Raw genomic sequence first — 144,179 nt, 5'->3', positions numbered from 1 at the left:
CGAATGTGATGTAACTCCCAAAGTGGTAAAAAGCAGCAGTCACTCGCCGTTTCCATTCTGGCTTTATTAGATCAGATCCAGATTTCGGCTAGTAACTAGCCATTGTCAGTGCTAAAAATACAAGAAGCACATAGTCTTAACATAGAATACAAAACTTACAGCTCGTGACATTATCTATATCGCTTGTACATTAAATTACGTACCAGTATTTCTGAGTTGTAATACATGCCCTATGCCCTAGTAGTTCTACTCCTGCTGGTCAGGCTCCTACCTGAGTTCATTAAAGATTTCTGTGAAATTATTGTTCGCTTTGCAGAGAATACATCGGTTGGTTTTGTCGCACCTTTTATATGAACTATGTAATACGTAAACGACGATTGTTTGCTGCTCTTTATAATTTCGAAAGTTCCAACAACGCTTCAGTCGTAATAGTGGAAGAGAGTTTTGGGGCAGGGGTGGGGAGTGTATTACAGTGACATACGAGCATATCTTATCTGTAACTCCTGATGCAAGTTTCACAAACCTTAACACACATATCTCTTGCTGTCTGGAAGGAATTACTACAACAGTAAGACATACCTAACACCCCCAGAGCTGAGGTTATGGACGGAAACGGTGAAATAAAAGCATATATCAGGAACACCCGAAGCAATTTCGGCCCAATTTGCTATATATATGACTCATTCGTGATCTTATCCAGGCATAATTACAAGTTTCCTCAGGTTTCCGGTGCAACTACATGGAAAAAAATGGTTCAAATGGCTCTGAGCACTATGTGAATTAACTTCCGAGGTCATCAGTCCCCTAGAACTTAGAACTACTTAAACCTAACTAACCTAAGGACATCACACACATCCATGCCCGAGGCAGGATTCGAACCTGCGACCGTAGCGGTCACGCGGTTCCAGACTGTAGCGCCTAGAACCGCTCAGCCACCCCGGCCGGCTGAAATACATGGAAAAATTAGCTGCATATATATATATATATATATATATATATATATATATATATATATATATATATATATATGAAATATGTGTACAAATACGTGTGACATGTGTTAAAATATATGCGAAATATATACGTGTGTAAAACGTATGTGATATAAGCATACGCAGGCAATGCCGCGCCCAAATAGGTAGTGTTTGCATAAAATATCCATTATTTAGGAATCTGACACAATGACGCGTATCTCTACCAGGTATGTACAACAAATGCATAGAGTAACGGTGGTCTAGGGTAGCCTCTATGACTAGTGAGCAAAACGTCCTCGGTCTTGGGACCAAATTTATCCACTGCTTAGATTTTGAATAAAAACTATCAGCAATGGCGGTTGAAAACATCCGGCATAAGATATCAATCTCGTTCTGTCAACGACCTTGACAAAGAGTGCGCGAGAGCAGACAGAGGTTCATGTCACTCTCTTGACTTTGGGGTAGGAAACTGCTTCTACAAGACGAAAGCATCAGCAATCATCAACGTCATCAGGATCCATAAGGCAATGGATACCACTTCCTTAAAGATACATAAGGAGTGTCCACTGGTTAGGTGGATTAGAATCGTAAAAGTGTCATAATGATCGCTCCATTGGATAAAGATTCTATATTAATCCCCACTTGATCGGAAATTTAAAGAGCCTGCAAAAAGTTATGCTAAAGCTTAATAAAGGTATAGTAGGGTGAAGTGAAACGGAAACAACACAGGAATTTCTGGTCAGATGAATGTAGAGTAATATCAACAGCAGAAGAAAATTGTATGACTGCAGTAGTATTCGTCTCGAATAGGAAGCAAAGGCAGAAAGAGAGCTACTATTAACAGTACAGTGACACGGTTTTTCTCATCAGAATCAAGAGAAAACCAACTCCGTAAACAATAGTGAGGTATATGTATATCAGACCACAATTTAGTAATGATAAAAACTGGACTGAAGTTGAAGAGAATCGTACGGAAGACTCAGTGTGGTATTAAATGGGATGCTGAAATACGAAGGAACATTCACAAGTGATTCAAGTTCGCTGAAGAAGTAGATTCTGCGATCAGGAATACCACATAGGCAGTTCCGCTGAAAAGTAGTAGACACCGCTAAAAAGTTCAAACACAGATGTTGGAAGAACAAACATAAGCACTGGAAAGGTAACTGCGAAGAGACCTTACGTAGCAGAAGAAACACTTCACTGACTGACGAAAGAAGAAAGTACACAAAGCTTCAGAGAAAGACAGGAATGCAGCAAAGTAAATCACTTAGGGATGAAACAAAAAGGAAGTGCAAGCAAGCTTAGGCAAAATGGCTGCTGGAAAAAATGAGGTAATTTAAAAAGAAATGAACGTCGGAAGGAATGAGTCAGAGATGGAAAACTCGAAACAGCCTTTGGTGAAGTTAAGAGGAAGGCCGACAACATTAAGAGTGCAGTGCGACTGGCACTGTTAAACGCAGAGGTGAGAGTGGATGGATGTGAGGAGGACACTGAAGGCCTGTATGATGGTACGCAGGAAGGGGGGGGGGGGGGGAGGGGGGATGGATTGTATGATAACGTGATAGAAGCAGAAGTTGACGTCGACATTGAACACACAGTATATCCAGTATTAGAAGAGCTTTGGTAGACTTGGGATCAAAGAAGGCGTACGTTGGTAGTAAAACGATTATTCAGGCTAGTGTATACAATCTATGAGATGGCCGACATCCCATCAGACTTTCGGAAACATATCATCCACACAATTCCGAAGACAGCAAGAGCAGATGAATTCGAGAACTATCGCACAATCAGCTTAACAACTTATGCATAAAAGTCGCTGTGTAGAATAATAAAGACTAGAAAATGAAAACAAAATTGAGGCTCTGTTAGATGATGTTTTGTTTGGTTTTAGTGAAAGTAAAGGCACCTGAGGCAATCCTAAAGCTGCTACTGATAATGGAAGCGCTATTGCAGAAAAATCTAGACACGTTCATAGAACTTAACAGAAACAAAAAGGTGTTCAAGAATATGAAATGGTACAAGATTTTCAAAATTATGATAAGAATGGGAGTATGTTAAACGGAAAGGTGGCTAAAATACCATTTTTAGTAGAAGCAGGAGGGAAAAGTAAGATTGAAAAATCAAGAACGAAGAGGGCCTCGGATTAGAAAGACAGTAAGATGTGGGTGCAATCTTTCGCCCCTACAGTTCACCCTATGCATCGAAGAAACATGCATCGAAGAAATAATGATGTAAATAAAAGGAAGGTTAAAGAGAGGGATTAAAATTCAGAGTGAAACGATATCAGTGACAAGATTCGCTGATGGCGTTGTTATTCTCCATGAACGTGAATAAGAATTGCAGGATCTGTAAAATGGAAAAATCGGTCTAAATAGAAAATTGTGTGAGTTGAGAGTAAACCAAAAAAAGGCTAAAGAAAGAGAAATAGCAGAAATGGTAATAGCGTCAGATGGTGATCACGAAGTTAATGAACTCTGCGACGAAGAAATTTCTGAGAATGTACATTCAGAGTACAGCAACGAATGACAGTAAATCATGGACTGTGGAAAAACCGAAACAGAAGAGGATCGAATTGCTTGAAATGTGATGCTAAAGAAGAGTGGTGAAAAATACATGGAGTGATAAAGTAAGAGATGAGGAGGGGCTCTCCTATGAATCGGCGAGGGAAAGAACACATTGAAAACGATTGCAAGAAGAAGGGATAGGATGATACGGCGTGTGGCAGGACATCAGAGAATAACTTCCGTGGTACTAGAGGGAGCTGTAGAGAGTGGAGACTGGAAACAGTAGCAGAAGACAGAGATTGGAATACATCCAACAAATGACTGATAACGTAGCGTGCAAGTACTCTGTGAGATGAGAGATTGTTTTAGAAGCAGAAATCGGGGCAGGCAGCATGAAACCAGTCATAGGATTTATGAACAAATAAATATATAAATGAAATCGAGTTAATTTTTATACTTTGCTTGATTAATGGAAACTGACATTTGATGATGCACTACGAAATTAGAGCGAGGCCGAGGTTGAAGAACGGCCGCTGTACCAGAAAAAAACTAGGCCACGTGAGGCTCAGCGGACATTATCTCGCAGGCTGATTCCATTTCATACCAACAGCCTAGGCAATCAAAGAATTTGTAAGTGGAGTGTTGTAGTTAAATACATTTGTATTGGGAAAAGCAGCAAATGCTACATGTGACACACTGCTGTGAGCAGCGTATATATGGGTATATACGGATTCCGAAATACATATTTTCCAAAGCACCATCATAAAAGCCGTAAATACATAAGTGTACAAAAGAAAAAAATTACTTTATGTATGGGTAATAATACTCTGATAAGTCTCTCCAAGTTGGCAACCTGAAACCGCAATAACTTGTAACACCTCCGATTTATGTATCCCGCTCGATCGGGATCAGATAGCAGCCCAAATAAATATTAATTAATGTGACCGTGTACCTAATGGGGCTGGCAATCGGATTTGACTGCTACGGAGTTGTTACATTCCATTTTGTCCTTCTCAAATGCTGTAATAATGAAATGTCTGGTGACAAGAAGAACGCCAACACAGCTTCACTAATCAAGACCTATATTCGTCTCAAAAACACAAGAAAAAGGAAACAGCCACTGCCTTTGTCATACATATTTAATAACGGCTAATCTCAGCACAGGCTTCCTCGCTATTCATTATCGTCACACGCAAATTCAATCACTGTAATCCAACACTGCAATCCAACACTGCAATCCAACACTGCAATCCAACACTGCAATCCAAATGATGCTGGCGCGGTAGACGCGAAATCAAGAATATCGGCACAGAAATGTCACTGATCACTCCCGTAACTGTACTTCTTCACTTTCCCGTATTATTCTAACACAAAGGGGTTAAACCGCGGCGATGGCCACTCCCTTTGTCGGTAAGCCTTGTATTACAGCAACCGGCCTCCACACGGCTCGGCCCGCAACCTGGGAACTGACTTCAACTCACACTCGCTCTCGCAACACGACACACTAGCGATTGTTTGCCCTGTCGACCTGTGCCGAGTGCAAACTTATAGTAAGTGCCTACGGACCCCTTACAAACTTCTCTGGAGCCTCCGGCGTAAAGGAATCGGCAAGGGAATTAGACATTATTGCATCTGAACAAAACACACAGTGTAAATAATTAATGAAATTACAATTCACTAAATAATCCCTCGACTCCGGTAGTGGGTTGTCTCCACAATAATTTCTACAAAAAGGTTATTACATCTCATAAACATGGCATTGTCCAAGCTACAATTTTTTATATCAAACAGCAATAGTCCTCTATAGTCCGATATTGAATGAAACACACAACATACAATCAAAAATTATTACTTGAACACATGACATATGAATTATTATACTACAAATTAGTTGTTACAGGTTTTATACCCATTCTCAGGTAATCGTCGATATGAAATATGCAATTCTAATTATAATACATCATAAAACACAATGTAAATAAACATTTTCCTTTTTCACATGTCCGTTTAACAACTAAATGTTCTAAACATGTCCTACCCAACTACATCAAGGAGCTTGAACACTCTCATTTCAGACATTTGCCCTAATCGAGTTCCCCTTCCTCATCTGGGTTATCTCTGTTCTCGTGTGAGTAGTACCTTTTTATGTTTTCCACATGTTCCTTACCATGCACTCTCTTTGTCCGTGCATATTCCAACTCCACAGTGTTAGGATGACCAATTTTTATAATCCTGTACGGTCCCTTATAAACGTGGTTAAATTTATGTATTTCAGAGTTTATTTTCTTTGATTTTGCGTGAACCTTTACTAGTACCAGGTCTCCCACTCGGTAATTTATCGGTTTCACTAGCTTGTCGTGTCTTTCATGTCTTTTTCTAGCTTTCTCCTTCATACTTAATTCCACTAGCTCCAATTTCCTTTTCCCAAGTCAATGAACTTCCTGGTGGGTAGACTACCAACTCACGAAAAATACTGTTGGGTTCTTGATTGAGCAATACTTCACATGGTGCAAACCCTGTAGAATCATGTGGGAGGTGATTCCTGACCCGCTCAAATTCTTCCAGATATTCTTTCCATGAACCATGCTTCCTATGACAGTATGTTCGGCATAAACGGTTCAATTCCTTCATTGTTCGTTCTGCTGGGTTAGAAGCTGGCCTATACCTATAAATGGCAATTTGCTCTATTCTGTGCTCATTTAGCATCTCTGTCCACTTCTTTGACCTAAATTGTGACCCATTATCACTCAAAATTCGCTTAGGAATACACACCTTTTGAAAATAGTCTTTCTCAAAATGGTTAATGATGGCTCTACAAGTGGCTTTCTTCAATGGGTAAAATTTTATGTACTTGGAAACCAGTTCTTCCACTACTAAGATTTGTGCGTAATTCCCTCGTGAGGCAGGAAGTGGCCCAAAGAGATCCACTGCAACTATGTCCTTAATTGCTGTTGGTACAATTGGAAATTGTTTCTGAAGAAGAGAAATTTGTTAACATTGAGTATAGATTTAAGTGTCAGGAAGTCGTTTCTGAAAGTATTTGTATGGAGTGTAGCCATGTATGGAAGTGAAACATGGACGATAACTAGTTTGGACAAGAAGAGACTAGAAGCTTTCGAAATGTGGTGCTACAGAAGAATGCTGAAGATAAGGTGGGTAGATCACGTAACTAATGAGGAGTTACTGAATAGGATTGGGGAGAAGAGAAGTTTGTGGCACAACTTGATTAGAAGAAGGGATCGGTTGGTAGGATATGTTTTGAGGCATCAAGGGATCACAAATTTAGCATTGGAGGGCAGCGTGGAGGGTAAAAATCGTAGAGGGAGACCAAGAGATGAATACACTAAGCAGATTCAGAAGGATGTAGGTTGCAGTAGGTACTGGGAGATGAAGAAGCTTGCACAGGATAGAGTAGCATGGAGAGCTGCAGCAAACCAGTCTCAGGACTGAAGACCACAACAACAACAACAATTGGATGCATATATCCTTTGTGCTGTACTGTAGTTGTTTTAGATTTTTGACAGGTGTCACATGTACTCAGTATCTTACGTATACGCCTTCCCATGTTGTTGAATGCACAATCTAACTTCAACTTTTCCAGACACTTTTTCGGTCCATAATGCGCTTTACTATAGTGCGTATACCAAATTAATTTTTCTACCACATGCTCAGGCACACAGAGTTTCCAGTTCTCCTCACTCTCCTTGTTTCTTTTATAAAGTATCCCATTATGAATATAATGAAATGTGCGAATCCTTTCCTCTCCTGCACACCTGTATTTGTTTTTAATTGTCTTTAATTTCTCGTCCTCGTTCTGTTCCCTGCGCACATTCTTTAGGAACTTCCTTATGAATTCTTCACACTGTACTCCCTTCATCACGTTAATCCTAACTCCTCCTTCTGGCCTGTCCACCAACATTCCTCTCGAGTCAGCTGGTAATCTTGACAAAGCATCAGGTATTATATGTGTTGGTCCTGGTTCATAAATTATCTCGAAGTCATAGTCCTGTAATGCCAGGGCCCATCGCGGTAGTCTGCTATGCCTCAACTTGCTTGTGGTCAGAAATGTAAGGGCCTTATGGTCAGTCACTACTTTCACATGCCTCCCGGCCAAATAATACCGGAAACGCTTAAACCCCCACACAATTGCCAATGCCTCCCTTTCAGTAATCGAATATTTCCTTTCCCAAGCATTTAAACTTCTGCTACCGAACGCTATTGTTCTTACACTCTTACCATTTCCGCTCCTCTCCATTTGGTACAAATGTATTCCTAGTCCATAGTCAGAGCTGTCTGCTCCAAAATAAAAATCCTTGGAAAAATCCGGGTGGTATAATATGTCTGCACCATATAGTGCTTCCTTGATATTCTCAAACTCGGTTTGGCACTCTGCACTCCAATGCCACGGCTTCCTCACCTTGGTCAATTCTCTCATACTCGGGGCATTAAGTACAGATCCTTTGACAAATTTTCTATAAAACGCACAAACCCCAAAGAATGCTCGCAACTGCTTCTTACTATGGGGGGTCGGAAAATTTCTAATAGCCTCCATTTTACTAGGATCAGGATAGATACCCTCCTCGGATATTATATGGCCCAGGAATTTTATCTTTGATTTGCCAAATTCCGACTTGTCCAGGTTTACAGTTACCCCTGTGGTTTCAAAAGCTGCCAAGATTGCATCCAATCTATTCAAATGTTCTTCCCATGATTCGCTTGCTATCAAGAGGTCATCCACGTAGACGGTGACCTTTTTAAGTAACTCCTCGCCTAGTATCTTATCCATCGCTCTTATGAATTCAGACACTGACACATTAAGCCCAAATGGCAACACTCTAAATTGATAGCACCTCCCTCCATAAGTGAATGCTGTATCCTGGCGGGACTCTGTGGCCAATGGTATTTGCCAGTAACCAGCAGTTAAGTCGATACTACTAAGCACCTTTGCTCCTCGGAATTTTTTAATCAGTTCTTCTATAGTCTCAGGTTTGTCCCACTCCGGCTCGATAATTTTGTTCACTTTTCGTGCATCCAAAACTATCCTCACCTTTCCATCCTTCTTATCATCAACAAATAGGGGGTTGTTATATTGACTGTTGGCCCTTTCTATAACACCAAGGTCCATCATCCTCTGTATTTCTTCATCTACTGCTCTTCGTTTCGCCTGGAGAATGGAATACTGTTTTATATTGAACGGTTTATGGTTCTTTATCTTTAGTTTACACTCCACCCCTTTCATGATACCTGGTCGTTGAGAAAATACAACGCCTGTATAATACTGTGGCTAATTTCCGCTTAGTCCCCTCATCTAGGTGTGTCATCTCCTCCAACTTTTTACTGATCTTATCCTCTTTATGTCTATCCTCTCCTGCTAATCCCTCAAGGTATATCAACACTTCTTCTTCTAGTTCCTCTTCCCCGTATCCCATGGTGGGTTCCTCTTCATGACACAAATTTATCCTTCTGAATTCCTCCTCTTCTTCGATTGCACTCCCCTCAGCCAACTTTAATCTCTTCTCTTCTTTCTTTCTTCCTTTGACCTTGATAGTACCTTCATCAAAACTCACTACTGCATCAACTTCATTCAACCAATCTATCCCTAAAATAATTGATGTGTTCAATCCAGCCACCACCAAAAATGTTGCTTCGTATTCTTCTCCCTCTATCTCGAAGGTGATCAACACTTGTTCTTTAATAGGTTTACTCCTTGCAACCAATGCATTCACAATTCTCACTCCACTCACCAGGAAACTAGGCAAGCTAATGTTTGCTTTTAGTACCTGTTCATATATTCTCTTGGATATTGCACATGCTTCACTTCCTGTATCGACTGATGCCTCGATATTCAGTCCACATAGCTTGATTCCTATCATGGGTAGCATGGGTTCTTTGGGAATCCTACTTCTTTCTTCCAGTAGATCTTCTCTCAGATCTCCACCATTGTTGTGTCTTAGTAGGTTTACTCTGGTCCTTGTAGCTCTCACTCCTGACCGGACCTCATCTGGAGTGTCATTCAGTTTTCCGGTCTCTCCGCCTCTTCTATATGCACTGTGTCATTCATTCGCCTATCCCATCCTCTCTCATGATCTCTTGGTTCTTCACTCCTTCTCCAATCATTTCTCCAATGCCATTCACCACCATGGTTCCTGTACCTATGGCCACCACCTCTTCCTCTATAATTAGACGAATTACCAAAATGATTCCTTGGGTCATTACTTCCCCCTCGGTTTTGATCATTAGCTTGATTGTGTTCCTGGGATCTAACAGATTCCAACTGTTCCAGTATTTCCATCAAGGCCTCCCTATCTTTAATTAGGCTCCCGGATACAGTTTCTTGCATTCTCCAGCTCATTCATCTTTTTATCGCTGATATCATTATGTCATCACTCAGGGTTGTTCCAAGGTCTCGTTCAATTCCCACAAATGTTCGGCAAACTCTCTCAACATTCCTCTCCATGTACTAAGTGACTTGCGGTGGAGTAGGTCCTCAATTGCTGCACACTGATGACTTTTGGACCAGTATTTCTTCAAGAATTCCTCTTCAAACTGATCATAACTAGTAGTCCCTTCCTTCTTCCTGACTCCCCAAGTGAAGGCCTATCCTTCCATTCTATCTATCGCAAATTGAATCTTGTCTGAGTCTTTAAGATGTGCTGGGAAAACTCCTTTTAACCATTTCATAAATATCATTGAGTGCAACCCTCCTTTCGGTCTAAATTTCTGCCCTGTATTATTTTGGACGTACCGATTATCACTGCTCATCAAGGTAACGACTCTACCTTCCTCAGCGGTTAAAGTGGCATTGCTAATTCGTTTATCACTTTCTTCTGTCTTGCTCTCCAATTGCTGCACTCCCTGTTGTAATTGCCTGACCTCCATTGCAACCCTCTTGTTATCCTCTTCTCGTTGCACGGCTATAGCATTTCTCACATTGACAGCCAGTTGGTTTTGCCTATCTCCTATCCCCTTAACCGCATCATTGCATTGTTTCTGCATCTGCGTCACCTCGACGATCCTTTCTCCCAATTCAGCTTTAGTTTCTTCAACATCGGCTTCTATCTTTTTTGTCAATTTTCCTTCCATCTTCTCCACGTCTCCCTGGACTTGGTCTATATTCTTCTGTAGCTTCCTCCCTCTCTCATCGATGTCCATCTTCAGTCGTTCTTGTAACTCCTGCATTTCCTTCTTCAGATTACATTCCATCTTCATTTGTGATGTTTTGATCTCTTGTAAACCTTTCTCTAATGACGCGTTAGTTTCTTGTAAATCTTCCTTTAATGATTTTCGAAATATTTCTTCCCTTTCTCTAGCTTCTTGTAAACCTTTCTCTAATGATGCGTTATTTTCTTGTAAACACTTTGGTGATTCTCTTGTTTCTTGTAAACCTTTCTCTACTGATTCTCTGAGACCTTTCTCTAATGATGCGTTATTTTCCTTTATCAAGTCTACCAACATCGACCACTTATCTGCATCCTCTGAAACTGACTTATTTCTCGTCGTTTGTCCTGGTGTCTTGGGATAACTAGTTGAATGTGCTAATCGGCTATCTAATGACACTCCATAATCACTGATTCCCGAATCATCTCTGTCTTCCTGTCCTATCCCTTTCCTTTCAACTACTGCCTCACAAACCTGCTTATCTTCAGTAGACATGTTTGGTTTATTTTTAATGCACAGGCAAGTAATATAAAATAACCTCTAGTAACCCAAAACACTCCTAATTATCATGAAACTAATCAAACAGTACCTGCAGTATTTTCAGTTAATCCCAAAATTGATACAATACGTATGAATACCGAATATAACAACTCTCAAAACCTAATAATTTCAAATATCACTTCTCATATACACAGTTTATGTAAAATGTTTTAAATAGGATAAATCACACCACTCATAAAATCTATAACTGTAAAATCCCCAAAAACAATGAGCGTATCTGTATAATTACCATTTAGACAGTGCAGTGTGCATAAATAAGTATGCTATATTTCAGAGTATGTTTCGCAAACTTTTCGGAAATTACTGTAATTGGGCACTTTTCCTAATGTGAAATTCCGTTTACCATTGTTTATTTACCGCGAAGACTGCACACTACAATTTAATGTTATGTCAACGAGTTGTCTTCACTCACCAACTGACGTTACCACGAGTTGCGATGTTTTGACGTTTGAAGTGGGCGTGGCGTTGTACTGCTGCCAGAGCCGCGTGAAGTCGCGCTGAATATCTGTGGCGAGTCATCGTAGTTCTCCGTCGGCCGCTCCGTGGCGCTGCAGGCGGGCATAGTTTGTAGTTTGGCCGCTAGATGCAGGGTCGGCGCTCAGTGTCTCGAAGTCGCACTGAAGACCGTCGGTGTAGTGCGTCTGTGGTTGAACTACTCCTTGCACAGGTAGTTGGGATGACGTGTGAAATCACCTCGCGGATCGAAGCTCTTTGGCGCAGCTGCTGCATGGGTCTGCGTGACGTCACTCAACAATTGCATCGCCACATAAATTGTCATCTGCATAACACTTTATGGGTCCCCATGAATTTTGCCCGATTTTCACTATTCAAAAGGCAATTTCATTCAAAATATTACCACTAAACACTTCTTTAAAACTTTCGTGACGAATTCTTAGTTCGTTTTGCTGTTGTAATGTTCACACGTGTCTTTCTCTAGTGTTCACTTTTCACAGTTTTTCGTGCGGATTTATGCATTTGCACATTATAACACAGTTTATCGACACTATTATTCTTATCTAATATGGCAAGAAAAAACAGTTTAGTCACAATCGTAAGATGCTATTACTTCGTATTGTTCAAAAATGCACTGATTCTTGTCGCGATTTTAAAGTTTATGCTCTGTCCAGATCCAACATTGAAAAATATTTTCTCGCGTTAAGCAAGATAAAATTGCCTATTGTTCTTTACTATTCGTCCGAGAATTGCACTTGTCCTTCCACGGTAAGCCAAGGGTAGAACACCTCCGACTTATGTATCCCGCTCGATCGGGATCAGATAGCAGCCCAAATAAATATTAATTAATGTGACCGTGTACCTAATGGGGCTGGCAATCGGATTTGACTGCTACGGAGTTGTTAAATTCCATTTTGTCCTTCTCAAATGCTGTAATAATGAAATGTCTGGTGACAAGAAGAACGCCAACACAGTTTCACTAATCAAGACCTATATTCGTCTCAAAAACACAAGAAAAAGGAAACAGCCACTGCCTTCGTCATACATATTTAATAACGGCTAATCTCAGCACAGGCTTCCTCGCTATTCATTATCGTCACACGCAAATTCAATCACTGTAATCCAACACTGCAATCCAACACTGCAATCCAACACTGCAATCCAAATGATGCTGGCGCGGTAGACGCGAAATCAAGAATATCGGCACAGAAATGTCACTGATCACTCCCGTAACTGTACTTCTTCACTTTCCCGTATTATTCTAACACAAAGGGGTTAAACCGCGGCGATGGCCACTCCCTTTGTCGGTAAGCCTTGTATTACAGCAACTGGCCTCCACACGGCTCGGCCCGCAACCTGGGAACTGACTTCAACTCACACTCGCTCTCGCAACACGACACACTATCGATTGTTTGCTCTGTCGACCTGTGCCGAGTGCAAACTTATAGTAAGTGCCTACGGACCCCTTACAAACTTCTCTAACATCACCAACATGAATAATTGCGCGCATTTATCATTTTTTTCTGATCTGTAATTTCTTTTCTTGTATCTGCAATTCCGGTAACATTGGTTTCTTTCCCAGAAATCTCGCTAATCAATTCTCCTTCTTTGCCTTTTACGCCTCTCATAATCTATGTTTCTAACTTTATTGTGTCCTTAAATCCAAATCGTCATTTGTTCTTGTCTTTGTCGTCATCGCAAGCTCCGTGCGACTACTCTTCTGAGGTTCATGGGTGAAGTTTTTGTGTGTAAGGACACCAGCCTTTTGCACAACCCCCAAAATGGTCGACCACGGACTTTCCTCTCAGGGTTACCTTCCCTTAGGAAGAGATGTTTTCACTATGACTAGATGTCTCTCGTGCATTACATTTATACAACCCCTAGAGGCAGGAGTACTTCACCCAACAGGTCAGCCATCATGGTGATGTCCATCTCCGCCCTCACTGCCACTGAAGTCTTCGCCGCAGCTCTGGCAAGCCCCCCCCCCCCTAGGTACCATCACCTGCCTCAGGTGAATCAAGGTGTCTTAACGAGAGGTTACTTTTCCTCGTTCGTCTTCCCCAGCCGGGCTTGGGACGGTTCAAATGATGCAAATGGCTCTGAGCACTATGGGACTTAACTTCTCAGGTCATCAGTCCCCTAGAACTCAGAACTCCTTAAACCTAACTAACTAAGGACATCACACACATCCATACCTGAGGCAGGATTCGAAGCTGCGACAGTAGCAGTCGCGTGGTTCCAGACTGTAGCGCCTAGAACCGCTCGGCCACTCCGCACCCGTGTCCACGCGTACGTACAATTAATAGTAATGACTGTGGAAAATTCTATATAAGTCAAAATAGATAGAAATATTTAAATTAGGTATCGCGGACATACTAGAAACAATGACACAAACTTATCCACAGTCTTCAACCACATGCAGACAGAAAGAACAATATTAACCAGATCGCAAATTATGCACATAACACCATCGGCCCTGTAGCGAAGTGAAGCAGATGATGCATGGATATGAAGCTTAAAAGGATCTTTGCCGCTGTCGGCATAGTAACTCGTGTTTATTCTCATATAGTTGTTCTCTAAAGTGAATGTTTTGTGAGGTAAAAATAAAATAGTGTTTTGAAGAAACCCTTCCGTGTTCTTCAACAATAAGTACATACATAGCGAGTTTCGAAAATGGTGACCCCATAAAGAAAGAAACAGAGAAATATACAGGGTGAATGGTATTTGAACCGACAAACTCTTGGAGGTTGTAGGGGACATCAAAACAAATACTTTCCCTAATGTCATTTTTTCCTATGAGGAGTATTTAAACCGGTAGAGGAGATTTCTCTGGCGACAAATTAATTAAACCGACAAAAAAGTCCAGAGGGGACATATCTGTGGATCGAGCAGGCCATGGTACAGGACCACCTCTGCCAATACACGTTTCTGGGAACCGTCGGTCCAGGAATCGACGAACACGACGACTGAAATGTGCCGGCGCCCCGTCATGTTGGAACCATATGCGTTGTCTTGTAGGGAGCGGGACGTTTCCCAGCAATTCTGCCAATGCTCTGGTGAGAAAACTGTAACAGTGCATGCCATTTAATGGCCTAGGTAGCAGATACGGCCCCGTTAAACAGTCCCCAACAACACCGACCCACACATTAACGAAGAACCACACTTCATGAGCGCTAGTAACTGTGGCATGTGGGTTATCCTCACTCCAAACATGCGAATTGTGAATGTTGAAGACTCTATCACGCCCGAACGTTGCTTCATCGGTAAACAGCACAGAGGATGGAAATGTAGGATGCATTTCACAGTGTCCCAGGTACCGCTGCGAAAACCTTGCTCTGGGTGGATAATCAACTGGTTCCAGGTTGTGGACACGCTGTAAGTGATTGACAATTGCTCTCGAAGGACTGTTCTTAGATTCGTCTGATTCGTCCCCATGTTACGTGCAATTGCAGGAGGTCCCTGTCCAGGTAATCTGCTAAATGACCCGGTCTCACGCAGTCGTTGGTACACAGCAACAAAGGTCGCATGAAGCGGGATATGGCGATTAGGATAGTGTTGTTGATAAACCCTCTGTGCAGCTCGTCCGTTGTGGTGTGCTACATAGTACGCACCAACCATATCGGTGTACTCACACCAGGTGTATCGCTCCATTAGCAAAAAGAGACAGTGCACTACTACACTGGTGAACAGCAGTTGCCTACAGCTGAAGAGCGTAATACGGCCTATAACAACTGAAGAGCGTAATACGGCCTCCCCAGGTTTAAATACTCCTCATAGGAAAAAATGACATTAAGGAAAAATATTTATTTTGATGTCCCCTACAACCTCCCAGAGTTTGTCGGTTTAAATACCTTTCACCCTGTATATCGATGGAAGAAATCTATTCGCTTACCCAAATATCGGCGGCTAGAGCTACACCGCAACAGCGTTTTTTACCGCCAAGAGAACCTACAGACACTGAGTATCGATAACGTCCAATGCGGGAACGGTCAGCTTCCGCCGTTCTGGATCACGAGACAGCAGCTTTGATTCACACAGACTGATTGAATTTTCGGCAACTTAAAATGATCGCAAATACTGATAAATTCAATACAATGGTAGCACACTTGAGTTTGGATGTCATAGAAATGATAGAAGACGCCTTGGGATTACAAAACTGCGTTTTGATCAATGAGGCATTCATACACAGGATACGTTATCACCGGAGCTAAGTTTACGAAAAATTTTTTGAGGCTTCTGTACAAGACTATAAGTGTCCGTCGCTGATACAGCCCTTCTCATTTTGGCGGGGCCGGATCTCTTTCTCGAACAATCCTTACGGGTGCTATGGTAACGAAAACTTCCGGCAAACGACTGTAGTCTACCGTCCTAGCAGCACAGACAAATGCGCCATTACAGAACTTAGCCAAGACAACAGACATTTTCGTAAACAGTTTAGGACATTCCTGTAAATGTGCAACAAACAACGCTAGACGAGGAAGGTCCCTGAGGCAGACAGGGAAACAGACGAATACAGTATGAATTCTGTAACAAACACCAAGATTCACACTTACATCGCACGCCAACAGGATACATTGCGGAACAACCGGCAGCACAAGCAGCCAGGTTCGATATGCAAGTATCTACCAATCAGCAACAGATACGTAGTGACAGCGGGAAGCGCAAGAATACTGAAGCACAACCATCGATGGGGCGATGGTACTGGTATCACAAACGTTCTGCGGACCTTGCTCGCCAGTTCATTCAACCCTGCAGCTACATTAAATGCAAAGACGGGCATTAAAGGGGGAAAATGCTCGTCAGCAAAGACACAGGTACCTGGAACAGTATAAAATACCCTTAAACACAAACGCAACGTTGACCTCAAGCAGTAGTTTCTAAGAGTTGTTTGTGCCCGACTAGGTTTCGGGTGAGAAATTTCGGGTGGACACAGGGTCAGAAAGTAGTGTCTATCCAAGAAAGGCTGCATACACAAGGAGAGCAACAACCCAACATGTACTGACGGAAGGCAGCAATTCGAGAATTCTGACATACGGCAATATGTGACTGGAATTACAATGAACCAAAATTTTCACCCCTCGTGGACTTTCATAGTTCCCTCGTCCTATCAAAGGCGTAAACTTTTTATACAGTTATCACGTCATACTTGATTTAGTAAACTGTCCATTAGTGCCAATCCATGTAGGAAAATTTTTTGTACATGGCTGGTGCAGCAACCGTAGAATGGTATCTTCTTGTAGAAACAGTAAAACAGCCAAACAGTTGCAAATTGGAAGATTCATTAAAACACATTTACCATGGTTTCAACGTTTATACCGACAAACCTAAGAAAACTAAAAATAACATCTCGTTACGAATACAAATAGATATTCAGACATACTGGATTACATAGTGTGGCAAAGATACGTTACAATATAGCTGAAAGGCGTCGTCAAATATAAACGTTCACCTGCATATTTAATTAAAACATACACAACGTCGTTATTGTCATATGGTACTTCCTAATCAATGTACAGCTAATGCACTACCCGTCACATAGATAACGCTTGGGCTAAGGCCAGTTTCTGGCAACAGGGAGCACTAGTGGCGGGTGCCAGCAGGGTAGGCGATAGTGACTGAAACCTCATCATGCTAAACTTGCTTCGAAGATTAAAATTATGACATTAAAAACAGATTATATTTAGCTGTGTATATCTTCAAAATTAATAACATCGCATCAAATAGCAATTTACCATATAAAGAGAGTCATTATGGCAAGAACGAATTATGTAGAACTGAATACTGCAAGTAGAAGCAATAGCAAAAGGCACCAGGGTACTGAAGGGGAGAGAAGGGAATGGTGACAGGGGAGAGGAATGGGCGTATAGGGAGGGAAGGAAAGAGGGGGATGGAGAGAGATATTGGTGTGGAGAGTAGAAAATGGTGAAACGTGTATAACTCTCAAATACAACATATCAGGAAAAACTGTGAACATTGAACCTCTAGAATTATATGTTCCACTGCAACGTAGAAGAAATCAAATATCACTGTCATTTCCATGCGATGAAAATGATCACTTTGTATATAGAGCTATTTCTCTGCTACTTTATGCAAATAGATATCTGAAAGTATTTCGAAAATGTCTTCTAGTTTTGAGTTACACCTGTTCATTTAAAATGTATCCATCTTTGTGACTAAAATGTTTAAAATCTCTAAGTCTTCTGGCATGTCAAGCCTGGAACCTTTACTTTCTTTACGCTAAAGTCCTAAATCCTCTAGTCTCTGCGGTGTGTGTTGGAGAAGAAGCAAATGATCAGCAAAAGCGGAATTGTAGAAGTTTCCCACACCTTTATTTAGCAGGTGCTCTCCATATCTTACTTTAAACGGTCACCCTGTCTCCCCTCTCTAATAGCTAGGGTAGTCACTACATATAATTTTATAAACATCAAAGTTTGTGGAACGATCTTCTTGTGTTCTGATAGTATGGATTAATTTTTTTTTTAGACTATTGTTTACAGGAAAGCAACTTTGCAGCCATATTTCTTACTTAACAGTCTACTTATCCTGTGCGATGTATTTCCTAGCAGATGAATAGAAATAAACGTATTACTCTCACTTCCTGTCTTCACAATGCTGTTACCCAAAGGTGAACAGTTAACAGCTGTTTTTTTCTGTTTTTTTTTCTTTACCATATGATCGACCAACCTAGGGTTATATCCGTTGTTAAATGCAATGTATTTAATTACGGATATTCCTTTTTGGAAGCGGTTCTAAAGAAGTGCGCCCTTCACTATGTATGTCACCCTGGGAAAAATCGGATTTATGGGTTTGTTGATGGCTTGAGTCAGTTGGAATGGTATTATCTGCAGTTGTTGGTTTACAGAAAATGTCAAAGCTGATTCTGTTGTTAAGTAATCTTAGTTTCAAATCCAAAATATTATGTTCGCTATTATCGTTCTGTATATCTTTTGTGAAAGTAATTTTCTCTTGATAATTGTTAAAAGTATGGAACACTTTTTATAGATTTTGATCAGTGCCATGAAACGCAATGAGTATGTTGCCTACGTAACGGGCGTAGAAACAAACGAAAATCTTCAAACTGACATTAATTTGGAAAGAATTTTCTTCTAAAATCTAATATCTGCTAAAATTCCAGCTAAGGGACATCCCAGAGCTAAACGCAGTTGTTGTTCGTACAGCTACCCATTGAACTGAGAATAACTGTAATTCAACTCTGTCTGTATTAAAGTTGATAGTTCAGATATTTGTAACTCTGTTAATTTTTGGGTCACTAGATATTATTTTCAATAATTTTCAGAGTGAAATCTACCGGAACATCAGCATATCAACTGAGAGGAAGCGTCGCACCGTATAATTTTTAAATTTTTATTAAATCAACACTGTTTTTAATAGAGAAGTTGTTTTTGAATACGAAAGTTCCTTTGAATTTAATATGCAAAAATCTCGCTGGTTTGTGATGTATCCTGTTAACGATCGGGCGAATCGGGTGGTTTTCTTCATGTACCTTGAACTGGCTTCTCAAAATCCAGGGCTTTGGGTTCAAAGTAATCAACTTTTTCTTCTGAGGTTTCTTCATGAGATTTTTAGTTGTACCTAAAATATTCCTAATTTCTTTTTGTAATTTACGAGAAAGATCATTAAAGATTTCAAAGATGCTATTTTCCTCAAAAAATACTGACGTTTTGGCTGTGTGTTCCCTTTTTTTGGGTGATAACAAGGGTATTTCCATTATCAGTCCTTGTGACAGAGTCTCAGTGTTCCTTAATTTACGATTGTTGCTAGTAACAGTGCTTCTTTCTTTCTGTTGCAAATGCTTGTTTTAGCTAATTTTGTTTTTTGTTTCTAAAATTGCACTGTATTCATTAGCAGTTGCGGTCTGTTTCGATTTCTCTGTTTTAGTAACATCGACACCATTTTTAAGATCAACAATAAAATTATCTACCTTCTTAGAGTCATGTAGCCTAGTGCAAAGTTATGTTTAAAATCATAATCTAACATGCCATTTTTCATAATTTGTGACACGTATCATGCTTTCAAACAATTTATATTAACACTTATTGGCCACTGATATTGTAGAAGCACAGTCTGAGGAATTTACGTTCGCATCTGTCTTTAATTATAGTTTTACGGTTCATAACCAATCGTAAATACCACGCCACATACTGTCTACACGAAAGTTAAAAATGTCTTTAAATGCCGTACTTATTCTGAGGTACGCTTCTCCATATAACCTTTCTATTTTTCTTATAGAGGTCACTAATTCTGTTACTCATAATTTTCCGAACTAATTTGCCGTTAATTACTGGTTCTTTGTAGCACCGCTTCATACTGACGCAAGTCTTGACATAATCAGGCGTTTCATGGAGTCTATCACCATGTTTTAGAATTCTCAGTGAAATGTCCATATTGGTAGAAAAAGGCATTGAGACCTGGGCAGGTAAAAATTTTAAAGTTTTGTACATGGCTGGAACAGCAACAGTAGAATGAAATCTTCTTGTAGAAGCAGTAAAACAGCCAATCAGTTGCAAACTGGAAATCTGCACTATTCAGTTTTACGTAATTTGTTTTTACCACAATGACTTCCTTTAGATTGTAAATTACTATTTGTTGCGGAAATATTAATTTTAAAGATGTACTCAGCTAAATATGAACTCCATTTAACGTCAAAATCTTCATTTATACCTGTAAAGCTGGTTTAGCATCATAAAATCCAGTCACTGCCGAGCACCCTCCTGGCGCGTACCACTACTACTCTCTCTTGCGAGAAGCTCTCCTTAGCTCAAGCGTCGTGTACGTGACCCTAGTGCAGTAGCTGTACGTTGATGAGGAAGTATCTTATGACAATAACTATGTTGTACATGTTTCAATTTAATATGGAGGTAAAATTTTGTGTTTTACGAAGCCTTTCGTCTATATTTTAATGTTCCTCTGCCGCAACATGTAATCCAGTAAGTCTGAATATATTTCTGTATTCGTTACGAGATATTATTTTTAATGTGCTCAGGTTGTCCGTATTTTCCTTCTGAAGACGACATTTTTACAAATGTTGAAAACTTGGTAAAGGGGTTTCCATAAAGTTTCTAATTTGCATCTTATTGGCTTATTATTATTTCTGTAAGAAGATTTCATACAGGCGAAGCATTGTCTACAATGCCTTCCGAGTCAGGCTGCATACAGTGCATGGTGACCATGGCTTTACGCACGAAGATGTTCGATACCTCTTCCGCGACATCTGCATCCGTATTCAATGTTGTAATTCCATATCCACAACGACGCGGGGTATACACGGGTGCACCATGCAAGAAGACTTCATAAGGGAACCTCCCCATCGCACCCCCCCTCAGATTTAGTTATAAGTTGGCACAGTGGATAGGCCTTGAAAAACTGAACACAGATCAACTGAGAAAACAGGAAGATGTTGTGTGGAACTGTGAAAAAATGAGCAAAATATACAAACTGAGTAGTTCATGGGCAACATCTAGGACATAGGCAACATCTAGGACACTACGAGCTCAGGAGCGCCGTGGTCCCGTGGTAACGTGAGCAGCTGCGGAATGAGAGGTTCTTGGTTCAAATCTTCCATCGAGTGAGAAGTTTAATTTTTCATTTTCAGTTTATGTGACAAACTTTTATGTTTTCATCACTTTTTGGGAGTGATTATCACATCCACAAGAAAACCTAAATCGGGCAAGGTAGAAGAATCTTTTTACCCATTCGGCAAGTGTACAAGTTAGGTGGGTCGACAACATATTCCTGTCATGTGACGCACATGCCGTCACCAGTGTCGTGTAGAATATATCAGATGTGTTTTCCTGTGGAAGAATCGGTTGACCTATGACTTTGCGATCAAATTTTTTCGGTTCCCATTGGAGAGGCACGTCCTTCCGTGTACTAATCGCACGGTTTTGCGATGCGGTCGCAAAACAGAGACACTAAACTTATTACAGTGAACAGAGAAGTCAATGAACGAACGTACAGATCATAGCTATGCAAAAATAAAGAAAGTAAACTTTTCACTCGAGGGAAGATTTAAACCAAGGACCTCTCGTTCTGCAGCTGCTCACGCTAACCACGGAACCACGGCGCTTCTGACCTCAGATTATCCTTGATGTTGCCTATCTTGCCCATGGACTACTCAGTTTGTATATTTTGCTTTTTTTTCATAGTTCCACACAACTTCTTCCTGTTTTCTCAATTGATCTGTGTTCAGTTTTTCAAGGCCTATCCACTGTGCCAACTTATGACTAAATCTGAGGGGGGTGCGATGAGGAGGTTCCCTTGTCAGTATTGCTTTACAATTCGGTTATGATAGGCAATGTTACGACACTATCCATGGACGGCCCGTGTCACAGATTACTTTCTCCTCCGAATCTGAAAATATTTTGCTGACGCCGACATGCGTAGAGAGGAACGATCATCACAATAAAGTAAAGGAAAACAGAGCTTGCACGGAAAGATATTTCGTTTTCTTCCGCTCCGTTCGAGAGTGGAATGGCAGAGAATTATTGTGAAGGTTGTTGACGAAACCTCTTCGAAGCACTTGAGTTTATTAAAAAGTATCAATGTAGCTGTAGATGTACTGCGTGACTTCCCTGCACTTACGGAACCTGCAGTTGCCAGTTGGAAATGCAAACATTGCGCACAACATCGTGTCCGTAGCTCTCAAAGGCAATTTGTCTTCTGTCGGCAGTGACATTTGTCTCCAGAGAAGCTGGTCACAGTGCCGACCGTTTCGACTTACTACTTGAAACAGGCACTGGAACTCGTTCCGATAGCGCAGGGTCGTGGTAAATTCACATGATTCCAAAAGAAGAAAAAACCTGGAGGATATGTTGTGATTACAGAGCATTTAGTGCACGGACAATTCCTGACAGTTATCTCATTCCTAACGTGACGGAGTGAAATAAAATCATTAGCAGGTCAACAACATTTCGATAGATCGTACGAAAAGCCGGCCGAAGTGGCCGTGCGGTTATAGGCGCTGCAGTCTGGAACCGCAAGACCGCTACGGTGGCAGGTTCGAATCCTGCCTCGGGCATGGATATTTGTGATGTCCTTAGGTTAGTTAGGCTTAACTAGTGCTAAGTTCTAGGGGACTAATGACCTCAGCAGTTGAGTCCCATAGTGCTCAGAGCCATTTGAACTATTTTGAAGATCGTACGGAAGTGTCTTCTCAGATTCCCATGGCTCCGGCGGATATTAAATAAAACAGTAGTAACCACACCTTTCGAACTTTTCGAATTACATTTCTCACCAATCGCCGTCAGGAACGCTGCACAGATATGGCAGAGGTTCATACACGAAGTGCTACGGAAGTTGCCACTTGCATTTTGTTACTTGGATGACATTTTAGTATTCTCTGCTTCGGTAGGTCAGCGTGCAGACCATCTGCGACAGCTTTTCCGCCGACTACAAGGTTATGGCATCATTTTAATGAAGCGAAGTGTGACATGGGAATGAGTAACTTTCGTTTCCTGGGATACTTAGTGTCAGAGGCGGGGTTGCCACTATTACCTGAACAAGTCGAAGCTGTGCAGCAAATGCCTCATCCCAGTATGTACAAAGACCTTCACAGATATTTAGGTATGCTAAATTGTTAAAGGAGCCACGTACCTGGACAAGTAGTAGCCCAGGAAGCACTCACAACGTTGCTCACTGGAAAGAATACTACAGGCAACCGGAAGATTCAGTGGACACACAAGGCCGAAACAGTGTTCTGGGACCTCAAGGAACATCTTTCACGGACAGTGCTGCTCGGACATCCAAAACCGGGCAGTCCTACAGCCTTTGTGATAGATACAACCCAGACAGTGTAGGCACAGCTTTACAACAAAGGCAGATGGGAAGCGGAATCCACATGCGTCCTTCCCTAAGAATTTGACGCAACAACAAAAATGGAGTACCATCGACAGTGAACTGCTAACAATATACCTGGCAGCTCGACATTTTCGCACAGCTATAGAAGGGAGACATTTTACAATCTTCACAGACCTCAAGCCCCTGGTTGTAATTTCGCAAAGAAACACGGAGCTTAAGTCACGGCGTCAGTACAGGAAGGTCGAATATGTAACTCAGTTCACAACAGATATACAGCATGTAGAAGTATAGGAGAATGTGGTCCCTGATTGTCTTCAAGGAACTGTGCCCGTCTACGATCTACTCATTTGGACAAATTAACAACCGAGCAGCATGTCGATCCATTTCTATGCATTCTTCTGCACGAAGGACGCACGGGAATACAACTCAAGCGAGCACCATTTCCAGAAGTCTCGGAAGAAATTTGGTGTGACGCTGCAAGAGGTTAACAGCGACCCTGTATTCCAGAACAATATCACCGGTAAGTTTTCTAAGCGTTGCACAACCTAACATGCCCAGCTTTGCAAGCTACAGCTAAGATGGTTGCTACCAAAGTGGTGTGGCGCCCTGGTGCAAAGAGATTGTCGGTCATGGGCACGCACGTGTTTAACATGTCAAGGGGCGAAACTGGAAGGCATGTGTTCGCACCGATTGCTCAGTTTCCGACACCTGCAGCTACGGTTTCGCTTCTTCGTTTGGATATCGTCGGCCCATTGTAGAGCTGTACATGACAACAACAACACTGTTAACAATCATCGATCAGTTTACAAGGTTGTAAACAGTGGCAATACTTATCGATATATCGACAGAGTCGGTGGCCAAGGGACTGGTACTCACAAGGCTCTCCAGCTTCGGCCTACCTCATGTTCTTACCGCTGATCACGAAAAAATATTCGAGAACCAATTATTCAACGAGCTATTGTTGTTACATAGCTGGATCCATCTGCGCACGACTAACTATCGCGTCTCCAGTAACGGCATGGTGGAACGTTTCCATTGCAAACTCGACTTCGCTAATTTGTAGTCCGTCAGAGTGGGTAAAAGCACTTCCTCTCGTTTATTGGGATTACGCACGGCAGTAAAAGAGGACACAGTGCTCTCCTGCGCAATTATTTTATGGCAAACAATAACGGGTTCCAGTGGAATTAATCTTACCAGACTCCATTGTTGTTGCTGCTGTTGTGGTCTTCAGTCCAGAGACTGGTTTTATGCAGCTCGCCATGCCCATACAGCAAACAGCTCTCCATACAGCAAACTAAATCACAGTTTTGTACGCAGCTTGCAAAACGGCTCAGTAATCTTATGAGTAGCGTACAACTAATCAAACGCACCTGACATAATAGAAAAGCAACTTGGGAACTTGTGATAAGGTCTTATGGGAACAAACTGCTGAGGTCATCGGTCCGTAAGCTTACACACTACTTAATCTAACTTAAACTATCTTACGCTGAGTCTCATCGGTCCCTAAGCTTACACACTATTTAATCTAACTTAAACTAACTTAAGCTTAGCACGACACACACACCCATTCCCAAGGGAGGACTCGAACGAGGGGAGCCACGCGGACCGTGACAAGACGCCCTAGACTGAGCGGCTACACCGCGTGGCAGTAGAAGAGCAGTCGTGCATAAGGAGTTAGAAATAACGTCCCATTTGTGGCTTCGGGAAGATGCAGTTCGTCCCCCACTTATTTCGTCGAATGGTGGTTCTACATAGTGATAGCAAGGGAAAGCCACACCTTGAAAATCGATAAAGACAGAGAACAAGAAACGGTTACCATCGAGAGGCTCGAACCAACATACACTCATGCAGGGAGAAGGATACCCTTACTCAGCTCAGGGGACATCGCTTTCTAAGGAGGTAAAGGGCAAGCCGACGGATAGTTCCGTGGAACAGGTGAAAACAGACATCGAGCTCGACACCTTAGCCACCTGACAGGATCAACCTACGCCTGCAACCACTGTTTTCGCGAGAACCAGTCGGCAAGTAACGTACAAGTTCCCTCAAATACCGGGAGCGCCTGGCTTTAAAAATTAAGGGGCATGGGACTATGGCGACGTCAAACAGACGATACGTCACAAGTGAATAGTGCTATCTGTGAAGTTTAAAAGGATTATCTCTGCCGCTGTCTGCATAGTAAAATGGTTCAAATGGCTCTGAGCACTATGAGACTCAACTGCTGAGGTCATTAGTCCCCTAGAACTTAGAACTAGTTAAACCTAACTAACCTAAGGACATCACAAACATCCATGCCCGAGGCAGGATTCGAACCTGCGACCGTAGCGGTTCCAGACTGCAGCGCCTTTAACCGCACGGCCACTTCGGCCGGCTGTCTGCATAGTAACTCAGGTTGATTCTTATACAGTTATTCTTAGAAGTGTGTGTTTCGCGAGACAGAAATAAAATAATGATTTGAAGCAACCGTTCCTATTCTCTCAAAGATCCAACAGTGAAATTTTTAGAAGAAATTGAAATATACAAGCACACACGCAATATACGGACAAAGTTCGTAACGAACATACCGATTTAAAACAGAAAAATTATGCTGTCAATTTTATTGAAATTTTGGTATACGATACGAGATAAAACAAATTTACGTGGAAAGACAACACCAGCGAACATGAGCTAAGAATTTTTTACTACCACACATAATTCCATAGAAGAATATGCCAGTTATGTAATCATATCACAACGTTGACTTAGCTGTCAAACTTAAGAAAAATGTTAAATAAGTCTTAACGAATATTGCTCAGCAACAAATTTCGCTGCAGGAACATTACATACCTACAATTTCATCTGCGCTACACCTACGGTACGCAGCAGTACAGGATATTAGATAGCGACGGCGTTAACGATGTTTTATGGTAGTGAGCACCACGACAGATACACACAAAATTGTTATTAGTTAGAAATAGATACAGATATATGCACTAACAATTCCTAATGTTTCACGTAGCTTCATAATGGCCGTGGGCCCGTAATTAGCTTTTATAAAGGATGGGGCCCCTCTACGCCCACACCAACGTGGTGACCAAACCAAAAGTTCTACTGTCACCTCCGTATAACATGTTAGTTTTTGAATGAGGAGTCACAGGAAGCGAGCTGTGATGTTATCCATCCGTCTGGGTAAGATTACTCATCAACGTGGTCCATCAGGAGATAGAAAGTGGACGAAAGCGATCGAAGGGTAGCGGTTGTGAGGGCAGAGGAAAAAAATAAGTGCCAAGGTAAGCGCCAAGGGAAAAAAACCTCTGTGACAATAGGACGGGTAGTAAGGGCAGTAGCGGCTTGCTATCTGCGTCAGTGCATACAAGGTGTGGTTATGTTAGTGCGAGGTATCGTGCGTCGTTACCTTTGTCGTTGCGGAAGCTCGTTGTGGGGCTTGCTGCAGTTGCTGCGTCCCTGTAACAGTTCAAGGTCGTCATACATTAGTGGGCGATCGGTCATAAATCGGCTCACAGACAGTGTAGGGGGTGTGTGCGGCCGATTTGCGTGCTGTGTACAGTACGGTTTCACTGCGGTTGCCTGTTTTTCGGCGGGTCGAGCATCTAGGGTTACCAGTAGTAGCTGTGTTCAAAAATGGCTCTGAGCACTATGGGACTCAACTGCTGAGGTCATCAGTCCCCTAGAACTTAGAACTAGTTAAACCTAACTAACCTAAGGACATCACACACATCCATGCCCGAGGCAGGATTCGAACCTGCGACCGTAGCGGTCTCGCGGTTCCAGACTGCAGCGCCAGAACCGCGCGGCCACTTCGGCCGGCGGTAGCTGTGTTGCAGGGGCTCGCCGGTACTGTCGTGTTAGCGTGCTATGGGCCATGGATGTTTAGTTCCTTGCCAATAGTTAATAAAAAGTCTTCGAATATAGCAGCATTTTCTCTTACTACACATGTCATTACAGAAAATATTCTTGTCGTTTTGGCCAGCTTACAGAGGAATCGTCTGCTGTAGCTCCCTATAGGAGTCTACTATGTGTAAGTCTCTTCATCTCTTTTTTTTCCTTTACTGAGTTTCGATTCCCCCCGAAGGCGGAGGGCTGGCAGCAGCTTAGTACGCCGCTCTTCAGCCTACAGAATTTTTAAAACATAAGAAGAAGATAATACACAATAAAAGAAGGCAATAAAAACGGTGACATAAATTGTAAAATGGCGGAAAATTGTGAAAGTTAAACATAAAACAAAGGGTTGGCGATGCTAATAAGATACACAGGAAGCAGACAGGGAAAATAGTAGACAGACAATTAAAAAAAAAAAAAAAAAAAACACGGCGACAGTCTGGTATCTGACCGCAACACTTCGGAAAAGAGGAACAACACGTAACACTCACTTAAAATACTGCACAAAAAAGTCGGCACGAAGATGACACACCACAGCCAAGTGCAGATGTGGGGAACCTGGGCAGATGAGGGGGAAAAAAGGGGAGGAGTAGAGGAAAAACGAAGTGTGGTGGGGGTGTCTTATAACTGTTTTCTTCTTTTTTTTTCTTTTTTTCTTTATTGAGTTTCGATTCCCCCTGAAGGGAGCGGGCTGGCAACAGCTTAGTACGCCGCTCTTGAGCTTACAGAATTTGTTTTAAAAAGATGAAGATAATAAATAATAAAAGTTGGCGATAAAATTGGTGACTTAAATGTAAAATGGAGGAAAATTGGGTTGATGATGCTAATAAAATACACAGGAAGCAGAAAAAATAATAGACAGACAATTAAAAAACACGCCGACAGTCTGGTTTCTGTTCGCAAGAGATATAAAATTCACACCCAGTCTTATTACTGCAACCTCTGTTCCTTTAATCCTGTTAACTGCATTTCATCATACGAATATAATGCCTTTTCAAGACACTAGCTGCCCCCTTCACCTAATCTTTGAATTCCTTCTCCGTCCCTGTTAGAATTACGGTGTCAACTGTTGCCCGGCAACAAGTTCTATTGCTGAGACATTCCATATCGACAATTTCGTCTGCGCTTGTTATTATTATTCTCCCCGAACTTAAAACCCTTTCAAGCATCCTCCTCAGTTTCCTTTACTGCATGGCCAATTTAAAAATTGAACAACAAGGACTAAACGCTACAACCCTGTCTCACTCCCTCCTCAACTACTACTTTCGTTTCATGTCGTTCAGTTTTCTTTCTGTCCCTTTTGTACATAACTTCAGAATTTCACCGAGTATACTCCATTCGATATTGCCGCATCATTAGCAGAAGTATAGCAGGGTGTCTTATTTCTTATACGGTGGAGTGTTGGAATGTGGCCGATCTGTCCGCGGCGTTAATTGAATGTGCGGCCGGCGTGTGCTATTGGCCTCTGCGTTCGGCGTCCATCCGGCAGCTGGCGCAGCGGTCGCGGTCAGTGAGTATGAGGCTCCAGCGACAGACGGGCCAGTCCCGGCTCCCTCCTGCGTGCAGCGCGAAGAGGCTGCGCGCCGGTTTGACACCCGCTCTCCAAAGGTAAGACCGAGCAGCGCTGCCGCGAAGCTGATTCGACACACAGTAAAGGACCTCCAATCGTACGGCTCATGTAGCGCGGGTCCAGAACTGTCAGGGGCGGCCTCGAAAACCACTGCCAAGTTCTTAGCCCTACGATTGCAGTAGCTTATAAAACAGGGCATTTCGTACTTAATTTGGCATGTAACTTGCCACTGTAGGTCTAATAATTGTACTTAACTAATAGCTAACCTATAAATCATGATTTATTTTGAATAAAATGTATAGTAGTAAACTTTACGATGGTTTAGTAGCAACGTAACATTTTCCTCCTCCAAGTGTTCTAGGGTTAAGGGAAAAAGTGAAAATAGCAACACTGTTCAAGACTGTGTGTCCATAATTCCACTAATACTGGAAAATAATAGAGCATTGGCATAAAACTGTGTGTACTTTCAGGGAATTTTTGAGAACGCATTTGTCGTATTCCTACTTTATTCAACCACGTATTACATATTACAAATCTGAAAACTAATTTCATTTACGTCTTACGAACTTTAACTACACTACTGCACAAAGATTGTTTTACATCGTTACCAAAGCACGCCTAAAAATGATTTGTTTTTACACCCTCGCACCAAACTCGTGGACTACTAAGCCAATAAATCTGACAATCATATTGATGAAGGTTTCTCGGGTATCCAGCCGGGTGGTAGCGTTGATATTTCGCGACGTTTCGGGAAGTGTCATACTACCCATCTTCTGACAATCATAACTCGCTTTAGTTATTTGCTGTTTTTATGATCCTGCCTTACCTTTCTATCCTTAATTTTAAGAAGCATGTCTCTACTACACTATATTTTTATAGAATGTTTCAACGCATTTCTGTGAAGTACAAATGGATACTTCCATGTTTAATCCGTTCAGACACGCGAGTGTGCTCGTTCACAGTGTTAAGCTTCCAGTTCCCATGGCTCTTCCAACTGGTGACTCGCAATGTTTTGTAACACAGTCTTGTGGAGCGTGTCTAGAAATTTTGTACTTCCGACAGGTCTAAACTTAATACGTTTATCACAAAAGGCATTATACTTTGTAACGTGAGCTCTATGGATACAGGCTAGTGGCCTGAAGCGGTGGTCAATTGTCAGCTATGCTTGCCGTCAGTTCGATCGATGTAAAAGACCTGAAACTCCATACTCTTCCCACTTACTGAATACATCAAAAATTTCGGTCAAACAGCTCTTGTCACTTGGCCGGTCTGAGTATGTAAGCAGCCAGAGTTAAGTTCTGACTCCAAATGACTTATTGCAGTTTCTTATGAGGAGCTTTATTATTATTATTATTCATAAAACCCAAGCTAGTGCTTAAATTAGTGACATTATCTTCATATTTTGTATGGAAGTAAAAGAATGAATTTTAAAAAATACGAGTAAACATTTTTCACTAGGGGTCGTATTATTTATCATTGTTGCAGGCCCACAGTGACTTTAGACTGCCCCTAGTTCCAACAAAATATCTGTTTGACGGCCGATTTACCTCTACAGCCAACACCACTAACTAATCAGGTACTTAACGAACGTTCGACAAAAATATCCACATCTGTTAAAGTTGTGCCGGCCGTAGTGCCGAGCGGTTCTAAGCGCTACAGTCTGGAACCGCGCGACCGCTACGGTCGCAGGTTCGAATCCTTCCTCGGGCATGGATGTGTGTGCTGTCCTTAGGTTTAAGTAGTTATAAGTTCTAGGGGACTGATGACCACAGCAATTAAGTCTCATAGTGCTCAGAGACATTTTGTTAAAGTTGTACAAGCAATCCTTTAATAGGTATGCAGCGTAGAGTATTTAACGAATAACAATTATTCTCACACTTTACCCAACACTCCTTGTAATCTGTTTTGCACATAACTGTTTTCGTCTGCCTCACATTTTTTCCCCTTTGTTGATCATTCTATCGCCAAAATAACTATGCTTGTATGCCGTACCAGATGTCATACTAATTAATTCTTGTAAGTATTTTCCATAGGCTTCTTTCCTTCATTACTATTTTAATTTACTTTTCATTTCGTATGTTATCTGTACTATTAATTTTTGAAATCGTTTCTTAGCATCTAGTATCACAACCTTCCAGATTCTCATAACCTTTGTTCCATTTGCTTAGGGATATGGTGTCTTTTACTGCAAGAACTTATTAATTAATTACGTATCATTACTTAATTACATAAGGGCTATTTTATGGAAATCTTTCTCCACGACAGGCATAAAAACTATAGTGCAATCCTTGATTCGGCAATTCTGTATTACCTTACTTTCTCATCTTCCACAGCTCTCATTCTCACTTATGTTTTTGGCCCAGTAAGCGCTTCAAACAGTTACCACTGTCTGATTTGACTGAGTGCGGTACTTTGTATTTTCTATTTGGAATTTCTCTTTTTCTCTGATATGAACAGAAATCTGAGGTGATTATTTCTTTTCCGTTCTGTTTCTACATTTTAATTTAATGTATGTCTTGTGATCAATTTTCTGAACCTATAACAGCTTTGGGATGAAGCTAGAGGCTATAAATATTCTTCTTTGTAAACACGATGTTGTCGTTCCAGAAAAGAAAAGCACTGCTGAAGGAGAAGATGAAGAAGAATAAGAAGAAGAAGATGAAGAAAAGGAACAAAATTATCCATTAATCTTCAACGCTCTTCTCTATTTCGATAGTTGGTGACTATTGTCCACATAGGTTTCTAGTCAACATCCTTTAAAATTTGTCGCTGGTAATAACGCAGTTTGTTCTACAAGCAACAAGACGTACCAAGAAAACAATCATATAAATTCTTCAGCTTGAGCTGGTCTTTGATTGGATGGATCGGATGAAATTGTGAAATATAACAATCATTATGCTCGTCATGCAACATCTCTGGAAACAAAGTACCTGTGGGTTTTTGATTTTCCCAGCTTTCATAATTTGCTAATGGAACTGAACTACTAGTAAAAAATTTAGACTTGTACGCTATACTTTCATTAGACACAGTTCCGGCTGCTAAACACTCGTTAGGATGGTTTTTTCCTGTCTTACACAAGCGAATGAAGTATTTCAAGTCACTGGATGAATTAGAAAGTTATATTCTGACATGAATGAAAACCACAGCTTGGAAGGTAACTGCGGAATGGAGAAAGGGTAAAATAAAACTGCGGAGGATAAGAGTTCAAGTTTTCCTAGAAACTCACTATAATGAGTTACTTGTAACCAATGTATTCATTCTCATCTTATCACCCTTGAATATCCTTCCGAGAAATTTAAGAACATTATTTTTGAAAATTTGTTAGTGCAAGTTCTAGTATACGAAATAAATATCATCGTCTACGATTCTCAGAACGGAGAGTGTGTTTTCTTGAATCCGTTACAATATTACGTCAGGTGCTTTAGCAGTCAGTCATGCTTCTACGATGTGGCTGCTGCGTCTCTAATTGGTGCTCCGTGTACTGTTGATCTATTGCAAAACTACATGTTCGGTTTTATAGTTTAAGTAGCTTGTCTCGCCGATTTAAAGAAACGATTACGTTTACCCCACTTAACGGCTAACGTAGCGTTGTTCCACGTCGTAATGTAGACGGAGATAATGATATTTACTAATATGGCGAGACGCGTCGCTCTGCCTGGTGTTCTGTAAACTAAGGCCTCGTAAGCAGCCTACAGAGACGAGACAGATGTCCGTCCTACATTTGAATACAGCACTGAGAGGTACATAAGTACTGAATACAACTTCTCTACCTGACTGCAGAACACATAGGCAACTCATGACTGAGAACCGATCTTTATTATTGGGAAATATACAGGGTGTCCCAGAAGTCTTTCCCTGGCTAAAAATATGCACAAGGCACAAAATGACGCATAGACAAATATCTTTTATTTTGAAGCGCAGGTAACATGTTTAAGTTTTGCACACACACTCGAACCCTGGATCTCCTTCTTCCATGGCAGACGCTCTATCCATCTCTTTTTTTTTTTTTTTTTAAATTGTTCTGTAATGTTCGTAGCGTTTGTTCTGGGCTGACGTCATAGGAAATACGTTCAAGTTCGTCGTTCATTTCTTTGCTCAGCTTTTTTTTATTACAGAGGGCCAGCGCCTCTCTGACCGAACACTGTGAGCTACCGTGCCGGCATCCATCCGAACCACCGAGGGCACAGAGGATAGTGCGACTGCAGGGATTTATCCCTTGCACGCTCCCCGTGAGACCCCCATTCCCAACTTAATGTCCACACACTACATTCGTAGTGCCCCTGCCCATAACACTCATTACTTGCAGCAGACAATCTTACCGAGTCCTGTAAGAGCTCGGGCAATGGGTGTGCATCCGCTCAAGTCAATGGCCGGTTAGCCTTAGCTATATGAAGGTGGTATCTATTCTTTCGGACATGTCCGAAAGAAAAGATACCATCTTCACAGAACGGAAATAAGGTTAGCTCATTTTGTACACGGAGTCCTCAAAGTCCTGTTGCCATTTTAAAAACTGATAACTAGGAATCTATTAGAATGAGCCGTTTTGGGTTATTGTAAAAGGTTACCAGCTCCCAGGTTTTCTTTTTGTGCCTCAATTTTTGCGCCCTACACGTCTTTCGTAGAACTAAAAGATATTATACTCAGGTGACGAAAGCCATTGGATTGGGATATTCACGTATACAGATCGCAGTGGCATTGCGTACACAAGGTATAAAAGGGCAGAGTAATAGCGAGGCTGTAATCGGTACTCAGGCGAGTCATGTGAAAAGGTGTCCAACATAATTATGGCGCACGACGGGAGTTAAGGCTTTGTAGCTAGATGTATGGGTCATTCCATTTCGGCGATCGTTAGGTAGTCCAGCATTATGAGATCCACAATGTCAAGTGTGTGTCGAGTATACCAAATTTACCTCTCGCCTCGGGCAACGCAGTGGCTGACGGCCTACTCTGAACGACTGAGAGCAGCGGGTTTTGCATTCAGTTGTCAGTGCTAACAGACAAGTAAAATGCGTGAAATCACTCCAGAAATCAATACCGGCTGCACAACGAACGTATGCCAGGACACTGCTGCGAGTTTTGGTGTTAATGGGCTATGGCAACAACGACGCACGCGAGAGCCTATGCTAACCGCACATCACCTGTATCGCCTCTCCTAGGCTCGTGACTATATTCGTTGGAGCCCAAAGGACTGGAAAACAGTGGCCTGGTCAGATGAGTCCCGATATCAGTTGGTAAAAGCTGACGGTAGGATTCCAGTGTGGCGCAGAAACCACGTAGTCATCGTTCCAAGTTGTCAAAACACTGTGCAAGCTGGTGGCGGCTCCACAGTGGCGTGGGCAGTGTTTCCATGGAATGAACTGGGTCCTCTACTCTAGCTGAACCGATCGTTGAAGTAGTTATGTTCGACTACTTGAAAACCATTTGCAGCCCTTCAAGGACTTCATGTTCCCAAAGAACAATGGAATTTTTATGGATGACAACCGTCATGTCACGGGGTCACAATTGTTCGCGACTGGTTTGAAGAACATTCTGCACAATTCGAGCGCCGGATTTGGCCACCCAGAACTCACGACATGTGTCCCATTGAACATTTATGGGACATAATCGGGAGGTGACTGCGTGCACATAACCCTGAACCGGCGACACTTTCGAAATTATGTACGGCTATAGAGGCAACATGGATCAATATTTCTGGCTGAGTCCATGCTACGTCGAGTTGATGCACTATGCCGCGCAAAAGGAGGTCCGACACGATCTTAGAAGATATCCCACGACTTTTGTCACTGCAGTGTAGTGTTCTACTCATGTTCAGGTCTGCATTAGAGCTTCAGCAGTTCTGCTTCTTATTTAATTCGTGTTGATGAGTATCAATGTCATTCACTGGTGTTGTGTGGAAGCGATCTTTCACGCAACCAAACAGAAGTCTAATGCCGTGGCGCTGAGAGAGGGCGTGGACAATGTGATGCACGAGAAACTTGACTTCTGGCGACTGCGTTGAAATACGGCTTGTACGCTGACAATATGTGCTTGAAACACAAGGGAACGTCCACCCCTGGAAGGTCTTTCAAATTTCCACTCTCCTTTTAGTTTACGAACCACTTCATTACACTTCATTCTGTGCGTAGTGCCGTGCTACAATGGCGTTGATAACTGTGCAGTATCGTTATCACAGATTTGGATTCTGCATAGTAAATGGCGCATTGTGTCTTGTCCTAGTCTGCTGCCATTTTGAATCACTCCAAGTCAGATGTGCAACAAAGGACAAAGGCAAAAAGAACTTTAAGGACCACTAAGCGTTTTACAACAGACTCCCTACCCTGATAGTTTTACAAGTGAATAAAAGAAAGACAGTTTTCGTTGCGCTGAAACTTTATCTCGAAATTTCTATTACCAATATTCTCCTCCTACGGCCAAAATTTTTTGCCTACAACGTACATAGGGAGGAATGATGATTCATGTTGAGAAAAAGAGAAATTAGAACTCCGAAAGAATTTAGTTCGATTTTCCGACGTTTTGTTCTAGAGTGGAAGGGCAGAAAAAGTCTCAAAGCGGTTCTTTGCACCCTCTGTCGAACCATCAAGTTTGAATAACAGAGCAGTGTGGTAGATGTGTGCAGATGCAGCTGCCTTCTAGGCCAGCAATAGTTTGTAACGTTGTGATTACACCAACGGCTTATGTGGTGGGCAGTTGCTTTGGGGTTCAGCTGGTCATGTGAGTGTTGTAAGTGAGAGGAGTCATTGTGCCCTTATGACCTAAAAAGCTGGACCGGTTCAACCTCTGTCCAGCCGTTGCGCGTCCAGGTGCCGGTGCGGCACATGTGAGCAGAGAATAAAAAGTCCGCTCACGACTCGCCAGTACTCGTTCATTCATCAGCCTTGCTGCTTGCGTAATAACAAACAACTGCTTCGGCCCGCAGCTCAAATCTACGTGAGCCTAAGGCGGGCCGTCTGTAATGGACACTGTTGGTTTTTTGGCAACACTGTAACACTCTGCTAACATTCCGTAATCTCACTGGAGGAAATTTCCATAGGCTGCACCTCAGATTAGAGTGTTTTTTTCTTCTCTTAATCTCTTCGAAATTACTGTAGATTTCGAAATGTGGAAAAGGGAGGGAGGGGCGGGGAATGACGCTAAAAGACCAAAATAAGACAGATTCGGGATAGTTGCCTGTCACTAGCTGAGTGTTCTGCAAGAATATTCATCAACCAGTTTGCGTAAGTTTTATATTATTATTTTAGTCGCATATTGTTTATATCAGTTTTAATCTTAATTTACATACATGTTGATAAATATGTTGGAACTGCAAACATACTGTCTTCTCAGAAATTCATCGATGGAGTATGTTATCAAGCATAAATGACTTCAGTTCGTTTTTAAAACTTTCTCTACCAGCACCTTTAATTCACAAGGGAGTCGGTCAAATATTTTTGTGACTCACCACTTTGTCCTTTTTTTCTGAGAATAATTGAGGCTATTTTAGTTCCCAGTATTTGATTTATGAATGTTATTGTCATTTTCCAATTGCGCTGATTCTTCACAGCAAATTGAAAAGAGTCATAGTGCTGCGAAGTATTGGGGCCATGTTACCCTGGGAACAATCAAGATGATTTAAGGACAAGGGTCGACCATTGATATCAAAGGTCAGTTTTCTCCTCTCTCAGGCAATTGTGCTTATCTTCAAGGCCACTAGTCAATATTCTTCGTGGGACAAGGTGTCCATGTTCTGTAGAAGTTAGCCAATTGCCCGTATCACTTTCATTAATGACCTGCCATAATTTATTAACCAGTTATTCAAATAGACATATATCATCATGACTGGTTCTTTCTACCACCTTTACTTAACACCCAATTATAATGACTTATCACCCAAAAATAATGAATCTCCCCCACCAGCCCCATTGTACTACTAACCATAAGACTGATTCATCAGATGTGTTCCGTCTGCCCTAGTGGATGGCTCATGATGAACCATCAGGCAGACTTTTCATTGTGTTGTCATGTACCTGAAAATTTTACCCAGTTTCGTTTCTTTTAGCAATTTGCAGCAGAATATTATGCCCGATGGGATTTCTGCGATGTATGACTGTCTTCTTCCATTGCTGTCGACAGTTTTGTTACAGTACTCCTTATTTTACAAATTGCCCATTTTTCTATATCATAAATATATGTTTAACAGTTACTACACAACATTATTTAAACAAATACATTTCTAAACTACTGACAGCTTACTATAGTCTTTGAAATTAATGATTAACATCGATTAGATGTGTACTAACCTCATGCATAGGTGTGTGTTAAAAATGGCCCATACACTATCAGGTCGCCTAAGAAGTGTCTGATACTAAGACGTTACTATTGACTTGTAAATAACGATGGAAATTATGAACTTTTCTGCCGGCCGCGGTGGTCTCGCGGTTCTAGGCGCGCAGTCCAGAACCACGCGACTGCTACGGTCGCAGGCTCGAATCCTGCCTCGGGCATGGATGTGTGTGATGTCCTTAGGTTAGTTAGGTTTAAGTAGTTCTAAGTTCTAGGGGACTGATGACCACAGCTGTTAAGTCCCATAGTGCTCAGAGCCATATGAATTTTTCTAGTCATGCCACAAATGTGATAAATCACTTTTACCACTAGGATAGGAAGTGAGGAGGAGGGACTCACTATTTAGTGAGTCCTTTATTACATAGTGCAAATTTACATTATGGTTCACTATGGGGTGGGAAGGGTGCACAGCTTTTATTACGCTGAACTTTGTCCCCAGTGGCCGGTGACTGAAGTGGAGAGAATGGGCACGATACGCACCACCGAAGGCTTCCACCAGACATGCCTGATGGAGCAGAGAACACTTTGCTCGACATTGATACCCACCCACCAGCAAGATGAGAGTTTCTTCTGTACTGCATGTTTACCACCACTACAGCTCCCATGATGTGGTGTGCCAGCTTACATTGCCACATCCCACCAAAGTCGGCTGCAGATTAAGTCTCTAAAATAATTCTCTTAGCATGTCCACTGGTAGCATCACGCTGGTTGAGTGGAGGGGGGAGGGGAGGGGGGTGATGAATGATGGAAGGCTTCCCACACAGGATTGCGGTGGATGGAACAATGAATCCGTTGTGCCCATACCAGCCTGCATCAGGAGGCGTGTCGCTGCTTGCTGTGGATCACTCTGCAGAGATTAAGACGTGTTTAATGAACATTGTATCGCTGTAGGTTCTTCAAATCTAACAACTGCATAATTACTTACATTGACCTGACAGTTTTTGTAACAAGACCAATCAGCAGCCATTTTGACGCCCCTGTAGTATATTTAAACGATTAGTTACGGTTATGCAAATATCATTGCTGTAGAGATCGTCAATCCTCTGCAGGTCTTCCTGTGAACCGCTACAGCTCGCTGGCCTTGGAATTTTCCTATAGAGAACGGCAACCTGTCAACATCTAAATTCAAGTATCGGTTGCTTTTGATGCTCATCCAACTACCTACTTTGTTAGTGAAGAAGTAGGAACTCTTTTATAAACATAAGCAACTTCTGCTCGGACGAGAAAGTATTAAGAACACGGTTGATACGTATATTTAACCTTTAAGCAACTACTATCATTGTAGTGCCTATCTACCTACGATATCTAATCAAAAATAAGTGAGTGACGGATAATAATAGTATCAATATTGTAGCCATCAGAGATTCATGCTGACCTACTTAAGAGTCGTCAGGTGCATTTTCACGTCTATTACGGCAGATATTTGCAACTGGTAGCTGCAGTCAGATCAAACAAATACTGATCATCACATCTTTAATGCATGTATTGTTCTTCATTACAAACAAAACTGGTCTCATTTGACATTCGTTTATCGGTACGTATTAACAAGGAACTGCTTACGTATACTCCAAAATCCCGTTGTAGATTAGAGTCTTTAGTATGCAGATAAGGTCTGATTAAACCATCATGTAGAACCGATAGAGGTACTCAAAGTACCCTCCGCCACACACCGTCAGGTGGCTTGCGGAGTATGGATGTAGATGTAGACGTAAATGCATAACACAGGTATCCTTGATTCCATGTTCCACAAAGCTTCTCCCAAACGGTGTGTGGTGTAATTTCTCCTTGTGATAATTTCGTGAGCCGTACCTTAGGAAGTAATATATACCGCCCGGAACATAATCTCTGGAATTTTTTAACAGTGAAACCTCTCCGTGATGCACAACGCCAGTCTCGCATTATATTCTACAGAAGTCGTACCGACTAAAAGAGATAGTGTCATCCCTCACCTGATCTATTAATCTGTCCTGGTAAGTGTTCTTTACTGATGAATAATATTTCAAAATCAGTCAAACATATGTTCTGTGAGCTACTTCTTTCGTTGATGGATTAATACTTCTTGAAGATTGCTCTCAACCTGACACTCGCCTGTGGCTTATGTAGTCACTACACGTTGTCGCTCCCAGGTATTTTTTGTAGGAGTTATTGTTCTAAGCAGTTGTGTAATAAAACAGTACAGTGTATCTACAAACGTATATACTCCGCATGGCACCCTATGGTGCGTCGCGGAGAGTATCCTGTACCAATACTAGTCATTTCATTTCCTGTTCAACTTACAAATAGAGCGAGAGGAAAAGATTGTCTACATGCCTCCAAACAAACCCTGATATTTCGTATCTTCGTGGTCTTTACGCGAAATGAATGTAGGTGGCAGTAGAATCGTTCTTCAGTCAGATTCAGATTCCGGTTCCCTAAATTTTCACAATAGTTGCCTCGAAAAGAACGTCACCTTCCCTCCAGGGATTCCCATTTGAGTTCCCGAAATATCTCTGTAAGACTTGCTTGTTGTTCGAGCCTACCGATAACAAATCTAGTAGCCCGCCTCTGAACTGATTCCATATCTTCCTTTAATACGAGCTAGTGCAGGTCCAAATCACTCGAGCAGTTCCCAAGAACGGCTGCCTTTGAGGTCTCCTTTACAGATTAAGTACACTTTCCTAAAATTCTTCCAATAAACCCACGTCGACCATTCACCTTCCCTACCACATTTCTCACAAGCTCGTTCCATTTCATATCGCTTTTCAACGTTACGCCCAGATTTAAACGGCATGATTATGTCTAGCAGGGTACTATTAATTCTGTATCGGAACGTTGTAGGTTTGTTTTTTCCTACTCACGCACAATGGATTACATTTCTCTACACGTACAGCTAGCTGCCATTCACCACACCATCTAGAAGCTTTGTCTAAGTTATCTTGTATCCTCACACAATGACTCACGTTCCCGTGCTGCACAGCGTTATCAACAAACGATCCGAAAACTGCTGCCCATCCTGTCCACCAGATCATTGTCTACAGAAAATAATAGCAGTCCTATCACACTTCTTTTTGGCACCCCTGACGATACCCCTATCTTTAGTGAACACTCGCCGTCAAGGACAGTATGCTGGGTTCTTCAAGCCACTCACATACCATCTGGGAACCTATTACATAACTCGTGCCTTCGTTAACAGTTTGCAGACAGGCAACGTGTGAAATAGAAACAAACACCGTCTGGACAGGCCTTGAAGGCCCAATGATACCGACCAGCCGCCGTGTCATTCTCAATCCTCGGTCGTCCCAGATGTGGATATGGAGGGGCATGTGATCAGCACCGGTGACCGGTGTCTCTACTTCTCAGTCAAGCAGCTCCCCAATTGGCCTCACAATGGCTGAGTGCACCGCACTTGCCAAAATCACTTGGCAGACCAGGACAGTGACCCATCCAAGCATTAGACAAGCGCGACAATGCTTAACTTCGGTGATCTGACGGAAACTGAGTTTCCACTCCAGTAAGGTCTTTGGCTCACCACGTCATATGCTTTTCGGAAATCTATAAATATGGAAGTTGTGATTATTGAAGTTTTCCCGGCGTACTGAATGTTCGATGAGGTTTCGGGATTGCAGCCGGATCATGTTGACTTCTTACCATAATATTTCGGCTGGCAATCGTCCATCCATCTTCAGGTGAGTGTCTGTCACTCACTCAGTGATGGACACTCAACTGAAGATGGCTGGTCGTTTGTCAGCCGAAATATTATTGCAATCCCGAAGCCTCATCGAGTATGGAAGTTGCCTGTTGCCCTTCACCCACAGGTCGCAGTATAGCACGAGAGAAAAGCCCAAGATGAGTTTCGCACAAGCGAGGCTTCCCAAAAGTGCGCTAATTCTTGGTCACCAGCCTTTTGGGCTCAAGGAAATTTGTTATATTCGCATTCAGAATATGTTCAAGAATCCTGTAGTAAACCGATGTTAAGTAAATTGGTCTATAATTTTGCAGGTCCCTTCGTTTATCTTTCTTATACACAGGAGTCATCTACGCTTCTCTCCAGTGGCTTGGGGTTTTGCGCTGGGTAAGAGATTCGTGATAAATGCAAGATAAGGGGCCAATGCTGTACTCTTTGTGAAATGAAGACTTCTGCCCCTTTGTATGTCCAGTCCGTTACATTTATTTACATCTATTGTTTGTACCAACCGTCGATATATACAGGCGCTGCTGTTACCTACTCATAGATAACCGCATGACCTGTGATTTGGTTTTATATGAGAATCAACACGAATCCGTATTGTATGTACTCCGTTACCCCATAGTTCTACACCGTCAAAACACCTACGCAGGGAGGACATTTAGTGGCGTATATCGATTGAAGTGACACATTGCACCCTTATGCGGTAGAGTGGTACACATAGCAAACGGTATATACGGCAAATCACAAAATCTGTTCACGACTTTTTCATATATGCATATAATTACCATCCCACACCGCAGTCAGTGAGCGATGGACTGCGATCTGATGGCTTCTTAGAGAAGCATCCTCTTACCTATCCCGCAATTGCACTCCCTGTACTGTTTACAATACACTCCTTAGCCACAACATTATGATCACCTATTTGAAAGCGGGTTGGTCGTCCACTTTTGGAACGCAATCCAGCTGTGATGCTGTGTGCCACTTGCTAAGTTTCCAGTGGAACCAGATTCCTACGCACACGTCACACACTTTCCGTAATTTACGGGCAGCTAGTTTTTGAGTGCGGAGCAGGCATCAGACAACGTCACACTTGGGTTTAATCGGTTTCAGCTAAGCCGAATTTGATGGCCAAGACGTCTACGTGAGTTCACTATCTTTCTCCTCAAACCATTGCAGCACGATCCTGGCTTAGTAACACTGACAATTATCCTGCTGGAGAATTCCACCGCTGCTGAGGAAGAAAATCAAGCATAAGGGGTTGCAGGTGGTCCCTAATAATGTTTACGTAGTCCACAGCCGTCATGATGCCTTCGATTACTACCGCAGTTCCCATGGGAGCCAAGTGAATGTCCCCAGTAATAAAGTTGTGCTCCCACCGTCCTGCGTCCAAGGCATGTATGGTGTATGTTAGAGCAGCCGTTCATCTGGATGACGGCGTATCTAGGCACGACCATCGACCTGGAGTAACAATCGACGGGATTCATCCGACCAAGCAACACGATTTTATTGATTCACGGTCCAATCTCGATTATCCTGTGCCCACTGTAATTATAAGTGACGATGTTGTTGGGTTGTTGGGTCAACAGGGAAACACGTAGGGGGCCCCCTGCTGTGGAACACCACGTTCAATGCTGTGCTTCAAATAACTTGTGTACTGTCCTCATATCTGCCACAGATCGACGCCTGTCCCCCGTTTTAGAGAGCTGGAAAGCCTCCAATCCCTATGTTCTGTGGCGAGGTGTGGACGTCAAACTTCTTGTCTCCTACTCGTCGTTTCGGAATTCTTCAACCACTTTCCATAGATGCTCACGACAGTAGCACGCCAACATGCGACCAGCTTCGCCGTTCCCGAAATGCTCGCTCCCACGCACTGGACCACCAATATATGAATTTTGTGAAAGTCGCTTAAGTGGGCGGATCTTTGCATTTGCGACTATTATCGTCGCTATAACGATCCACCATTGGTCTCTGCTCCGCTTATGCACTTCTCTTACCGTGTCACATGCCCTCAACTCCACCAGGCAGCATATAAACTCGCGCTGAGCAGTGGTCACAATGTTTTGGCTCATCACTGTACGAGGGTTGTACAGAAAGTAAGTTCCGATCAGTTGCGAAATGGGCACCATAGTGAAAACTCGAAGCTTTGCACGGATGTGTTGGGTAATGTCCCTAGTATGACTGTCGATGGCATCAAGACCCTCTTTTTAGTTGTGAGCGTTTATTCTACTAGAACAACGATGCCTCCCGCCAAATAGGAGATCCGGCTGACAAGCTTCGCCTTAATGAATACAGCCCACCTAACACAACTGCTACGCACTTCCTTCTTCATGGCAATTCTCAGCCGTGCTCTGCAGGGGCAGTGAAGACGCTCCTGCAGCCTTTTCGATGGGAAGTGTTCGATCACCCAAACACAGTCCTAATTGGCTCGTCCTGAGTATCACCTCTGTTCACATGAAACGCTGGATACGGAGACAACATTTGGGCGCAGGCTACGCACTACAGGCCAGCATAGAGCATTATCGGAAAGCACAGGCGGCTGCCTTCTATGACAATGGCGTTGCCGGCAGGAGTGGCCGAGTGGTTCTAGACGCTACATTCTGGAACCGCGCGACCGCTACGGTCGCAGGTTCGAATTCTGCCTCGGGCATGGATGTGTGTGATGTCCTTAGGTTAGTTAGGTTTAAGTAGTTCTAAGTTCTAGGGGACTGATGACCTAAGATGTTAAGTCTCATAGTGCTCAGAGCCATTTGAACCATTTTTGAACCTCAGAAGTTAAGTCCCATAGTGCTCAGAGCCATTGGAACCATTGGAACAATGGTGTTGGAAATTTGGTATAACGCTCCGACAAATGTCTAAGTCGGAGCGGGGAGTATGTACAGAAGTATCTGGAAAGTGTAACTAGCTCTTGCAAAAAAATGTTTCTGATTTTCGCTGTGGTCTCCATTTAGTGACTGATCGTAACTTAACAATCCTCGTATATGACATTGTATACTTGTCCTATAAACCTCTCTTCTTCATACAGTGCTAAAGCCGATTGTAACGAAAGTCACATGCAACATGCAACCGTACTATAGGTTACTTCTAGATATTTTACACAAGTTACTGTTTCCACTAATAGTGTAATCGTAAAGTACAGGTTTCTTCTCCTATACACGATGCTCCATAATAAATGGAGTAAATGCATACAAATTAAAATATGTGAAACTTCAAGCAAAAAAGTCTAGTAATTATGGGCTCTTAAATGCGTACCTGAAGAGTTGTTGGCATTTGTTCATCTCTCGTTTATTCTACTAAACAAGTGCACATGGTTCTGCAGGCATGGATTTTAGAGTCCATGTTCACTAGACTTCTTAAGCTGTATGCGCTTACGTCATTAGCTCTGATACATCTTTTATATGTACGTTATGTTAAGACTTGAGGAATAAGAGTAGTTGTGGGAACGGTAGTTGTTTAGAAAACTTTTCTTATTACGAGCTATGGAGTAATATGCACACTGTACAGTTCACCCTACATTCTCCAAAAAAATTAGGATGTAATAGTACCCTCCCCCACAAAATTCTGTTACTTAAACAACTAGTGTGATAAATTAAATTCACGAGGACTGTAGTTTTAGTGGAATATATGTTGATGTTGAAAATATAGGGAAAGATGAATTAATATCTCTCTGGAGCAATGATCAAAATAGAACTTGGTACTACGCCTCTGATGACACGCTGCGTATTATAGCTGATCGACTCTTTTTCCATTATTACTCTATATTCGTCCGTCATGTTAGTTTTCGTCATATACTCCAGTTTTAGTTCTCCCTAACATCTCAGATGTCTTTTGCAGACACACAAGACGTTAACTGGTTCAAATGGCTCTGAGCACTATGGGACTTAACTCCTGAGGTCATCAGTCCCCTAGAACTTAGAACAACTCAAACCTAACTAACGTAAGGACATCACACACATCCATGCCCGAGGCAGGATTCGAACCTGCGACCGTAGCGGTCGCGCTGTTCCAGACTGTAGCGCCTAGAACCGCTCGGCCACACTGGCCGGCCCAACACGTTAACTACATTTAAAAAAATTCTTTAGCAAGGATATTTTTAAGTCCATTTGGTACACCGATTTTTCCTCCAGAGACCTGTTTGATGTTCGGTTTTTGGGGCTCTCAACTGCGCGATCATCAGTACTCATACAAAGTCCCAATTTATACACAGTCCAATTCTTACACAATCAGATCTAGCCAGTGTCACAAATGATGATGACAACACAAACACCCAGTCCCCGGGCAGAGCGTTGCTGCCTCTGGACCACGGCGCGGGTTCGATTCCCGGCGGGGTCAGGGATTTTCACCTGCCTCGAGATGACTGGGTGTTTGTGTTGTCCTCATCATTTCATCATCATTCATGAAAGTGGTGAGATTGAAGTGAGCAAACATTGGGAATTTGTACGGACGCTGATAACTGCGCAGTTGAGCGCTCCAAAAATCAATCATCATCATCATCATCATCATCTGGACCACGGGATCCCGGGTTCGATTCCCAGCCTGGTTGGGGATTTTCTCTGCCCGCAGCTCGTGGTCTAGTGGGTATCGCTGCTGCCACTAGACAACGAGCTAGATCTGTGGATTGACGCGTTGTGGGAACCAATCATATTTCGATAACATCTTTATTTGATGGTATTGTGAAGAATAACGTCCTAAAGCGATACACACTATAAATCGCCAGTCTATTTGTGACGTTCTATTGGTGATTGTGATCCATGATTAGAGATCTGTAATCATGTGTGTTTAGTACTACAACCAACCTGCAACTTCGTCGTGAGCACGATTCTGCTCTACACCTTCAAATCACCTCCTTAACAGCGTATATTTATTAAAGTATCAGCTTCGCCGTCTTTTTTCATGTGATATATCACTCTCATCGGATTAGTGTATTATGAATTGTTTTCCCCGTGGAAAGAATTGCCGTCTGCCTGGCACCTACGTTTCCTAATTTAGTCTTAGGCAGTCATTACACTCTGGGTCTGTTTAGGAGCCTACTACTACGTATTTCACCGCTGTCAGTGATTTAGTAGTTTAATAGAACAGTAGAGTCGCTCTTCGTCTATTTAAATGCACTAGCTACGTTTATCTGTGTCCCGATCCAATAGTCAAACACCCTATTTATGTACCATATGTTAAGACTTGAGGAATAACAGTAATAACAGTAGTTGTGGGAAAGGTAGTTGTTTAGAAAGCTTTTCTTATTACGAGCTATGGAATAATATGTGCAATGTATAGTTCACCCTACATTCTCCAACACAATTGGGATACAAGTTCCCCCCCCCCCCCCCCCAGCCTCTAGATAGATACTGTGTTACTTAGGACGCAGCTCAATACATAGATCAGACTACTGCTTGTTAGTATGAAAAAACGCATAGCACCATCACCATAGTTATAAATCACAGATTAATACTATGCACTTTAGTCATGAAGACGAGTGTCAGGATAAGTATAACATGTTTGCTTAATCATTACTCTCCATGCGCATCTCTCATATCCAAAGTGTCATGTAAACTTATATTTATTTCTATATGTCACTGTAGTACCAGGGCACTTATATCACGTGGTAAATCTACTACCGAGAGAGAGACTGCGTACACTACATTTACGAGAGTACGCATCCCAGTAGTAGCAATATGTGACCTATGTGTGTTTTCTCTACTTGCATAGATTTGAGTTACAAAAGCAGCACCGGCCGCAGTGACCGAGCGGTTCTAGGCGCTTCGGTCCGGAACCGCACTGCTGCTATTGTCGCAGTTTCGAATCCTGCCTCGGGCATGGATGTGTGTGATGTCCTTAGGTTAGTTATGTTTAAGTAGTTCTAAGTCTAGTGGACTGATGACCTCAGGTGTTAAGTTTCCTGCTGTTCGTCCCCTTCACGCAGCCAACAAAAGCGGCGTTGAAGAAATATCGACTAAACATCTGCTACACAAAGGCCACATAACTAAAGCTTGGACGCAGCACATTTATGTTCGTAAAATTCGGGCTTTCGTAATTCTAAGGAACTTGGTTGAAAATATTTAAACTTAAACTAATTAAGCTTTATTGCCTCTGGAACACGTTACAAAGAGCTGTCAAGTTCATATGTTATGTCAAACAATTACTGGTGTAAGGTAATGACTGTTATTACTACACGTCTTCGACAGGAAAGCAGCCAGAAGTTGACCAGTCTGACCTGACTGATTTTTAAAGTTTTGTGCAGTCACTGAACCAGAGCTATTGGCGAGCTACCACATACAGAAGTTCAGTGACCTTCCGGGATTTTTAAAATCATGTCACACGGAGTTTAAGTACGACAAGAAAGCCCACACGCAAAAAAGTTCCAAACAAAACCAGGTAGAAATAAAGACTTTCATTATAAGTCAAGTAGTGAAGTTTCACTATAATTATGATAGGAGCACCGACAAAATGCAAGGTTTACTTCATGTTGGCAAAAAAATTGTCTACTGCGCTTTTACATTGGCGTGTACTGTAACAAAGTATCTGGGAGCTTTGAGATACAGCACTGTAGCACAAAGTACCACACAAAGCAAGGAATATGCTTAATTTCTATTGGATGATGATTTAAGCAGACAATCAGAACGCTCTAGCACTCCACTACTCGCGGTAATTCCTAAATCATCCGATAGCATCACTACAGTGAGCAATTTAGAGAAGAGATTCCTAGCTATGAAACCAAATTTAATTTTAACAAAACGAAGTGCAAAGTTTCCACATAAATTAAATACTACTTGGTTTAACACATACATTTCTTTTGGTTGCTTTTATGCTAAAGCATGCTCACTAAGACATACACTGACCAGCCAGAACATTATGACCACCGACTTTCTGTCTCTCTAAGTCCGTCAGGCAATAGCAGCGTCACCTGGTGAGGGATGACGGCTAGTCAGAAGCATGGACGGTGGATGTAGTATCAGTGAGCGTGCTGTCCGTGTGTAGAATGGGGAAGGCTCACGTTCTGCCTGCGTTTGACCAACGGCAGACTGTGATGGACCAGAGGCTCGGCAGGAGCATTTCGGAAACTGCGCGACCTGTCAGGTGTGCGAGGAGTGTTGTGGTGAATGTCTTGAAAACGTGGCGAAATCGAGGTTAAACAAAGTGCTGACGTCGTGGGGTTGGGGGGAGGGGACGGGGGCACCTGTCATTACAGATGTCAGACGTCAGACACACACAGTGCACCGAACACTCCTAACGATGAGTCTCCGCAACAGACTACCCATGCACGTGCAAATGTTAGTGCCACGACATCGGCCACTACTATTGAAATGGGCACGTGACCATCGGCTCTGGACGTTGGCGCAGTGGCAGTGTTGCGTGGTCCGATGAATTCCAATAACTTCATCATGCCGCGGGGAAGGCACAAATCCGTCGATTTTCAGGGGAACGGCTTCTTGACACCTGTACTGGGAGTAGGAGACAAGCTGGTGGCGGTTCCTTTATGCTATGGGGAACATTGACGTGGGAATCCATGGGTCCTCGGTGGCTCGTGCAAGGCACCATGACGGCCAAGGAGTATAGTACGCTGGTTGCAGACTATGTATATCCCTTCATGACGATCATATTTCCCCCGATGGTAGAGCATTTTTTAACAAGGTAATGCGCGATGTCAGAAGGACAGTAGTGGGATGGAGTGGTTCGAAGAACACAGTGGCGTGTTCCAATTAATTTAGTGCCCCCCCCCCCCCCCAAACTCGCAAGATCTGTATCCAATCGAACACATCTGTGATGTGATTGAACGTGGTATCAGAGTTGATCGCAGATGCGGTGTTAATACCCTCCAGCAGCCTACCAAGGCCGCATTACTTCCATGCCAAACGTCGCCGCTGTTATCTATGCCAGAGGCGTACACTCCGGCTATTAGTAAGGGTCATAATGTTCTGACTGATTAGTGTACATAGCGATTTCTGACTGCACAAGGAAATTTCCGATACATACATCATACATAGATTTCATAAAATGAAACATCCACACTTTAAGTATGTCCTCCTTACACTGTCTGTCTCTCTACAACACTCACGCAAAAAACATGACTGAAAGGCAATTTTGAAATTGGTTAGCATCACGTTTGCACCTTTTGTAATTTATTTGGTTCAAATGGCTCTGAGCACTATGGGACTTAACATCTGAGGTCATCAGTCCCCTAGAACTCAGAACTACTTAACTAACGTAAGGACATCACAAACATCCATGCCCGAGGCAAGATTCGAGCCTGCGACCGTAGCGGTCGCGCGGTTCCAGACTGAAGCGCCTAGAACCGCTCGGACACAGCGGACGGCGTAATTTACTTATTTATTTATTTATTTGTTTATCATATCCAAGACATTGCTTTCCAAGACATCAGATCTTTAAGATTACAATAAAGAGAAGACATAAAACAATGCAATACATAATAGTGATAGAAGCGAAGATTAAATACAGTAAAATACAAAAACACAGTAAACAATATTCATTTAAAGGAGCTGGTACGATTGTGACTGGGATCACAATCTTTATATCCAGTGTGAAGCCCAGTAAGTTGCAGCTTTACGGCCTTGTCATTTGCTGTTAGTAGGTCCTGTATCGTGCAAGGTTCGTCCAATTCCCTGCAGACTAGTAGGTGGTGTGAGTTTTTCAGTTCTCCACATTCGCAGAGCTCGTCTGTGCTGATATAGCCCCATTTATTCGATTTTATTTGCATCGTGATACACCCGATCTTTATCTATTCAAGGAGTTCCAGATCGTGTATGGAAGTTCGAAGCCGTCTGTAGGTTGTTCCCTGGAGCTTTTCCCTGGTCTTCCCGGTTACGAGTTTCGCCACAGTTCTCGTCGTGCTTTGTAGAAAACTCTTCCGTGATTTAAGTCTTCTAAGTTAGGGGTAGTATCCAAACATTGAATGCTTGGGATCCGCTTCTTCTTTTTGTTTCTCGATTTCTGCAGCTGTTCTCCTTGTCATGTCCGGAGGGGCTATGCCTGTAAGCTGATTTGCGGGAGGTGGGTGGAGTCACTAATACGCATCCTGTGTCATCCAGAACTATATTTACTTGTTTTGCATGGGTGGATTTTTGCTGTTCAGGTGCCGAGTACTGCGCACCGCAGAAATATAACGCTAGAGTTGACGTATGAAGAACTGTGTGTTGTACTTCTCATCTACTATTTGTAAACTTGCGAATTATGTTGTTCCTGGCACTCACTTTAATCTTTGTGTCCAAACAGTGATCCTTCAAGGTGAGAGGGCGGCCGAGTTTGACTCCAAGATATTCTGGTGTGTCGCAATGAGAGGAGACGCGCTGTCGCCTCCATACTGAGCTTTCTCCTGCGAAGGTGAAAAGCGCAGACCTGTGTGTTTGCTGGATTTGGCTTGAGGTGGTTGTCGTCATAGTAGTCAGCTATATTCTCAAGCACTATTGTCAGTTTTCTTTCCACCTCTTCAAATATTTTGGACTGAGCACCTATGACTGTATCGGCTGCGTAGATGAAGGAGCGAGCATCTGCACTAATCGGCTGGTCATTGATGTAGATGTTGTACATCAGTGCCGCAAGGACGCTGCCTTGTGCCAGTCCATTTTTCTGTATCCACCATCGGCTACTCTTTGTCTGTAGCGTAACAAAGTAGCGTCTGTTCTGCAGCAGGCACTGGATGAATTGTGCCTGTTGCTAATCCTTCGTGGTGATATATAGTTTTTCGGTATTAACTAATTACGCTTAATGGAATCATACGCGGCTGTCAGGTCGATAGAAGCTGTACCTGTGACTGTTCTTAGCCATCTTCTATGTTGCTGTGTGAGGTTCAGAATTTGTCCATAGCATGACCTTCCAGGCGGAAACCTGCTTTCTTTTTAATAATATTCTGGTCTTCATGTGCGGAGATGCCATTGAGAATCATTCTTTTTACGACTTTATAGAACTGGCAGAGGAGGAGTACAGGCCGAACATTTTTGAGATCTGTGGGGCCCTTTCTAGGTTTTGGTATAGCTATTATCTTTGCCTACCGCCAACTCTTGGGATCTCCATTTCAAAGACGCTTTTGTTCGTCATAGCTAATGACGACCGTCTGGTAGCGAGTACGATCATTTTTATTTACTCTGGGCGTAGATAATCTATTATAGTAGCTTTACTATTCTTCATTACAGAGATGAAGTCTTCTAATTCTTCCAGGATAAAGGGAGTGCCTAGATGGTCTTCTTCTTGAGTGAATCTCTGAAGCTTCTTTCTTGCCTGTTTGCTGTTGCTTTTGCCATTGAGTAGGAGCTGATGTTCTATTTGATTTGGTGTGACCTTATATGAATTTTGAGTGTTAGTTGGGGAGTGACTATTGATGTTTTTAAGAACTAAATAATAATAAGTAATAATAATGAAGTCGCAGTATCAACTGATACTATTAGTGAATACATTAGATACTTTAGCATCGTTTTTAAGTATCAGATAAATTACTATGATTTTTTGATAAAATTGTGTATCTCTGGAATTACTGAAGATATTAAATTGAGATTGTTACAGTTCTACTATTAATACAAGTCATTATATGGAATGATAAAAAGATAGCATAAATTTTAATACCACCTCTTTAGAGTCACAGGGAATGTGCAGAGTGAAATCATTTGCAAGTGGTAGGCAGCTCAAGCTGTTGCAGCGAACAGCGACACCCGTTGTGATGTGAGCACTACTACATGACATGACAAACATAATGATCGCTTACTTCAAGCGAGGTGGAAAAACTCAGAATAATTTTCCACGTTACACTATCTGTCTGTTCTGTACACGAAAGCTTTAATACAACCAAGTATTCGACACATCGTTTTTTCTTAGAATATTGTTTGTAGGAGCCAATCTCAGTTCGGTAATGTCTCTATATTTGACGCTGTGTGTCGAACAATGATTCTCTTGCTTTAATATAACTCTACCTTATTGCTGGCATTTAATACAATCAGACAGTTCTTCAAAGGGTCAGACACGCGCAATCCATTCCATAGTCAAAAATCATTACTTCAGGTACATTCTTTAGCCGGGAGAGATGTAAAAGTTCCACGGCGTCCTAGAAATTAGGCGTCGATGGCACCCAACACAACGTTTAGTCATTTGAGTTGCCGAGAACTCCGCCCCAACCGAACAGACACCGCGGGAACTACCAAGTCCTGAACTCGGTGGACAGACCAACAGGTGGCAACAGCATACTGTCCAGGCCACCACGTGCCGTGCATGGGGATGACAGAGGCCGATGACGTACCGTACCCTTTTCCTGCATCTGCAGATTCATATTTGGAGACCAGGCCAACATGGATCTTTCTGCGGGGCAGCAATTTAAGCCAGCAGATGAACTTTAGCAAAGCACCTCCATCGCTGCGAGCAACCGACCAGAAGACCTCCGTTATGCCTCTTTCTGGACTCGACACCAACTTCTGGATAACACACCACCTCCTTCTGGAGTCTGAGCTTTACCGCCGATGTGATAGCTGGGGCTAGGCATAATTTCAAATGTTTGTTTTCTTAACCGACAAGATAAGGCTAAGACTTCATTATGTTCGCCTATCCCTACTGGACTCAGAAATTTTTCCCAATTGTTTGACCGTCGATTCTTCTCTTGTGAAGTACTACTGTAAGATACTTTGAAAGAGTTTAGTTTCCGCGTTTTAAGCCAGAGTCCGTACATTGTTTCAAACCCAAAAATTGAGGAATTTGCTTCATGCTGAACATAATTTTATTCGTATTTGAAGATGTAGCTCACCTTTAGTGAGTGTTGTAATTCATACCACGTGTTGAACCACTTCATTATGTTTTTTTGGATCTTGTGAACCTCAAGTTTGTTTGTCACTGAGGAATTATCATTTGTTCGTTCGCTCGTAGAAGAATTTTTTTTAAATTTCCGACTACAAGGAATTTTACAGCCGTAATACATTGAGGATTTTGTTCACATTGTGTTATAGTGGGTATCTCCCTGGAGACAGATATATCAAAAATTTTCTGCTACAGGCGTGTTGGGGCACATTAAAAAGTGGATAATGTGCTTACCGACAACTTTGTTGACTTATAACCTTGTGATCTGACATATAAATATATTATATATCTATATTCTACATTTTCAGCCTGTCTTAATAAATAGGCTTATCCTCGTCTACAAAAGCATTGCCGTTTTCCTGATACTATTCTTTGCCTTGCACACAGAGCTCGTGGACTGAAGTTAACTAGTCGCACACCCCTAGTTTGTTTAAATAAATCCTAGCAAACTCTAGCTCTACATATTCATCCATAAGCTAATAGTCGTCTACTCGGAGCTATTGCAATAGACCAAGGAGCTTATCCATTTTCACATGGGCAAATTATAATGGTATAGCAACACTAGTTTCTTTTTGACAACGTGTCCCAGAAAGAATATTCTGTATTGGGAATATGACAGGAATGCTCATGTGAAGCAAAAATCTTCATTTGGAAATATATCGTGTTCCGAATGGTTTCCGAGATAGAAGACATTTCATGTATTTTTGTTTTTGGGCTAGTGGCGTTCACGTTAGTGTCTAGGCCACTCAGCCTCTTTGACATTTCATTCTAGGCCAACCCACATCATTGCTTTCAGCCTCTTTCTTCAGGAAGTATTTCTACCACTAAACTAGCCCATCGAACGTGCAGTTGCTCATGGTACGTTGAGGTAGTAGTGTGAGGGATTGGGTGTGTTGGATAGAAGCATCAATTAGCCGTGTTTATACACGCTCTAACTAAAATGCCACTCATCTCCATTAACGAAGAATATGCAGATGTGCAGTATATTTGCTGCTTTTGCGTTTGTAGTGCTCCTCTTGCTGTCTAAGAACACTGTCGGCGCTTTCCGGCAGGTCGGATTCTTGATAGCAGAGTATTTACCGGACTTTTCAGCTCACTGCGTGGAACAGGCATTCTTTTAAATTCCCATTTTACTTCTAAATGTGTAGTTCAATAACCTCTGTTGGAACAACAACACATTCTTAAAATGATGCACCGTAGTCCAAGTACTGAAACACGGCCACTTTTTGCACTTACCAGTCATTCGCGAACGTGTGCGGTGACCACTGTATGTGGAAAACTTGTACAAGTTTCACATGCAGCGTGTCCACAATCTTCACATTGCTGACGGCGTCAGACGTCTTCGTCACTAGTTGAATGTCTATCACTATTTGCTTCCATTACTACTATTCACTGATGAAGCAACGTTTACATGGAATGGCATCAGCAACAACGTAAAAACCATCAACTTTGGTAGAGAGATGATCGGTAATATGTTCAGGAATGCAGTAACTTTAGAAGAGACAATGACGGGACAGAATTACTTGCATTTTGCGGAAAATAGTTTGTTGAACACCTGAAGGACGATCGTTTAGCTACGCATACGGCAATGTACTGCGAACCTGAAGGAGCCCTCCACATTTTATCAGACGAGTGGGGGACCATCTCAATCACAGTTACCCTAATTACTCAATTGGTCGTGATGGTACAATTAAACGGTCACCACGCTCACCAGACCGTAAGGTGCTGCCCTCGTTAGGGAACGTGCAGAGACACTAATACAACCAGCGTAACACGTTCTCCCAAGAGCACGAATCTGCATCTATGTGATTACTCTGCAATTCACAATTAAGTGCCTGGCATAGGGATCATCAAACCACCTTCAATCTGTTTCTCTGCCGTTGCATTCTCGAACGGTGCGTGGGAGAAACGGGCATTAACTCTTTCTGTGCAAGCTCTGACTCCTCTTTTTTATTATCATTTCTCATTATGCAGATGGGAAAAATAAAGAATTTTCTCAGTGTGAAGATAAAGTTGATAATCTAAATGTCACGAGAAGATCCTGCCGTAACGAAGACCGCCTTTGTTTTAAAGATTGCGAACCCAATTCATGTATCTCTCCCCTATCTCGCGATAGTACAAGACAAGCTGCCCTCCTTTGAACTTTTTCAGCAGCCACCATCACTTCCAACTGATGAGGATCCGACACCGCACGGCAGTGCTCCAGAAGAGGTCGGGCAAGCGCGGTATAAGCAATCTCTCGTTGGTGTAACTATTGCACTTTCTAAAGGTTCTGGAATAAATCGCAGTTTTTTGTTTCCTTCCTCCACAACATTTTCCATGTGATCGTTCCAGTTTATTCGTAACTGTAATACATAAGTATTTAAATGAATTTACAGCCTTTAGATATCTGTGATTTATCGTGTAACAGAAATTTAGCGGATTTCTTGTAGTACACATGTGGAGAACTCCCCACTTTTCATTATTTAGAATCAATTGCCACTTTTCGCACCAAAGACATAGCTTGTCTAAATCATTTTACAATTAGTTTTTATCATCTGATGACTTTACAATACGGTTGATCACAGCACCATTTACAAACAATCTAAGAGAGCTGCTCAAACTGTCTCCTATTTCGTTTCGTAGATCAGGAGCGGCAGAGAGCCTATGATACTTTCTTGGGTAACGCCAGATATTACTTTTGTTTTGCTGGGTGACTTTCCATCGGTTAATACAAACTGTGAACTTTCTGACGGGAAATCACGAATTCAGTGGCACAACTGAGGCGAAACTCCACAAGAACGCGATTTGATTAGAAGTCGCCCTAGACGAAATGTGTCAGAATCCGTCCAGAAATCTGTAAATATCGTATCGGTTTGGCACGACAATAGATAGCACTCATTAATTCGTGAGAATAAAAAGCTAGTTGTGTTTCACAATAACATTTTTTGAATCCCTCCTGACAGTAGTCGAGCGGCTTTAGGCGCTGCAGTCTGGAACAGCGCGACCGCAACGGTCGCAGGTTCGAATCCTGACTCGGGCGCGGATGTGTGTGATGTCCTTAGGTTGGTTAGGATTAAGCAGTTCTAAGTTGTAGGGGACTGATGACCTCAGAAGTTAAGTCCCATAGTGCTCAGAGTCATTTGAAGCATTTGAACCCTCCTGGCTATTTGCTAATAAATCGTGTTTCAAATGTTCAAATGTCTGTGCATTCCTAAAGGACCAACTGCTGAGGTCATCGGTCCCTAGCCTTACGTATTGCTTAAACTAACTTATGCTAATAACACCACACACACCCCTGCCGGAGGGAGGCCTCGAACCACTGGCAGGAGGAGCGGCGCAATCCGTGACACGGCGCCCCAGACCACACGCCACTCCGCGAGGAAAAAGTTTTTCTTCGAGGTAATTCATATTGTTTGAATTCAGTACATGTTCCAGTATCCTACTGCAAATCGACGTTAGTGTTATGGGTTGGTAATTCAGCGAATTGCTACTATTTCCTTCCTTGGGTACTGTTGTGACTTGGGCTTGGACGGCGATGGTGAGGGAGAGGGGCGGGGGGGGGGGGGGGGCGGGGGTATATATTCAAACACGTATTCATTCATCGATACTTCGTCTAACGCATGTTGTGGTGTATTCTAAATTAGTAGCTGTTCTACTTGGGTACATCTGACGATGTATTGAATAATACAGAAAATAAGTAGCACTTTTCAGTACATAAGTTCGAACTTGGATACAGTTCGGAATAGGACAAACGTCCAAACGATGTTTCCTGCTTCAGATGATCGATTCTGTGATACCCCTGAATACTGACCATTCATACTCGGTCACCTTTACTGCCTTCAAATGTTCTCCAGTGCATCATTTAAAATACATCTCTTGCTCCTGTGTGGTAGAAACGCTAATTTCGTTATAACACTATGACACTACGTCTTCAGTTATATGGGGTGTCATCTCTCACTCGTATATCTATAGTGTCCGTTAAGCCACTAGAGCCCCAGAATTTCTATCGTAAATTCCGACTACTTCAACTGTAAAATATGTATCTCTGAATCAGCATAGGCAGGGAACTAAAACTGATGTGTGATAGTGGAATCGTATATTTCTTCCACGAATGCATCTCCTTTACAGCGTCGAGTCACTGCTAGCTCAGAGTGCTGTGCAAGCAGTCTGTGGAGTGCTTATCCACGTAATAAAGCACTTGTTTACCATTGTATACATTCACACATATATTTATAAAATTCATTTTGCATAATATTCTTTATTTAATCTGTTTTCGGGAGAACAGGGCTCCTCCCCTCCCCTCCTCCACTTGTGAATTGGCGGGAAAAAGACTGGAGAGGACAGTGCTGTCATTGTGTTTGGTTGGAAAATGTGTTCAGTTGACAAGGTGTTGGTGTTCTGCAGAGGCGAGTTTAATGTGTGTCTTATCTGTAAGTGATAATGGATGAGCATAGGGGGAACACTTTCCAGAAAACAATGGTGATGCAGCGGGATGGATTGACTCACAGACACTATTGCCTCTGCTGGAGCTGTTGGTATTTTTTGAAATGGCCGGCCAATCCACGGTGCAGGTGACAACTTCGTACTTGTCCACTACTCCAGACTAAATTAACCACAGATGCTCGCCATGGTGCATGGGATTCAGCTGGGATAGTTCACAGAGGACGGTTGAAACTGGTTTTGTTCTCTGGGAACCAATAGGAATGCGGCATTCCCCCTCCCCCACCTGAAAATTGGTAAGAATCAATAGGAATGAAGGAATGCTACATCTGCTCACATGATCCTGACGTCAGGGGCTGTTCTCTCAGTTCTGGTCAGTGGAACAACGATTTGAAGCCAATAGCAGTTAAGATCATCTGAATCCGCCTCACAGAAGAGTAAAAGTAAGTGCATGTGGTTTAGATCCATATCTTCGTACAACTCCATGTCTTTGTCTGTGGATTCTTTCTTCTTCTTCTTCTTCTTCTTCTTCGTTCACCGCCCCCCTGCACGTTAAAGGGCTGTTTATGGAGTTGGAATTGAATGAACAGTGTCACATAGAACCCTACATCGATCAACCAATGACCACCGACTATTCCCTATCCCATTCATACCTGGACATTTAATTTGCTTTACCCGACGCAAACCACATCATCAATGTACAATGGCATGGCACTGATGGTGAGATCTGGAGGTCGATTCATTTACCTGCAACACTCCACCGTTACAAACCTGTTTGGACTACAGATGGTGCTGTCCTTTTTCTTGGAAAAACTGAACAGATGACTGCATCATGTTCAAACTATGAGTCAAGACATTGTGAATTTTCTGTAGTAACTGTTGTGTGCATGCAGACGATTTAGAACACTGCAGCAAAACGATGTCAAAAGAAGAAGCTAAAGGAACCCATCAGTCTGAGAGAATTCTATTTATACACGAAAGCTTTATTTGCTAAATTCTGTACGGGTGTGAAGTGAACCATTTGATTTTGTCTCATGTGTATCGTACGTACGGCAGTTGCTTAAAAATATGTATACTACCGCAAATTTTTATTTTTCTCACACCTCTTACAATAACGTTTCTATCAGTATGTTCATTGCAATGTCTAGAATACTGCAGTAGCATCAAGCAAGCTGTCTGAATCACATTGATACCACAGTTAGTCTTTAGTACTTCTGTCACTGTTAAACTGAATCACAGAACAAATATATATGTATACCCGGTGAGCATTGCAGCCCAGTTGGTGACATATATTTTCTATCAAAGCCTAGGTCTTTGTTATGATCAGCCTAATGATGAAGAAGAAGAAGAAGAAGAGGAATGGGATACTTCTACCAACAAATAGTCCCAAGTCATTGCTCACACATCCAGACAGTACACTTTGAGAGTGTATGTGCATTTTCAAAAATGCTTTTTCAACCCGTGCACCATTTGCTGCAAAATATTCTGCATGGTGTCGATGGTATAACATACACAACATTCAAAGCCGTGAAATTCACCCACCAGAAAAAGTAAAACCAAACACCAAGTTCATATTTGATGATGTCACTGTGGAATACCAGGATCAAATTCTGTTATTTCTCATTTTGTCATCATATGGGTGTTGACATACTTTATTTAACTCAAACATGTTCCAGAATCCTGAAGCAGTTGGTGAGGAATTCTGAGGCGATAAGTTAATAATAATAAAAAGTAACAGCAGGAAATATTAGAATAGTGTTCGCCACCTTTTATTAGAGCCTGTAAACTATTTCTGTGGTCAGCCAGAAAGCGATCATATTGACCATAGTTCCCAGCCTGCAAGTCCACATTCTTGTCCATCCCGCTGAAAGAAATGTTTATATTCTCTATTTTCTCAGCGGGATCAGGACTATGACAATAAATGATTTTGATTTCCAATTGATACATTATTTGGTAAAGTGTCATACGCACAGCATTGCAATGTTCATTCTGTTCATACTAATAATTTTCTCTATCCTAAACAGCGCCATGAGAAGTTCAGAGGCGATCTCTACGGTAAGTGCCTATTAAATTGTCTTTCGCCCAGACTTCTGATAACCAATATAACTGTCGCCTCAAAAGTGGAAAATAGTCACCACTTGACACGATGATTTGTTAACCTTACGGGTGGCATACTAACAGATACTTCCGCGAAATCTAAATGACCCGCGACTGTGTACAGTCCTCGCGATTTCGCTTCCTATTTTTACCGAGAATATGGGTTTAGTTAAGGTCTGGCCGTGACGTCATCCGAGGCATCGCGTGCTCTGGCGTTCGACTGACGCAGATCGTAAGGTGGCTGGGTGCGAAGTGAAGACTAGCCTTTCCTCTAGGGCTATATTTATTTATGAGCGCAGCGAACTGCCAAGGGAACACCTGTCATCCACTCTACGCCCACGCTAGCAGCCTTTAAACGGTCGCTTTTTCAGACACACAATATTTTATAACACTGTCACGAATCAATTTAGAATCTTCATAATTTTTTTATGAATGTAGTTAAGTTCGTTAAAATCACAGAAAACGTTTTAGCTCGCCTGCATTAAGACTTTGCCGTCTAGAATTTTTAGAATGGAACTGACATTAGAAGATGATCTTAGAACTACAACTCTGAGACCTTACATTTGTTATTATTTACATCCAGGCCTTGAAACTTGTTATAACTCTATCACTTAACAGGTTTCATCGTGTGCTGTAACCCAAACTTTCTAGCATTAATATAACAGACACTTCAGGTATTACAAATAAGGACGTTTTTGTTCAGAATTTAGTTTTCTGCAAATTACTGGAAAACTGCTAGAGGTAGCTCAATGGGGTTAGTTTTCTGCAAATTACTGGAAAACTGCTAGAGGTAGCTCAATGGGGTTACATAGTTATTATTTTTGTATTGAACTGAAGCTTCATACAAAGTATAATATTTAGGGCCCTCAATTTTTCTTAAAAACGTGGACTGTGACCAAAATACTGCTTTAATCACGTTGAGACTTCTACCAGTTAATTTTAACATACATCTGTACATTATAACCAGTTTTTGGGGTCTTAGATTTATTATTTAGCGCCACTTACTTTTTTCTTAAAACGGTGTACGTACGGAAAAATATTCATCTGATTAATCTGAGATTTAACAGTTTACACATCAATATATTAAAGTACATGCTGACAAAGTTTGGAAAACCAAGTTAATTTCATTCTTAAATTATGGTCCAATACTTCTGTGCTACGCACAGATGCGTTGTGGTGACGTGGCGCTCCCAGCAGTGAACTAGGGTAAGTCCCGTCACACTCGCTCGCCTCTCTATAGCTCAAGTGATACAGCGTTTATTTCACCATAGGATAATGCATACCTCATTATAGCCTACAAACAAGAAAATCTGAATCGAAAGCACATGTACCTAGCTCACATAGGAACTGACATGTCATTCAGTGCATTTGCACATATATGGGGAGATTGCTGCAATCACACACAGTACAGAATTCTTGTTACTAATAATACAAGAAAACTGAATGGTGCTACGTATAGACACAAATTCCAGGAGTGTATATATAGTTTATGTGGCTATGAAAGAGGTGGGTACGTTACTTATATATTGCACCACAGACAAGTTGGCATGCACCCTGGGCACTCCACGCAAGAGGGTGTGTATACATAGGCAGAGGATTCGTCTTGACATAAATGGAAAATTTCACTGTTTTTAACGTAAAGTTAAGAGTCTAGAGACATATATCCAGACCCTTCTCGGACTGATCAACGAATTAGATGCTACAGTTACCCTGTTTGAAAGCAATGTAAATGACTTAACTGTAAGTGTTCATAGAATAGGACGGAATGTACATGATTTGCACCATCAAAGGAGTTTGTTAAGTATATAAAAAGATATCCACTAAACATAAGGTCATGGTTGCATGGAAGGCTGTTCAAAAGAAGTTATAACTGTTAAAGTTGGAACATTTGTATTGAGAGTAGACACTGAGAAAAACCTTTAAGCCAGTTACTGAATCTATTGATGAACAATTGGCGAAACTACAGAACGACGATGGCATCGCTGACTTCATTAACCATCACAACGACGCTAGGATATACGCTACATTCAGTGTCGGTGATGAAAAACCGTAGATGTTGGACATGCTGCCAGTAAGTTTAAAAGAAAAAGAAAACAATAAAACAGACGATAGAGAATTTCAAAGAACAGTTGGTCTCATGGACCTCATTTTCCTAAATCCCCAACTGTAAATTATTCACCCAAAACCATGGAAATATATGGTGAAATACTGCAATTGACCCGTGTAGATAGGAAAGTGGGAAACCGGTGCAATGCGAAAACAGAACCATTATAAAACCTTTATTAGATGCTCGATACAGCATTAGTGATGGTATTGACAGCCAGCATAAGAGTATCAGCAATCGAGCTTCCACACTATGTACACTACTATGATCCCAATAAGCTAATAGATCGACTATAGCTGCTCACAGTATCATCTGTTGTTGGTAATACTACTCATTTGAGTAAGGTTGTTTCGGTTATCTCCGAGCTTACAGAGAGAGAGAGAGAGATGTATAATAAAATAAATATGGAGACAGTAGTTAGAGAACTGCTCAAACCTGCATGCAAAAGATACCCTCATAAGCGTGTTAGGGAGCAAGGTTTGGATGACTTATAGCAAGACGATCTTGTAGACATATGGGAATATTCATATGTGAATAGTGGATTCAAATACATTTTAATGGTCATTGATACATACTCTAAGTTCAGTTGAGCATTTCCATTTAAAATAAAAATGGAAGAGATGTCGCTGAGATATTTGAGTGTTTGTTGCAGACAGGGACGATTTGATGCCCAGACAACCTCCAAACCGATCACAGTGGTATGGAATACATCACTACTCAGCATTCGCCCATTTCCAATTGCGCTGATTCTTCACAGCAAATTGAAAAGAGTCATAGTGCTGCGAAGTATTGGGGCCATCATGGAACATCTAAACAGAACAATAATAGTTCAAGTGTGACGCTTTTTAATCTTAGCGGTTCACACAAATGGACTGATACCCTCCCAGAAGTGTCGGAATCCTTCCAGAAATTTGTAAATATCGTATCGGTTTGACACTACAATCGATAGCACTCATTAATTAGTGAGAATAAAAAGCTAGTTGTGTTTCACAATAACATTTTTTGAATCCCTTCTGACGGTGGCCAAGCGGTTCTAGGCGCTTCAGTCCGTAATCGCGCGACTGATACGGTCGCAGGTTCGAATCTTGCCTATGGCATGGATGTGTGTGATGTCCTTAGGTTTGTTAGATTTAAGTAGTTCTAAGTCCTAGGGGACTGATGACCTAAGATGTTAAGTCCTATAGCGCTCAGAGCCATAAATGTAAAGTGAGTGATTTGGCGCGTATCTCAACACAAGACAGCATTTGAGAAGTTATAGCTCGAGTGAGACATTCACAGTTTCCAGAGAGCTGAGAACAAATAGCAGAACTTACATCGTAATGGATAGTAGTGGCACCGAAATCTCAGGATGCTTTTAACTGAGGAATTGTAGAAGAGCTCAGAACCACATGTGGTTCTCATTGAGTACGTCACAGGGCACCGAGGGAATAGAGCTCTAGTTAAATGGCTAGGTTTTCCTGCAAACAAAGCAGCTAGACTGACAACGACGAATTCCTGTATAATTGAGTACATATAGTGCAGACAGTACAGTAGAGTAACATGTATGATAGGGGATGGTGGTATTCTCGACAAACTTCCAGTCCAACTGCACATTCTCGAGTATAATTAGCGTGCAACTGGTATAAAGCTTCAAACACGTTTGGGTTCTAATAACAAGGGGATTAACCTGCTTTACGAGGTGTTTTTGGAACATGACGCTGCATATGCAAAACCTCTCAGGACGTCGTGCTGGAGATCAAATTTTATCTGATAGAGCCAAGGCAATGTGAGTGAGAAAGAATATTGGTATATGGCAACGCATTGCCCAATTTGTAGTTAGGCTTGGGTGTGAATTTCAAGCAAGTTATTGAATGGCTCACTTAGTGCACTGAAGAAGAAGGAGGAGGAGGAGGATGAGGAGAAAATGCTGAAGAGTAAGTAGCTGGAGCAGTGATATCTAAAAACTTACATCCTGACAGCAATATGTGCAGGCAAAAGCGTCCTCAGGCAGTATGGTAAGAAAAATGCAAATAACATCCACTATTTCGACTCATTTGGAGACCTGCAGCCACCAGAACAGCTAGAACGATACTTCACTGACAGAAGACGTGTATTCTACAATTTTCATCGCTACAAAGACCTTGATATTCACCTGTTTGGACATCTGTGTATCGTTTCCCTCGAAATGCCTGACACTCCTCTCCTTTTTACGTGTGTCAGATGTCAGCAAAAACACCCTGTGAGTGCATTAGCGTCACTAGAATCAGTGACTGGGATTAGGAGTGGATCCCTATTCCAGGACAGAGCACATTGTTTTGTTGTAAAATTTGTTTATTCCTATTTTGTTGTTAAAGAAGCACATGAGTTTACATAGATCGTGACATGACAATTTCAGGACAGTTGTCAATATGACACATTACGTCCTGTTTAGCAGGAATAACTCTTAACACAAGAATATCAGATTTAAATAGGTTCTCTACAAGATTTTTCTGATACACAGTTAAGTTGGCCAATATTACAAAAAATCATCAGATTCCGGTTCTATGTTTGGTACTGTTTAGGATGACGATTAAGTCTATGGAGGATGGTTAGTTTTAGTGACAAGATGAGTAAAATGTTACTTAAGGTTGCTAGAGTTCACAGTGGACGCAGCCTGGTGAACCAAAAATTTTAGGTCTCTAGCGGCATTTACCTTTAGCTGCGACGTTGCTTCATGGCTGTTCTCGCCCTCTGAAAATCCCGTATAACGCTAATCAAAATCTTTACTGATTTTATCAGTTGAAACTGTCCTATGTTTCTCGTTAGGCGAGAAAACAAGCACTCATGCCTAGTCTGGAAAATATGGCGATATACACGTGCATAGGTGGAGCAGCGTCTGTACTTAAACGCTCTCGCAGTTCTCGCAAGAATAATTAAATACGTGGCTATTTCGTTTCTCCGCTATAGGAGCTCAACGACTCTTCAGATAATTTCTAGCTGAATGTCAGCCGAAATGAACGCAGTGTTAAGAAAAAATTCCTCTTTTGGCGTCGTATAGAGCATGATGCGCCCTATTCTACAGGTGACGCTGGTTCAGAGGAGAGTTCCAGAACTTTTTAGTCTTATCTTCCGTAGCAAACTGTTACTCACCTGTGTCCTTTCCTGCTCCATGTCACGGCTTTTTCAGACCAATGGGAGCGTTCCTTTCATCTTGTGGAAACTACCTCTGCCAATCGCAAAGGACCTATCTTTAAACTGCGTCGGAATATCGCCGCTTTTTACTCCTTCCGAGTTTATTGCAGCCAATCTGACATCTTGGGCCCGCTCCTGACGCCTAAAAGTTACTCGCGTACCATGGCATTTCACGCGATCAACTCCGTCGCTGGTCTGTTTGTATCCGTCTGGAAATTCCCCAACGCAGTTTTCTAAAGAATTTCTCCATCGCAAGCAGCATTGCTCCGCTACCTGCTCCCTCAATGTGTTGCTCGGCGCTTTTGTTGTCCCTCTCACTGTGGGTGGCCAATCCATTTTAGGAGCCTTCCAATGTACATGGGCCGCGATTGCGCAACTCGCGTCTACCCCCAAACTAAAACGTTTCTTCCAGCAGCTTTCTTCCCCTTTTGTTCATTGACATGCAGGGTTTGGTTTCGGTGTGTTAATACAGTCGAATCGAGTGTCATCTCTTTGCATTACTTACTGAACATTTTGATAGGCAAATCTGCTCATTAGCATTGAAGTATGTCAGGTGATCTATACTTCCACTTGTTACGCCGTACAAAATCTCCTGGAAGATGCGAAATCGACATTCATTCAAGATGCCACCTTACAAATCTTTATGAAGAAGCACATATAAGGAGGGGCATTTAGCATCCACTTGCCAGCTGAGGTTGAAATGTAATGTTGTATATTCTGACATTAGAACGATCGTCAGTATTACACACGAATTAGTTCCCACCGATTGATTTTAGCAATGGAGGGTGAAGTACTGCACCCACTGGCCTGGAAACATACAGTTGCATCCGAATATCACAGAAGCTAACAATAAACTTCACCTGGAAAGTAATGGCAGGAAAGAAATTGTGCAAATATAACCTGATGTATAGAATATTAACAATTTAAATGACGTTTTAAAATAGTGTGGACAAGGAACTGTGCTACATGCAAACATCAGTAGACTTAAACCCTAAATAAAGACAGAAAATGCAACCACTGACTTGAATGTAAAAGTTTCAGTAGGACGACTACTGGGTTTCAGAAACGCACAAGTTTTGAAGAAGGACCCTAATAAATACACTGGAAGAGTAAATGAGATTTACTGTGTGTGCACTTCAAAAACTGCTTCAGAGATGTTTTGAAGATGTGAGCAAATTGTTATGAGTGCTAAACAGGAACGTGTTCTGATATGGAGTGCAACGGATAACAACTCATACATTCAAGTAGCTTAAGATGAGAACGAGATCACTACCAATAAAATAATGTGGAAAACTTCTCACTTCACTGTATTGGATTAGCAGCGTTTGAAGCTTTTAAGAGTTCAGAATGCCAGTATATTTTTACCATTAACTTCCCGGTAATGAAAGCTTTTTGAGTACCCAGTGTTACCGACTATACTCAGAATTCAGATCAATAGAAGAGGTCATACAGCGAATGATTTCAGAAAATTTGATAGTTGCAATTTAACTAATGCCAGAGTCTACCTGGACTCTGAATTCTACGTGTATAATCATTTACACTGGCAGTATGAAAATGTATACAGTGTAGCATTTGACATGGGAGGTTCCGTGCTTCTTACTATGAAGAGGAAGGATGTCTATTAAGCCTATGGAAATTTAATGAGCAGCTGCCAATCAGTGTAAAAGACTGCTTGAAAAGAGTGAGGTAGTTAAATCTCTACCCAAAGACGTACCAATCGAATGTGAATCTTCAGCACACTGCCCACAACACAATGCATCGTATGCTCTAGATCTACAAGACTGTGTAAATAATTATTTCCGCTCACCGGTGTTGTGCAACAAGCTGTGTAAATCAACAGGTGCCGAGCCATACCCAGAGCATTCCACAATGACATCTTGAGGTGTGAACATCATTGCAGACGCCCAGGTTCTCAATCATGATGAGTGTAGACAATTCGTATTAATAGAAGCTGCATTCACAGCTTGCACAGAAGATGAGTGTGTAATACAAACATTCTCAGCGAGTACAGAAGCGCTGGGGTCTTCAGGGATGTGAAATGTACTACAACAAGGAGGAGTGCAAAGTGGTTAACACATTTCTACCACGGAATTCACTGGGATGATCCTTGTACACCCTATAATAATGTCACTTCGATTATTTGACCACACACATGCTATCGCCTATGTCGGTGGTGAAGAGAAGATAACGTCGATGCATTGAATATTAAAGTTTTCTGCTGTTCAAGACCTGGAATTTTACAGTTCTCCTGCTTTCTATCGATTCAAGAAGAAGAATATGTGTGAAAATAGTGTTATCTGCTTATGTAAATGTAAAATTACTCTTAAGCTGAATGAAAACACATTGATTTTTACCTCACAATCAGTGTATTTTTCTTTCACACTTAGCTAGCATATATCTTTACCTATATACCACGTCCTGGTTCTCCTCAAGCACAGAAGATACAATTTTAGTCATGTTTGCTGTATATCTCTGAAAGCATACATGGTTCCATGCAACCATTATATATATTTTGTTATTCTCCATCATAAACTGAATCTCATTAGTGGTTCTCGCGTTTAAAAACTAAGGTCATTTCTGTCTTGCACATCCTTTACACATGTAAAATTGGGATAGGCTTTCTGTAACAAAAAAGGTGTATGGTAATGAATTTTTTTGTATACTCCTTTCTAACATATATTTGGTTCCTGAGGTACAGTTTGGTTCTTGAGGTACAGTTTGGTTCTTGAGGTTCAGTTTGGTTCTAATATTCAATGCAGGGTTACATTTTTACACAATAACAAAAAAAGTCACTGATTGAAATATTTGCAGTTTTCAGATGTACAAATCTATGCTAAAACTAATACAGAGATACTTTTATTCTTACACTACAACGAAATTTCACAGTCCCAGTGGTACCAGTTACATGGCTGCTACACAACAAAACAACAGCAACAACAATTCTGATGGACTGTGAACTATGTATAAACATCTACGTTTTAAGCCTAATCAGACTAGGATGGCAAGAGGAAGGGAAACTGGAAACTATTCTATTTACATGACATGCAAGATATATATGATGTACAATATTTGTCACCACACGTGGTGCGCAGATGTTTTAGAAGTACAGCTACTGTTGACGAACGTGGTGTGCATAAACAAATATTTACACACACACACACACACACACACACACACACACACACACACACACAGTTACTTATGCTATAATAAACGTGTCATACTATTCTGCAACAACTACACCCAGTATCGTTCTTGCAAGGAGAGTTTCAGTCCCATTATCACAAATAACCCTATTAGGGTTATGAAGAAACAGGCCGACTTCAGATTGCTTCACAGTGTACACCTCATGTTCTCTCGATCAAATACTAGTTTGCCACACAACATGCTGCAGCTGTGGCGCAACACTGCGAACACCACTTTACATGCACTGCAAATAGTTTTGGTTGATAGGGCTCTCAATGCTGCACGACACACGCCCTTAGCACGCCTCTGGACTTCACCTTCCAATGTGCGACATGCGTACATTTTTGCTTGCTGACCTACAAGCTCCACAATCACTGACTCATTTGCTTTGTTTTTCATTACGCTGATAACTTTCTTTTACCAACGAAAATCGCCGAACAGCCATATGTTTTGAGAAGTTATTTTATTTAGACTACCAGTTTTGGTTTCTCAATGATGTCATCTTGAGGCCCCTGCTCACTCCACGTATAGACAACCAGATATGTCGATACTTAGGTACTGGAGCAGTCAATATCTGGATTCCGCAAATTTGTTTTTGGAGTGTTTATTTGGAAGACTTGGTCTCCTTTCCAAATATACCACTGTATTTCATATTTTCGATACTTTTCCGTTTCCTGTATGTAAATGTACAAGAATTACCATTCAACAGTGATTTAGATTCCACCACCAAGAATTTACAAAGTGTCTGCAAGATTACTTGTTGCTCTTCTTCTTCCAAATGCCAGCCCAGAAAAAAGCTGGTATTAGCAGAAAGTGCTAACTTCCAGAGTCAGCTATTATATACACTAAAAGAAAGAAGATTCCAGAGGAGATGGAGTGCTGATTTAGCTATCTCAAAAACAGCTTTATTCGTGTGTTTACTGATTCTTAGTAAAAATCTACCTCCATCGCCCTCCCCGCTATTGCAAACAGATGTATAACTAGTTTTTTTTTTTTTTTTTTTTTTTTTTTTTTTTTTTTTTTTTTTTTTTTTTTTTTTTTTGAGAGCGGTGGTGTGCTCACGCACTTTGCTTTCCCACAGAAATCCCCAGCGTCGAGGATAGTTTTGTGATATGGCTCAGAAATGGATCAACCAATGTGAAGTCAGGGAAGAGTCTGGAGGTGAATCACATGTGTCAGGCCAGGATATTGTTCAGGGTGATTTCACTAGCATTCCACTAGCATTAGGTCAGTCCACTAGTGTTGCATCTGGGACACTATTTGAAATGGATAATAACGCAAATTGTCTACGTAAGTGTTTACAGTAGAGTGAAGGCAATTAGTTGAACACTGCTGTTACTTCTATCTGTTACACATAGCTTGGAATTTTAGTTCATAGACATATATGGAAGATGTGATAGCTGCAGTTGATCAGTACTCTGAGTACTGCTTCCGCCTGTTATATACATCTGTTATCTCCAGACTGCAAGATAAGCTTTGATGATCACTTTGACAGTATTCCGTGCCATCAGCATACTAGAAATTCCGAATGGATGTCATCGTTGTTACATGGTTATGAAGGTAGATTTTTGTAACAATCAATAAACATAAAACTGTGTAGGGAAAAATCAGCACTCCACATGCACTGGAATCTATGTGTGTTTTAGTGTGTTACTGGAGTTCAATCTTCTGGGTTGACAACTGGAAGAAGGAAGAGGAGCAAGTAATTCTGCAGACATTTTGTAGTTTCTCTGTAGTTTTATTGACGAAAGATGGATTTCAAAAATGTTCTGGGAAAGACAGCTATACGGCAATAGAAATCGCTTAGGTCTGAAGCACATAGAGAGCTCAGGGCATTGAAGACGAAACGGCTGCAGGAAAGAAAGGAAGAAGTCGAAAAAGAAATGATCGTCAGGCGAATTGATCCAGCAATCAGAAAAGTCGAAACGACCTCTGATGAAATTAAGAGCAAGGGTGCTAAAATTAAGACTGAAAAGGGAATTTTGCTGATAAACGTTGAAGAGAGAGAGAGCAGATATCCGGAAATAGTACGCTGAAGGGCTCTGTGAGGGGGGGGGGGGGACTCCGCTAATCACATTTCGCAAGAAATTAGTCAATAGGGAAGACACTGGAGACCTAGTGTCTGAGGCATAATTTAAAAGAGCTCTCGAAAACTTGATATTAATATGTAGCAGAGATAGATAACATTCCATTGGAATTTCTAAGACCTTTGGCGGAAGTAACCAGCAAACGACTGTTGAAGCTGGTGTGTAAAATCTGTGAGGCTGGCGGCGTACCATCAGATTTTCGGAAAAATATCATGAACACGATTCAGAAGATAAGGGCGAAAACTATTGAGTAATCAGCTCAACAGCTCATGCATGTAAGTTACGGAGAAGAATAAAATGCAGAATAACGGAAAAGAAAACTGAAAATCAGTTAGATAAGTTTGGCTTTAGGAAAGGTAAAGGCACCATAGAGACAGTTGTCACGTTGTGCCTGGTGATGGAACCAAGGCTGAAGCAAAATGAAGACACGCTCATAGTATTCGCCGACATTGAAAAAGCAGTGGAGCGAGATGTTGATAGTTCTGAGAAAAGTTGGAGTAACGAAAGGAGGGGTAATATGCTGGTGTAATATTTACAGAAGCAAGAGGGAACAACAAAAGTGAAAGACTAACAACGAAGGCTGATATTAAAAAGGTTATAGGACAGGGACGCAGTCTTCCGCCCCCGCTGTTCTGTCTATACATCGAAGAAAGATGGAAATAAAAGTTCAAAGTTGGCATTAAAATTGAAGGTGAAAGGATATCAGTGATAAGATTCGGTGATGACATTCCTATGCTCTGTGAATGCGAAGATTTCGTTCACAGTGGTAAGGAGAAGTGTGCTGTAGAGCCGTGTGGCAACGGTCGTCTTAGGAAAGCTGGGCAGCACCAGAAATGATTAGTGAACAAGTAACACAGCAAACAGGAGATTTGCTTGTATTTCTCCAAACATACGAAGACTCATGGCAAAGAATGCGACAAGAAATAGTCCAGCTATCACAAAGTCAACAACAGTGGTGACTGAGCCACGACAAGTTTGCAGCTGTTCAGCTTCAGGTAGCAATGTGGTTTCGAGCATGAGTAGGCTGAGTCGCTGCCAGTGGCCATCCTATATTGATGCAGCAGAGGTCGCTCAGAGTACAGGGCTATTAGGGGTGTGGCTCAGCGGACGTGCACCATGGGGTCTACCAGATCCCACGCGACCGCTATCGGCATAAGTTAGAAACTTGCAAGTTCTTTGCTATGATCGCCAATTGGGTGGCATCGATATGTGGTACCACAAAGAGGAATTATAGATTGTTGGATGGAATGAACAGTCTAACGAGTAAAGGATATGGACCAAGTAAATTGGAAAGACAAAGGTGATGACATGTAGCAGAAAAGAGATTTTGAGAAACTTGACATCAAAACTGGGAATGAAGAAGTAGACGAAGTTAAGGAATTCTGCTGCCTTGGTAGCAAAATAACCCACAAGAATAAAGCAAGGAGGTAATAAAAGGCAGACTAGTACAGGAAAACAGGGCATTCCTGGCCAAAACAGTTCACTGGTACCAAACATTGCAATTACACTGAAGCGCCAAGAAACTGATACAGGCATGCTTATTCACATACAGAGATATGTAAACAGGCAGAATATGGCGCTGCGGTCGGTAACGCCTATATAAGGCAACAAGTGTCTGGAAAAGTTGTTAGATCGGTTACAGCAGCTAAAATGGCAGGTTATCAAGTTTTAAGTGAGTTTGAACGTGGTGTTAGCTCGGCGCACGAGAGACGGCATACGGCATCTCCGTGGCTGCGAGGAAGTGGAGATTTTCCTGTACGACCATTCCACGAGTGTACCGTGAATATCAGGAATCCGATAAAATATCAGATCTCCGACATTGCTGCAGGCGGAAACGATCCTTCAGGAACGGGACCAACGACGACTGAAGAGAATCGTGCAACGTGATGGAAGTGCAACCCTTCTGCAAACTGCTGCAGGTTTCAATGCTGGGCCTTTAACAAGTGTCAGCGTGCGAACTGTTCACCGACACATCATCGATATGGACTTTTGGAGCCGAATGCCCACTCCTGTACCCTTGATGGCTGTACAACAGAAACCTTTACGCCTCGCCTGGGCCCGTCAACACCGACATTGGACTGTTGATGACTGGAAACATGTTGCCTGGTCGGGCGAGTGTCGTTTCAAATTGTGTCGAGCGGATGGACGTGTACGGGTATGGAGACAACCTCGTGAATCCCTAGACCCTGCATGTCAGCAGTTGAAGTTGGTGAACCCTTTGTAATGGAGTGAGGCGTCTGCAGTAAGACTGATACGGGACCCGTGATACTTCTAGACACGACTCTGATAGGTAGCACGAACATAAGCATCTTATCCTGTCTGATCGCCTGCATCCATTCATGTCCATTGCGCATTCCGACGGGCTTGAGCAATTCCAGCCGTAAAATGCGACACCAGACACGTTCAGAATTGCTACAGAGATGCTCCAGGAACACTCTTCTGAGTTGAAACACTTCCGCTGGACACCAAACTTCTCAGACATGAACATTATTGAGCATATTTGGGATACCTTGCAACATGTTGTTCATAAGAGATCTCCACGCTCTCATATTCTTACGGATATATGGACAGCCCTACAGAATTCATGGTGTCAATTCCCTCCAGCACTAATTATGCGTGCTCGTGGAGGCCCGACATACATTAGGCAGGTGTACAAGTTTCTTTGGTTCTTCAGTGTACACTGAGGAAGAAATATCTGAGAAATGTGGTGATTGTTACATTTATCTGCGATAAAAATAATTGTTTATTTTGGAAAATGAGTGTTGGGACAAAACTGTAGAAAGCAATGGAAGAAGACACTTATACATTGCAGAAATGCTGATGTGCACAATCTCCCTCTGAAAACTGCAAAAAAAGAAGAAAATTGCGTAAAACATTCAGACACATGACAGAATACGAATGAGGAGTCTGTCTAGTGGTTAGTCACAAACCTTTCTTTACGACAAACTGACCAGCAGTGATGAAGCAGTCATGGTTCATGGTCATACAAGGGAACTGGTAGCGAAAAATTATTATTTTTGGTAATAAATCATTACAATTGGATATAAACAATGGTGATAAAAGTGAGATGTCATTAATAATCGTAAGTTATCATTATTTTCACTAATGGGATAATAAATTATGACAGTCATTTATGAACATGCGAGTAACAAGTGACTGACTTGTATAAAACAGTAGACGCCTGTCTGAGGGAGAATATCAACCGGTGGACTTGAAGCTAAGGATAACTGCTTGAGGGCGGAGGAAAGTGATCTTTGATTTCAGAAATAAGAATTGACCCTAGGCCTTAGATCATCTTGATTGTTCCTGGAGGAACATAGTCCCACTACTTTGCGACGCTGCCGTTAGTACAACGCATTAAGAATTTTGATAGAATGAATCTCAATAAAGATTAGTGGCTCATTTTCATTTGTTAAAGCCCTCTTAAGTAGCGTTAAACTAACAGTTTCGTTTTCAGTTAACTTCCCACAACTGGGAAGTTAGAATTTGAATCCATCCACACTGTTTCTTCGTCATTAATTTGTGGAAGCGCCTAAACAATGGTAGTTGTTACTGGTTCGTTTCAGTCCCGAAGAGAATTACATTAATGAATGATTTCGGAAGTTTTCCTGACTATATAAATATATGACTTCCAACGTATCCATTTTTTCTTAAATTTTGAACGGCAGTTTAAACGACTTTCAAGCTACTGTCTTTCCCATTAAGTATACAAATTTCATATGAATATCATTGTCTTTCCTAAACTAAAATCATTCAGCGCTGTGTCAGACACTAAATTCTGCTTATTTCGTGCAAATCAGCTCTTTCGATTGGTTCCCTTTCTGTAATGCTTAGCATAGATTTCCTGTCTTCTTTGTCTTCAATTAACGAATGTCCCTTCCACTCCATCGGATTAGTGGTTGATAATCTTGTGGATCCTGTTAAGTTTCACATAAACAATGCCTACTGAATTTATTTACATTTCTCTTATGTGTAAAACAGATTTTGTTTCTATTCCACATCCATTTTATTTTATTTATGAGGGGTCTATAGTTGTGCTCTCCAGAGCGATTTTCCTTCCTTATCAACACTGTACACTAGCGCGGAGTATAGAACAAACAGATTCAAATAGCACGCGGAACCGAGGATACGGTGAGACGCAAAAGCCAGGTCTGTATTAGTCGATCTCCGCGTAAGAAATAACTGGCTGGCCCCGTCTATCGCGGCTAACAAATAAACACATGGCTCCATGATTATGCTCATATGATGCTTCGCAGATGGCATCCCTAATAGCTTTCCGCTCTACTATGCCGCAAGACCCAAGCCAGTTCACGTGTGCCCATGTTTACACTGTCCACTCACATTAATGCGGCCACCTGTCAAAAACATGAATAACTAGCTTTTGCAGATGCGGAGGAAGAGCGTCAATGAGTTTCCGGAAGGTACCAAATGTATTACAGATCCGTGATGACGCCAGTGCAGTGGCCAGCTGCGAGGAAGCACTTCTAAACGCCCTCTCTAACTTTTAGCTGCATTGAGCAAACTTGACGAACTAGGTGTCAGCAGATAGCTCTTCAACAGCAAAAACAGTTCTGACATTTCCATTAAAGGAATAAAATTTGAGCTATGAGCAGAAATTTTCATGCTGAGGGTTAGAAAACGCAATTTAGTGCATAATAGACTGCAAAACAGTAAATCTAGTGGCAGTATAGTAAATGAATGGTCTATAGACATTTAATTCTCATTGGGTTTAATATATGTAATACGTAATGCTAGTGTTTGAATAAAATGATGTATTATTTGCGTCGTTATAAAACACTAAAGTGCTTAAAAGTTTTATAGTGTCTTGCGCAAATACTCAAAATGAATTTGTTCACGTTTCAACTGGTCGTGGAACCCTAAAACTGATATCAATGTTAATGTTGACTGTTTCACTGAATAAGATTCAAATTACCCAATAATCAAAATGTCACAACGGAAAATCTGGTGAAGTTCTAGCACTAAAATATGTATAAAACTTGTGGCGGTGGTACGTTTATTATAATTTAATTAGTTATAAGATTAATGGGAAACCAACGAAAGATGTTACGCTATATTTTCTGATAAAAAGACGTAAACGTAATTTTAACAGCTTAAAGTAAACAACTCGCAAGCACGAAGGTTGCAGAGTGTTTATACGTGTTACGGTGTCATGTACTCCCACATGTTCCCAGCAATCGCAGTCTGAACACTCATCTCGAAAAATGGCTGAAGCTGTGGTGATCCATTTGGTGAGAATTTCCTGTAGTACATGCTTGGGGGCTGGATGATTTGACACCGCTTTTGCAGAAAACATAGTGCCGGTCTTTAGGAGAACTGACGGGAAAATGAAGCTACGAGGCTGGTTAACTGCAGCAAAAACAAGCGGTGGAGCCTCTCTCGTGAGAGAAACATCACCTGCAGTAGTGTCTGCACTCGCGTCGGGTGAAAGGGATGCCGCCAGTTGTCACGCAGGATGCACGCAGCGACACGCGGGCTTGGCGTGCAATTGCCTGGAGCTGGAGGAAGCTTCCTGCTGCTTTTGCTCCGCACATGTAAAATTACCAGATGGTTCTAGTTAAACTTTCCCTATTTACCATATTATAACACGGAAACTAATTACTGTAAGAGAACCAAACTAGGTAGCATTAATATCCACACTATGGGGTGCATGATTTGGATGCGTTACAGTGCTACCGTCCATTTACAACTATGGTCACCAGTCGCTGAGATCAGTCATTGTGACTCATAGTCTTACACAACTTATCAGTCGCAGTGCACTTGTTGATGTCTCTCCGGGAAGAGGCCGACGACCGGTTGCACCACAGGTGGTTGATGAAATCGCTGTTATTATGGCAGACAATGCTGCGCGCAATTCCCGATCGTTAGGTTCAAATGGTTCAAATGGCTCGGAGCACTATGGGACTTAACAGCTGTGGTCATCAGTCCCCTAGAACTTAGAACTACTTAAACCTAACTAACCTAAGGACATGACACACATCCATGCCCTAGGCAGGATTCGAACCTGCGACCGTGGCAGTCGCGCGGTTCCGGACTGCCCGATCGTTAGGCAGAGCGCGTGCTTTGTCATGACAATTGATCATCCCGTTGTCCACTGTACGGAAGTGGCTTCGAACCAGTCTCAAATGGTAGCCGTACAATATCTATATCGTACAGCAGCTTCCACCACAGGACGCACAACCCCTGTCCCGTGGCGTCCAACGGCGCATTACCTCGGCGTCACCATCGACCGCCGACTCACGTGGCGTCCACACATCGACGAAGTGAAGAACAAAGTACGGAACAGGCTCCGCAAACTCTACCCGGCGCTGAACCCCAGTTCCCAACTACCACCACGGCTGGGCATCACTCTGTACAAGGCGCTGCTCCGCCCTGTGCTACAATACGCCGCAGTCGTCTGGGGGAACGCCTCCGACTCCAACCTGAAGAAGCTGGAGACACTGCAGAATCGCATACTTCGGCTGGCCTTACACTTGCCTTACGGCTTCCCAAGCGCTCATCTTCACGACGTCGCGGAAGTACCACTGCTCCGTGAGTTCTACCAGACGACCTTTTACGAACGTGCTGGCCGGTCAGACAACTACCAAATCCGGACGCTGGGCCGCAAACTGCCGCGCAGCGTCACCACCAGATGGCCACACCTGCTAGCTGCCTAGCTAGCACTGCAGAACTGTGCTGAGGTAACACCCCTGAAGACAATCAACAAGTGAGGACGCATTACATCCACATGCATGGGAGGCAAAGCAATAACTGCTGCGAACTCCATCACACATCGGAGGACCAGTTATCTCCCTGAAGATCCATGCGAGGACGCACAACGACGTGTTGAATTCGCTCTCCAATTTCTCGCTACGACTGGAGTTGTCGAGGGCGGCTCTGGACCATCCTATGAGCAGACTAAGCTTATTTTTCTCTGATGGGTGAGGTGAACACCCAAAATTGACGAATGTGGGAATCTCCACCTCCAATCAGTACGTATGAAATTCCTCTGTATGGTGGATGTGTCATCGTACGGTGTGGCTCCACGGCTACGTTCATCATTGGCCCATTCTTTCTTGGAACAGGTTGGTGCTCAAGAAACAAGAAGTGCAGTGTGACAGGCCTGCGTTACTTCGATATGCTTCGCCAGCATGTCACACCCGCCCTACAGGAGAGAGCCGCAGTGAACTCAACAGTTCTCATGCAAGATGGTGCCTCATTGCACATCGCTCGTGAAGTTCACCTACTTCTCCGAAACACATGCATGGCCGACACGATAATCTGATCTCACTCTGTGACTTCTTGTTGTGGGGCTACCTGAAGGACAGGGTTTACGAGGGTAACATTCACACTTATGGTGAACTGAAGCGCAGCATATCAAGAGATGTAGCCTTCATACCTACGGACATGCTTCGTTCAGCTGTCCAGAATGCAATCCTGCACGTTCAGACTCTTCTGGACATCGATGGGCGCCATACTAAGATCCTTTCGTAGCAGTAATGGTACCGGTATGTAATGATGTGATGTACCGTTGCAGCACATTAGAAGTGTTTCAATTGATCTGATTTTGCATTACTTCTCTTCCCCATGTGCTTGACATTATTGCTACCAAGTTTGGTACCCGTACAGTAATTAGTTTCCATGTGATAACGTGTTAAATAGTGAAAGTTTAATTAAAACCACCCGGTATTCTCTCAGCAATCAGGGACCTTCATACATCTATTCACCGATACTATACAAACACCAAACAACGACTGCAAAATAATTACGGTTAAAATACTGTCGGTAAGGACAAATTTCTTGCTAAATTTTAGCAGTCTACATGGCATTTCCATGTCCTTGGTCAAATGGGAACACCACCCCAAACACAAACGAACTAAAAACAGCTGCATCTGATGAAATGTAATATTTAATAAGGGATCTTCTACTCTGTACCAAAGTTCATAAAACTTTTTGGCACATTAAAACCTTACACAGGACCAGGATTTCAACCACAAACCTTTCCTTAATTTCTAGGCTAAGGCAGAATGTCAATTTGCAAGGAAGACTGCTTGCTAAATCTGCACTGAAGGGTGACACATCCATTCTTGAAATAACGTAAAACATTTCGAGCGTGTAAAATGTTTGCTACAGAGACTGCTTGCACAACGCTTGTCTGTCCTTTTTTGGAGTATTGGTGCGCGTTGTGGGATACTTACCGGACAAGACCGACGGAGTTCCAAAAAAGGCAGCTCATTTTGTATTATGGAGAAAAAGAGGAGAGACTGTCAGAATATGATAATCTAGTTGGAGTGGCAGTCATTAAAAAGGCTTATTTTGTTATAGCTTTCAGAAACGTAAAAGCGTCAGAGGTTGTTCTGATGTTGCTGTTGATAATGGAAGTAAGACATAAGAAAAAGAAGGCCAGTTTACTGGATTTGTCGCCGTTCGGTAACTTAAAATTATGGAAACTGTTTGAGATGCTCGGAAATGATCGGCATAAAATGTTGGAAGGAACACGTAACTCACAATACATACAAGACGGGAGAGGCAACACCATAAAAATTCTCGAACCGAAGACGTCATAAGGCAGAGTCGCAGTCTTTCCATTTTATAGTTCAACGTCTGTATCGAAGAAGCGATATCAGAAGTAAAAGGAAGGTCCAAGAGTGGGTTTAAAATTGAAGGTGGAAAGATATCCAACGTAAGAAGATATGATTACATGATGACTTAACTATTCCCAGCAAAAGTGAACTGTTCAATGAGATAAACACCGAATATGGACTGTGACCAGCCTCAGAATGACGAAAGACATTAACGATGCTCTATTAACGATATTCTTCACATAAAAATTGTGAACCACGCAGTAGTTGATACGAATAATTTTTCTAACTTGGAAGTAGACTAATGCGTGAGGGACGAAACGAGGTGAATATAGGATGCAAGCTAGCACAGGAAAAGAGCGCATTACTTGTTAATAGATGTATACTAGGTCAAAAATGTATCTTAATTTCAAGAAGAAATTTCTGAGAAAATACGTCTGGAGCACATTATATTGTACGGTAATGATTCATAGTGTATGGGAAAACTGGAAAAAGGGAACTAAAGTACTGGAGATATGGTGATACAGAAAAGTACTGTAAAATAAATGGACAAATGAGATAACAAATGAGCTCATGCTCTGAATCGTCAAGGAAGGAAATATGTGGAAATTCTAACAATAAGTAAAGCCATTATTAAGACATAGGACAAAGTACGATGTATTATATGGATTCGTAAAGGGCAAAAACTATAGGGCAAGACAGAAATTGGAAGACATAAAACAGATAAGTCGAATTAAGTCAGGTGATGCTGAGGTAATTAGGTTAGGAAATGAGACACTTAAAGTAGTAAAGGAGTTTTGCTATTTGGGGAGCAAAATAACTGATGATGGTCGAAGTAGAGAGGACATAAAATGTAGACTGGCAATGGCAAGGAAAGCGTTTCTGAAGAAGAGAAATTTGTTAACATCGAGTATAGATTTAAGTGTCAGGAAGTCATTTCTGAAAGTATTTGTATGGAGTGTAGCCATGTATGGAAGTGAAACATGGACGGTAAATAATTTGGACAAGAAGAGAATAGAAGGTTTCGAAATGTGGTGCTACAGAAGAATGCTGAAGATTAGATGGGTAGATCACATAATTAATGAGGAATAATTGAATAGGATTAGGGAGAAAAGAAGTTAGTGGCACAACTTGACCAGAAGAAGGGATCGGTTGGTAGGACATGTTCTGAGGCATCAAGGGATCACCAATTTAGTATTGGAGGGCAGCGTGGAGGTTATAAATCGTAGGGGGAGACCAAGAGATGAATACACTAAGCAGATTCAGAAGGATGTAGGTTGCAGTAGGTACTGGGAGATGAAGAAGCTTGCACAGGATAGAGTAGCATGGAGAGCTGCATCAAACCAGTCTCAGGACTGAAGACCACAATAACAACAAAACAGATAACTGAGTTCGTTGGGTGTAAGGGCTACTCTGCGATGGCACAGGAAAACAAGTCATGATGGGCCACAAATGAAAACAGGATTCCTCGATCACCTATACCAAAACTGTCCCCGAATACCTTCATGAAGTATTATTTACCAACTGTACTAGTATCCAAATGCATCCGCTTAATGACCCTGAGCACCAGCTCTGAATGTTCTAGTAGGTACGTATGACTATACTTACCTAAGTGTCAATGAAATGATCTCGGCCATGGTTGACACTGACATCTGGAGCACATTAAAAACCACAGTTCTAACACTAACAAGCCATAGAAACTATTGCCTTCCTTGATGGACATACCTGCTTATTAAATCACTGACGATAATAGGACGGTAGCACCTTTTGGTGAAACAGAACTGCAGTATGCACATGCAATTCCACGCTTTGTGTGCAACTGGATCCATACCGCAATGGCACACCACATCAATGGGGCCGCGTTTCCTGGTGATTCCTTTGTGGTATGGACGGATATCAGGCTTCTACTGAAAACGAACCACTCTCTTGGGGCAAAACTACGTACAACTGCTGTTAATGGTTTTACAATGATAGTTAATTAGATTTCTGAAACGGAAAGAAACCCTGTAAACCAGCAATAACTTCCTGTTTACGGGATACCGACTCCTATGCTTACGGGAGCCTTAGAGAAGTCTAATTCTGCATCTACGTGATTACTCCGCATTTCATAATCAAATGCCTGGCAGAGAGTTCATCGAACCACCTTGTAACAATTTCTCTAGCATTCCACTCTCGAATACCGTGTGGGAAAAACGAGCACTTAAACTTTCTGTGCGACCTCTGATTTCTCATATTTCATCATGATTATATCTCCTGATGTAGATGGGCGCCAACAGAATAGTTTTGCAATCGTAGGAGAAAACTGGTGATTGAAATTTCACGAGGGATTTTTTTGGAATAAGCCACTCATATTAATCTCAGTCTACTCTAACGAGTGCAAGTGGTATGAATCTAAAGATTCAACGACTCTCCCAGCTGCACCACGGAATCTCGTCATGTCATGTACCGAAGGAGGTCAATCCTTTGCTGCAGCTAATCAGTTTACCATTCAGAAATGTGTTGATGCAATTGGCAGCCCTGTGAAGACCTTATGTAATGAGACTTTGCTTCTGGAGGCCAACTGTGATTCTCAACCTCAACAAAGGCTTACAGCTTCACTGCTCCACTTATATCCGTCTCGAGGCCTATCATTAGGTGGATTCTTCATGTGGTGTCATTTACACTCAGTTGGTTGATGTTGATGCAAACTTAGAGCCTACTCATTCTCTTTTTCACACATTTGATCCAGTAGTGCTTTCATCTAAGATGGCAGCCTATGAAGTCACCGCGGTCTGATAGTATATTAAAAACCCGATGCATTTCCACCAGCGTTGTTATAATCACTCTCACGTGTCCTGCCAAAACATGGCTGAATGTGTTATTTTTTGTAGAGATGCTCATGCCATTGCCCGTCTCCTTCTCCCCACTGTGTCAATTGTAATGGCGATCGTACAGCCTCAGCTCGTGAGTGCCCTGTGTATCTCTATGAGTTGGCTGTTCAGGAGGTCCGACTGAAAGGACAAGAACTTTACCCTGTCGCTCGCAAGCTGTTCGCTAGCCGAAAGCCTTGTATTTTACCATCTGGCACTTACAGTATCATTGTTGCTACGTGTTGTTCAATGAAAGACATGGCCACGAAGACTTGTGACCTCCAATTCAGTACCGTAGTTGTGAAATCGCCCTGTATCATGGTAGCGTCACTGTCACCTTCTCATACAGCTACGAAACATGTCACCAAATCTTGCACTACATCAATTTTTATCAAGAGCGATTACAATTACATTGTTGGATTCGACAAGTGCTTCGCACTGAACATTATCTTGGTACATGTGACTGACGCTTGCGCAGTCTTTCTTTTTATAATGAACTGCTTTGGCGCGGCTATCACAGACGCACGGGGGATGCAACAGAATTTGGTGTAGCCGTGTTGCAGCACAAGTAATGTGACTATAAGTTTCAGATCCCCGGAAATCTGACATTTAAACTGGCCATACTTAAATCGCAATAACAACTGTTTCGTGTTATCATATGTTTCTTTCATGTAAGGTGCGTAGCCAATCGGAATCGTGGTAACTCGTTGCCATCACAACTAGCACGCACTTGACACTTACTTTGGAGGAGTCGATGAAGAATCTCCACTGGTCACTTTTACACTCAATGCCCACAGTTGCCACTGGTCCCCGAACATCACTAAAAAATACCTATTTCTTTTCTTTCGAGAAGTGGAAGGCATGGCATATAGCAGTTACGGCATTTGAAATTTCACGAGAAGATTCTGCCGCAACGAAAATCGCATTTGATTTTAACTATCGCAACCCCAATTCACGTATCGTGCCATGGCATTATCTCCCTTATTTCGCGATAATACAAAAATAGCTCTCTTCTTCGAATTTTTTCAATGTTATTTGTCAGTTCTCCCCGTCTTATCAATCCGACTGTTGTAGTGTTGACACCACCAGTTCAGCTTTACCTTTCGGCTGATGCAGATCTCTCACTGGGTCATTAAGTTCACATATATTATTTTGTGAATCTGTATACTCATCGTTACACACAAAACCAGGATCTTTCGAAGAACTGGGTTGTGAAGGTGTTGGTGCAGCACTACTTTGACTATCGCTCTCATTACTATCACAAGCAGGATGGACAGCAACAGGCATCTGTTTCCATGAGGCAGTGGTCGCATGACCGACGGTATTTTATGGTTGGTAAAAGAAGACTTTTCTTAGTGGAAGTACCATGTTTTAATGGATATGTCATACAAAAGTTACAATCATTCACGTTGTTTGGTGTTTCTCGCTAGATAATGGCAGATCTTTTACGAATCAACCACGAATGAAGACTCGAGACACAAGATACACAACATACGTGAGGAGCCCAGGGATTATGCTGGTCCCCGATTTCACAGCCAAAGTACAGTCTGTACACGCGTTCCTAATATATGGCGCTATTGGCCTCCTTTGCCATTTCAATGTAGCCTTTCCGAAAATATAACAAAAATTGTCAGCACTGTTCACGGATTTGCGAGTAATTACATTGACCACACAAACTAATTACACTAGATTAACACGTTCTTCAGACATGAACAGAATACATTTTGTAACAGACTGGAACTACGGTTAAATGAGACATGCTCCACTCCTCCCTTCCTCTCCCCCTCCCCTTGTTGCTACAAAACCGGGCTAAGAAAAGTGACAAAATACACTCAGTTGTTTCTGCCTGAATTTTCATCATTCTGTCCACTTTCAGCAGAATTTCTAAGCTTATATGGAAAGGGAATGAAAATGAATGCTAATAAAATACAATTAGAATTAAATACACCCCATTTTAATGTTGAAACGAGAGCTAATTCTAGTTTTTCATCGTCGTTTCGTTGGCCGCGTGGTCAATGTACTGTACAAACATTTATTTCATCCCAGTTATATTTTCACAGTTGGCTAGTGTAACTGCTTGGCATCTCCGAGGCATGCTTGAAACAAATTTTTCCGCGTATTCACGTAGAAGAGATCTCCACATGCGTCGAATCTGCGTTGACAGATGTTTCTGAGTGTAGATATATTCTCCCTGCAACTTATTTTTGGTGTAAGACCATACATTCTCAATAGGATTGGTGTCAGGCGACTGTGAGGACCGGTCCAATACCTGTACAACTTTCTCTTTTTTCCAGTTTCTGCAAAGCTTGCTACGGTGCTTCTGATCAAAGTCCTGCAGTATCCACTCTTCATTTTTGTCGATGAGTTTACGTTTGGCAAACACCTTTGATAAATGCGTCGAGTAAGCAGAACTCAGATCTCTTCTTGTGTACTTCAGTCGAGAATTCAAAATAAACTTACGGACATTGCATGAAGGACAAATGTTATTTTTGCTGGGTTGTGAAAGAACTAAAGCGCTATCTTTTACCATCTATGTGTAACACCGATCACGGTCCTACATAAGACTCTAATTATAATTGCTGTAAATTGTTCTACATGCATGACGCCTTCGATATTAGCACACATAAACATGTAAATAATTTGAACAGAAAGAAGAATAAGTGATTGTGCAAGGAAAAGGATGCTGGTAGACCTCCTTAATTCATATAATCTTATGCAAACCGTATTCTTTCCAACGAGAGTGCAAGGGAACAGTAGAACAACCATAGACAATATTTTTGTTCATTCGTCATTATTAGAAGGGCATTCTGTTAGCAAAAAGGTGAATGGCCTTTCAGATCATGATGCACAAATTTTAAGTCTAAAAGATTTTTGTGCTTCAACACATGTTAAATATAGTTACCAACTTTTTAGGAAAGCTGATCCAGTTGCTGTACAGACTTTTGTAAACCTTATCAAGGAACAAGATTGGCAAGATGTTTATAGTGCTGATACAGTAGACGATAAATATAATGCTTTCCTCAAGACTTTTCTCGTGCTCTTTGAAAGTTGCTTTCCGTTAGAACGTTTAAAACAGGGTACTAGCACAAACAGGCAGCCTGGGTGGCTGACTAAAGGGATAAGAATATCTTGTAGAACAAAGTGGCAATTATATCAAAACGTTAGAAACAGTCAAAATCTAAATGCAGCAGCCCATTACAAACAGTATTGTAAGGTGCTTAAAAAAGTTATTAGGAAGGCAAAAAGTATGTGGTATGCAGATAGAATAGCTAAGTCTCAGGATAAAATTAAAACCATATGGTCAGTCGTAAAGGAAGTGGCTGGTCTGCAGAGACAGGTCGAGGATATAGAATCAGTGCGTAGTGGGGATGTCCGTGTTGCTGATAAGTCGCATATATGTACAGTACTTAATAATCACTTTCTGAATATAGCAGGTGAACTAAATAGAAACCTAGTCCCAACAGGGAATCATATAGCGCTCTTAGAAAAAAGTGTTCCGAGACTGTTACCTGAAATGCTCCTCCATGATACTGACAAGAGGGAGATTGAGTTAATAATTAAATCACTAAAGACCAAGAACTCTCATGGATATGACGGGGTATCTAGCAGAATACTGAAGTATTGTTCCACGTATATTAGCTCAGTACTTAGCCATATCTGTAACTTTTCCTTTAGCAGTGGTCGGTTTCCTGACCGATTAAAGTACTCGGTAGTGAAGCCACTTTATAAAAAGGGAGACAGGGATAATGTTGACAATTATAGACCTATTTCTATGCCATCGGTGTTTGCTAAAGTTATCGAGAGGCTTGTATATACAAGGTTACTGCAGCATTTAAATTCACATAATTTGCTGTCAAATGTACAGTTTGGTTTTAGAAATGGCTTAACAACTGAAAATGCTATATTCTCTTTTCTCTGTGAGGTTTTGGACGGATTAAATAAAAGGTTGAGAACGTTAGGTGTTTTCTTTGATTTAACGAAGGCTTTTGACTGTGTTGACCACAAAATATTACTGCAGAAGTTGGAACATTATGGAGTAAGGGGAGTAGCTTACAATTGGTTCGCCTCCTACTTTAAGAACAGAAAGCAGAAGGTAATCCTCCGCAATATTGAGAGTGGTAATGATGTTCAGTCCCAATGGGGCACTGTTAAATGGGGCGTTCCCCAAGGGTCGGTGCTGGGGCCACTGCTGTTCCTTATTTATGTAAATGATATGCCTTCTAGTATTACAGGTGATTCAAAAATATTTCTGTTTGCTGATGACACCACCTTGGTAGTGAAGGATCTTGTGTGTAATATTGAAACATTATCAAATAATGTAGTTCATGAAGTAAGTTCGTGGCTTGTGGAAAATAATTTGATGCTAAATCACAGTAAGACTCAGTTTTTACAGTTTCTAACCCACAATTCAACAAGAACTGACATTTTAATCAGACAGAATGGGCATGTTATAAGCGAGACGGAACAGTTCAAGTTCCTAGGCGTACGGATAGATAGTAAGCTGTTGTGGAAAGCCCATGTTCAGGATCTTGTTCAGAAACTAAATGCCGCTTTATTTACCATTAGAACAGTATCTGAAATAAGTGACATTTCAACACGAAAAGTAGTATACTTCGCATATTTTCATACGCTTATGTCATACGGTATTATTTTTTGGGGTAATTCTTCTGATTCAAAAAGGGTATTTTTGGCTCAAAAACGGGCTGTTCGAGCTATGTATGGTGTAAGTTCGAAAACCTCTTGTCGACCCCTATTCAATAGTCTGGGAATTTTGACATTGCCCTCACAGTATGTATTTTCTTTAATGTCGTTTGTTGTTAGCAATATTAGCTTATTCCCAAGAGTTAGCAGCTTTCACTCAGTTAATACTAGGCAGAAATCAAATCTGCATGTGGAATGCACTTCCTTGACTCTTGTGCAGAAAGGAGTGCAGTATTCTGCTGCATCCATTTTCAATAAGCTACCACAAGAACTCAAAAATCTTAGCAGTAGCCCAAACACTTTTAAGTCTAAACTGAAGAGTTTCCTCATGGCTCACTCCTTCTATTCTGTCGAGGAGCTCCTGGAAGAGATAAAAAATTAAGCAAATTCCAGTGTTACATTCTTGATTTTCTTTATTTAAACTAATGACTTGTTTCATTTTATGTGTTTCTACAATCGTGTTATAATTTCATGTATTGACTCGTTCCATGACCATGGAGACTTCTCCTAAATGTGGTCCCACGGAACAATAAATAAATAAATAAATAAACGAATTTAAAAAAAAATCATTTCAGTAACTGAGGGTATCTAAGATTCTCTGTTATTGTTAAATTCTGAATACATGTAAAAATTTCGACACAGAATTTCGCTCTCTGAAATTTCCTCTTATAACATGAAAGTTATTGGTCCATGACATTTTATTAAACCTACCTGGCTGTATTTTAAGAGCAAGTTAACGAGGGGAACACTCACTTAGGGCAACGGATTGATCTGTCCGCATGAATGTACAGTTTAAAGAACTCTAATGATCAAGTTTCCTATCATAGTGCTGATTTCCTGTATTACGAAATGTGTAAATGGCCCATCTTATAGATAATTTGAATGATATTACCTGGTTAAATTATTAAATGCCACTGGATGGATCCTGAGATATCGCAGGCTTCTACGAAGATCTAGACGCTACTCACCTTCAAAAACACCTCAAATTCATGCACACACGCTAAGACTTATTGTTTTTCTGAATAAATGAGTCTTGGTGGCCAAGCGGTTCTAGGCCCTTCAGTCCGGAACCACGCGACTGCTACGTTCGCAGGTTCGAATCCTGCCTCGGGCATGGATGTGTGTGATGTCCTTAGGTTGGTTAGGGTTAAGTAGTTCTAAGTTATAGGTGACTGATGACCTCATATGTTAAGTCCCATAGTGCTTAGAGCCATTTGAACCATTTTTGAATGAATGAGTCCTGTCTGTGCAAGCAGTTCGTAATCAATAAACATGTTTGGTTAAGGCAAATATCGTGGTAGAGTCTCTATCGCAGTTAGTTTGCAAAGTACATAAGCAAATAGCACGCTAAATAGAACTGTTAAATTCCAACTCTCAGTTTAATAGCGACAAGGAACGTAAATAAATTCAAAGATAGCATGTTCAAATTACTGATTATTTCGACTCAAAACACAGCTCACAATATATGGAAGAACGCAGTTATTTACGCTTGAACCACGTGGCATTCTGTACCACAGCATAGCAAAAAATTTACCCACAAATTATTCAAAATCTCTAAGAAAATATTAATCGCTCAGTGAATGAGGAAATTATTTAGTTCGTCCCTGATTCTGATGTACTGTAGATAAATCGATTTCTGACCCATGTAAATTGACATTTGATATCACATAATACATCTATCACTCGTAACGGCACAGTATAGCCCTGAATTCGTTGTACCGACTTAATACACTAAGCTGCGCTGTGCTTTGCATTACCTCATAATTCGTAGCTCTTAACGAAAAAAATGCATGAATAAAATGGCGTGGCATGTTTTCACATCAGTTTTGTCCACAACGAAAGTTTCAGCACAAAGCTGTACGTTCAGACCCAAGCAGCAACCGCCAGCCATCCTCTCGCTCTAGATACAGTGGACTCTTTCTTGCGGCCAGAGTCGTTTGTCCATTATAGTTAACGCCAGAATTACAGCAACTCCGTTTAGGGCCAGTGAGTATTATTCACTCGAAAAGTGACATCACAATAGTGTGTTACCCGAATGCTCGGACGCCATATTGACTTTGCCGTATTTACCTGTCTTGTAACCTACCGTACGCTATTTCAAGGCAACAGATCACTGAAGATTTATTACAAACTAATCATCCTTATTACTAAATGTCAGTTAATGACCCATCAACGATATAGGTCTTCAGGAAATACTGTGATAACCGACAAAAAAGGCGAAAATCTTTTCTCTTCAGCATAGCATAGTGGATAAGGTTGTGGACTACGGAGTTGAAGGAAGTAAGTTTGCGTGCCTCTATATTAATTTTTGTCATCTAATTGATTTTAGAGTTTCTTGGATTTTGTAACGTCTGATTATAAAACGAAGAATGAAATAGATATTTGGCTGCCTCTTTCCGAATTTGTTGCTATTTCCGATCGTATAGTTAGGTAGGAACCTAAGACGACAGCTTAAACTGCTGCCAGGAAAACGAGATATGCTTACAGTACACAAAGATCATGAACAGACAGATACTTCACATATTACAAACAACTACAGGCAATTCCAGCTGGTACAAATCCACCGCTAATGACATTCGAACGCAGACCATGTCTTACAGTGAGAGGTCGCAGTGACCGTCTATTGAACGAGACACTGCTATCCAAAGAACGTCGCATCCCGACTAAGAAAAGACTGAGTTCATTTCAGACATCGACTGATGGCACAGAATGTGTTAGCATAAGCAGTCGCGAGTTGGAAAACGCGAAACATTGTAAAAGCTGAATACTGACACAAAGTTAATCATACTATTCAGTTCATTTCCTAAGACGTTACCCAACGATTAGAAAGAAACGCAGTATGAACAGTATTATACTGAAGTGGGACAACTCAGTTCCAAGATCATTTACTGGCTTAAAATGTGTTCTAACGGTCGACAGCCAGGCCAGGCAACGAAACAGTGAAGTATTTGAAAAGCAGAAGTATGAATTTTATCTACTTTCTTGTCACTGTTTAACTTGCTTCTTCAGATAAATATCACTCCACCTAAACTATATTGGTGCAGACACTAGAATTTCTTTTTGACTATTAAACCCTTAACGCTTTTAAGAGAGAAGACCAGTAGATAACTTCAAGGAAGCTAAAAAAGGGCCCTTTAGCAAATCGCCTACCATAACCAACCAACTTAAATACTAAAATACTTAGATACTAAAGCATACACTTTTTATACTGAACATTCACTTCAAGAAAACCTTTCTCTTACTGGAATTTACTTTCAAAAGCTATTACTCTCATTATTTACACAAAAACAATGTAAATGGTGCCTCTTCATATTAAGTTGGCACTTCATAAGTCTGTAAAAAAGGATACTCGGATCAATCAAACACCAGGAAGGACCACTATATAGATGTATGGTTAGGATGAAATAATATGGTGAACCAGGTTCTTTAAAGTTCAAGAATGATTACTGAAATATGAAACACAGTTTAAATTAATAGTTCAAGCTGTAAAAAAGTAGAATACCAAAAAAAAATCTTATATGTTGGCTATAGGCTTGGGTGTGGCGGACAGTTATAGAGGCTATACTACCTACTACTCTGCAAGTATCTTGCTGAATGGGCTCAATTTCTCTTCTTGGCGTCGTTCAGTTTTACATACAGTAACACAACAACTCGCAGCTATACCGTAAGCGGTTTGCAGTCTTCATCCGAGGCATTTTTGTGCAAATTTTCGGGCAAACCTTCTCCTGCTCCATAAGGGTGTTGCCTCAATCATTCCTGGCTACAGACTGTGTGTCTTACTTCCCGCGCTTGCTCTAGGTACCGCACCAATTCGCCCTTACCACCTTTCCCACTCCCCAGAGCCACTTTCAAACAAAAGCACACTGGCTTTTACGTAACACCCATTTCTTACATTGTTCCCAAGCGTGACCATTTCTTACAACTGTCAAATTTACATCAACATGAACAGTGTATACACACAAATATTTTTAAATACAGAATGTCATCAGAAAATAATTTAACATAATAAACAATTCACGTATTACTTTACATACATTACAATGCAAAGTACTTCAACCTCCAATATAGTACACTTTACTTTACATATACAGAAAATTTAGTGCCAATATACGAAAATTTTAAAGCTAAAATTTATTAAAAAAAAAGTGTGGATGAACCATAAAATAATAGTGTTATAATAAAAGCGCCGACCATGGTAGGACATCTGACCATGTGCATCATCAAAGACTAGGAAACAGATTATTTGTATGATGCACTACGATAATGTGTCACCAGTTACTCAACTGGTCTGACAAGACCTCAACTGGACTGACAGAACTTAGAGCTTAGTGGATACCATTCAAAACTTCCTTCGTACATAAAAAAAGGACCATAATTATGAATAGTGCGTGTATCATCCACCTCGGCAACCTGTGCCACTGACATCTAGACGAAACTCAGCAGAGAGGCTGGTAAAGGGTTTGGTGCTGCCAACATCTGTGGCCAATCAATTTGCCTTCTGTAAGGACGTTGTTAAACTCGCATTCTAGCATGAAAGCTTGCAAAAATTGAATCTGAGGCTATCGGTGATCATGACGCCAATCAGATGCAACCACAAAGCTGCGGGAAAAGCTACTTCATATGGCTAGCTAACCCCTCCGCAGTAAACGAGACCACGTCATGATATTGGATATCTTGAGATGATATTCATATTCTATGTAACATGGATGTTTATGCAGGCGAACGAGGAACACATCATTTTTGATGCAGCAGTGAACTGGAAGTTTGGTCATGTCGAGCACTAAGTATTGCAACGTTGCTACTTGGCGGTCGCACATTACAGGATGCTGGTATACGCTTAAGACTGCAATAACACGTAGATGTATGTTTGCGCTTGCTGGACCCGACAGAATGCAGGATAATATCCGACGCTGATGACGAGCTGATGAGTCACACTGTTTAGGAAAATCTAGTCGACATTTACAAATATACACATACTATAAAAAAAGTTTGTATGTATGGCTATGTGCCCATGTGTATATGTTTCATATCTCCTACTAAACCACAAGACCCATTCCGACGAAACTTGGTATACATATCCCTTAATGTCGAGTAACAATCGATGTGGGCTAAGAACCACCTACCTGTCATACCTCAAGAGATAAGACGTCTTAAACAATGAGATCCGTGAAAACTACCGAATTATGCATGACATTTAAATTTATTACTTTTGCGCTACTAACTCTACAATCACCAGTTGGTATCTACATGTCCCACCGAATGTACCTACAAAATTATATCATGGTACCGCACATAGTTCAGAAGATATGACGTCTTAAGGGGAGCTGGAGGTGGTCAAATCCAAAAAATTACAATTTTTTTTTTTTGCTACCGAAAATTAATTGGAACATTCCTCTTTAATGTAAACTTTGAATTATTGTTCTACTCGCCCTAGAAGTGGAGTTATTGCCATTTTCCCCCACGCCTGCAGAGGAAATGGGCGGCCGCTGAATGCATCTAACACCCTCTCGTGACTTCCTGGCGAACTGCTTGGGATTTTCTCGGCCTGTTTCGCATACAGCACCTTATGTTACGCATGCAGCGAGTGTGCAGGGGTTGGCTACATTGTTTTCTGTGACAAATGAAGCGCTAAGAGCGCGGAACATCGTTTCTTTGCTGTTTACCGTTTCGAATTAGTTCAGTATTGCGCCTGTTGTTGGTAGTATTATATTTCTTGTGTAAAGCGTTGTTCTGGTTACGATGCCACGTTTTAGTAACCGTGTATGTAAGAAGAGGAAGAACGTAGGGAAAAGAAAATTGACACTAATACCAAGTTGCGATACCACAGTTACTGAAACAGTGCGTTCTTGTGCTAAGCAACAAATGCCTGGCCATAGCCCTGTGACATCTTCTAGCAAGAACCTGACTGTTGGAAGTGACAGATTTTGTGAATATGTTAGTGACAGTGATGATATTAACGAAGTACTGAATATTGGATTATTATCTTCTGTGCTGAAAGAAAGTGTTCTGTGCAAAATGTGTTCAAGTGTAGGAGTGGGACTAGAGATAACAAAGCAATTTGGTTTAGCTTGTGAGATGAAGATAATCTGTGCACGTTGCTAGCATCAAGTGACTTTCTACAATTCACATGCCAGTCTCTTTGGTGAAAATGGACGATCTAGAGTGTTTGATGTGAATGTTCGACTTGTGTATGGTCTTCGATCCATTGGAAAAGGGACTGCTGCTGGTAAACTGTTTTGTGGTATTATGAACTTGCCATCGCCTCCAAGCAAATTTGGGTACTCTGTTGAAGATGTGGCTTTGAAAACCATGAAGGAAGCAGTGGAGGAATCTGTAGAAATGAACGGTGGTTCTAGGGATTTGGTAGTGGCATTAGATGGTTCCTGGCAAAAGAGGGGTCATAAATCCCTGAATGGGGTTGTAACTGCTACTTTTGGTGATAGTGCAAAAGTGATAGATGTTGCAATATTATCAAAACATTGTAGGTGCAAAAATAAAATCAAAGGAGAGCACAGTGGAACCTGTGAGGGAAATTTTAGTGGATCAAGTGGAGCAATGGAAGTGGATGGAGTGAAACAAATTTTTGAACGCTCAGTTCCCAGATATAACATTAGGTAGAAATAGCACCTTGGGGATGGTGACTCCAATGGTTTCAAGACTATAGGGGAACTGAAACCATATGGAAATGAATTTGTAGTTGAAAAGTTGGAATGCATTGGGCATGTGCAAAAGCGTATGGGTGCACGGCTTCGAAGGCTCAAACAAACTTTGGGTTCAAGTAAGCTCAGTGATGGAAAGACAATAGGAGGGAGAGGCAGGCTTACTGATGAGGCGATTGAACGTCTACAGAGATACTATGGGTATGCTATAAGGCAAAATACTAGTAATGTTAGTGACATGCGAAAAGCAGTGTGGGCATTGTTCCTTCATACTGCCTCTTCCAATGAATAGCCTCAACACAGCATGTGCCCAAAAGATTCCTGGTGCAAATATAATGCAAAAAAGGACTATGATCACAAACATGGTTTGTCAGCAGCTGTGACAAATGCAATAAAACCAATTTTTCATGACTTAGCACAGCCAGAATTGTTACACAAATGTCTACAGGGAAAGACACAGAATCATAATGAGAGTGTAAACTATTTGATTTGGAAAGTGATTCCTAAAAGGGTTTTTGTAAGCATAAAAACACTGCACTTTAGCATTTATGAGGCAATAGCAACCTACAACCAAGGGAACAGTGTAAAGTGTGAAGCTCTGAAGGCATTAGGATTTACAGCTGGGGTGAACACTGTACGAGCACTAAGAAATATTGACAGAGAAAGGATAAGAGGAGCAGAAAGAAGAGAAAGGCATATGAAGTATGATGGAACAACAGGCCAGAAAAGAAGACAGAAGACGAAGCTTTTGGAGGATGAAGAAGAAGACCCTGATAATCCATCCTATAGTGCAGGAATGTATTGAGAAACTTTGATAGCCATTTCCCGTAAATTAGAATTTTTCGAATATAAGGAACATTTTCTCAAAATTCACTCAAGCTAGAAAGATGAAATTTTTATACAGCACTCCTAGTGGTCAAACTTACATTGAAACACAGCCATTTGGCAATATGTTCAGTAGTTTCATTTTAGTTTAATTATAAAGCAATTATTTGTAAAAAAATTTAGGTCATTAAAAAAAAATAATTGGAAGGAAACTAGAAAAGATACTCCAAAATCCATCTGTCATAATTGCAATACTAAATCACTCTATATGTAAAAAAAAATTCAAATTTTTCTATTTGGTAGTTTATTCACAAATGTTCCTCAAACTTAGTGGTTTTAACATGGGCAGCATAGGCACCTCCGTCTCCCCTTAAACACAGATGAGTGAAAAACTGCCGCATCATGAGCGATGTTCTATAACGTACAGTCTTAACTACTGAGACATTCCTACAGTCAAGTCAGCTTAAGGAAATCCCTGACATCCGGCAGCGCTTTTGACAGATTTCAATTGCGATGTCCAAATGGCTGTAGGTGAAAACAATAGCCATCTATAGAGCTACGAAAGAGGCATTGTCATAGAGACGTTTACAAAGTCGCGTTGTACACACGCAAAGCAGCTGCGCCCAGCGTACTTGAACTGTCTGCGGTCGGTTCACACCGAGAATAGGTAATAATTTCAAATGTGCGTTCACAAATACGTGTAAATGAATTTTTGCCATATTACACTACATTGTTCACTTTTTTTTATTTCTGATTGTAAATTGGCAAAATTAACATCTATGCAACGCCGGGTTTGTCTGCTAGTATGTAATGTTAGCATTTATGAATATCAGTTATGTCTATCAGTTTTCTTTGAGCAAATCATCAAAGCTATTATTTATTTTATGTCGAGTATTTTTTTCGTTTCAGAAGCCATGCGTTTCCTGTTTCTCATCTACAGTGTTGTGCTGGTACCAGTTTGCTTGCAGCAAGAAATATCTTCCACTGACATTCAACAGGTATCTGGCTATTACATACGTTATGACTATGTAAATTTCAGGTAAATAATTTCATCCCCTCAATCTAGTTGCAACGTGGCGTTTACTCATAATTATATCGTTTCTGTGTCTTTAGGGAGGGATTGCCTCACAAAATCCCAATACAACCATTGAAGGTGATGCTTATTTCACTTCTTTATTTGCTGTTATGATTTCCCTAAAACAACTTCATAGCAGTAAAATCTAATCAGTTCTCACATCCCTGTCAGAGAAAATATACCAAATATGAAATGTTCCAAGTATGAACTAAGAACACTTAAAGAGCTAAACAATTCCAACTGTGAACATTTTAGGTTAGGCTTTACCGGGATTGCTACTGATACCGAATGAAAATTGTTAGCAGTCACTGTTTGTTTGTACCCACAACTAAATTCGATGGTTTAACCTCCATCATCAGTTAGATTTAGCATGTTTTAGTATAACATATGGGTGTATTGCGTTATTACTTTGGGGTAACTTGTGCCACTGTCTAGTGGAGAAACAAAAACACTGCTTCAGAATGTGGTTCTGAGGAGGGTTTTCGAGTAAAATCTAAACGTATGTCTAAGCGTGAAGATAAACAAGTAAAATAGTACACCTCCAGTGCTCACAGGCTTCTTTCTCTGATGTAAACTATCATATGTAAACCGCCATGTTTTGTAAACTGTCATATTTTGTAAACAAAGATAGTATCTGGAAACTACCAGATGCAAAGAACATCTAGAAAAATAGAAACATTACCTCTAAGTACAAAGAATATAGGCAATATCATAATATCATTATTTTTCAATACGTTTTAAGGGCTTGTGGAGATATTTGGTTTGCTGAATACATACGTTGGAATAAATATTTCATGGGTTATTCAAATCCTTTTCTGTCAAGTTTATTTAGCTTGAATTTCAAACTGGTCTATTTTGTCAGGTGACATGTCGCATACCTTAAATACAATATGTAGTTATGCGCCAAGTGTGATAAAATTACATACAGATAACAATTTTGTCTGGGATTCAGAAATAGGAGTCAAAGCATGGAGGCAGAGAGAGAGAGAGAGAGAGAGAGAGAGAGAGAGAGAGAGAGAGAGAGAGAGAGAGAGAGCACTTTTTAAATTTAATAATGTAGGCTATTGTTGAAAACAAAGGTGGTACTATTGTAAAAGTTGTCACTTAAGATGGATTATTCAACTTGTTTTCTTTGGTGTTTGTATGTTTGGAGTGATTTAAGGATGCCTAATCTCAAACGACCTACCTGTCTGGCCTATGTAGAAACACTCACAATCCAAACATTTGATTTTGAACACATCTATATGATGAAGTGGATTACCTGTGTTGCTGTTGTGAGGTTGATTCTCCCCAATCTTGTTGTCAGTGGTAAGTGATATAGTTATGGGCTTTTGTTTGAAGACAGTGGCGATCTGATGTCAAACATTACCTAGAAATGGGACTCTATGGGAGACATTACTTTCCTTTTGTTTTTTCTAATGAGATTTCTTTGCCACTATCGAGTGTATTAGGATGTCTTCTGTGGAGCTGTTAGAGCTATTTGCAATATTTGTTTGTTTTATTATTTCAATTTAAGAGAGTGGTAGTTGCATTGCTCTGTTGATCATGTAGTGGACTGCTGCCGTTTTATTGATTGTGCAGTGACAGGAGAAGCTCAGGGTAGTAATATGTGTTTTGGAGGGCTTCTGATAAATTTCGGTCTGGTGTCTATTATTCTTTATTGTAAAGGCGAGTTCCAAAAAATACTGTTACCAGTTGGAGTATGTCAGTGCTGCTGAGAGAAGGTGTGTAGAAAGTGCGTTTCTTTCATCTGTCTCGGTTCAATTTGGGAGGTAACTGTTTTTTCATAAGGTTAGCCAGTTTTTTCTTGTGCGTGGCTCTCGTTTTCTGTACAATAAACTCGGTATGCTTTCTGACCTTTTCAGTTATGGAATCATATTCTACTCTATGAATTAACTTTCCCAAATGTAACACTGTTCTGTAGTGCTGTTTTCTCATCGCTTGTTTTTTACTGTAAAGTTCTGTTTGTTTTTCACTCATAGTTTTCACGCGTTTTTTAATGTTTTCTTTGCAGTGTTTGTGTTGTTCTGACGTCAGTCATGACATAGATTGGAATGGCGCTGGTTTTGTGACAATTTCTACTGAAGTGAACGTGCTGTATCATTTCTGCAACTTTTCCTGAGGTGTTTTTGTAATCGAAAATAGCCTTGATTGCTTGACTGGGTGGATTAACTTTAAATGCTAACACTTTAGGTCGACTTTACCGTGATTGTTATTGATATCGAATGAAACAATAAGTTTATTGTCACCAGTCACTTTTTACTTATGTCCACAACGCATTTCGAAGGTTTAAACCACCATCATCAGGTGGATTTAAATATTTATGTTGTGTTACGATTTTTGGGTAACTTATGGCACTGTCTAGTGGAGAAACAAAGATACCTGAGCAAAGGAAAGGACTGGAACATCAGATGAAGCATTGAAGAGATTTTCATACAGTATATATTCAGAACTTCTTGGAATATAGTCCTGTGCTCTGAGTGGATGTAAGCGTGCCTCACCATCCTGCCTCCGAAGCGATAATTGGAATTCGAAAAAATTGTAATACACCTGTGGTTTAAATTACTCTGAGAGAACACTGAAAAACATAAAGAAAAATGCCCTGATTGAAACGCCATTTTGCCTCTATGAATTTTGACATATGAAACTACCTATATTATTACAGTGCCATGTGACTTCATTTCATGAATAACTTAACACAGAGAAGACTTACTACAAGAAACGGTTAAACTCGACATAGATAATGCTTAATTCATTAATGTTAAAGTTTTCTAACAAAAAACTACTATTTCACCTAGGAATACTTCAATATGTCTTACCTTACAGGCAAAACAAGTACATTGAGCTCTTACTTGTGATTCGAAACACTTTCCTACAAAAACCGCAAAATTATTGAATATTTGAAGAATTCTGCATGGAACATGACATATGTGTTGTTCTGAAGATTTCGACGAAAATGTACCATCTAGAACCTGTTAAAATCTTATTAGAATACTGCAAACAATCTCACGCTCACTGAATGAATGCACAACATGAAATGAATTTCCTATTGAATAAATAGCTATGCTGAAGACAAATGATCGCAGAATGATCAACATTACTGAATAATTTAAGACCATGGCAACATGGCTCCTTGAAAATAACCGTCGTATATTTACCCTCGATTTATGATGGGCAGTCTTGGAATAACAATAGAAATCGTTTGTATCACTTGATTATTGTTGGAGCCAAAGGTAGTCGTCTTACACGAAAGAACGTAATTGATGTTACAAGAACACATGTTGGCTATACCCCAGCAAGACTAAGATTTCGCTCACAAAATATTCAGGAATGCAACGAAAATGCGAAGAATCAATAGATGAATGAACGGATTTACACTAATCGGTTACAAATCAAATGCGCCGAGTAGAGAAAAGGAATTCTGCCCCACACTAAACGAATTTGCTTATGCCACCAAATTACTTGCAGCGGCTCAGTACAGACGTGAGCACATTACATCAGTAGCACATTTGCAGTAAATATTACCTCATTTGCCACCACTCATGCATAGAGAAACGCAGATCGCAGTTCTCATAAGTTTTCACATACAAATCCAGGTCGTAATCACCAACAGCCCTTTCTGCCTCACTGTATATCAGACGACACACACTTCACCCTTACCAGCCACACCATGCCACAGACAAAAACGGAATCGAACGGGATAGCTTCTTTGTTCCTACTTTTCGTTTTTTCTTTTGTTTTCTTTTTTTTAAGAAAAATAAAGCTACGCTCTCAGCACTGACTGCGTTTAATTTTTAATAGTCGAGCCACCATTAACCCCGTATAGTGTCGTTAAGGTATAACATTGCAGCTAAAGCAGGAGTGACTACTCCGTCGATATCGACAAATGGGCAGAGATCATCAAGCAAAAACTGCTTGCTAGTAAGCAAACATATAAAACATGAGAAATTGAAAAATTAAAATTATAATTGGCAAGATCCGAAAGTATAAATTCAGTTTAACACATTCGTTACAAATAGCTATTGTAGCTATTGCCTCCTCTGTAGAACTCCATCCTGTATCTCGAAGTGCAAGGAAGATATATTATTTCTTCTACACCACTTAACAGTTTCATTGCCATTTCCTACATTTTTAATATTGGCTGCAAGCACCGCAGATACTGGAGCCAAATGTAAATAGCTGCCTTCAGCAAATTTAAGATATTAACAATGAGTATGAAAAATATTTAATTTCGAAATTTTCTGTTTAATGCATTATAAAGGATACAGCAAAGAGCTCTTTGAGCTTGAAACTGGAAGCAGAATAATATTTTACAGTTCGTGGATTCACAACTTTGCAATTATTCAGAACCATAATGTAGAAGATAAATGCTTTGACCAGTCATAACTTAATAAAAACCAAGATTTATTTTGCATGTATAGGTTTGCACATGGGCTCATTTTAAAACAAATTCATACATTTATATTGTGTTCCATATCTTTTACAAGAGTTTTTACATCTAGTCGCCAAAAATCAGCTACAGTCTTTGTGCTGGAACTAGTTTCGATAGTATGTGAACGTCTATGGTGTAAACAACATGCCCACAATTTTAAAAATATGTATTTTCAAGTCTGTTAGATGATGGCATTTTGTTGGAACTCGATACAGCACAAAGATTTTCGCGGATTTGTGGTGATATATGTGAAAATGCCACCACCTCTAAATCTTATATACTGCATTAGTGTTCAAATCAGAAGCATTGTCTAGAAAGGAGAATATATTTCCTGAGCAGAATTTCGAAAATTTCCCAGGAGGATAGCTTAGTTACGAGATATTGGCATACGATCAGTAGTCAAACATGTTATATAATTAGAATGCTTAAAAGCTCATGTAATATTAAAACAGTGTTATGCGTTTATTTCTCATTCATGCACAGTTTATTAAGATACGGTGTTTAGTTTTGGGGGAACAACAGCCTAACAAAACATTCATTTAGTCTGCAAAAGAAGGCAGTCAGAGCAATAAAAGGTATAAGATATAGAGACTCTTGTAGGCATGCTTTCAAATAATTAAAAATCATGACACTGCCACTCTTATACATATATGAAAGCATATGTTTCTTAAAAGAACACTAGGAATTTTCTACATTAAACAGAGAATTTCACAACTACGAAACGAGGAATAGGAATGATTTCCACAGAGAAATTCATAAAAGAGCTATGTATCACAAAAGTGTACTATACCAACCCAAAATCCTTTACAGCGTTCTCCCCAAAGATCTAAAAATAATACCAAAACTGTACATATTTAAAAGAGAAGTAAAAAACATGTTATTGATCAATAGTTTTTACAGTATTGAAGAGTTTATGAATCATTGACAATAAAAGCGCAGTTAATATTTCCCTGACATAATAAATATGTGTAACTGCTCACATTTAAATACTTGCTGTTTCTATGAAATTGTGAAACAGTGTTAATGTAAGAATGGAAATAATCTTTGATGTGAGAATCACTAGCTTTTTTTTGTATTTTGTTGTCCTACATGCATATTTTTGTGTTAATGTTCTTATAGTTCTATTAAAATTGTAATGTCTAAGTGACAAGTAAAGTCAATTATAAATTTTCATGTACATGTATTTTAAATTGTGATGTTTATTAACAAGTCCTATGTCATTTTGATGATGTGCTACAAGGACGCTAATAAATTGAATTGAATTGAATTGAATACGATATAGAAAATTAGAGAACTTAGAATAAATGAATGGGTATCAAAACCGGAACACCTTCACGATCGAACAGCTAACTGGCAGATGGTTACCGTTAGTTATTCACAGGCTTAGAAGCTACATGGCTCACTCTTTACGGGATATTTAGAAAATCTAGTGCAATCGATCTCACTCTTGAAGAACAGCTGGAATGTGTAAGAGAAGAGTCATTGATGACGACTGGCGAACTGCTATATGTGTGCCAAATATATTCTAGACAAACTCCATGCGAATCTATTACCGAGATGATTGACCAATCCAAGGTGTCAATTCACCTGTCAGAAATTCGTTCTCCAATGCATTTCACTGGAAAGAGGCAGTAAATACAGCTGCAATACTTCGTCTCTGTACCTCTGGTTGTTAAAAGTGACCTCCGACCACCAGAGGAATTACGAAACTACATAAGCCTACGAAACATGATTATTTTGCACATCAGAACCATAACACCTCCAAAGTCTTTTCGCTTAACGATGTTCCAGTGACTGTATTGTTTACTTGTTTCCGTACAGAGAATCCTCGAAGTGGAGCTGGATATGAATCCGCAGCGACCACATTCTCCCTCTCATTTATGGTCAATATTAACGTTACTGATCCCACAATAAACTGGTCAGTGTTTGCAGTGTCGTGAACTGATGAGACGCTTTGAAAAACTCACTGTCAGACATCTGGCCTTCATAACATTTGCTCTGAGCCGTTGGTACACTGCTACTTCTGAGGCAGATGTAAACTTTTCTGACAGTTATGTAAGACTAGTCATTTGGTTCCATTATGTTAAGGTCAGGTGTCTTCCCTGTTGCTACTAAACTGCACTTTGGCAACTTTATCTTGGACTAAGACGAAAATTTCCTGTTGTCTCGAAATCGACAGGAGGGCCTTGGTTCATTCAGTGCTGACGAGACTGCGCTATACATTTGAAATATCTCAGGGCGGCTGAAAGTTACGCTTTGTGAAGAAAAAGTCCTTATTGCTTAGTTATGACATTACATTGTATGTTTTACTAAAAACCAAGGAAGATGGTATGGGTCTGATACTTTGTTTTATACTATTATGTCCGTCTGAACCAAAAACCACTGCTTTTTTTCTCGTAAAACACAACTCAGGCTTGTGGCGAAATCTTGATGCTATTCTACAGTGACTGTTGATCTGGTCATTTTCCATTTTTCTCTTTCCTTGTTTAAAATTTTTGGACATTAATGCGTATCTTTTCCACCATGATAATAGAAAAGTAACAACACAAAAATTTCCACGTACTTAGATGTTAAGTTATAGACTATGTTTCAAAACCATTTGAAAATGCAACAAATACTACATGCAACAACATGATGCAAGTACTACCTTTCATCATTGTGGTTAAGGCTGTTATTATTTTCGACCATTACATTGAACCAGAATTCCGCGACAGAAATCAGTGTATCAACTACATCTGCAGTCATATTAGTACATTCTAGGGTGTTTTAAATATGAAAAGCTTTTGGAACTTTTAAACGGGTGGAAGGTATATTACAGTTAAAATATTACAACAAAATAACAGAACTGAGTACTGCATTAAGTTACAATGTCTTTTAATGTGCTTTGACTTGAACGTGTACTACATTATGAAATTAGAACAGCAGAGGACTGTCAATACATTTAGGACTCATCGCTTTGTGTGTGCACACATGTTGCAGCCGACGTTCTCCCAAGAGATACCCGTGGCCTCTGTAAACTACTGGGCTTCTCTGAACCGCAAGAAGCGCAAGATCTACAGCCTCAAAATAGGCAGCAGCTTAGGATTCAAGCAAACTGCGCTGAATGTTATCTTTGGGGTAAGTCTCTACCGGACGCGTCCTTGGTGCTGTGGCTTGTTACTCAAACCGTTCAATAAAATGTTGTCTTCATGCACTATAAATACAAATAAGTAATGGCAACCAAAAGAATGGGTCTAGGATGAAATTTGGAATGACTTTGAAGATATCTATGATGTACAAAAATTACTATTTAGGCAAGAACTTACAATACTTCTAACACTAAGAGCAAAAACAATTATAGGGTTAAGTCTGTAGTACATCCTCTCTTCCACACCCATCTCATGATTGGTAACGGAACAGTTCAAAAATGGATCAAATGGCTCTGAGCACTATGGGACATAACTGCTGTAGTTATCAGTCCCCTATAACTTAGAACTACTTAAACTTAACTATCCTAAGGACATCACACACATCCATGCCCGAGGCAGGATTCGAACCTGCGACCATAGCGGTCGCGCGGCTCCAGACTGTAGTGCCTAGAACCGCTCGGTCACTCCGGCCGGCTGTAACGGAATTAAAGCGAGTGATTACTGATGGTTGAACGTTAATTACTTTTGTTTATAAGTCACTTACTCGGGAGGAGTGGACTTCACATCCAAGTCCTGTCTTTCAGATTTAGGTTTACGTTGATGAAATTAAAGATATAAGAAGAGGTTCCTTTAAACATTTTCCATCATAACCTATTCCAAGTTAACATGTCGACTATCGACTGTCTTATCGATGAAATGTTAAACCCTGACTTTCAACAAAAGTCGTACATTCTTCTGAAAGAGAAAAACAGTGGCCGGTTAGTGACTAATTAAACTTTAATAATTGGACAAATCATGTGTTCTGGAATGAACTATTGCATAATGTGAGTTTTGGAGGAAAAGCTACTACATTCTACATGTGAAGACGTTTCCAGCTTCCACTGAGCCTCGCCTCCCTGGACAGCTTCTCAGTGTCTTATTTGGCTGTGATGTTTTGTGCTGCAGCTGTTTCGGTAACGTATTTCGGCTGATTGTGTTAATGGATATTTTATCCACCTCCTCCCTTCCTCTTTCTCTCCATCCCTCTCTGTCCCCCTCGCTGATACTTTCTACCTATCACCCCCTCCTGTCGTCATTCCCTCTCTCCCTCATCCCCCTCTTTCCCTCCACGCTCTCTCGCTCTCCCCCATTCCCCTCTCCCCCTTCTCCCCTCTCCCCCTCAAAGAAAACTCTGCATTTGCATAGATTCATGTTTTTAAAGAGAATAGATCCAAACGTTACTGTACAAGCTGTGCACAGAATCGTATAGATGACATAAATTTACTTTATTAATCCATATTGTGAATCATAATAAGCATTAAAAATTATTTGCGATTAGACAATTCTATGTATAGGTGCTAACAATGATCGCTGTCGTTTTATAAAATAGTTTCTCCTATGTTAGAGAAGCACAAGTATATCAAGAAACAATAATATCTAGGGAAAAAACTAAGAGCACTAGATCCACAGGAGTGATACAGCTCTGCTGTTCTGCCCACAGAGGAGCCAATCGACACCGGCAGACTACTGTGGCATCCAGTGCGTTATGGAGGGGCATGGGGGTATTCCCTCCACTTTCCCAACCATTGTCGTCTTTGCCGACCTCGGAGCCGCTACTTCTCACACACCTAGCTCCTCAGTTGGCATCACGAAGCTGAGTGCACCCTATTCCAGCTCTCCCACCGAGGACGTCCCTGGCAGTACCAGAGTATGAAGCTAGGTCCGCAGCTACTAAGGCGGACACAATAACTGAGGATTTATTTGTGGACACAATAACTGAGGAATTATTTGAAAAAGAGCTTAATAGTTCCCCAAAACATGATACGTTAACATATGCATTACTTAATGGGTCATATTTACCTAAATAGAAATGTATGTGTTCTCCGATGCTCTTCCTCCATTCGTCATTGTAATGCAGTTATAGAGCTACCATGAAATCATGAAAACAAAGCAGTATGGTACAGTAGGCACTTTATCGGCACTGATGTAATGCTATGTTAGAAGCCACCGAGGTAAAGTTGCAAGTTGTTGCATTCTTCACTCATAAATATATGTCTGAGTGAAGTTAAATGTTATTGTCTTTAATAAAGAAAAATATTATCGTGTAAATAACCTTCAAATTGTGTGCTACCCACAAGAGTCTTCTATATGAATTACTGAATTTACTCATTGCACTTTTTTCCCTGTGCATGTAATGACTTTCAGAAGTCAAGTTAGTAATAAACTAAACTAACTTAAGATTTTAAACCTTAAATTGCTGATTTACCCACGTACAATCAAAATAAAATGAAAACAGTGAGTAGGGTAGTATGAATGAGAAAAGTGACGTACTTAAGTTTACGAAATAATGACAAGTTCTACAAAACCTTTACTAACTACAACTTCCCAGAGAACCAGCTTTAAATCTTGTACATAAATGACAAGCACAATTCAGTTGAGGAGCGGTGTTTGACTGACAAAGCGTACGTAAGGACGGAAGCTATACAAATTCTTCCTTGAATTAACTTCATTTACAACGCTATCTGACTTCGTTTACGTGAATGCATTGTGAGGTCCTACTCTAATGAAATTGAATCAGCTAAGGTCAACTATACCACAAACTATGTTTCACCTGCGAAACAGGGAACTGTAAATATCATTTAACAGCCCTACGCTGGTGCAGCAGTGCTTTAAAATTTGACCTTGATTTAGGCGGAAACAGAAAACAGCGCACTGTGGATGACGAGTGGCGTGCTGTGGGAGACGTAATGTTCTGATGTGTCCACGAAAATGCGCAAAATACGCGATCTGGATTTCTGATTATCAGAAAGCGGGAAACATCCCAAAAAAATGGTTCAAATGGCTCTGAGCACTATGGGACTTAACATCTAAGCTCATCAGTCCCCTACAAATTAGAACTACTTCAACCTAAATAACCTAAGGACATCACACACATCCATGCCCGAGGCAGGAACCTGCGACTGAAGCGGTTTCGCGATTCCAGACTGAAGCGCCTAGAACCGCTCGGTCACCAGCGGCCGGTGGAAACTTCCCAATCAGAGCCCTAAAATCCCGGCAGATTTCGATGTGAGGTACACCAGTTCGCTTTTCTGGAAAAACCAATTTGATTCACAGGCACTGTTGTTCGCTCTAGAATTTCAAAAACCAGACGGCCGACTGAGGGTGAATAAGTTCACCTTCGTGACACACAATATGTCCAAAATGATACGCAGTTCCACTGTCATATTGCTGGAAATTGCCGTAGGCTCTTAGTCCACCACAAGATACAGACAACAAGTCTCACGCACTAGCGAAAGGTTCGAAAACGAAATCCAATAAGCACAACCACCTTTCACCAAGCCTCTGTATGGAAACCGAGTTAGCAAAAATAAGTAAATATAAAAACTACCCTCGCATTGCACCAACCAATCAAACAATGCTCTACTTATTGAATCTACCCTCTTGATTCTTCTGTTGGTCTGCTAGGCAATTCAGATACAGCACTAGGGTTCCCAAGCAAGGGAGCAAGCCTCTCCTTTGCCTATACTGAGAGGAGCCAATCAGCGCCTCCAAATTTCTCTTCCGAAAAAAAAGCAGACTTCAGAATAGAGAAGCGCCGTTCTCACAGTAAGCGAGGCCACGTTTTGGCAAAAAAATATCTACCTACAAGGGACCCTAGTCCTCACTTAATTTAAGGAGCGATCTCAGCTTTCTGGGCCGACCGTTTCTAATTTCTGAAAGAAAGCTGTTACGCTTTCCAGGCAGTCGTTCCTGTAAAATATGTTTTCACCGCTCACTAAAAGAACCTGACGACTCCATAGCGTCAGGGACGTTACAGTGCTACTTCCACTAGACACGTACACCAGCTGCTCTGTCCACATCAACCCAGTTTCTAACAAGAGAATGCATTGAGTTCTATAACCTTCCACTGTATGCACAAAAGCTCAGTTACAGCAATCTCTGTTAAATGGCTTTCTCCACCCATTTTTAGGCCAGCAGACTTCCACAATGGCCTGGTGTCTGGCCCAGGTAAAATGTTTTGCAAACCAGTGCACTTTACTGTGTGAAAGAAAAGAGCTTCAGCCGGAAGTCCCTCTGCAGATATGAACTTCTGAACACTGTTTCCCAGAATCACTTGCATGGCCAGATCGCTGCGCTCAGCAATTATGGCATCCAATTTGGCTCTCTCCATGTTCTCGGTTGCCTCTGACATGGCCCTCCATGTACAACCTCTCTACAGATAACACATGTAGTTACGAGAACATTGTGCCCACAAATCCCTCTTGCAGAAAAAGTAATTAACCCACATAGCAAATGTTGTATCGTGGAACATCGAGATCATGACCTGAAACATGAATGTTAATCTGACTGTGTTGTTAAAGTGAGAGAGTAGTGCGTCGCCCCTCAACGTTATGCAGATCATACTACGATCTGAATGGTTCAACTGTATTTTGATAGCTTTGCTGATACTCCGAATTTAAACTTCAGTGGTGTGTAAGAGAGGAATGTATAAGACAGCAATGTCTACATTAGGAAATGTGACTGACAAGCTGAAGTATCATGATCACCTGCTTAATAGCTTGATGGGCCACTGTCAGAACTCAACACAACAATGCTTCGGCATGGTTTGTATTCGATAAGTCCTTAGGAGGTTCCGGAGGTATGTGGCACCATATCACACACTGACACGAGAAGTGACACACATCGAAGAATGGCGTCTTTACTTTATATCACTGAAAAATGCTTGTGAAGTTGCCCTATGTGCATGAAAAACATTGTCACTTTTACTACCAACAATATGTACTTGCAGTTTAAGGAAACTCATTTCAGTATAAACATTCTTATAAAAATAATCCTTTGAGTCCAGTTTCTCAGGTACTGCACTTTTTAAGTTTTATCACTGTTCCTGCTAGGCTGTCATATGTCCATGCACATGTCACGTACTTCCAGGAAATTACGGGCCTATGGCTTGTGGGGACGGAATTGTCACCCAATAGCATCCAAGATAGGTTTAGTCAGGTTCATATCAGGCTAATTTGGTGGCCAAGACATAAACAGCAATTCATTATCATGCTCCTCAAACCACTTTAGCATAATTTTGACGTTGTGGCACGTGCAGTTTTTGTGCTTGAAGATGCCGTCGCTATTGCAAAAAACATAAAACACCCAGTAATGCGGATAGTCTGCTACTGCGTTCACAGATAGTTGTCACGCTGTCTTAGATTACTACCGCAACCCTTACGCATGCTCAGGTAAATGTCACACGTAATACAATACTGCCCTCGTCTACATACGTATGCAGTGTACGTGACATAAGTCTTTAGCTCAAATAATTTCTGATTGTATCCTTGAATTAATGAAAAACAAGAAATTCAGTCAAAATATGTCATTTTCTTCACTCCACGGCTCGACGCGCCTTCGTTTTTGCTGTAGTGTTTCCTGTTATCTATTATTATCTTTCCCAAATTATAATGTATTTCTTGTCTTACTTTCTTTCACAAATGTGGAACAATGTTTGTGTAGCATGTGTTTACTTATGTACACACTTCGATTCAAAACTTGTCATCTCAATGCTATAGTGTGTCAGCTGCATCAAAGTAACTTCGTATGTAGAGTATAAGCCTCATGAAGCTAAAAACATATTTTGTCGCCTATTCAATTCTTCGTATGATGTAAACATGTATTTCGCAAAGTGCATAACAGTTTCTAGGATAAACATGTTGTGGCGACATTTTTGAAGTTTTTGCACTCTATTTCGCGTCTCATTCGTGGTCTTCGTATTGCTAACTTAGTATTTCGGCTGAAGAAATGACAGTTTGTTGCGGGACGTCGTGGAATGTTCTCGCCTGAGCGGCTTTAGTTTCATGAAGCTCCGGTAGGTAGAGCGCTACATACGAGGCAGACCTGGCAGTGAACAAAAACATGGTGAGTCGTTGGTGCAACAAGTGAATCTGAAATATATTGTGCCCCCTCAGGAAACTGAAGAAACTACGTCAGCGTACTCGTCACACAGAAATGTAAATGAGCCACTCCTCCTCCATGACAGCGCAAGGTGTTACACAAGTCTGTGTACCCGAGGACAGCTCAAAATACTTCACTTGACTCTTGTTCCTCAGCCACCCTACAGCCGGATCTCTCACCTTTTGATTTCCGCCTGTTTGGCCTAAAAGGATGCACTCCACGGGATGCGGTACATGGGTGATGGTGGGGGGAGGGGGGCAGGATGGTGAGGTTTGGCTTCAACGTCGGCCAGTGGAGTGGTATCATGCGAGCTTGCCGGTCTCCCAAGTAAGATGGCGTAATACCATTCCATTGAATGAGGATTACGTTAAAAAATGCGGTTTTGTAGGCAAAAGAGTGGGGAATGATATTGTGCAATGGAATCCTGAATGAAAAAAACCTTCTTTCAGAAAAGCAAGTGTTGCATTACTTACTGAAAGCTCCTCCTATACATCCGCTCCCTAATACTTACCTAAAATTTGTCGAAAAATGCATCACCTCATACCTAATACTTCACTAATATTTGTCGGAAAATAAATCACCTTATAACTTAATACGCACTATCTCCATTAATTAGTTGGCTGACTTACGTGTCACCTGAGAGTATCTCCACAGTCATAACTCAACTCTTTCACGGACTTGCTTGTCGCCTACTAAATCTTCTAAATACCACAATAACCTCATTGGCAGGACATCTCTTGCCTACGAACATCAACACAATTCACATCGGCGAAACACAAGGCGTCTAATAAACTCTTATTATAACAGTATACCAGTGTTTATACCTAATATAACCTTCACTTTATAATTAACACAATCCAGAAACAGATCGCTTCGTTACACTTTCATGCCCACTTACCTTGTTCAGCAAAATGTGTTCCTTCTGCTGCGGTGAACTTATATAATACTACCTGCTTTTTGTGTCATGTTTCTTAAAAGCCTTCATGATTGTGGATAGAAATCTTAACTAGTTTGTTTTATTTAAAGAAAAATGTTCGCCCAACCATAAAGTGTGTTTATTCACAAGTTGTGTTCTATTAATGCCTTTGTCTACCCACCTTAAAGAAAAAAAAAAAAAAAAAGAAATCTACAAGATGTTTCAGATTTAGTTCAGTCAGCTGACTAGTTTGGTTACTGCTAATACAAAAATAAATGTGTGTTATCTTAACTAAGAAATGCTTTCACTGGTTGATTTTCAGTAGCAACTAGTCTAGGTATAACCTATTTCAAAATTTTTTATCCATTCAGTTTGCTCATTGCAGAATAGCTTAACATATTAGTGTAATATCACGTGTCCATAATATTACGCCGTATTCATATAGCGTTCATGTATGCAAATCGTGTGATGGTATATAAGGTCGAGAAACAGAATGTTACACTTCTATCACTTCAATTTACCTTGCCCACTTTTCTTATAATTTTGCCACATTTTGTTATCTACTTTAATGCATCTGATAAAGAAGAATAATGAAGATGATAGATGTGGTTCTGAATTTAAGAAGAGGAGGAACTGGCATTGCGAAGCAAAAATGAAATATTGTCAGTTAAGTTGGGCATCTGGTAATTGCCAGTTACCTGATATAGCAAAGAGTGTATGCTCTCTGAGATGTGAGTAACAATCATCTGCTGCAACTCAACGACATTGTATTTACTTCTGCTTACTGCTGCTCGCAGATGAAAATCAACAAAATTGTGTGTACTTTTGGTATCCACTGTGCTCAATTGTGCTGCTGTAAGGATACACACAACCATCTGAAATTGTTTCTTTTGTCCAATGCATCTGAATGATGATTTCTGACACATAGTCAGAATTGTACGTTTCTTTCTGCAGACGCAGCGTAAACGTTATATGTAGTAACTCAATATGCTGTACCACTTACATTAATTCTTACTTTCTCCTTTTTCCCGATCACACCACGAGAGTACTTTGGCTTTAAATTTCATTGTTAGTCCACAGTATCGTTCACAAATTTGGTAGATTCCGTCACTTTCTCCTTGACTTCTCTCAGACTTAAATGAATTACATCCGTGTGGTCTTTACAAAAGGATTCCACACTGGAAATACTACTATTAAGTTTACGTATTTCTTTAGACACTGAATCGAACCTTGTATACTGAAGTGGATGATCCATAGAACCGAGTTCAATAAGAACATTGACTTTCGTGTCCAAAGTTTGAATGCTAATTGCAATTACATTTATATAGTCTTTATCAACTGATTATCTATCAGTCGATCAGCAATGCTAATTCGACATTATCCCTCGGGCACTTTATTGGTACTAGTGTACTGCCATTGATTATTTGTATCACAAGATCCAAATACCTCACTTGGGGTGTCAAAATTTTGACTCCTCAGTCTAATGCATCAATACCAGTTTCAATTACACTTCTGACATCTTTACTAACTTACTATACGTTATCAATGCTAGTTCCAATACCAATTGTCCCACAGACACAGAATAAATATGTGAGCACTGCTGTGTATAATTAATACAACAACTTTTACTGTAGTGACAAGTTCGTTTTCCTTAGTCGCCCTTTGTATTACTGCTATCGCCTCTAAACCTGTTTCTACTTTTGTTAAACTCTGTTCTTAGTATTTGAGATGATCCTGTAACCTTTTATTAAATTATTCTCGCTCTTTTAGCCCTGTTTCCAATTTTTGGTTCATTAAGGTCATAGCTTGCATTAGTGCGTCCAACACTACTTCTAATATGAAACTTAGACTCTGTTCCACTACAATATTATTTTCCTCAACATTATTCTCATTTAACAAAGTGTTAGCCGACCCAGTACAATGGCTTAAACTTATCTAAGTATGTGATATCCGTTCTTTCCGACATGTCCAAAAAAACACCACAACATATATAATTATCAATTAGGTGTGAAGAGGAAAGATCCATTCTTTCAGTGTGGATGTATATCAAGCCCGATCTCTTGTGGTAATCCGGAATAGCCAGTGAGGGTATCATGGGTAGGTGAGGCCACGCTGTCAGTAGGGAACAAGCTGGCAGTTGCGGCGCATGGGAAGTGTGATCGAATGGCCAAGGCACTTAAGGTGACCACCCGCTTTAACGGGAAACAAAGGTTTCAGTCCCATTCCAGCACAAATTTCCATCTGTTACCATTGATTCACTTCAGTACACAAACGCAGCTGCCATTACCGAAAACCTTTGAATGGCTTAACCTCTCAGCTAATTTGCAATGTCATCATCAGATATTGTGTCTCCGGCATCTTCATTCCAATCTTCCACATCTTATGTGATCAGGTATGACAGGCTCTTCATTTTCAGTACAATCATTTACAACATAATCTAGATTTTCATACATATTAATTCTAACTTCGTTATTTGTGATTTGTAACTGATCTGCAGGAACGTCACTACCATAGTTAACTTGCACTCCTTCCCTAGTTCTAATAAGGTATCTTCTTTCCCCTTCACTTGCCATTTTTACAGTTTAAAAGAAGTTCAAAATTATTTCGTAGTTTTTTAAATACAGTAATTACTACAGCATACACTAAAAGCTCTGTTTACTCAGTTCGTGCTATGAGCTACTACATACGTTAAAGTACACTGTGCAAAGCATAACACTCAAATATGTCGTTATCTGTGTGCCACCATCACAAAGATCTCAGTGTAGTTGATATGCCATGCCAATGCGATGTCTGGTGCTGACACCATGACTACATGCACAGCCTGTATCGCCTGACAACGTGTGTCGTTCGTCGCTCCCTGCTTTCCCTTGTTTCCTTCTGCGTTGCATGGTTCCCTTACACAATGAAATATTCTTGAAGATGCCACTCACGTAATCCAGCCATTGTGTACATGAATGTTAATCATAAAACAGTCTGAGATATACTGATACTGAGTCATTAGCACTTGTTCACACTCAGCAATCGTTGTTACGCAATAGAGAGTTGTTCATAGGACAAGTTCGCACAGGGAAAATATCAATCAATCACAGTTCACTCTCCTTGCTAGTAAATTACAGCCTCATGTACCACAGAGCTTTTATCCTGTGAAGGAATTCCCTATACAGGATGCCATGTATGCCAGAGCAGTAAGACAGGAAGTGCTGTTTTGTAACTAATTAACTATTGCAACCAAATAGAAACAATAAGTAGTGTTCAATCCAGCTAACGTCCTGTGTATTCTCACCTGTATTACTACAGGTTACAAACGTTGGTTGGAATCTGTACTGTGGATGCAGAACATGCGAGGGGCCTGGTAGTCCTCTGCCACATTAAGGCAAAACACAATTTCCAACTGCCCGTCCGCCTAGTGTCTTCCTTTGAAGAAGCTGCACTAAGATCATAGGTGCGAGTTTCTTGACGTTAGGCTGTTGAGTTTCTAATGAACTGAAGGACATGGTAAGCATCAATCTGCGGCTATTTGCTGATGATGATGTAGTGTACAAGAAGAGCTGTCATTGAGTGTCTGTCTCAGGGTACGGGGTGACCTAGACAAAATTTCTAGTTGGTGGGATGAATGACAGCTTGCTTTAAATATGGAATAATTTAAAATAATTAGAGATGAAGAGGAGAAACGATCCCATAAAGTTCAAATAGAGCATCAGTAATTTGCTGCTTGACACAGGCTCATCTATCAAACATTTAGGAGAAACGCTGTAAAGTGATACGAAATGGAATGAGTTTGTATAGAAAGTAGTAGTGAAGGTGAATGGTCGGCCTGGTTTACTGAACGAGATTTAGGAAAGTGTGGTTCATCTGCAAAAGAGACTGCATGTAGAACAATATAGCACTGCTAGAGTGTTCGGGATCCTTACCAGGTCAGATTAACCCAGCGGCAGCCGCGCTGAAGATAATTATCCCAGCAAGCGAATGCAGCACTCAGTGCCACCTAACATAAAATACCAATTAACTGATAATTTTTGTAGTTCTCTGGTAGAATTTATTGAAGGGGTTTTGAGTTACAAGTAAGATCGTTACAACCACAGATTTCAGTGCTATTACAGACCATTAAATAAAGTCTTACAACAATTTATAGTGAAGGGAAAAGGAAATACTATGTAGTCATAATAAGGAACAAGAAATGCAATTAAGGAAAAAATATCGTAAACAAGTATCAAGAACCACACTCTTTGTTTCTCTGGAGAAGGTCTGCAGTCATTACAATGCACAATGTTGTCACTGTGTTGATTGCAAGCAAATCTGTAGAAAGTCACAGCAGTTTTTTTTTCGTTTTTCCTTTTTTTTCCACCACAAAGATAGCACCTTCCACACCTTGTAACAACCACTTCGTTACTTACGGGGATTAGTAAATAGGGTGACAGAGATCCTGGGATGTCCCTCGGTAAAGTAAAGAGTTTGGCCCTTTCTTCCATCTGGCTCGCCATTAGAACTGAGCCCAGGATTGTGGGATACGTTCTTGTCCTGAACCTTTTATCTGAATTATTTGCGAAGAACAGCACTTGGGAATTAATTCCAGTCATATCCAAATATCGGAAAAACAATGCCAAATGCCATCATTTTGTTGCCCTCTGAGTGGATGGTTTCTGAGATTAAAGGGAGCAGACTGTGACGGTCATCGGTCCCTTTTTCCAAAAAAACTAAAACCACCCACAGAGAATAAAAAACGAACAACAGAAAAGACGGCAGACGACACAGGACAAGAAATACTTAGAGATCAGACAAAACAAATGAAAAGCACACAGAGTGTGACGGTGATTGGGACCATAGAGATAAAAAAGGAAAAGCCAACCACCGAGAACACATTAAAAAACACAGTTTAAAATCGGAGGCCAAAGGCCAGAATCAACACAATAAAACATAGACACTCAGAATAAATGATAAAAAAACCCTGCCCGAATAAAACGCAAAGAAGGACCGCCACACACCGGTAGCCTCCTTGATGGCCCGAAGTTTGTTTCGTGGAGGCAGGGCGGGCCATTCAGTGTCCCAAAGTTCCAGAATTTTGCCGCGTAAAAACGCTCGCAAATCAGTCTCCGGGAGGCCAATGTCCAGAGATGGTGTACTGGTGGCCTCTTTCGCCAGGCGGTCAACATTTTCATTGCCGGGTATCCCAACATGGCCTGGGGTCCACACGAAGACCACAGAGCGGCCGCAACGCGTAAGAGTATGCAGGGACTCCTGGATAGCCATCACCAGACGATAACGGAGGAAACACTGGTCGAGAGCTCGTAAACCGCTCAGGGAATCGCTACAGATCACGAAGGACTCACCTGAGCAGGAGCGGATATGCTCTAGGGCTCGAAAGGTGGCGACCAGCTCAGCAGTGTAAACGCTGCAGCCAGCCGGAAATGAACGTTGTTCGGAATGGTCCCCTAGAGTTAGCGCATAACCGACACGACCAGCAACCATCGAGCCGTCAGTGTAAACAATGCCAGAGCCCTGATACCTTGCCAGGAGGGAAAGAAAGCGGCGGCGGAAGGCCTCCGGAGGGACTGTCCTTCGGGCCCTGTGCCAATTCCAGCTGAAGGCGAGGTCGAGGCAGACACCATGGGGGTGTACACAGAGGTGCCTGGAATGGAGGCGGAAGAGGTAAAGCCCCAAGCCCGGAGAGAAGCTCTCGGATACGGACCGCGATCGGACATCCAGCCCTGGGCCGACGTTCTGGAAGATGGACGTGCGACTGTGGGAATAGTAGCCGATAGTTAGGATGCACGGGCAAGCTGATAACATGGGCAGCATAAGCGGCCAGCAAACTTTGGCGCCGTAACCGCAGTGGAGGGACACCTGCCTTCACTAGTGTGCTGTCCACAGGGCTGGTCCGGAAGGCACCGGTCGCAAGTCGTATTCCGCTGTGTAGGATTGGGTCCAGCACCCGCAACGGAGACGGGGATGCTGAGCCATAAGCCAGGCTCCCATAATCCAGACGAGACTGGATTAATGCCTGGTAGAGCCGTAACAGGGTAGATCGGTCGGCGCCCCAGTTGGTGTGGCTCAAGTATCGCAGAGCATTTAGATGCCGCCAACACGCCTTGTTAAGCTACCGAATATGAGGCAGCCAAGTCAACCGGGCATTAAACTCCACACCCAAAAGCCTATGCGACTCAAACACAGTAAGAACTTCGCCGTCAAGATAAAGCCGCGGCTCCGGGTGAACAGTGCGTCGCCGGCAGAAATGCGTAACGCAGGTCTTGGCTGCCGAAAACTGGAACCCATGAGCTACAGCTTAAGACTGCGCCTTACGGATAGCGCCCTGTAGCTGACGTTCAGCAGCTGCAATGCCAATAGAGCTGTGGTAAAGGCAGAAGTCGTCAGCATACAGGGAATCGGAGACAGAATTTCCCACCGCTGCAGCGAGCCCGTTTATGGCAATTAAAAACAGGCAGACACTGAGGACAGATCCCTGTGGTACCCCGTTCTCCTGGACTCGGGAGGAGCTATGGGAGGCCGCGACTTGCACGCGGAAGGTACGATACGACAGAAAATTGCGGATGAAGATCGGCAGAGAACCCCGAAAACCCCATCCATGAAGTGTAGAAAGGATGTGATGACGCCATGTCGTATCGTACGCCTTCCGCATGTCGAAAAAGACAGCGACCAGGTGCTGACGGCGCGCAAAGGCAGTACGAATGGCCGACTCCAGGCTCACCAGATTGTCGGCGGCGGAGCGGCCTTTACGGAACCCACCCTGAGACGGAGCCAGAAGGCCCCGAGGCTCCAGTACCCAGTTCAACCGCCGGCTCACCATCTGTTCAAGCAACTTGCAAAGAACGTTGTTGCGGCTAATGGGACGGTAGTTGTCAACCTCCAAAGGGTTCTTGCCTGGTTTCAGAATGGGGATAACAATACTTTCCCGCCATTGCGACGGAAACTCACCCTCGACCCAAATACGGTTGTAAAGGTCGAGGAGCCGTCGCTGGCCGTCCACTGAAAGGCGTTTCAGCATCTGACAGTGGATACCATCTGGCCCAGGAGCGGTATCAGGGCAAGCGGCTAGGGCACTGCGAAATTCCCACTCGCTGAATGGAACATTGTACGATTCTGGATGGTGGGTGCGAAACGAAAGGCTCCGACGTTCCATCCGCTCTTTAATGGAGCGGAAGGCCTGGGGGTAATTCGCAGAAGCGGAACTCAGAGCAAAATGCCCTGCCAAGTGGTTTGCAATGACGTCGGAGTCAGTACAAGCTGCTCCATTAAGTGAGAGCGCAGGGATGCTGACAGGAGTCCGATAGTTGTAGACGCGTCGAAGCTTGCCCCAGACCTGCGATAGAGTGACATGGAGGCCAATGGTTGACACATACCGCTCCCAGCACTCCTGCTTGCGTTCGTGGATAAGGCGGTGGGCTCGCGCACGCAGCTGTTTGAAGGCGATAAGGTGTTCGATGGAGGGATGTCGCTTGTGACGCTGGAGCGCCCGCCGGCGATCTTTAATCGCATCAGCGATCTCAAGCGACCACCAAGGCACAGTCCGCCGCCGAAGGGACCCAGAAGAACGAGGAATGGCAGATTCGGCGGCAGTAAAGATGCCGGTGGTGACCGATTGAACCACCGCATCAATGTCATTACTAGAGAGAGGCTCAATAGTGGCAGTGAAGGAAAACAAGTGCGACAGCCATATTCATGGCCCACTTGCAAGGCCGCTCAGAAGATTGACGCTGGGGCAGTGACAGAAAGATCGGAAAGTGGTCACTACCACACAGGTCGTCATGCACACCCCAGTCAACAGACGGTAAGAGGCTAGGGCTGCAGATCGAAAGGTCGATGGCGGAGTACGTGCCATGCGCTACGCTGAAGTGTGTGAAGGAACCATCATTTAAAAGCGAAAGATCAAGCTGTGTCAATAAATGCTCAATGGTGACGCCTCGACCTGTCGCCACCGACCCACCCCACAGAGGGTTATGGGCGTTGAAGTCTTCCAGTAACAGGAAAGGGGGCGGCAATTGGGCTATCAGCGCATCCAGGACATGCTGCGCAACATCATCATCCGGTGGAAGGTAAAGACTGCAGACGGTAACAGCCTGTGGCGTCCACACCCGAACAGCGACAGCCTCTAAATGTGTTTGTAGACGGACAGACTCACTGTGATGAGAGTTAAGGACATATAGGCAGACGCCACCAGACACCCTTTCATAAGCTGCCCGGTTCTTATAATAACCCTGATAGCCAAGGAGGGCTGGGGTTCGCATTGCTGGAAACCAAGTTTCCTGAATAGCAATGCAGAAGAAAGGGTGAAGGCTGATAAGTTGTCGGAGCTGAGCTAGATGGTGGAAAAAACCGCTGCAGTTCCACTGGAGTATGAAATTGTCCATGGCTGAGAAGGCGTGAAAGGACTAGGAAGGCAATTTACGCCGCTTGTTCACTCGCTGCCACCGATTCAGAACCCACACGAGTGACATCCATGGCGTCTGAGGGACCGGCGACATCCAGGTCTTCAGCAGACGCCAGAATCTCGACCTCGTCCTCAGACGCGGAGCTTGTTGGAAGCGGTGGGATGGGTGTCACCGCAATGTCGGGATTCTTGGATACTTTTTTCTTTTTCAGCTTACTTCGCTCTGCCTTCGGTGGTTCAGGCTGGGAGGGCTTCACTGGGTCAGTCTCAGGGACAGACGACGACCGTGATGCCCTACAACCAGGGACCGGTGGTTGTTTGAGCCACTTGCGGGTGTCCGCTTTCGTACCAGTCGGAACTTGCGAAGGGAGGTCCCCAAGGGACCCCTTCCTGGCGAGAGGAGCCGAAGAAGTCTTACGCTTCTCCAGCTGGGAAGGGGGAACTGGTGTCCCCGATGGTTGGGGGGCGTTGCTCCTGAAGTAGATGGAGCAGGAGCAACAGGGATTGTAGTGCCCCCCACCATCAAGGGGGCAGGTGTGGTTCTCTGGCTCTGAGAGCTAACGGTGTGTGGTGCAGCTATAGGAACTGTAACAGGAGCGACAGTGGCGGCATAAGTGGACGTCATTCATACTGGATGCAGTCGTTCAAACTTACGCTTAGCCTCAGTGTAGGTCAGCCTATCCAGGGTCTTGTATTCCATTATTTTCCGCTCCTTCTGGAGAATCTTACAGTCCGACGAGCAAGGGGGGCCCGCATCTCATGGTCGTGCGGTAGCGTTCTCGCTTCCCACGCCCGGGTTCCCGGGTTCGATTCCCGGCGGGGTCAGGGATTTTCTCTGCCTCGTGATGGCTGGGTGTTGTGTGCTGTCCTTAGGTTAGTTAGGTTTAAGTAGTTCTAAGTTCTCGGGGACTGATGACCATAGATGATAAGTCCCATAGTGCTCAGAGCCATTTGAACCATTTTTGAGCAAGGGGGATGGTGCTCCCCGCAGTTCACACAGATGGGAGGCGGGGAACAAGGAGTATCAGGATGAGACGGTCGACCACAATCGCGACGTATGAGGCTGGAAGCACAGCGAGAAGACATATGGCCGAACTTCCAAAACTTGAAGCACCGCATTGGGGGAGGGACATATGGCTTGACATCACAACGGTATACCATCACCTTGACCTTCTCAGGTAACATGTCACCCTCGAAGGCCAAGATGAAGGAACCGGTGGCAACTTGGTGATCCCTCGGACCCCGGGGGACGCGCCGGACGAAATGGACCCCTCGTCGCTCTAAGTTGGCGCGCAGCTCGTCATCGGACTGTAAAAGGAGATCTCTGTGAAAAATAATTCCCTGGACCATATTTAAGCTTTTATGTGGGGTGATAGTAACAGGAACATCCCCCAGCTTCGTACAAGCGAGCAAGGCCCGTGACTGGGCAGAGGATGCTGTTTTTATTATGACTGACGCTGGCCGCATTTTCGACAAGCCCTCCACCTCCCCGAACTTGCCCTCTAAATGTTCTACAAAGAACTGAGGCTTCAGAGACACAAACGATTCCCCGTCAGCTCTGGTACAGACGAGATACAGGGGCGAATACCTTTCGCTCTCATTCATAACCTTTCGTTCCTCCCATGGTGTGGCCAGGGAGGGGAACGATTTGGGGCCATACACATTAGACTTAAAGTGAGCTTTGCAACGCTTAGAGACTGCTGACGGCTGGCCGCCAGCGAGAGATGATGTACCACGCTTCATTGCGGGTCATCTGCCCTGATGCCACCTACTACGACCAAGGGCCCTCCCCACGGGCGCCACCCAGCCACAGCAAAGGCCACCTGGCAGGATGGCCATTGCCGGGAGTCCCGATGCCCCATGGAGATAGGCATCTACTCCTTGGCATACGTGGGGAGTTAATGGCGCACGCATCTGTAGAGCGAGCCCTGTGTTGTCAGGGGTCTACAACCAACAGGGTACATGGCAGCCCGACCACAACGGACTGGCTACCGTGCTGGATTTTAGGTGACATGTCGTCCATGGTTTTCATCTATGCAGAAACTGGCACTGCTCATCGCATGGCGGAAAGTGCACGCAGGAACGTATCCATGCCCAAGAGATGGAGAGCGGGCAGGACTGCAATGCAACGACGAATAAGCTGGCGAAAGTTCTCAACGCAAGATGGACACAATGCACCAAGTAAGGCGCCCTTTCCCAATCGGCTCGCTCTTCAGAAAAATTTTGAGATATGGAGGTCAAACCCGACAGGGGACCATTACATAAGGCCGAAACGTTTGAGACTCCTTTTAGTCGCTTCTTACGACAGGCAGGAATACCGCGGGCCTATTCTAACCCCCGAACCCGCAGGGGGGCCTCTGAGTGGAGTAGGATGTACACATGTAATCAACGGTTTCCACGCCACCTTTGTTTCCATTGCTGTCCAGATTTACAACACGCTTCCCTGTAGAAGCATCAATTTCATCAGTTTCATGAACTGACGACAGTAAAAGTACAGCCTTGTTTCTATCCGTTTGGCGCGGAACAAGGCAGAAGTTATCTTGAAATCCGAAGAGACAGTTTCCAGTTTCTCGCAACCTGTTTGAAAAGGAACAAGGAGGAAATTCTTCGGATGTTTTGCCAGTGTCCCTATGAAGGTCAGCCATTTTGTAGAAGATACTTTCCTAAAGGGTAACTGCTATAGTAGCTGTCCATAGTTACATTCATGTGAGCGCCCTTGATTGATTCAGCTAATCTCATCACAATATCCATAGGTTGGTTAGATGCAAGATAAGGTCCAGGATTCTGTCTGCCACAGTATACTTCGATGTTACAAGTGTAAAATGCCTCCTATCGCACAATGCGTACAACTTCAGACTATACTTGGCAGACTTATTGGGCATCCACTGCACAAAGCCACAATGTCCACAAAAACGAACAAGAATTTCGTCTATGGTTGTGAACTCCCATGGGCTGTAGTTATTTCTGCAGTTGTTCAAAAATGCAGAGTGGAGATCGCGGTTGACAGCAATTTTGTCAATTGTAAGTCACTCTTTTCTCACTGGAGTATCATTAAACCTCAGTGACCAGAGCAAGCACTGAAAGCGTTTGTAGCTAAATGCCGCCCTGAGCAATTTGACATCAAAGCCATGAAGAAGTGTGCTGCTAGTTTTGTTACAGGTAGATTCAATCATTATGGGATTGCTACAGAAATACTACGTGAACTCAAGTGGAGACCTGGGAGAGGAGACGACGTACATTTTGTCGAACATTACTGAGAAAATTTCAAGAACCGGCATTTGAGGTTGATTGCAGAACGATAGAACTGCCGCCAACATAAATTTCGCACAAGTACCACGAAGAGAAGATGAGAGAAATTAGGGCTCGTATGGAGGCATATAGATAGTCATTTTTCCCCTTGCTCTATTTGTGAGTGGATCACGAAAAGAAATCTAATGGTACAAGTAGGGGTCTCCCGGACGTCACGTGAATGAATCCGCACTTGACAGTGCTCCACATATATAGGGTATTTCCATGACAACGTTATAAACTTCCAGTTTAAGGTAAAGTACCCCAGTCCAGAAAGTAAAGCGTTAAGCGGAAACCTTTTTGATATTTCAGACAATGGAATGCATATACCAGTACTTTTTTGCCAATTTCGTAGGGCAGACAACCTTCAGAAATGGTAGTATGGACCAAAAGAAGAAAAAAATGTGTAGCAAACCTGGGCTCTAAAATGTGTACGTTAAGAGTATCTTAAGGTACCTTCGATACTGGGAAGCAAATCTCTTCCATCGAACAAGTGACCATAGCTCTTAACGCATGTACCATTTGAGGCCATGCTTACATTATTTTCCTTGTTTTGGTCCTTGCTACCATCTTTTGGCGTTGCCTACCCTTCAGTCTCAGCAACATCAGAACCGGTATATGAAATTCTATTATCAGAGGATTTTGGAACTTTGGCACCGTTCGTTCTGGACCAGGAGCCCTTACCACACAATGATAAAATGACCCTTGCGCACAATCCCTGAAAGTCTGGAAAATCATCTCGGAGTGACCCTGTATACTTCATGATATTCATATCACCTCTCCAGCTGGAAATAACGTCAATTTGACGTAAGATTTTGGCGGTCCAGCTGGCCGCCATCGTCAACTGAGTAAGCCGTGCCACTAACTCGCCGAAACTGAAACCAAACACGCAGCGGTGACTCCTTTATATACCGCGTGAAGGTCCAGGGTGCCTGCACGAACATAACTGCCCTCTAGCGCAAAGCACGACGACGCCCTGGTGGTAAAAACTCGCGGAAACGACAAATCGATACCACTGTTGGCACCTTTTGGTGATCGAAACAAAAACCATTTTTTTATAGTGTCAAACAAAGTTGGGTTCCAAATGTTACTTGAAGGATACCCCTTATCTCTGATTATAATATTGCCAGATAGCTAGATTTCAGCACGGGCTGAAATATTGTGCCCAGATGATGTTACGTTCCGGCTGGAGACGAGATATGAATGTCATTACTTACTACGCAGGGAAAGTTTACTAAACCACTACTTGCACACATGACGGTAACACCAGCAGGTTGGTTCCCGTCCCGTGGTGGGCAGTGCTCATCATGGTTTGGTTCATCGGTGTTTATTTTTTCAAGCAAATGATTTGATTGTTGCCAACAGTTCACCATTTATGGCTCTTGTAAATCTGATAATCGTAATCAGACGTATTTTTTCAGCGACTGGTATTTTGTAGTTGTATCAATCCTTTACCTTTTCACGTATTAATGTTCCAAGTAAATGATTTTGATGAATGGTAAAAGCTACAAGAAACGGACAAGGTGATGACAAATTAACGATGTATGGTTAAATTTTAAAGTAACTATTTGCGTATTGATCAGAATAAGTAAGGTGTCTTAGAGCTCTTTTGCATCGACCACGGGAAACCTCTCTAGGGGTGTACACTTGGTGCAATTTACGTTGCGTGTTGCAGAGCGGCAGGGGCACGCGGCCACCACCACCGGCCTCCACCACGACAGAAGTGCCGCAGTTCGACCGTACACGCGTGAAAGTGGATGTCCCTGGGGACCTCGTCTTGATTGGCTACCGTATCACCAGCAATATCAGTAAGCTTATCGGAAGCGTCTTCCTGGTAAGTTGCAAATATTAAGAGCATTACTACTACAGTTGTGACCGGGTGGACTAGCTGGTAAATAAATTTGTGATGTTGACGACCATAAATGAAAATACTTAACATAACCTAGCTATTCTTTTCGCGAAATACTTTATTCATTTAGGGATGCAGTGTAGAGTGTCTTATTGTGCATAACCTCCTTAGAAAGACGATGTAATTCTTCTGTCGTACGTACCGTCAAATGGGGTGAAGTTGACCGACTTTGGGCTTTAAAATGAAATAGTTCTTAAACCAATAAAATTATTTCTTTTTCCTTCAGAGCATAGGTGGTGAACTTCACTAATAAAGTTTTTGGTCGTTATTATCTTTTTCTGAATAGTAGCGGCTCCGGGCAAAGAAAACCATCATAACGACCGGGAGAGCGGTGTGCTGACCACACGCCCCTCCTATCCGCATCCTCAACTGAGGATGACACGGCGGTCGGATGGTCCCGGTGGTCCACTTGACGGAGTGCTTTTATTACCTTTTCTTCCAACAGTTCATGGTTATGTTTTAATTTTATCCCACCTGATAGTGAAGTTGACCATTTATTTATTATGTGATAATTATGGATTGATGACAACTGCAGGGGGACTATAATTGTTCAGAAACCTTATCAATAACTGTAAAATAGAACTTAGAATAAATAATTTTTAATGCTAATTTGAGGATAACCGACAGAGAAAGTGTAAGGACAAAAAGAATGAAACAATTTACTTTGTGAGATACCGAAGAAACGCACACACTTCTTCATTAGCACTAAAAATTGACTGATCACCTTGTGTTTTGCCAGTACAGCCATGAATCATGTTTATCAGGGTTCTTTTGTGACTTTTATGCACTTGGCTAGCCTTGTTAATGCTTATTTCCCATTTAAAATTTCTGTGAGGAAGGCTATGTTTCTCCAATTCACCCGACTTACTTTTGTAAGCACGTGGCATTTTCACACCGGCAACTCTTACGATCTCAACTGTATGATACAAGAAACAGAACTGCAATCTACATCCCTCACTGCCGTTTAGTGACAAAAAAAGAGCTATCGAGTATCGGACCTGATTTACGATTGGATTCAAGACTTCTTTGTGGACAGAACGCAACACATTGCTCTTAATGGAACAAAGTCGACAGATGTAAAGATAATTTCCGGAGTACCTTAAGGAAGTATGATAAGACCGTTACTGTTCACAATGTATATAAATGACAGATTAGAAACCGTCAGATGCTCTTTAAGACTCTTCGCGTTTGACGCGGTTATCTATAACAAAGTAGTGACGCCAGAGTACACATCGATTTGTAGAATGACCTGCTGAGCGTTGATGTATTGTGGAAGCTCAAGCAGTTGACCGTGATTGTAAATAAATGACGGATACATAGAAAAAAATTCCACTACTGTACAACAGCAGTATTGATGACAAGGTGCTGGAAACAGTATCTTCCGTAAAATATCCAGGAGTAATTATCAAGAACGACCATAAGAGTTATGAACACATAAAACAAATAATAGGAGAAGCAGATGCCAGCAGAAATTCATAGGAAGAATCATGTGAAAATGTACAACTTATCCACGAATGAAGTGCTTTGTAAGGAGCTTGTTCGACTGATTCTTGCGTACTGTTCATTAGTACGGGTTGCTTACCAGGCAGGACTAATACAAGAGATAGAGAAGATCCAATGAAGAGCGGCGCGTTTCGTCACGGGATCATTTAGTCAGTGCGAGAGCGTTACAGAGATGCTCAATAAACTCCGTTGTCAGATGTCACAAGGGAGGTGATGTGCATCTTAGGGTGGTTTGGTAATGAAACATGCAGATAAAGCTTTCTGGATGAGTCGGACAACATATTTCTTCCTCCCACATACATCCCGCAAAATGACCACGTCGAGAAAGTTCAAGAAATTAAAACTAATACAGAGGCTTTCAGATACTCAGTCTTCACACTTGCCATTCACACTTGGAACTGGAGGGGGGGGGATTAGTTAGTGGTACCAAAGGTACCTTCCGTCAGACGCCGTTAGGTGGCTTGCGGAGTATAATTTAGATGTAGATATCATTGTTCTAGACCCTAACGCAGTGGTTGATAACTGGATACAAGGAGTACCAGTACGATGTTTTAGGAAAGCATTTAGAGTTCCGGTATATGAGTTATAAGCCAAGGAAATCTCCCAAATATATTGGTCGTACCTGAGGGACTGGAGCTAATTTTAAATCTATTCGTGGAACAATTCGTCCCAGAGAAAAACGTGAAAGCCTCGTGGATTTTTGAGTATCTGTTTTCGAATCTAATAGAGTAAACTCGATAATTTTCTCGAGATGAATGTGAAATACGAGCGTCGTTCCATAAGTAATGCCCCACATATTTTTTCTCACAACATAATTAATGTTAAGAATCATAATTTGGTGAGAATATACATCAACATGTATTGTCCATGTCCTATTGTTCCGCGTAGTCTCCATACGTTCTATGGACGTACGCCAACGTTATGGAAGAGCTTCTATTCCCAGATGGGAAAAACTCTTGTCCCGTAGGCTTAACTATGTTCTCACTTCATGACTGACACTCTCGTCATCTTCAAACTGTGTTCCCCGCAGAGAATGTTTAAGCGGCCAAAGAGTTAGAAGTCCAGGGATGCCATGTCTGGACTGTAGGGTGGATGAGGCAGTGATATCCAACCCAATTTGGCGAAGTTTTCCCGGGTTCTCAGACTTGTGTGTGGATGTGCATTATCGTTGAAGAGCAGGATTTCTGCTGAATTCTTGATCGGTCGGAAACGTCGGAGAGGCTTCTTGAGCCTTCACATATGCCTCTAAATTAATGATTGACCCTCTTGACATCACATCGACTTGAATGACGCCATCACAATCCCAGAAAACCGTCACCATGACTTTTACGGCAGATGGAGTTGCTTTGAATTTGTTCTTTTGTGGTGAACGAGGATGATGCTACTCCATGGACAGCCTTTTTGTTTCCAGCGCGAAGTGTTGCACACAGCTTTCGTGCCCCGTAACAATCCGTGACAGAAAGGCCTCTCCGTCGGTCTCAAAACGCTCCAACAATTCAGGTGAAATGGCCTTTCTTTGAATCTTGTGGTCCGCTGTGAGCATTCGTGGAACATCTTTGAATATCCGGGAGCCTCGCTCATTGCAGACGCACTTACAATGCTGACCGACAACTGTAGAGCCAATTGTCGAGTTGTGATGCGTCGGTAGGCACGAATAATGGCATCCGCACGATGCAGCACGTCTGGAGCAGTAACTGTGACAGGACGTCCCGAGCGTTACTTACCATGGAGCAATGTTTCTGCATTTCCTGATGCTGGAACTTTCTTTACTCATCGCCCAACTGTACTCCTATCAACTGCGGCATCGCCATACAGTGCACACAAACATTTATGGGTGTACACCACGGTTTCTTTTTCTGCACACAAGTATTCAATAACAGCACTCTGTTTGTAGCGTGAGTCGTATGTAGACGCCATTTTGACGCTGTACTACAGCTCTGCCATCTGCCAGAACGGTTCGAAACTTCGCTGGCGCACAGAACAAGCATCAAATGTGAGGCACCAACAAGGATGTTTGTCATGTATATTAATAGTTTTTTTAAAAAATGAAGGACAGTAGTTACTGAACGACCTTCGTAAGTAGCATATTGTAAATATACTAATACGTTTATGCTGTGAGTCAGGGCACCGCTGTAAAAATAACTGTTGGCTATTCCCACAGAACACAGCGGAACGCAAACAGCAGCTGGTGGAGGCGGCGAAGCCGTTCATCGCGGCGAAGCTGGGTCTGGACATCAGCGCCTCCTCCTTCACCACGACTGAGCCCATCGAGTCGCTGGTGCCGCGCGTTGGACTTCCGCTGGGCGGAGAGTCCGCAGGCAGTTCTGCAACGTCGACACAAGACAGCTCTGTTAACAGGACAGATCGCTCCCGGTTAAGGGCACTGTAACACGAATTACAATTTTGCAATTGGAATCGTAGCATGTTGTCAAATTCTCAAGGCAGTTACTACTGTTCCCTGATTCTGTAGAAGAGATTAAAGTACTTGTTCTCATTGTAAATAATCTTGTTTTTTTCTAATAATACATTATTTATGGCAGATTATAAGACAATAAGTGACAGAATGGGGGCACGAGCCGCGCAGGATTAGCCGAGCGGTCTGGGGCGCTGCAGTCATGGACTGTGTGGCTGGTCTCGGCGGAGGTTCGAGTCCTCCCTCGGGCACCGGTGTGTGTGTTTGTCCTTAGGATAATTTAGGTTAAGTAGTGTGTAAGCTCAGGGACTGATGACCTTAGCAGTTAAGTCCCATAAGACTTCACACACATTTGAACATTTTTGGGGCGCACGGCTTTTAGAAGGGGGTTTCCTTGGGCAACCGGATTGTAGAAATGGAAGTTTTCGTCTCACTATTCGGTTTCTACAAAGTCAAACGACCAGCATCTGGTAAACAAAGTACCAGCAGCACGCAGAGCAACGACGTGACTGGCTACCAGCAGCTCTGCAAAAGTCTGACATTGTTGTTGTTGGTTTTATGGTCTTCAGATCTGAAGACTGGTTTAACGAAAATCTCCACTATGATACCTTCGGTGCAAGCCTCATCATCTGTATGCATATTAGCTTGCTTACTGTCTTTGAACCTTTATTTCCCTCTAATTTTTGCCTTTCACACTTGCCTTCATTGCCAAATTCTACATTTCGTGACGCCTCAGCATGTGTCCTATCAACCGATCTCTTCTTTTAATGTATGTCAAAAATGTCTGTCTTCTTCGAACTCGAATCGATACACCCTCAATCCTTATTAGATTTACCCATCAGGTCTTCAACATTCTTCCGTAACACAATATTTTAGTAGCTTCTATTCTTTTCTTGTGTGAACTGCTCACCCTCCACGTTTCACTTCAGTAAAGGGTTGTACTTACGACAAATATAATCAGAAAATTCCTAACACTGAAGTTCATATTAGACTAAAAAACTCCTCATTTTGAAGAATACTTTTCTTGCTATTGCCAGTTTGCAATATCGTGTCTGCTTCTGCTACCATTTTGCTCCCCTTATCGCAAAACTCATCTATTACTCAAACACAGTCTAATTCCCTCAGTATCACCTGATTTAATACTCCCTGAACTTTAATTCCGCTCCTAAATTTCTCCTTGCTTTTATTTACTGCTTGCTCAATGGACCGCCTGAATAACGTCGGGTGTAGGCTACAGCCCAGTCTCACTTCCTTCTCAACTACTGCTTGTTTTCCACAAGCTAAGACTCATAATATTATAGTTTTGTTTCTGTGCAAACTGTAAATATCCTTTCACCCACTGCGTTCTATGCATTTGGGGAATCTTTTGCCAACACCTTGACAACCAGTAGCATCCACTTTGTTTTATTCAGCTGGTGAGTATTGTGCCCCTGTTTGGATCAATAGCCACTACATGGATATTGTTGACGCCCATTTCAACTAACCAATAAAATTAGTTGCGGAGACTATCAGGAAAATTCCCGCCCTTTGGCTATCCGTTATGAGCAACATACCACCGCCCCAAATCAAACGCCTTGCTGCTCTAAAATCTCAACTTCAAAAATGTTCTTATAAGCCAGTACTGAATAGTCATACCGGTTCTATACAACTTGCCAACTAATATAAGGAGTTAAGACTGCAATTCAGAAGTCCCCAAGCGGGAACAGCATCGCAACTGCGGAACTTTACTACAGACGAGCATTGGTGATCACAATGGAGACCGCAAACTAGAAACAGTAGTCTCATACAAGACCCGACAGTCAGTCGCCGGTTTCGCCCGGAGCAGAAGCGTATAATGTAACCTCAATGGAATCTGCACTGGGCAGGGAATATGTTAATCAGCTGCCACTATCTTGTTTTGTTTTTATTTATCAGATATAGTTTAATATGTTCGTTTTTTTGGCTTTTCCGATTTTAGTGTGTTGAATCACGCAGAAAGGGAAGCTTTTCTGATAACAATGTTTTATCTATCAGCCGAGATTAAGTTCAGTCATTTCAACATTAGTCTGATCTTTCATGAACGATATACTTTCGACGGTATAATGCATAGCGCTCTGTGTTCGTAAGTGCCCAACATACAGAAAGATCCGCTAGACCTTCTGTGCTGTCTTATTGTGGTGCGTAAACCTCTCCTCCCTACAGAGGTAATCTCGCATTTCAGTGAATAATGATATTTCATAACTTCCGCATAAAGTAAGAGCGCTGTTCGCCCAGTAACGATACATTTTGGCTATATCAGCACACAGTCTGTTCGCTTACATCTTGTTTCAGAACTATTGCTATTCTTGCCTCAAACACTGACAGATGTCTTTCTGACTCCCTATGAGATATACAATTAAAAAAGACAACGATTGTAATAGTTTGATGAAACAAGGCTTTATACTCCTTGTAATATTTTTCTATGTGATAAATACCGTTTACTGAAGCCAAGATATAATGTCCAAGCTGAGACTCTCGATTATATCGCAGGATCAACATACAGGGTTATTACAAATGATTGAAGCGATTTGACAGCTCTACAGTAACTTTATTATTTGAGATATTTTTACAATGCTTTGCACACACATACAAAAACTCAAAAAGTTCTTTTAGGCATTCACAAATGTTCGATATGTGCCCCTTTAGTGATTCGGCAGACATCAAGCCGATAATCAAGTTCCTCCCACACTCGGCGCAGCATGTCCCCATCAATGAGTTCGAAAGCATCGTTGATGCAAGCTCGCAGTTCTGGCACGTTTCTTGGTAGAGGAGGTTTAAACACTGAATCTTTCACATAACCCACCAGAAAAAAATCCCATGGGGTTAAGTCGGGAGAGCGTGGAGGCCATGACATGAATTGCTGATCATGATCTTCACCACGACCGATCCATCGGTTTTCCAATCTCCTGTTTATGAAATGCCGAACATCATGATGGAAGTGCGGTGGAGCACCATCCTGTTGAAAGATGAAGTCGGCGCTGTCGGTATCTAGTTGTGGCATGAGCCAATTTTCCAGGATGCCCAGATACAAGTGTCCTGTAACGTTTTTTTCGCAGAAGAAAAAGGGGCCGTAAACTTTAAACCGTGAGATTGACCGAGCGAGGTGGCGCAGTGGTTAGCACACTGGACTCGCATTCGGGAGGACGACGGTTCAATCCCGTCTCCAGCCATGCTGATTTAGGTTTTCCGTGATTTCCCTAAATCGTTTCAGGCAAATGCCGGGATGGTTCCTTGGAAAGGGCACGGCCGATTTCCTTCCCAATCCTTCCCTAACCCGAGCTTGCGCTCCGTCTCTAATGACCTCGTTGTCGACGGGACGTTAAACACTAACCACCACCACCACCGTGAGATTGCACAAAACACGTTAACTTTTGGTGAATTGCGAATTTGCTGCACGAATGCGTGAGCTTTCTCTACCGCCCAGATTCGCACATTGTGTCCGTTCACTTCACCATTAAGAAAAAATGTTGCTTCATCACTGAAAACAAGTTTCGCACTGAACGCATCCTCTTCCATGAGCTGTTGCAACCGCGCCGAAAATTCAAAGCGTTTGACTTTGTCATCGGGTGTCAGGGCTTCTAGCAATTGTAAACGGTGAAGCTTCTGCTTTAGGCTTTTCCGTAAGATTTTCCAAACCGTCGGCTGTGGTACGTTTAGCTCCTTGCTTGCTTTATTCGTCGACTTCCGCGGGCTACGTGTGAAACTTGCCCGCACGCGTTCAACCGTTTCTTCGCTCACTGCAGGCCGACCCGTTGATTTCCCCTTACAGAGGCATCCAGAAGCTTTAAACTGCGCATACCATCGCCGAATGGAGTTAGCAGTTGGTGGATCTTTGTTGAACTTCGTCCTGAACTGTCGTTGCACTGTTATGACTGACTGATGTGAGTGCATTTCAAGCACGACATCGCTTTCTCGGCTCCTGTCGCCATTTTGTCTCACTGCGCTCTCGAGCGCTCTGGCGGCAGAAACCTGAAGTGCGGCTTCAGCCGAACAAAACTTTATGAGTTTTTCTACGTATCTGTAGTGTGTCGTGACCATATGTCAATGAATGGAGCTACAGTGAATTTATGAATTCGCTTCAATCATTTGTAATAGCCCTGTATTTCTTACCGCCGGTGTGCACATATAAGTGGAACTATAAAACGACTGTAGCATTAACCTACACCATCAGCAAACAGTGTCCACTACAGTCTCTGACTCATCCATAGGTACTTTTATTCTGTAGCTGTCCACCGTCTACCAGATCCTGGTGAGGGACCTGCAGCAACTGCGAGCTTGCAACAGGATACTAACTGCACACATTTATAACGCTAGGCTGGACATGGAATGAAATGGAATATCGCTTAGATATCCTGGAGCTTGAACTCTGTTAATGGCTGTTAAACCTTCAGGTGTGTGTTAGCATGTTTCACAAACCTCGCCTTTCTACTTATCCCCTGCACTAGTCCGTAACGGCCGGCCGATGTGGCCGAGCGGTTCTAGGCGCTTCAGTCTGGAGCCGCGCGGCCGCTACCGCTATGGTCGCAGGTTCGAATCCTGCCTCGGGCGCGGATGTGTGTGATGTCCTTAGCTTAGTTAGGTGTGGTTCAAATGGCTCTGAGCGCTATGGTACTTAACTTCGGAGGTCATCAGTACCCTACAACTTAGAACTACTTAAACCTAACCTAAGGACATCACACACATCCATGCCCAAGGCAGGATTCGAACTTGCGACCGTAACGGTCGCGCGGCTCCTGACTGTTGCGCCTAGAACCGCTCGGCCACTTAGGCCGGCAACAGTTAATTATCGAATGGAATCGAGCTACTATCTGGACGGGTTGTGGTCATAATTTCCACAAGTGCATAGTCATACGAAATAACAAAGAAACGGTTGAACAAATTGATTCCATGCAAAATAATGCTCTAAAGCATATTAAAGCAAATCAAAAATTTTGATCATTTTCAATTCCAAGGGCATGACTGTGCCCAACGACCATGATGTAATTCAATATAGAACGGAGGTTAGCATCAGACGTAATATGATCTCCTTTTTTCTGCAGAACTAGATTTTAGCTAACACTACCGCTATTATCAGTGCTACAAATACAAATAGCACAAGAATGAAACGTAAGAATAGCACATTAATCAAAAGTCATGTCACAGTGCTACACAGTTCCAGTTCCATATCTCTATACCATTATAGGTAGCCATGTAGACTCAGTGTCTATATAACGTTTCAATATAACGTAGGCATATACAAGCACTAGTCCAACTCAAGCGGCTGTTTACATTGCAATGCAGCCGAGAGCTGCATCAAACAAGTCTCTGGACTGAAGACCATAAGAACAACAGCCGACGCTTCCGCAAAATAATATAGGGACGAGGTTGCCGAATTTATTTATGCTATTTGTAATGCTGAAATATAATTTTCTATTCAGTGTGGGTATACCTCCAAAAAGATGTGATGAGTATAAGGAGTTCAATTCCTGGCTTATTAGCAGAGATGCTTATTATCCACTTGGAAAACACATTTTACGTGAAATTTCCGAAGTAGCACTTGAACTTCTTTCTTACCTCCGGTATGCAGACGATACGCTTTTGTTAATAAATTGTAATAGAGATGACATTAACACAATTGTTAAGCAGTTGAATAATTTATATGAGAAAATGAAGTTCAAGTGAAACAGGTGAAAACAGTTTTATAAATTTGCTACATTTAAAAATTATGAATGAAAATGGGACACACGTCACTGATATTTTCCGGAAAGACACCTGTACACATGGTGTTTCAGAATATTTCTCAAACCACCCGAGCTATCATAAGAAGGCATTTTCTTTAATTTTGCGATTAATAACGCCGGCCGCGGTGGCCGAGTGGATTTAGGCGCTACAGTCCGGAACCGCGCGACCACTACGGTCGCAGGTTCGAATCCTGAACGGGCATGGATGTGTGTGATGTCCTTAGGTTAGATAGGTTTAAGTAGTTCTAAGTTCTAGGGGACTGATGACCTCAGAAGTTAAGTCCCATAGTGCTCAGAGCCATTTGAACCACTTTGAGCCACTAATAGCCTTTTTAAACTACCACTATCAGAAGCTGAACGCAAACTGGAGTGGACGTTATCAAATACATCGCAAAAACTGGTAATTATCCACAGAATTATGTAAATAGTATTTACAACAAAACTGCAAGAAAATGGAAGCAAATACAACACCAGATGTGAGCAGTACAATAAAAGACTAGATTAAGAAATTCGCTATCACGTTACTGTGTATTGTTAGCACGACAGTTCCAACAGATTTTACGAAACATTAAGTTACTCTGTCTTTATCGACCATGAATAATCTTGGTCACTTACTGTTACATTACATGTAAGGGGCGCTCAATAAGTAATACAACACAATTTTTCCCGATAGCAGGTTGGTTTTATTCAGGATTCCAATACACGATATAATTCCGCACTCTTTTGGCTACTAAAACCTATTTTTCAACGCAATCTTCGTTCAGTGTGACGGCCCTACGCCACCTTACTGGCTCTGCTAGTCCACGTCGGAGCCAACATCTTTATGCATCATGAACCTCCACATCAGTCATATATTGCTAACCGCAGAGCGAATCTTTCATTGTGCCAATTAGATGGAAGTCGAAAGGCGCGAGAGCCGGACTGTAAGTTGGATGAGGAAGAACGGTCCAGTGATGTTCTGTGAGCACCTCTGGGGTATGAATACTTGTGTGAGGCCTTGTGTTGTCATGGAGAAGGAGAATTGCGTTTGCGTTTTTTTGGTAACGAACACGCTGAAGTCGTTTATTCAGTTTTATGAGGCTAGCACAATACACTTAAAGAGTTTATTGTCGCACGACAAGGCAGGACAGCAAACAGATTAATTCCTTCGCAGTCCCAGAAGACTGTCGCCATGAGCTTCCCGGCTGAGGGTCCGGCTTTGAACTTCTTCGGAGGAGGAGAGGTGGTGTTCCGCTACTCCGTGGACTGCAGTTTTGTTTCCCGTTGGAAGTGATGAACCCATGCTCCATCGCCTCGTAACGTCCGAGGCACTCCGCACAGATGGTCCTTCGTTGCTCTTCTGTTTGGGGGACGGGGAACCCAGCGGACACACACCTTTGAGTACCCCAGCTCGAGGACGAGTGTGTAAGCGCTACCAACAGATGTCTAGTTGTGCAGCAAGTTGTTTGGAAATCATCCGTCGATCAACTCGAATGAGGGTGTCCGCACGTTCCGACAGTGCAGACGTAACAGTTGTGTGCGGCCGGTCGGCACTCGAGAGACCGGATAGGTTTTGTGGGACCTCGCGATTATGGCAGCCGCCTCGCCGAAAGACTCACCGTGTTTTTGTTCACTGTCCGGTCTCCGTAGACATTCCGCAAGAGCCTATGAATATCTGCGATGATCTGGTTTGTCGCCAAAAGAAACTCAGTGGCAAGTCTCTACTTGCAACGCAACCCTGTTACAGACGCTATTTTGAAGGCTATGTATGCCTCCGGCACCTACTGTAACTTCATGAAACTGTAGGTGCTGAAGCAGTAATATTCCACGATGTCTCACAACAAATTCTGCATTTTTCAACAGAGACCGAACAGGTAAAATTTGTCGTATTACTAATTGAACGCCCATCTTAAAAAAGAAGAACTAACATCTTTCATGATTCAGATGTATACAGATTGGAGTGTTCAGTCCTGTTATATCGGCGAAACTGGGAGACGGCTTGAGGCCCTATCCCGTGAGCATGTGGTGCTAGAAAGAAGGGATGTTGGAGATAAACATAATTTTGCCGCCCACCTGACTGACAGAGGACGCAGTGTTTGACCTCACAATTAAGATTGCTTCATAGGGGTGAGCAGGGCAGACGTTTGGATTTGCAATCTTCCATGATCGCACGGTGACTACCGAATGGTACGTGAAGGTTTGGGAAGATGATTTCATCCCCGTTATCCAAAATGACACCGATTTCGACGAGGTATGGTTAATGCAAGACGGAGCTCGACCCCGTCGAGGTAGGAGAGTGTTTAATGTCCTGGAGGAGCGCTTTTGGAACCGCATTCTGGCTCTCCTGCTCTCCGGCCTCGATTGGCCGCCATACCATTCGGATCTGAACACATGCGACTCCTTCTTGTGGAGCTATATTAGGACAACGTGGACAGCAATAACCCCAAAACCACTGCTGAACTGAAAACAGCCGTTCAGGAGGTCATCGAAAGCATCGATGTTCCTACACTTCAGAGGGTAATGCAGAATTTCGCTATTCGTCTGTGCCACATATCGCCAATGTTGGCAGGCATATCCAACATGTCATAACCTAAATCCCAATATCTGTAGTGACGTTTACATATTGAGTAAAATGTGTACACGCCTTAGTTTGTAACTAATTTGCGTATTTTTAATGTAGTTCATTCATTGTCACTCTGTACTAACGTTTTGACAGTATATCTAACTAGTGCAAACGGTACAACCAGACATCTCAACCGTCTTTCAAGCATCAATAGATTTTACATTTTGTAATACAGCTTTTGACATCACTGCATGCCACACATGTGTATTAAAATTAGCTCATAAAGAGCTCATAAACAATTTACTGGATGTCATCTTTGCGGTTGAGGTAAGACACTAGTTTTACAATTTAATCACACAGTGTCTCCATACAAGTATTTGTTGTGGATTATGGATTAGATTCAGCTACGAAACTAAGTAAGAAACGGTAAATTACTATTTTTTAAATCAGTTTGTTAGTCGTGGCTCGATCTTTCACAGGAACAAAGTTTTTAATATTCCGAGGTATTTCACAATAGCTGATTCAATTTGTGTGACAATAGTCGTAAGAATTTATGTGCCTACAGAAAACACTGTTATTTGAATACACTGTAATTTATGTATAATTTTTTTATCTTAACTCAGTACTTTGAATATGGGCAATAAAATAGAGGGCGTTGGCTATCCAGCATGACGTAAACCGAGGTTAGCAGTATTGATCTGTAAACAGCAGCCTCACTTGGTCTAATACGTGTACACGCCTAAGTTACAATGGAACATGTGTCGTTGTAATTACTTTGAGTTTAAATAACTGACTAAAACGGTATGTAGTTACGGAAATGAAATTTTATACAACTGAGACATGGCTTTTGTTCGATGTGCTGTTTCTATGTGTGATTCTTGTATTATTTGTATTTGTACCACTTATGATACCTGCACTGTTAGCTGAAATCTAGATCTGCAATAAATGATATTATGACTGTTGCTGTATTGGAAATTAATTTTGTAAAAGTGCGGTTTACGCGAGCACTAGTCTTTGCAACGTCGATCCACAGCGCACAATGAAGCAATATCGCAGTTTCACCACGAGTTTTAGAACGCAGGTTGGCAGGTGCAATGCAACATGCTTCCTTTACACATAATCTTCAGCCAGTAGCTATGTGGACGGACTCTGAATAGTTCGCATATAAATACTATATCAACAATGGCTCATGATTCTGCTTACAATACAGGACACACGAAAGGTTTTTAGTTTGCGATGAAATACTCTGTACGAACAAAGACTCACCTAAAGTTTATTTAAAGTAATTTATTCTCAGTTGAAGCGTGTATGAAATTACTGAATGGTGAGTATATAACACTAAGTGGGATTTATCACAGGTGTAACACTTCTTCAGCACGTTACAGTATCTGCTGACACATAGAAAGATGTTGCCAATGACTCCAGCTTCGTCTATGTGTAAATCCATACCTGCTTAATCCCTTTTTATCTCCTGCAGTAATTCAGTGGGCATCTTCTACACAACGATATTCCTATTAATAGTGCCCATTACAAATGATCAGCACTCCATCACACGTCCGCTGACACTGATACTATGCCACCTTCATTAATGTCACGTGTCCGTCTTGCAACAAGTACTTATTTCAAAATTGCTACATAGCCCTATTCACCACTCGCAAAGTAAATGTTGCTCACAAAGCTTTTCGAGTATAACAGCTATCATTGTGCGTATGGTTCTTCGATTCTTACCAAGTTTCCGGAATTCGTCTTGCTTGGGACACAGTGAAAAATTGAGAGTTATACGGAGCAATAAATATTTGCTATGATCATAGGAACAGGACTGTTGAGTTTTGTCGGAATGTCGAGTAACGTAACAAATTTAATAAATGAACTTCAGTGTGCAGCAGAACTGGTCTTTGGTGTTTTGTAACAAGTCTGTTTGTGCCAAGTCGATGCTCCCTGGTTTCAGGAGACAGCACTGACTCATATTTAATGGAAGAAGCTCTAATTACAATGGAGCGCATGTATCACTACACAACGCAGAAGAATTGATACTCCGAATTGTGGTGAAGACCGTAGAGGACTTGTAGTCATTTAGTATTTACAGGCTCGTCACCAAATCCGGTTTGTGAAGTCTTACGCTATCCTTGGGAGTGCACGGCATACAGGAGGATGGCCGTGCGGTTCTAGGCGCTGCAGTCTGGAACCGCGAGACCACTACGGTCGCAGGTTCGAATCCTGCCTCGGGCATGGATGTGTGTGATGTCCTTAGGTTAGTTAGGTTTAACTAGTTCGAAGTTCTAGGGGACTAATGACCTCAGAAGTTGAGTCCCATAGTGCTCAGAGCCATTTGAACCATACAGGAGGAAGAGTGATACTTGTACATGCTACTGTTACGTAAGGGAGGCGTTACGAGTGCTGCTTCCTGGTGAGAGTATATGAAATAATAGACAAAAAAACGTTCTTACTCTTTCTCTTTGTCGAAGACGACCATTTGTAGGATCCTCCAGGGCGTCTACATAGAGGTGGGGAGGACAGATATAGCCATCCCACCCCCATTCTCGAAAAAAAATCGTCGAAATCAAACTCGCAAGCAGCCCTATCAGACACAGTCGTTGTCCCGTGTCTCCCATATCTCAATCTAGGTACACTTTGGGCTGTCTTCGCAGACTTTCCCAAACGCTCTCATACGCGACCATGTTTCTGTAATAGATTCATGGTTCAGAACAGTGTGATGATAGCTTATTGAGATCTGTTGCACTAAGACATCAGACCGAAATATCTGGCAAATGTAGTTTCCATGAAGACGCTGGCAGTACACGAAACAATCTAGAATACGTGTAACAGGAGAGTTTGTGTGTAGTTACATATTAGAACTGAAAAAAATACTGGATGTTTTACAATCAGGCATAAATTGTTGTCGAGTCCAGATTGGCCGTGGCGGTAACAGAAAAAAGGTAAGTCTATCATCATTTACATCTGGAAAATATTGAAGTGGTTTGATCAGTTGTAGAATTCATGAGGTTCTACACCTATGAGACGGTACAGAATAAACAGGTGTCACGTTTTAAGATAAAATACTTGCTACCAGTCTTCCACCGAGGAGTGTTAGCACTAGTGGACGTAAGCAGCCAATCAAGATGAATAACACTCGAATTCTGAAGAAATGTGACGTCACGCATCTGCATGGGAGCGAAGGAGAATGAAATTTTATTTCAGTCAGGGTACAAATGTAACCTTCTAGGGTCTACTATCCTTCTTGAAGATGATCTTTGGAGGTGGGGACGAAACTTAGGTCTTCTTGCTTTTACAGGCCATTGCCCCGTATCTGCAAGGATTTGTAGTAGAGGGTGATATGGTTGTTCGCGTCGACGCGGTCTCACACCCCCCCCCCCTCCCCTCCCCCGTCCCCATCGTTACAGACTATTCCCCCCACAACTGGGCGCATTTTTGTGTCCAATTTTCTGCATCTAATTTTCTAAACCTTTGAAATTGTGTAACTGAGGTTTAGCATGGGTACCAGCTGGCTATTCACCTAGTCTAATGTGGGAAACTGCCTGAAAACCACATCCAGGCTGAACGGCACATCATTTCTCGTCGTTAACCGACCACGGGGATTCGATCTGGAGCCAACGAGCCTCCCTGTAGAGCAAAAGCGGTTTGTTAACTCCTGAGGCTATTTGGGTGGGAAAGTGATGAAATGTTGGGTGTTTCCAAGAAATATTTTTCACCATGGCATAACAGCCCGAAAATTTCTCTTAAGTAAAGAACAATCACGGAATTTACAACATTTCACTGGAATGTGCCCCAGAATCAAAATGGCAGCTGTAAAGGCGATGTAACAAGCCAAAAGCGATTCCTTCAATAAAACATTTCCCTTATGTGGCATTAAACGACGTTTCGGTCAAAATATCGGTCACTGTGAAATAGCCGCATGGGATAGCCTCCCAGTCTAAGGAGCCTTGTCACGGTCCGCGCGGCTCCCTCCGTCGGAGGTTCGAGTCCTCCCTCGGGCATGAGTGTGTGCGTTGTACTTAGCGTAAACTAGTTTTAGTTCGATTAAGTAGTGTATAAGTTTAGGGACCGATGACCTCAGCAGTTTGCTCCCATAATTTCTTCTCACAAATTTACGCTATCAAACATGCGAAAACACACTAGAAAATTTTTATCGGAAGTGACAACGATCGGGAGAGTAACAACAAAGACTGATTTGAAGTTCATTTTGAATATAAATTGATAGTTTGGTATACATGTTCTGATGTGATAAAAAGTCAAAGTTTAGGCTACGCTCCCTTACGCGGTCTCATGATTTTCTTGTTGAGCACAATTCAGAGCAAGACGATGATCTTTATCTTAATGAATACACTAACCAAATAGTTCCAACATATATGACTTTCTAGTTAAGCGATCGTTAATTCTTTCATGTAAATTCTCTGGATGCGTTAATCAAAATCACAGTTTCTGACATACAGCTCAGTTCTTAAAGAAGTAATTCATTTAACTGCTCTCTCTCGCGGATGCGTAGCGCAGCAAAGAAGACTATATTCTGCATATTAACAGCCCCACCTGCTTCCCCATCCATTGTCTGCAAGAAATGGTGTACACTACCATTTCTAGGTCAGGTATCACATATTGTAGCCAAAGCACTGAAATCCTGCAAGTATAGGGTTTCCTACTATGTCAGGAACACAACAGCCCAGTGTACTTTTAATAGCAAAGACAAGGTCCAGTTATTAGCCAACAGTGGGGTATACAAAATCACCTGTTCTGATTGTGGCAAATTTTACAATGGTCAGTCAGGTAGAGACATATCAACTAGGCTGGCTGAACATCCACCCAACTGGAGGTTGCAGAATTCAGACTCTGCATTTGCTGAGCACGTACTGAGTGAGGGTCACAATTACCAGCCAGTGTCCCATGTACTTCACTTAGAAAACAGAGGCCATAAACTCAACCTGCTGGAAGCCCTGGAAATTAACAAACATCTTGCTCACAGTCCTGATCTCATCTTAAATGACCAGACACAACTCAACACTTCCCCTCTCCTAAACTTCATATAATCATCTTTGTTGTTCATTACTTCCCACAGTTTGGTCCCTTTCATCCCTAAACCAACCAACCAACCATTACTTCCCACACTCTCTCTTCCTACATATTCCCATTTTCCTGTATTCATTAAGTTGTTTTATTTGTTGCAGTTGTCTTTGTATTCCACATAGGCTGTAGTTTCAATAGTTAAGGATTTCCCTTTAACTTGTACTTGTATTACTGTCCATGTTTAACTCCCATTGTAGTTGTCTCATCAAATACTGTTCATATTTTACTTTGCTCATTTATTGAATTAAAACTGGTACACAACCACTGCTTTGATTATAATGTTAATGTTAAAATGCAGTACCACCACACTCTCAAACTTTAGGTTTCCTCAAACACCTCCATTTTCCTGCATTTATTAATTTCTGTTTATCTTATTGATATTGCTTAAGTTCCTTATGTATTCTGTATTTACATTGACAATTGTCTCTTCTTTTTCAATTGGTTGTGTATCACTCTCCATGTTTCATACCTCTTGATGCAGCCTTGTATAGTACTAATTTTGTCTTATTTTATTAATTTTGTTTATTAATAGAAACTGTTATGTAGGCATGCTATTCCTATTTTGTGCTAAAGGTTTTCCTGTCAATTCCATTGTTATTTATGTACTGTTCAGTTTTTAGTATTTCATTGCAAAGAAGTTACTTACTGTATGTTTCTACTTCAGTCTATATGTGTTACTTCTCTTCCAGTGTTGTCTGCTAACATTTAACTTCTTTGGTGATAATACTCAGTAAACGTCTGAAGATGGCCTTGTAAGCCGGAAACCGGTTAGCAATAAAAGTAATATTGTAGAACAAAAGCAAACTGGTCTTTTTCATTTACTATATTCTGCAATTACAGTAAGAAGAATCTACTTAAAGATGTTAATTTGCGAAAGATTTGATTTGAATGACATGATCAGCTAGTTATACTAGTTCCAGATCTAAAAGCATCAACACACACAGTCATTAAGAATCCTTAATATTAGCAGTGCTGTTGTAACAAGGCCAATTTCGTGTGCAATGCGCCACAAACGCAAAGGTTGTGGGTACTATTATGTTTCCACCACTGTTCATAGTGATTTGCAGCACGAAAGTGCAAATCTGAAGGTAACTCATTAACGCTGCAAGGTAGCTGGTAAGTAAAATGAGTTAAGTTCTACATCGATTTTGGTAGCATTGAGGGGATAACTAAGAAAATAAATACATAAATGTGAAATATTGTCATCACTGAAGACTCTCTATAATTATCCAGATTAGTGAGTGTGATGAGATGCTCGAAGGACAGTAGTCAAAACTTAGAAGCCATCTTAAACTTTCAGCTTTAGAATCGATTAGCTTTTTCAAAGATATCCCCAGTTCTCATGGATGAGCATGTCTACTATCGGCGGAAAGCGTCGTTTTTGTTCACATCAAGACTAAAATGTTGGTCTTTTTAAGGCTTTCGCGATATAGTGAATGTTTTTGAAATACCACGGCCTTGTATTGTATTGTATCGATAAAACGCTGCGATACTTCGAGGAAGGTTAAACTGGGGAATCTGAAGGCGTAAAATTATTTTCTTGCAGCGTTGCCTCTGTTTATTTATCAATTACCCACCTCTGTAAAAAAAATCTTTGGTAACTCAGTTCTGTAAAAATGTAGCAGTAATGAGACCAGAGCGCTTCTGTTGTCCACCACGCGTCCTGTTTTCCAATATTCCACGGAATTTCCTTATGTATACAATTCCTTCAATGGCGCCAACGTTTCTCGCAGCTATCTTTGCTAGTGTAGGGTGTTTCACTGATGAAGTATCTCTCGCTCTGGCAGTCCTGAAACTGGTTTGATGCAGCTCTCCATGCTACATCCCGTCTTCTAGTCAAGTTGTGCCACAAATTTCTCTTCTCCCCAATTCTATTCAATACCTCCTCATTAGTTATGTGATATACCCATCTAATCTTCAGCATTCTTCTGCAGCACCGCATTTCGAAAGCTTTTTTTCTTCTTGTCTAAACTATTTATCGTCCATGTTTCACTTCCATACATGGCTACACTCCATACAAATACTTTCAGAAACGACGTCCTGACACTTAAATCTACACTTGATGTTAACAAATTTCTCTTCTTCATAAATGCTTTTCTTTCCATTGCCAGTCTACATTTTATATCCTCTCTACTTCGAATATCATCAGTTATTTTGCTAGAAACATAGGGTTGCCTTTCCTTAATCTATTTTCTAAGATAATTGTAGGGTCAGTATGGCCTCACGAGTTCCAATATTTCTACGGAATCCAAACTGATCTTCCCCGAGGTCGGCTTCTACCAGTTTTTCCATTCGCCTGTAAAGAATTCGTGTTAGTATTTTGCAGCCGCGGCTTATTAAACAAATATTTCGGTAATTTTCACATCTGTCAACACCTGCTTTCTTTGGGATTGGAATTATTATATTCTTCTTGAAGTCTGAGGGTATTTCGCCTGTTTCATACATCTTGCTCACTAGATGGTAGAGTTTTGTCAGGGCTGACTCTCCCAAGGTTATCAGTAGTTCTAATGGAATGTTGTCTACTCCCGGGGCCTTGTTTCGACTTAGGTCATTCAGTGCTCTGTCAAACTCTTCACGCAGTACCATATCTCCCATTTCATCTTCATCTACCTCCTCTTCCATTTCCATAATATTGTCCTCAAGTACATCGCCCTTGTATAGACCCTCTATATACTCCATGCATCTTTCTGCTTTCCTTTCTTTGCTTAGAAATGGGTTTCCATCTGAGCTAAAATATAAACTTGTTTATATCTGCCATGTGAGATCACTATATTTGTCTATGAGGGTTATCAGTCAATGCTCAAACAAATACTCTTTACTGACTAAAACAGTTTCTAACCTAGCGATTTTCAAAAGCCCATTTTACTTTTTTGCCGTTGGCTGCTACAAAACGAAGTACGGGTGGTCATGTCCTCGAGGCTCCTACGGGAAATGATGATTACTGACTCGTCAAGGCAGTGAATTAACTTGAACAAGTGTTAACTTTCTACTTACATCGTACAGTTGTACGATGTTGACGTCTCCTCAGTTCGGTAAACATTGACGTTGAATGTAAAAAATCTGAATACCATCTGAAAGAACATATATATGATGAACACCATCTTCACTTAACATCACATTAATGCGCGAAATCTGTTCACACGATGCGTAACAAGCTGCAATCGGTGACACAACACTCTTAGATCGACCTCTGCTGGGCCTACAACTTAATAGTATCCAAAGCAAAGTTGCTAATTACTAATGTATCGTGAGATCGGAATTCGGTATTTGATTTCCGACATCGCCTGAATTGTTGATCGTGAAGCGAGGCCACAAATTTCAAGAAGATGATGTCACTGCAGCGTGGTACGATCTAGTGACACAAATACATGATTTTACAAACTTACATGGCTGTTCATATTTGCAAGTACAAGATTCAGATTCATGACGAGCAATGGTAGCGTCATGTCCTTATTTCCCGCTTTTGAAGGAGCAGAAGGTATTTATTACTTCCGGAGAGGTTAAAAACTTTGAATTTACGGTACGACTATGTGTAAAGGCAATGTAGGGTACTATGATCAGCTTGAGTTCAACTAAGTATGAGCAGCTTATGAGCTTCCATTTTACTACCTGCGAGCACATTGTCGCATTATTGCTCACGGTATGGTCATAACCGAACGATGTCAACATAACTCCACCATTATAACTAATCTTCGCCATGGCAAGTAAACTGAAGTGGTGTCACCCAATTCTTTTCATTGTAGAATCCCCACAATAGCATGGACATCGACCAAACAAAGTCAGTCTTCTCTCAAAACATGCTCCAGCAGCTAGCGTCCAACAGAACATGGAATAGAGCATAGACTAGAATGGCGAATACTCTTTCAAACAAAGACATCCTATTGGTCGAAAACAAACTGACTCCCCAAAGACGCAAAATTACTTCAGTGACCATGCAGAAAAGTTACCGCGTGCCTTACGATTAATCAAAACTGATTAAAGTACACTCACGTAACGTATTGTGGAAATACGCTTATGTCATATGGTATTATTTTTTGGGTAATTCTTCTGATTCAAAAAGGGTATTTTTGGCTCAAAAACGGGCTGTTCGAGCTATGTGTGGTGTAAGTTCGAAAACCTCTTGTCTACCCCTATTCAATAGTCTGGGAACTTTGACATTGGCCTCACAGTATATATTTTCTTTAATGTCGTTTGTTGTTAGCAATATTAGCTTATTCCCAAGAGTTAGCAGCTTTCACTCAGTTAATACTAGGCAGAAATCAAATCTGCATATGGAATGCACTTCCTTGACTCTTGTGCACAAAGGAGTGCAGTATTCTGCTGCATCCATTTTCAATAAGCTACCACAAGAGCTCAAAAAGCTTAGCAGTAGCCCAAACACTTTTAAGTCTAAACTGAAGAGTTTCCTCGTGGCTCACTCCTTCTATTCTGTCGAGGAGCTCCTGGAAGAGCTAAAAAATTAAGCAAATTCCAGTGTTACATTGTTGATTTTCATTATTTAAACTTTCGACTTGTCGC

General features: G+C 41.8%; 1 protein-coding gene across 1 annotated transcript; it reads left to right on the top strand.

The window, feature by feature from the left end:
• Positions 1-28,858: 28,858 nt before the first annotated feature.
• On the top strand, positions 28,859-126,351 carry LOC124606877. Its single transcript, XM_047138969.1, has 5 exons — positions 28,859-28,951; positions 94,249-94,337; positions 101,826-101,963; positions 122,156-122,314; positions 126,054-126,351. The coding sequence occupies exons 2-5, from the start codon at positions 94,254-94,256 to the stop codon at positions 126,279-126,281; spliced, it is 609 nt and encodes a 202-aa protein (XP_046994925.1). The 5' UTR covers positions 28,859-28,951; positions 94,249-94,253; the 3' UTR covers positions 126,282-126,351.
• The last annotated feature ends 17,828 nt before the right edge of the window (positions 126,352-144,179 follow it).

The sequence above is a fragment of the Schistocerca americana genome, chromosome 3 (genome assembly GCF_021461395.2).
Source record: "Schistocerca americana isolate TAMUIC-IGC-003095 chromosome 3, iqSchAmer2.1, whole genome shotgun sequence".
Taxonomy (NCBI): Eukaryota; Metazoa; Arthropoda; class Insecta; order Orthoptera; family Acrididae; genus Schistocerca; species Schistocerca americana.
Note: the sequence above shows the minus strand (reverse complement) of the source record. Positions and strands in the feature narration are given on the sequence as shown.

Coding starts and splice junctions, on each gene's coding strand:
- LOC124606877 (XM_047138969.1), top strand. CDS start 94,254: ATGCGTTTCCTGTTTCTCATCTACAGTGTTGTGCTGGTACCAGTTTGC. Junction 94,338..101,825: donor CTTCCACTGACATTCAACAG/GTATCTGGCTAT, acceptor CACATGTTGCAG/CCGACGTTCTCCCAAGAGAT. Junction 101,964..122,155: donor CGCTGAATGTTATCTTTGGG/GTAAGTCTCTAC, acceptor TGCGTGTTGCAG/AGCGGCAGGGGCACGCGGCC.